The sequence below is a fragment of the Solanum lycopersicum genome, chromosome 3, assembly GCF_036512215.1.
Source record: "Solanum lycopersicum chromosome 3, SLM_r2.1".
Taxonomy (NCBI): domain Eukaryota; kingdom Viridiplantae; phylum Streptophyta; class Magnoliopsida; order Solanales; family Solanaceae; genus Solanum; species Solanum lycopersicum.
This window is the reverse complement of record NC_090802.1, coordinates 61,081,652-61,208,909: the sequence shown is the minus strand read 5'-3', so window position 1 is coordinate 61,208,909 and position 127,258 is coordinate 61,081,652. Positions and strand designations below refer to the sequence as shown.

The 127,258-nt window shown below is 32.6% G+C and overlaps 16 protein-coding genes and 1 non-coding gene across 35 annotated transcripts in view; 6 read left to right on the top strand and 11 right to left on the bottom strand.

Annotated features, from left to right (window-relative positions):
• Positions 1 to 2,856: 2,856 nt before the first annotated feature.
• Positions 2,857 to 3,186, top strand: LOC104646604 (uncharacterized). The gene has a single exon (XM_010320602.4). It carries the CDS (start codon positions 2,857 to 2,859, stop codon positions 3,184 to 3,186), a length of 330 nt encoding a protein of 109 aa, XP_010318904.1.
• A 2,508-nt stretch (positions 3,187 to 5,694) lies between these two features.
• Positions 5,695 to 8,677, top strand: LOC101268854 (probable calcium-binding protein CML15). The gene has a single exon (XM_004236050.5). The coding sequence runs from the start codon at positions 8,073 to 8,075 to the stop codon at positions 8,586 to 8,588; it is 516 nt and encodes a 171-aa protein (XP_004236098.1). The 5' UTR covers positions 5,695 to 8,072; the 3' UTR covers positions 8,589 to 8,677.
• Positions 8,678 to 9,060: 383 nt separating this feature from the next.
• Positions 9,061 to 24,060, bottom strand: LOC101243875 (G patch domain-containing protein TGH). Its single transcript, XM_004236051.5, has 16 exons — positions 23,681 to 24,060; positions 22,767 to 22,857; positions 22,554 to 22,648; positions 21,612 to 21,712; positions 20,906 to 20,967; positions 20,750 to 20,824; positions 19,808 to 19,959; positions 18,698 to 18,773; positions 18,495 to 18,578; positions 18,217 to 18,294; positions 17,016 to 17,160; positions 15,708 to 16,197; positions 14,972 to 15,256; positions 14,765 to 14,893; positions 11,143 to 11,358; positions 9,061 to 10,335 (listed from the first exon to the last, which is right to left on the bottom strand). The coding sequence occupies exons 1-16, from the start codon at positions 23,813 to 23,815 to the stop codon at positions 9,595 to 9,597; spliced, it is 2,955 nt and encodes a 984-aa protein (XP_004236099.1). The 5' UTR covers positions 23,816 to 24,060; the 3' UTR covers positions 9,061 to 9,594.
• Positions 24,061 to 34,363: 10,303 nt separating this feature from the next.
• On the top strand, positions 34,364 to 39,038 carry LOC101244170 (protein Dr1 homolog). 4 transcript variants are annotated; one of them, XR_011220093.1, is made up of 8 exons: positions 34,364 to 34,737; positions 34,864 to 34,925; positions 35,694 to 35,783; positions 36,527 to 36,621; positions 37,104 to 37,172; positions 37,446 to 37,672; positions 38,462 to 38,485; positions 38,952 to 39,038. XR_011220093.1 is itself a non-coding variant. In XM_004236052.5 (6 exons), exons 2-6 carry the CDS (start codon positions 34,871 to 34,873, stop codon positions 37,614 to 37,616), a joined length of 480 nt encoding a protein of 159 aa, XP_004236100.1. In that variant the 5' UTR covers positions 34,364 to 34,737; positions 34,864 to 34,870; the 3' UTR covers positions 37,617 to 37,789. The 4 variants fall into 4 exon arrangements, 2 of the variants coding, with proteins under 2 accessions (XP_004236100.1, XP_010318905.1); XR_003246098.2 differs by lacking the exon at positions 38,952 to 39,038 and having other exon boundaries at positions 38,462 to 38,569; XM_004236052.5 differs by lacking the exons at positions 38,462 to 38,485; positions 38,952 to 39,038 and having other exon boundaries at positions 37,446 to 37,789.
• LOC101244472 (protein MIZU-KUSSEI 1) lies at positions 37,899 to 39,989 on the top strand. 2 transcript variants are annotated; one of them, XM_019213056.3, is made up of 3 exons: positions 37,899 to 38,076; positions 38,462 to 38,485; positions 38,952 to 39,989. In XM_019213056.3, the coding sequence occupies exons 1-3, from the start codon at positions 38,047 to 38,049 to the stop codon at positions 39,795 to 39,797; spliced, it is 900 nt and encodes a 299-aa protein (XP_019068601.2). In that variant the 5' UTR covers positions 37,899 to 38,046; the 3' UTR covers positions 39,798 to 39,989. The 2 variants fall into 2 exon arrangements, with proteins under 2 accessions (XP_019068601.2, XP_069151391.1); XM_069295290.1 differs by lacking the exon at positions 37,899 to 38,076 and adding an exon at positions 38,125 to 38,356.
• A 2,695-nt stretch (positions 39,990 to 42,684) lies between these two features.
• Positions 42,685 to 47,943, bottom strand: LOC101245044 (kinesin-like protein KIN-8A). 2 transcript variants are annotated; one of them, XM_010320604.4, is made up of 7 exons: positions 46,855 to 47,943; positions 45,708 to 45,981; positions 45,441 to 45,491; positions 45,255 to 45,347; positions 44,804 to 45,169; positions 43,588 to 44,271; positions 42,685 to 43,086 (listed from the first exon to the last, which is right to left on the bottom strand). In XM_010320604.4, exons 1-7 carry the CDS (start codon positions 47,691 to 47,693, stop codon positions 42,988 to 42,990), a joined length of 2,406 nt encoding a protein of 801 aa, XP_010318906.1. In that variant the 5' UTR covers positions 47,694 to 47,943; the 3' UTR covers positions 42,685 to 42,987. The 2 variants fall into 2 exon arrangements, with proteins under 2 accessions (XP_010318906.1, XP_004236102.1); XM_004236054.5 differs by having other exon boundaries at positions 42,685 to 43,020.
• A 2,967-nt stretch (positions 47,944 to 50,910) lies between these two features.
• On the top strand, positions 50,911 to 58,090 carry LOC101245343 (DEAD-box ATP-dependent RNA helicase 51). Its single transcript, XM_004236055.5, has 13 exons — positions 50,911 to 51,015; positions 51,281 to 51,627; positions 51,945 to 52,130; positions 53,995 to 54,180; positions 54,367 to 54,453; positions 55,149 to 55,190; positions 55,514 to 55,582; positions 55,669 to 55,968; positions 56,247 to 56,285; positions 56,383 to 56,487; positions 56,857 to 56,925; positions 57,036 to 57,161; positions 57,678 to 58,090. The coding sequence occupies exons 2-13, from the start codon at positions 51,316 to 51,318 to the stop codon at positions 57,855 to 57,857; spliced, it is 1,701 nt and encodes a 566-aa protein (XP_004236103.1). The 5' UTR covers positions 50,911 to 51,015; positions 51,281 to 51,315; the 3' UTR covers positions 57,858 to 58,090.
• Positions 58,091 to 58,894: 804 nt separating this feature from the next.
• LOC101245634 (probable inactive poly [ADP-ribose] polymerase SRO5) lies at positions 58,895 to 61,277 on the top strand. 2 transcript variants are annotated; one of them, XM_004236056.5, is made up of 5 exons: positions 58,895 to 59,937; positions 60,030 to 60,271; positions 60,356 to 60,492; positions 60,575 to 60,670; positions 60,872 to 61,277. In XM_004236056.5, the coding sequence occupies exons 1-5, from the start codon at positions 59,381 to 59,383 to the stop codon at positions 60,965 to 60,967; spliced, it is 1,128 nt and encodes a 375-aa protein (XP_004236104.1). In that variant the 5' UTR covers positions 58,895 to 59,380; the 3' UTR covers positions 60,968 to 61,277. The 2 variants fall into 2 exon arrangements, with proteins under 2 accessions (XP_004236104.1, XP_010318907.1); XM_010320605.4 differs by having other exon boundaries at positions 60,869 to 61,277.
• A 12,432-nt stretch (positions 61,278 to 73,709) lies between these two features.
• On the bottom strand, positions 73,710 to 74,963 carry LOC101245934 (uncharacterized). The gene has a single exon (XM_004236057.5). The coding sequence runs from the start codon at positions 74,785 to 74,787 to the stop codon at positions 73,918 to 73,920; it is 870 nt and encodes a 289-aa protein (XP_004236105.1). The 5' UTR covers positions 74,788 to 74,963; the 3' UTR covers positions 73,710 to 73,917.
• A 2,295-nt stretch (positions 74,964 to 77,258) lies between these two features.
• On the bottom strand, positions 77,259 to 82,624 carry DXR (1-deoxy-D-xylulose-5-phosphate reductoisomerase). The gene is made up of 12 exons (NM_001247624.2): positions 82,383 to 82,624; positions 81,984 to 82,165; positions 81,371 to 81,457; positions 80,678 to 80,803; positions 80,494 to 80,556; positions 79,707 to 79,856; positions 79,450 to 79,517; positions 78,978 to 79,089; positions 78,733 to 78,837; positions 78,480 to 78,601; positions 78,170 to 78,316; positions 77,259 to 77,578 (listed from the first exon to the last, which is right to left on the bottom strand). Exons 1-12 carry the CDS (start codon positions 82,477 to 82,479, stop codon positions 77,410 to 77,412), a joined length of 1,428 nt encoding a protein of 475 aa, NP_001234553.2. The 5' UTR covers positions 82,480 to 82,624; the 3' UTR covers positions 77,259 to 77,409.
• Positions 82,625 to 85,955: 3,331 nt separating this feature from the next.
• Positions 85,956 to 93,476, bottom strand: LOC101246234 (peroxisomal membrane protein PEX14). 3 transcript variants are annotated; one of them, XM_026030086.2, is made up of 11 exons: positions 93,258 to 93,438; positions 93,082 to 93,149; positions 90,871 to 91,109; positions 90,725 to 90,773; positions 90,408 to 90,595; positions 88,834 to 89,020; positions 88,599 to 88,688; positions 87,378 to 87,451; positions 87,165 to 87,233; positions 86,904 to 87,001; positions 85,956 to 86,634 (listed from the first exon to the last, which is right to left on the bottom strand). In XM_026030086.2, the coding sequence occupies exons 2-10, from the start codon at positions 93,128 to 93,130 to the stop codon at positions 86,906 to 86,908; spliced, it is 1,041 nt and encodes a 346-aa protein (XP_025885871.1). In that variant the 5' UTR covers positions 93,131 to 93,149; positions 93,258 to 93,438; the 3' UTR covers positions 85,956 to 86,634; positions 86,904 to 86,905. The 3 variants fall into 3 exon arrangements, with proteins under 3 accessions (XP_025885871.1, XP_004236106.1, XP_010318908.1); XM_004236058.5 differs by lacking the exon at positions 86,904 to 87,001 and having other exon boundaries at positions 93,258 to 93,476; XM_010320606.4 differs by lacking the exon at positions 86,904 to 87,001 and having other exon boundaries at positions 93,082 to 93,144; positions 93,258 to 93,470.
• A 2,626-nt stretch (positions 93,477 to 96,102) lies between these two features.
• On the bottom strand, positions 96,103 to 99,812 carry LOC104646605 (protein KINESIN LIGHT CHAIN-RELATED 3). Of its 2 annotated transcripts, XM_010320608.4 has the most exons (3): positions 99,421 to 99,812; positions 97,089 to 99,122; positions 96,103 to 96,598 (listed from the first exon to the last, which is right to left on the bottom strand). In XM_010320608.4, the coding sequence occupies exons 2-3, from the start codon at positions 99,062 to 99,064 to the stop codon at positions 96,382 to 96,384; spliced, it is 2,193 nt and encodes a 730-aa protein (XP_010318910.1). In that variant the 5' UTR covers positions 99,065 to 99,122; positions 99,421 to 99,812; the 3' UTR covers positions 96,103 to 96,381. The 2 variants fall into 2 exon arrangements, with proteins under 2 accessions (XP_010318910.1, XP_010318909.1); XM_010320607.4 differs by lacking the exon at positions 99,421 to 99,812 and having other exon boundaries at positions 97,089 to 99,412.
• A 3,441-nt stretch (positions 99,813 to 103,253) lies between these two features.
• Positions 103,254 to 103,333, bottom strand: TRNAL-UAG (transfer RNA leucine (anticodon UAG)). Its single transcript has one exon. It is a non-coding gene; the product is annotated as a tRNA-Leu (tRNA).
• Positions 103,334 to 103,757: 424 nt separating this feature from the next.
• On the bottom strand, positions 103,758 to 108,717 carry LOC104646606 (serine/threonine/tyrosine-protein kinase HT1-like). The gene is made up of 3 exons (XM_010320609.4): positions 107,826 to 108,717; positions 105,937 to 106,392; positions 103,758 to 104,267 (listed from the first exon to the last, which is right to left on the bottom strand). Exons 1-3 carry the CDS (start codon positions 108,183 to 108,185, stop codon positions 104,028 to 104,030), a joined length of 1,056 nt encoding a protein of 351 aa, XP_010318911.1. The 5' UTR covers positions 108,186 to 108,717; the 3' UTR covers positions 103,758 to 104,027.
• A 5,971-nt stretch (positions 108,718 to 114,688) lies between these two features.
• Positions 114,689 to 121,222, bottom strand: LOC101246522 (4-hydroxybenzoate geranyltransferase 2). Of its 4 annotated transcripts, none has more exons than XR_002027403.3 (10): positions 120,493 to 121,222; positions 120,277 to 120,412; positions 119,403 to 119,524; positions 118,662 to 118,731; positions 118,349 to 118,498; positions 117,467 to 117,602; positions 117,247 to 117,343; positions 116,879 to 116,957; positions 116,713 to 116,757; positions 114,689 to 115,064 (listed from the first exon to the last, which is right to left on the bottom strand). XR_002027403.3 is itself a non-coding variant. In XM_019213054.3 (10 exons), the coding sequence occupies exons 1-9, from the start codon at positions 120,894 to 120,896 to the stop codon at positions 116,726 to 116,728; spliced, it is 1,278 nt and encodes a 425-aa protein (XP_019068599.1). In that variant the 5' UTR covers positions 120,897 to 121,013; the 3' UTR covers positions 114,689 to 115,064; positions 116,713 to 116,725. The 4 variants fall into 4 exon arrangements, 2 of the variants coding, with proteins under 2 accessions (XP_019068599.1, XP_019068600.1); XR_002027402.3 differs by having other exon boundaries at positions 118,623 to 118,731; positions 120,493 to 120,990; XM_019213054.3 differs by having other exon boundaries at positions 117,234 to 117,343; positions 118,623 to 118,731; positions 120,493 to 121,013.
• Positions 121,223 to 122,365: 1,143 nt separating this feature from the next.
• Positions 122,366 to 125,173, bottom strand: LOC101246815 (CASP-like protein 4A3). Of its 4 annotated transcripts, none has more exons than XM_026030084.2 (4): positions 124,171 to 125,173; positions 123,928 to 124,063; positions 123,379 to 123,445; positions 122,366 to 122,801 (listed from the first exon to the last, which is right to left on the bottom strand). In XM_026030084.2, the coding sequence occupies exons 1-4, from the start codon at positions 124,767 to 124,769 to the stop codon at positions 122,746 to 122,748; spliced, it is 858 nt and encodes a 285-aa protein (XP_025885869.1). In that variant the 5' UTR covers positions 124,770 to 125,173; the 3' UTR covers positions 122,366 to 122,745. The 4 variants fall into 4 exon arrangements, with proteins under 4 accessions (XP_025885869.1, XP_069151390.1, XP_004236108.1 ...); XM_069295289.1 differs by having other exon boundaries at positions 122,366 to 122,764; XM_004236060.5 differs by lacking the exon at positions 123,379 to 123,445.
• A 1,317-nt stretch (positions 125,174 to 126,490) lies between these two features.
• LOC101247121 (E3 ubiquitin-protein ligase SIS3) overlaps positions 126,491 to 127,258 on the bottom strand; it is a 6,344-nt gene continuing 5,576 nt past the window's right edge. For all 4 annotated transcript variants that reach the window (XM_004236061.5, XM_069295288.1, XM_019213053.3 and 1 more), the window contains exon 10: positions 126,491 to 127,144. In XM_004236061.5, coding sequence (XP_004236109.1) covers positions 126,752 to 127,144 — 393 coding nt within the window. In that variant the 3' untranslated portion in view covers positions 126,491 to 126,751. The remainder of the gene's footprint in view (positions 127,145 to 127,258) is intronic.

Below are 127,258 nucleotides of genomic sequence, written 5' to 3'. Positions count from 1 at the left end.
GTTTTTTATTGAACCATTTCATTTATTATCTTCAATATTTAATAGTAGCTTTTATTGGCCAAAACTTATCCAATTCAATCAAACATGAAGAAACCAAAATATCACCTATCTTAATATATATATATATATATATATTTGATACCATTAAAGTATACATGCTCTAATGATATTTCAGAGTAACTGAGTAGAGTTTCCATTGAAGCATTGGTTCTTCCTCTTTAATACCATCACAATATATATATACTCTTATAATATCAAGCATTAAACGTGAATTTATAATTAAAATTAGAAGTACGAAAATAGTGAATAACCGCTTGTAAATAGTTTCCTTCTTAGGGTGCAAGCGCTATTTTCCCTACATTTATTTTGGGATGAGTAGGGGGTAATAAGGATAAATTTGAATCTCATTTGAAAATGTTTGTGGGAGGTGAACACTGAATAATAAATATTCTCTCCTGTTCGTATTAAGTGAATTGTTGAAACCTTTTTAATAGTTTATAATAAGTAAATTATTTAAAGTTTAAGAAAATTATTTGAAATATTTCCTTTCATCTAGTAAGTTATTAACTACTTTATATATTCGAGCAAAATAGTTTGAAAATAATCAAAGGACTAATATTAAAAAATTAACCATCAATTTGTGTCCTTAAATATTCTTCTTTTAAGGTACGTGTTATACTTTGAATACCACTTGATATGGATTAGAGAACCTCTATTTGAAAATGAACTAAAACTATAGGATAAGGTAGAACCTAGCATTAACTAAGCTCACCAATAACGTTAATATATATTGAAACAATTAGGGTTGTTTATGGTTATAGTTAACGATCAAACTAAATCGTAATTTGAATAAAATTGATTTTAAAAAATTAATATTTGGTTTAGTTTGGTTAGATTTGATTTTAAATTTTGAAAATCGATACTATTTAGTTTGATTTTGATTTTACTAAAAAAACAACCACAAAAATAATCAAATCGAAACGATAAATTAGATATATGAATTTTATAATTATTTATATATTATTTATAAATAAATTAAAAATATTTTGTTAAATTCTAATTGACTTAAGTCTTTAATTTATCATTTTCTCAAGCTCAACACTTTAGCTTAAGTATAATAATCTCAAATCCAAGTTCATCAAAATTAATTTTAGTCTTTACATAATGTACTTCACATAAAATAGTCACACACTCTAATATTGTTTAATTGCTTGACTGAACCGACATTAGCTTTTCTGTAGATTGTTCATGTAATTGAGATTTTAACCAAATTAAGCCATTATATAAAGCCATTCACCAAAATAATATGTTTTTCTAAAATTTTACAAAACTAGTATAAACGTATTCCACAGTAACGTTTTAGGATATATTTTATTTTTTAAAAGTTGATGGCGTCAGATTAATATACGTTACTCACAATAACGTTTTACTCCTAAAACGTTACTCGTAAAACGTTACTGAAAATAACGTTTAAAAAGTAAAACGTTACTTACAGTAACGTATATCAACCTAATGCTGTTAGTTTTTAAAAAATAAAATGTGCCCTAAAACGTTACCATGAAATACGTTTATACTAATTTTGTAAAATTTTAGAAAAATGTATTACTTTGGTAAATTGTTTTATATAATTACTTAGTTTGGTAAAAATTTCCATGTAATTGGTGTTTGTGTCTATCGTGATATGTACGTATTCAAAAAATTTATTACTTTCAAACTGAATAAACCAGAAAAACTCAAATTGACAATAACCAAATCGATGGTTATTTTCTTCGTTTGATTTGGTTTGATTTTAGAAATTTAAAAAATCGACTAGATTGATTTAATTTTAAACTTAATCAATATCCAATCCAAATCGAACCACGAACACCCCTAAAACAATCCTTCAATTCTCTACTACATCTAATAGCCCAACGTACGTTTAAAAAGGGAAGAAAAAAGATAGGGAGAAAGTAAGGATAATACTTGATCATGGTGGCCCATATTTATTTTAAATTAATGTTCTGGATATATTTAACTAACTTAGGTACGAAGAATTAATGGAATAACAACACACAAAAAGGTTCATACTTTATAGTAATAATTAAATATCAACTTTAACTTCATATTAGTCTCTGTAAAAAAATTTATATCATCAGATTAAATTGATTTATAAATCTTTACATATAGCAAGCTAGTAACGGTGTTATAGTTGACTGGTACCTATTATAACTTAAATTTCTTAGAAACTATGATGGGTAATTTGAAATTACTTAACTTATTTGACTAATATATATTCACATGGCCTATGCCTTAGCAAAGAAGATTATTCATGAAAAGGAAAAAGAGCAAAGTGTAGCCACATGGGACTCTTTTTATATGTAAAAAAGTCAAATATCCATTTCAGATAAGCACATGCAGAAACAAGAAAATACATGCAAAAAAGTTGGAATAACTGAGTCGAAAACTATGAGATCTTAAGTTTAAATTTCAAATATTTGATTATTTCTTTTTATTTATGTTGGAACTGACATATACAATTACTTGATAAAAGTGTATGATAAATATCTCATGATGTATAAATTAATTCGGACACCACGATTATTAAATAAAATATTTCGTGATAATGTGAGTAAGATTTCTGAATTCCATTTGCCTTTCCATGTTGTAATTCCACTCTGGTTCTTTAAAGCCACATTTAAAAGCACAACGCCTCTCAGTTATACCTTTTATTGGTCCGACATAACTTTTTTTTTTTAAAAAAAAATCGAATTAATGAAATATGCAGAGTCCTCTGTTTTTTCTTCTTTGCGTACTATATATAGTTTGTTTGTGAACGAACGAACAAACAAACAAACACATATATACACTCACGAAGAAATGGCAAACACGGATTCAACAATTTGGCCTAACGAACAACAACAACAACCTCAACAAACAGTGCCGTACCCTGAAGCAGTGCCAAACAGCGCTTGGCGTTCTTCAGGGTCTATAGGGCCATTTTTTGCTGTCATCTCTGTGTTAACTATTCTCGCGATTCTTTCTTGTTTAGTGGGAAGGTATTGTAGGAATCGGAAGCCTGTGACACCGTTGGATAGTGTTAAACAGAGAGATTGTAGATTTGGGTGGCTGAGGGGAAAATTATGCTGGCGCTGTACGAATTGTGGTGAAACTAGTAATAATGAGGGTAAGGGACAAGATGTTGTTTGATGAATTAACAAGGCCCTTTGATCCTTGAGAACAGCATTGATTTGGAGTAAAATTTTCTACTGTTATAATATGGTTATTTGTAAGTTGCTGTTCTGTTTTGAAAGCAATTTATTAATATTATGAGTTGCTAGTTACTACTCTCGTGCAATTTTTTTCCTTTGTGAATGTTATTTGTTATTCACAAGTTAGAACGAATGATCAATTAATAAGATTTTAAGAGTGACTAGCTTTGTGGATTCAGAATTTTGAAGTATAGGAATTCATGCCATAATTTCAAGTTACTATGCAATTTCTTTTTTATTTTTGATAAATTAATGGTTGATCATATGTTTATTTTTAAAGATTATTAGACAGACACAAGAAGGGGAACCTAGTGTTATGACCTAAATAATTAGGTGTAAGCTAGATAGATCATGTGTAAGAAAGCAAACTAGTGATCAATTTACCTACCTCCCAAAAAAAAAATGAACAATTCAGTATATATAAATATGAGAGTATAAAATATAGAGAAAAATAACTCCACTCAATTTACTCGGATTACAAAGAGGTTCACAAATTCTCTCGCCTAACCATAACCTCAAAGTCTCTAGTGAATGTTGATTAAGTTACAAACTTCTCTTTACCATGAATTTTTTCCATGTAGACACATGAGTACTATGTGACAAAACACAGTACAACAAAAAATGACATGTAGGATGTCATGTAAGACATGTGTGTTTATTTGTTCAATTTTACAAAATATAAGTGTCTACTTATACACCCAAAAGTTATAGAATATAAATGTAATTTAAAATCAAGTTAAAAAAACATATTTATGTATCGGTATAAGACCATCAAAGCCACAAGCTTTCTATTGTTACCTAGAGGACAATTTGGATGATCAATTTCCTTATTAGACTCAAACTTTTGATGTTTTCAAGCTTGATTTCATAAACCATGATCACGTGTGTTCTGTTTATCAACTCATCTTTGACAGATTTGGGTTTTTCTTTTTTTGATAGCATAAGACATAAGTAATTCTAGATTATGTGAACTAAAATTTTATTATCTCTGAATTTATTTATTTTTTATTAATATTGTACATATTTTAACTCCACTTCGAAATATTTGGAGAAAAGAATGATCGAATGTTATAATATATTTGTATTAAAAATCTTTTACTTGTATATCCACCATGTGGAATGAAACAACTTATGATATACAATATATATAAAGGAAACTATTAAATTCAAAATGTATTATAACTATTGTATATTTTTTTTCTCTCTTATTATCAATGTTAAAAATGTATTATATCTAAATTTCAAATTTTATTTTAATGTAATTAGGAATTATTATTTGTAAGATATGTTAAGAATGTATTATATTTTTTTCACATATGTTGATTTTATTTTTTAATGTATGATATAATACTTTGAATATTATTTATTAAAAATAAGATCAGTTCGTTAGTGGCCCAAATTTTTTTAAAAAAATGAAAAAAGTCATATTTGCCCAAATATTTTTAGAAAATGGTTATATGTTGTCCTTCGTCATATTATTTTAATATATTTGCTCCTACTATTCAATTTTAGATACATATTCACTCTTGGACGATTATGTCTCATATCCCCACTTATGATACATTTGGCCTTACCATTCAAAATGATCAATTTACAAAGATATTATTAAATGTATTATGGGATAATAGAACACTTCCAAAGTTAAAATATTTTTATGCACACATTCGATAACTTTATGTCTTTTCTCTTTAATTAACCATGAATTTTCTGATTTTATTTTGGTCTAAATAATAAAAATTAATACTAAGGTTATTTAATGGCTTTACTTTTTATATTAGATAGTAAAGTAATATTTTAAAATTTTAAATCAAACTAATCACATTTTTATATTTATAAAACAAATTTATATAATATAATCCAATATATTGTGTTACAAACAAATGGTCATCATACTATGAATTTGAATTAATTTTATTAATATAAATATTCGTAACAGTATTATTACATTAAGTTAAAAGATTAAATATTTTAAGATAACTATATTATAAACAAAAAGTAAGAAAAAACATAGTTTTCTTAATGAAATTTTAATTAAAATTATTGATTTTAATTTATCAAATTTCTTTTAATATTGACTAATAATGTTTAATCAGAATGATAAGCCATGTTTGAATAAAATTTGTTGTGTGGAGTCATTAGTCAAAAAATTGATTCTTGATAAACAAATTTTTATTTTGTTGGTGAACTCAAATTCGAAACAAGTCCATAGGTTGAAAATTGTTGGCTCATAACTTGAATTGCATTATGGAAAAGTAAAAGTCCACTTCAATTTGAATGTTGCAAATACAAATTCTTGTTAGTTCTGTTAGGAATTTAAATCCACAATTTTAAAAGCGAAAAATATTAGGTCAGTTCAAAACTCCATTAATGATAGCGAATAGTACTTTTTTTTTATATAGTCATCATATTTGCTTAGCTAATATTATATTTATATACTTAATTTTTGGATATTTCAACTTTATAAACTTCCTTTAACTTTGTGTTGCATCATAAACTTTTTTTCACCCATTTTATCAAAGTTGTTGTGGACATATTCTCCACATATATTATATCATATTAATGATAGAATTATAACACTAGTTATTTTTCTTATTTGACATATTTAATAAATACGAATTAATAATCTTTTGATTAAAGTTGTGACGGAAATAATCTGATACGATCATCATAACGAATAACCCTCTAATCAAAATTGTTGTGGACAGAATCTGACACGAACGTAACACATCCAAATTATTCGTCCCGTTTGTTAACTCAGGTTAGTATAAACAATTTTTTATAAAGACGATTGCCTGATCACTTATTTATTTGAAAAAAATGTCAATATTTTAGCATTTAAGAGTACTCATTAGCAACAATTTCAATATTTAGTAAAAATGTCATTTTAGTTTGTTATGTATATTTTTATTATTTATTTTTATTTAAAGAATATAATTATTTAATAACAAAAAGGAGAAAATTAAGGGAGGAATATTTCAAAAAAAGGCAAGCATCCTTAATTTTTTCATCAGTTACATTTTCAAATTAAATATAAATTTTGTTTTTTTTTCTCCAGAATTTTACCTTTTTAAAATTATATTCATTCCACAATATATTCTATTTATATTTATTATAGTTTTTTATTAGTTTGTATTCATTTCAATAGGTATGTCGAATTTATCTATCTAGTCATTTAAGAAATATATTTGTATTTTCATATATTTTTTCCTTATATAGTTATTTTTTTCTTCAAAAATCTTGTATGTATTCATTTCAATATGTATTTCTTTTGTATTTCTATTTATTCTAGTTTTTATTTAGAATTTTGTATAATAATATATAAAATACAAAAAATTAGTCTGATGAAAAAGTGAATAAAATATAAAATTGAAAAGAAATAATTGAATATTTGGTGTACTCATTCTTAAATAAAACATATAACTAGTTGACATACCTTTAGAATAAATACAAATTAGAAAAAAATATCAAATTCAGTTGACATACCTTTGTTAGTTTGTATTCATTCCAATATGTATGTCAAATAAAATATAGCTATTTAAGAAATACATTTGTATTCGTATATATTTTCACTATGTATTTATTTTTCTTTTCAAAATCTTGTTTCCTTTTCTAAGTCGTATTCATTCGAATACAAATAAACTAATAGAAAGTTGTTCTTCTTATAAATAAAATACATAACTAGTTGACATACATTTGGATGAATACAAATTAGGGACAAATACAAGATTCATAAACCATGCAACATGAAATTTTTAATAAATATAAATATTGATAGTATACATAGTGATTTGAATACAAATTAAAGAAAGCATATCAAATTCTAAAAAAGAACTATAAATACAAAACAAACTAATAGAAAATTGTTCGACAACTATCCGATCTTCGTCGTCTTTTTCAAGATCCTCACGAGTAGACAAAGATTCTACATTTGCGTTCTGAATTTGACGAAGGTTTTGCACACCAATGAGTCTTGCAAATGTTCTTACCCTCTTTCTTCCCTCGTTTTAGCAGCGGATCATACATTATACACTATTTGTTAAATAATAAATAAATTAAAGGATGAAAAGTCACCAGAAATTGGTTGATTAAGATGAATACCTCTAGTAAGCCTCTTGGATTCAGCCATTGAAGAGTAAATCATAACGGAAATTGAAAAATACAAACAATATTTTTTTAAGATTTAAACAAAAATAAAATTAGAAAAGAAATCTGAAAATAAGATAAAGATTAGAAATACCTTAATCAAAGGGATTCTTGTTGATTCAATTTTGGATTAAAAAAACAACCAAAATATATGGCAAAAAAATATTTGCAACTTGAATGTTGGAGGAAAATCAGAAAAGATAACCATGAGAGAAAAAAAAAATTAAATGGGAGAGAGAATTAACAATTTGAAAAGATAAATATGAGAGAGAATGATTTTTTTTTTCTAAAAAAAGGATATATAGAATTAATTGAAAAAGAGAGATAAAATAGGAAGAAAATTGGGACACATAAATTTTTTAAAATAATGACATTTTTGACATTATTGCTAATATTTATAAAGTATGAATATTCTTACTAAATATGTTATTTATTTTGACTAATTTACTAATTTTTCCTAAAGAAGAAAATTCAAAGAAATGACCTAGGAAGGCTCACTTGATTCTTGAAATGATACATTGAACTCCACCGACTCCCAATTTTTAAAATACAAAAATCATAACATGGAACCCATATATAAATCCAAATCTTCAACACTTCTCCCATCACCACCAATTTTTATCTCTTTTCCTCTATAGCATCTCACATTTTTTGTTTCTTGTAATAATTATTAACCCGAAAATGACGACGAAGAAAAGAGGAAAACAAATAATGTCAAGGCTTCACGTTGATCAACTTGACCAATTAAGGAATATATTTTCAAGATTTGACATGGACGATGATGGTAGCCTTACTCATTTAGAGCTAGCAGCACTATTACGTTCATTAGGGCTAAAACCCAATGGGGACCAAATTCATGTCCTGTTAGCCAAAATGGATTCTAATGGAAATGGGTCTGTTGAATTCGATGAACTTGTCAATGCAATTACGCCTGATTTGATTAATGAACAAGTTTTGGTGAGTCAGGGGCAGCTTTTAGAAGTTTTTCAATCGTTTGATCGCGATGGAAATGGGTACATTACGTTAGCGGAGCTGGCAGGATCAATGGCTAAAATGGGTCAGCCATTGTCGTATCGAGAACTAACTGAGATGATCAAAGAGGCTGATGTTGATGGAGATGGTGTTATTAGTTTTAATGAATTTGCAACTGTTATGGCCAGGTCTGCTGCAGACTTTCTTGGAGTTCCTATTTTGTAGTCTTAATGTCGATTTTGTTCAATATTCTTTTATCAATCAATCAGCTGTACAGATATTATAATTTTCTGCATATCAAAAATTTCACAAAACGTAGAGCATTCTAATTAATTCAATCCTAAACCCTAAACCTAAATCCTAAAAAATGAACTCCGATTAATTCAATCTTCATCTAAGACACAGAATTAGGTGACGAACTTCCGAATACTGGTTACCAATTAAAATAACCAAAGTCAGTTTCACAGTTGGCTAAAGCAGGTGATACAAAATTATTAGAAAATGATAACAGGTTGTCATGTTATAGAAAGACAGAATAAAAGCACAAGGGAATTCTGGGGGTCAATCATTATACTATCTTATTGCCTACTTTCGTGTAACGCATATCAAGTTTGAAAACAGATGGATTACTCCATAATCATCATTCCAAAGGCTCTTTCTTATCATTTAAAAAGATGTGAAAAATGCAGGCATCAGCTAAACAATCTAAACTTCAAATTGCATAAAGGAAAAGGAGTATTGAAAAAATGAAACAGATAAACAGCCTTAGATCGTGTATTATTTCTAATAGGGAACCACACCACAAACATACATAACGAATTCCCAAGACCTCAGAAAGACATTAGCTGGAATGCTTCGACATAAAATATATTTTAACGTAAAGCATGAAACAAAAATCAGACCGGCCATACCATTATCCAACTGCTACTACAATCAAAAGCTTGATCAGTGGAATAAGCTGGAAAACAGACCGAACCAATATCATATCCTGCAAGTCAAAAGGATGATCCTAGTGAGAACTTCAGAATCTGGCCTCTTGCTCCCATAGATTGACCAAAGAGAAAGAGCTCTACGCACAGCACTCAAAAGGGCACATAGTAGTAAACCCAAGGAGCATGAACTGTTCCACCAGTAACTAACCACTTATCTGAGAATTCATATATATTCAATCAGCAGTAGTTTCAAGTAACTCCTTAGATCCATTTCAAATAGGTCATATAGTAGAAATGTTTCAGTCCTTGTATTTACGCTTCTCTCTCTTGGCTTCTCTGCGGTCTTTTTCTGAACCATGACGGGAATGTCTACTAGGACTTCGTGAGTCTCTCCTTCTATGCTTATGGTGCTTTGAGTGCCTTTTACTACTACTACTCTTCTCCTGAGATGATTTTTTCTTCCTTGACCTTGAACGACGATCTTTGTAACCCTCAGATGAATCAGAAGAAGCATCTAGACTGCTGCCTCTGTGAGGCCGCTTTCGCTTTCTATCGGTTTCATCTTCTGATGAACTGCTGTTCTTATTTCGGTACTGATCTCCTTTTGCTTTTGCATCTATTCTACCTTCTGCTTCAAACTTATTCTTATCAATACCATTCCTGTAGCTTTCAGTTTCAGTTCCTCTGCCACCATTTTTCCGAGAGTTCATATCCACAGTTCCTTCTCTAGAAAATATACCTTGTTGAGAGATGTTCCGATTATTATTTCCTACTGCCAATATCGGATCTTGGTTAATGCTCTTTGCTCTCACATCTAAGGGAACACTGTCCTTTTTAGCTGGATTACTTGATTTGTTATCTGGGAGAGGCATATCGGTGGGAACCTCCAAACCTAGTTCTTTACCCAATGACTCCAAAAAGTCTCCAGCTATTAATCGATTTAAAGTTGTATTAACAGCTTCAACCTTCTTTTGTGAATCCTCTGTGACATCCTGATTGCTAGTTTCCGCTTCATCATCCGAATCATCAGAGAAAATAGCCTACATATGAATATTAACCAATACAAAGTTGTAAGCTTTTATGCAAATGAAACATAGCACATTAAAGAAATGAATTCATACTACTCATTCATCAATAGATTGTTATTAGAATATCTATCGAACACCATCCAACTGCCACAACAGGAAGCAAGTGAGCAAAAGTGAGGAAAAAATTCATCTCCTTAAAACAACACTTATACAGTTTGCATATTCAATTACTTTTTCAAATAGTTAACATCGATAAAAACTATCCCTCAATAGGTGGTGAGATGGCCTTTCAGGTGAGGCACTAAGAAACTAAACCAACTAACCCTAACACTTACTCAGGTAACGAGGTTATCCAAATTGATACATAAAAAATGGAAAATCAGAAAGTAACAAACCACTGCCACTGCACCCATCCATGAACTACAAATAGGGAAGGAGATAACCACCCCATCTATACATCAACCAAAAAGAATAAGAGAAGAAACCTTCCACACATCTATGCCTTTTGACCTCCGTAAAAGTACCAAGAGAAAAGAAACCTTCCATACATCTGTCCCTTTGACCTTCGTAAAAATACCAAGTAATTTAATGTACCAGTTTGTAACCTTGACATGACAAAGAACAATTAGAAGCAAAGCATAATAGAGATACTATTGCTTTCCTTGATACAAAAAGTGATCAATTAGAACAAAGATGGAGTAGCAAAATCTACATTATAAACATGATAGTCCAAATAAGAGAGAACTTAGCAAGAACACTCTCCTCTAATAAGGAATTGTATACTTTAACAACTGATTTGAACAATAAGAGACTAAATACCTTGTACAAATCAACAGGTCTTTCAATATTTTCAGGTTCTGCATCAACCTCAATTTCCTGGTCAGCTATTTCTTTTCCTTTTTCTATACGGCCTTCCTGGAGAGAGAATTGGCTCCTACCCCCAGAAACATCATCTTCAAGCTTTGGAGCTTTGACAGTCTCCGGCAAATATATAAGTGAGTCCAATTTGCTCCTCGCGCGTGGAGCTGGGGGTGGCTGCATAAATACAAGATGGAGCTCCGTCAACCTTGACGGATATGAAACAGAAGCAAAGAGAAATGACTGAACAAATGCATTAATGAACTTCAAAATTAGATAAATACGATTCACCTATTTATAGATGTCAAACACACCACATGTAACAAGGACAATCTCCAATTTAAGAACTTAACGCTTCTAATTTATACATGTGAGGAGTAGCCTCCTGTCTCTAATTTCTTTTTTGGTATACCAATCTGGCCCTTGTTTGTATAGATGATTGGGTGACTTTTGTAGAGAACCATATTGTGGTTTAGGTTTCTTAACATTTTGGTATACTACTTGCATATGGGACTTCAAATTATTTACCTTATCAAAAAAAGAGAACGTTAAACACTAATATTAACAATTAACAATGTAACAGGACCCTCAAACTCAAGGAAGGATCCCAAATTCGAATATGCTTATTCAGCTACAGCAACAATGTTAAAACACTTGAGAAAATAGTAAATTGGCCATACAGAAATCTTGTCAGACAAAGGCAGAAAGAGTCTCCAAAACAATGGCAGGACTACAGGCTAAAGAGAGGCATCATGCTGCCAGAACGGTCCAAGAGAAAACAGGCAGAGTCCTGTCTAAATTGTCATAGGAGAAAGGCATCGTCCTGCCAGATAATTCACTTAAAATAGGACTGACGCTGCGGCCAGTCACAATTCACTAAAAGAAACATGCATAACAAAACTAAACATAAAAAACTTTGACCGGTAGACAAAAGCTACTTGTGTTTCTACCAAAATCATAGATTTTTTATAACACATGAGACAATTACTAAGAGGACAATAACTAGCTTAAGAACTCAACAAATCTTACATCCTACACCAATGCTTAACACTCTAGTAGAAGAGCTAACCCAAGCTAAGTGACAAACAAGCGTCAAGAATATTCAAACTAACGTCTCGAGGTTCTAGAAAACCATGAAATTCCAAAATTTCCTGATCTGTTGCCTGTTAGGGTATACCCTCCCCCCCCCCCGGTCCTCTTCCCCTAAACAACTCTTTTTTATTTAATTTTCACTCATATTACCTAATTGTATTACTGTAGTTCGGGTTTTGATATTTCTCAGTGTTCTATTATTGTTTACAATCTATCCTAGCATGTTGTTTAGTGTAATTTTCAATCACGCACTATCTTGTTGTTGCTTGCTATAATTCTTCATTGTCTCCTTCTTTGTACCTGGATTTGCTGCACTTGAACTGAGGGCCTTTTCGCAACAGCCTCTCAACCTCCACGAGGTATTGGTAAGATCTGCAGACATTCTACCCACCCAGACCCCACGTGTGAGATTTCTGTCACTCATATTAGACCTCACGTGTGAGATTTCACTAGGTATGTTGTTGTTTCACTCATGTTACTGATTTTTTCTTACCATATTCTCTCCATTAAAACTGTTTTAAGATTTACAATGGTGATGACATCTCCTTCCCTATCCTAGTCCCCCGGTGCCACTTCCAACGTTGGCTCTAAAATTTTACTCATCCCTGTTAAAACCATACAGTCAAAAAGCATCTGCAGACTGCAAGGAGAGCTAAGAAAGTGTTAGTGGTGCAGTTGATCGTTGGAGAAATTTACATTCTTCAACAAGCAACACTTTGTCACTCATTCTTCCCCTCAGCCTTCGATTTCATACTAAAAGCCTGAAAACTCAAGAGAGAAAAAGGAGAACTTTGAAAACCCATTGAACACTATCATAATGACAGACTGGATAGCTTACTGATTCCAATAGAACCATTTTATTGGTCATCCCCAACTATGTTTGAATTGCACTCAACATTCTGCAACACACTGTAGCCCCCAACCACCCACAATCCAACCAAATCTCTCTCCGTCCCTCAAGCACATCATCTTAAGATCCAACCTTCAAGGTTGACACCACCCATCGATCTCCATCATTCCAAATCACCTGGTGCAAACTTGCCTGCCCTTATGTGTTCTCTTTCTCCCTTCTAATCAACTAAGAACCATATTCTCATGGTTTTTGAAGAAGGATCTTGTGCCATTCCTTTCAATCTGGCAAAGTAGATCGCCATAGACAAGAAAAGGTGATAAATTTGAAGCATAAATATGACACAAATATAGAAAAAATGTAACATCTCACGTCAGCTGCTGCTTATAACATGATTCAACAATCCTTTGGAGTGTGAATCATCAATAAGCAGAAAATGTGAGTGATATTGCTTGTATCTCTGAAGCATCTAGCAGCCTCGGTAGAAAATTTGATTCTAATAGCTAAGGCTTACCTCATCCCTATCCCCCCATCATCAATTGAATAATTCTTGGATTTACCCTGGATCAACAAATCTAGGTACATGCTATTTCGTTGAACTATGTGTTGACATCTGACAGTTTACTATACTTCCGCAAACAATAAGACTTCTTTCTACCTACCCGTCGGGCGGGTAGACCCAATAGAATAAGAGGTTGACCTAGAGCTCTTCTCTTCCCCAAAGAAAAAAAAAACAGATGATGCATTCAATAAAATGGCAATTTCTAACTTCTGTAAAGGCAACCTTTGGATCATTGTAGGGCTAAGTTATGGTATTTTTCAGCAGTACGGCCATCCAATTCCAGTTGGAGCAGGACAGTGACAGTCGGGATGTACGCTGTGGAGGTCAGGTGGTAAGAGGTAGCAGTGCCTGATGACAAAGGATTATAGTGTATTTCTATTTTGACGTCTAAGATGAAAATTTCAGTGTAGTTGTGTATTTTCCATCCCTTTCTCATCATTCTCTGTGAAAGAATGCCATCTCAAAGCCTAAAATCAGATCCTATAGAAGAAAGCAATTAAGAGGTACTGAAAGCAAATATAGAAATAAGGCATTTTGAAAGAAGAAGAATAAGTTTTAGGAAAAAAAGGTTACAAGGTAAATTTCCTGTGGAAAATATATGACTCCCTTGTTTCTTACAGGATCCATCGAAGGGAATGATTTCACTAGGAAGCAACTTTCTAGGGAGAGCGAGGAAACACCTTCATTTTCCTAGATTTATCAAATACAGAGGTATATCATAATATCAAGCCTAAATTCTTTCAGTCCATTAAATTCCAGTGACTAACCTAATACGGTTTGGATCACTTAGAGAAGAAATTAGAAAATTCCTACATTCTAGAATGTCTATTACAATGACATCTTAAAAAAAAAAAGAAAAAAAAGAGAGAAACCTGCTCAAAATTACATCTCTCTCAACTGCCCTTTTAATTAACAGAAGCCCAACTAAATTCTCATAAAAACAAGAAGTCAATGACTTCAACAGCTGAAACATCTCTCCACAAGATAGTAGTAGAAGGCTTGATTTTGATAGAAATATAGAAGTATGATTTGGCAGATCGACACATAACAATCATGAAATATACAGTACTTGTTGGTACCTTGCCCATATAAGGGTCAATAAGATCAAAGCGCTTGCACAGAATAGATGAAGGTCTCCACTGAAACTCCTCCCGTTTTGGGTACATACTTGTTGCCGCTAAGCCATCATCTTGACCAAATTTAGCTAGCTGCAAAACAGCAGTTAGAAAACAGGACGAAACTGCCAACTTATGAATGTTCACTCAGGAGTTAAATAATGTACATACCTCTGCTCCTCCAGAAGTGAATTGCAATCCTGCAGTAGCTAACGTACTTGAGAACAACTCACTAGGTGGAACACTTTCTTTTCCATGGTTTCCTTTATTTATTGTTTCAGCTACAGACTCAAATTCTAATCTTTCGCGAGCACGGGCAGCTTCAGACATATTACTTGCTCCACTACCATCTTTAGGGCGAAGACCACCATGATACTTCTCCTTCAGAAACTGCTCGAACCTTTCCTGCTTAGCAGGATCATCTTGAAAAGGTTTTGCAGATTCAAGAAGATCATTCTGGAGACAGAAGTTCAGAATCAACAAAGACCAAAAACAAATTCCAACATATGATGGCAAAAACCAATTGAAGTATACCTTTCTAACCTCAAAAGCATTTTTAAGACCTTAAACACTAATTAGCTAGTTACTCAGCACCAAATCTGAAAACAGCTCGACATATGAAAAGAAATTCAACTAGGAGAAAGAGTGGCCAAATTTGGTACTTATACATAAAATACCAATCTTCAACTTAAAATTGAGCCAAACAAGTGAAGCCCAGAAGGAAAAAAAGAACCCGCTCCCATTCATGAACACCGGAAACATCAAACAATAAGACACTACCAGGACTAACCCCTACAAAAGTAGACTTAACGAGGTGCCAACTTAGCACATGATTCATCCTAAAATTTATTCAGCCTAAAATGAATATCAAGCTAGACTTAAAGTTACTGAGTACTAAACTACTTACAATTGACACAGGTTTGGTGAATGTATCTGAAAGATTGGACGTTAAATTGATTGCATCAGCAGATATACCAGTGGAATTTGCAGCTCTCAAGCTTCTTTCAATAGGCTTCTCCCCTAATATCTGGCCACGGCTTTCTGCTGTCATCTTCTGAACTTTCTGAGACATTTTTGCATCCCAGTGTTGTTTTCCTTGATCATTACGTTTATGTCTCTCCTCCCAAAGTTTCCTTGCGTAATATTCATGACCTTTTCCTCCATTCAAGAAACCAAATAGAGGGTTAAACTGATTTTTTTCTCTGGAAAGATCCTCAAGTAATTTACCAGAACGAGCTACTAATGTAGCCAACCCTTCAATCAATATTCTAAGATTATTATCCTCCGGGGGAGGAAAAACAGGAGGAGGAAGAGCAGGAGCTTCGTCATCGGATTCAAGGGGAGCTGCAAACTTATGACGAGGGACAAAATTCTGTGGTATCACTGGAGCATCGAATCTGTTAACATAGTAGAAAAAATTGAGTTAGAGAAAAAATAAAATCAAAGTTAATGTTTTTGTCATATACAACTATACGCCTAAAAAGAACCAATTTCTAGAACACACGAAACAGACTTTATTCTACATGTCGTAGAAGCACGTACTAGTTACCTCATAATTCCTTGATCACATCTAGAAAAATGACAGTTTTAAAGTAGATGCAGCTAAGGAGAAGCATTCATCAAATCCTTCATGACCACAAGAAAAGCAGCTATGTGATGAACCTTATCGTAGAGCCAAAAGACATTTGTGGAAAAACCAAAAGGGTGTTAGGAACTTTATAAAGACTTATCTTATCAGTGGATTATAACTTCCCCTCTAGGCAATACTGTCTTTTGGTCCTGAAACAGCAAGGATTCCTACATTGCTGACATATAAACATCTGGCCTTTACCATGCTGACAGGTCTCTCATCTTAAAAATCTACCTTAGGTTTGATTAGCTCAATTACATCCAACGATAGGCGCACAAAACATCCCCCCTTTTTTAAAAAATAATGGTGGTGTTTGGCCAGTTTGAGTGTACCTCCACTATTCCACCAGCTACTAATGCAAATACTAAAAACTTTGTCCACTAACGCTTCGGTAAATGGGAAGAAATCACTTTCGCTGAGATTGAACCATGGTCTCCAAGGTTCCGTCACATCATTGATTAATAGGTCATACCCTTGGGTGCACATACAAAGCATTCTAGAGAAGTCTCATTTTCATGATATAGGCGGAGTACTAATTCAGAGCATGTGTTACTTTGAGTAAAAGAATTAGTGTCATGAGAATACCTTTCCAGCTGATAGTCGGATTTTGAAGCAGCACTAAAACCAGGTAGAACATCATGTGCCTTCCTGTCCAACATTTTCAGATTCTCCACCTTTGGTCTTGAAGGCTCTTCAACTTCTTCAACACAAGTCTCTTCAAAGTCATAACCTGGTGATAAATACTAGTCAAGATAAGAAACTTTCAAGCAGAACTGTTATTCCCCCTACTTCACACCAATAACAGCTGGAGGGGGGCAATGCAAGGTTACAAGAGCAACAAAAATTAGAAGAAAAAAAGAACTCTCATATTCTGCAATTGTCTAACCTCAAACTGAATCAACGGAGCATTTAATAGGACAACAGAGAACTTTATTCATGAAAAGTAAACTTGAGAGAAGGAACAAAAATACTGGTGATCCAGAATGGCCAAATGAAGTTTTTAATAAATAATAAGGAGACAACGCATCCCTACGTTAAGAAAATGTCGAGGCAAAGTACATAAAAAGGGAACTTTATAGTGTAGGTAAAGAACTAAGAAAGTCAACCATAGCATCCAACCCTAAAACAAATGTGAGTAGCTATATCGCACCAAAGCTAAGCAAGAACATGTTTTTGAGTTTAAGATTGACTACATGTCCATCTTGTATTCAAAGACACTAGTATTTCTATCTCTCATATGATGGCAAAATGAAGTTGTAACCTCTAATTTAAGGGGACTAATACTTTCTTGAAAAGTGCAAGTAGTGAAGATGTTCTCTGCAAACACAAACCAAACTTGAGCTCCAAAAAGGGGCACAAATTGCTCCTATGAAGAGAGTTCCATAGAATTTACTTGCATTTTGCACAAACAGAATCCCATATTGACAACATATAAATTTCAAATTCATTACGCCTCAATTATCCTATTCCATACTTTCTGCTCACCAACCCCACTACTGCCTCTACACTTCCCCGAGCCAGACAATGAGCATAAACTTGGTGGTGGTGATTGGTATATGCATAACACAGAACCAAAGTTTCTGTTGTGAACAAAATACAAAAGACACGGGAAAACTATGGTGTTGTCATGATAAGAGAAGAACTAAAGAAGGAACAACAGGAATATCTGTAATCCATACTGCTAACTGATTGGCTGGTACTTGTACATAAAAACAAAAGACACTGACTGGTATTGTGTATTTATAATAATTGGATTGGATTTACAGCCAAAAGGAAAATATATAACCTGATGCATACACATCTTCATCTTCAACATCAAGATCTTCAAGAGCCCCAACACCAAATCCAGGAGCAACTCTTCCTGCTGATAAAAGCAACCCAAATAGTTAAAGAGCCAACATCGGTAATGCAGTCTTTGAAAGAAGATGAGAATTAAGAGGTATTAAATGGAAAGCAAACTTAAAACTGAAACATGAGGGGTAAAGTTTGCAATGTTTGAAAGAAGGCAAGAGGTACTAAATGGAAAGCAAGCTAAAATATGAAAACGTGAGGGGTAAATCTTACATTTGAAACCAAAAAGGCTGTCCTTCAAGACTCTGTCTTGTTGCCCCGTTTCCCTACCATTAGATAGTCGTGATCTCTTCTTTTCTGAAGAAAAAAAAGAAGTGATGCACTTATTCACAGACAATGTGTTACGGATCAGTTAACACATAATTCGATAAGGACAAGGCAGTTAACATTTTCTCTATTACTGAGACATTAAGTACCTCTGAACTCAGGAGCATTTTTGTAAGGATCATAGCCTAAACCATGCAAATCTTGCTTTGGATTAAGCAAATAAACCTAAAGAGATAAGGAAATAAGCAGGAAAATATTAGGAACCAGTGCATTAACGCAAAGGGATTAAATGGAGATACAGATGGAAGTTTGTTCAAGTATACAAAATCACTATTTTTATTTCGAAAAGAAAAAGAAAGTGCAAGCAAATGAAAAACTTCTGATCCCGTGTATAACCATGTAACTGGAATACATGCATCAAACGCAAATGGAGAATCCCATTGTCTTTATCGATTCTGACAGGAATATACTGGGAGAGAAAGTTTCTCGGCATTGAATGGCATAACAGAGACTGTTCTTGGATTAACTGATCTTCGCAAGTTTGTCTGCATCGTTTAAATCTCTAATTTAGTATATCTTACAATGCTGTCTATAGAGTATACCTTTTTTATTCTCCTATAATCTTCATGCTCTGTGGGAACAAATTATTTTACTATGAAAAAGATGTCGGGCAGAAGAACTATGTCAGCCGATGTTATTAGATCAGAAAATACACCCAATTAGTTAGTATTTTGTCGACCAAAATCCCTCCGCATATTCATAGAAGATGTAAGAGTATTCATATAAATCGGGTCTCTCCGTTATTTAGGGGTAAACACTACCATTGACATTCCCTTCTCTCACCAGATAAAAGGTGAACTGAATGAATTTGAGCAATCATACTATCAAAGGTTCACTATAGTCAACCAGGCACTGTTCTAGTTGAAAAAGAAAGAAAAACAAAATATGTACAACATCCACTTCTCCTAAAGATAAAGGGCATTTTAAAGTAACCAACAGAGTGGTTTGGTAGCAACCCACTGCGTCACTCAAAAAGAGAAAGGATAGCTAAAAACCCAACAGTTCTCCACTTACACTGGCCATCCCAGTTTTATGGTCTCATAACAATAGACCAAATGAAGCAGTACCATGAAGATGAAATGCGAGTAATAAGAAGTGGAGCTGTTTACGTTCAAAAAATGAAGCAGAGAAATAAAAGACAAATATAAAGCCCAAGATGACAAAGAAAAGCCTTGAAGAAATAAAGCAACAGTTCACACCGGTGTGCTTTTAGAAAAATGGTTCCCATCATCAGTTGGTAAATCCGCGATAGGGTCAGCAGCATCTTCAGCTAACCCAGAGTCCAAAGGTTGTCCGTCCACATCAGCAAAAGAAAATGCAAGAAAAGCTTTTCTTGCCTCTCTCTTAGCATCTGCCAATTAGAAAGAGAAACATATCAATAAAACTTTCTTGCCTCTCTCTTAGCATCTGCCAATTAGAAAGAGAAACATATCAATAAGACTTTCTGGCCTCTCTCTTAGCATCTGCCAATTAGAAAGAGAAACATATCAATAAGACTGATAGCAACAAATTCATTCATAGTTATAAAACATGAAAACTAAATGTTTTAGTTTCAAAATTCTTGAAACTTTTTTCTTAACCGATTATAAGACACTAAGAAAAAATACGCCAAGAACAAAATCCTAAAATGATAGCTTCTAAAAGGCAGACTCAATTCTCTCTCAGGGTATTTGTAGATGCCAAATATGTCCAAGAGATGTGCATGGGAAATGTTTAGGCATCATCAAATTAGCTCTTAAAGAGCAAAGGAAATAATTCTGAGCTCAGACTTTCAGTCTATTTCTTGAACTAATGCAAAATGTGTCTAGTAAGGTCCATTTGTCAACTCCGAGATGTTTGCTTCTGGCACCTGTTGAGAACTGATTGGACTATATAAAATTTTCAATGTCCAACCATCTACCCAACATTTATGCCGGAGTTTAAAAAAATGCATTCTCTATGAACAAGGAAAAGCACTCTGCAAAACTAGTAGAAATTCAAGAATGATTTAACCAGACATAAAGCTTTTCTTCAGCTAGTTTAAAAACTGTGTCTAGTTAAGTCCATTTGACAAAATTTATTTTCTTGCCAGGTAACGCTTAGTACAATAAGTCAATAACAATATCCAGCAGACTAAGCATGACATTAGGGTACGTGCATACTATATAGTGAATCAGTATGTGAGCTGTTAATTGAGCGGCCACGCCTCCATCCCATTTTCTGCAGTAATGTGAGACCTGTCCAAAAAATAAGAATAACATAGTGAGAAATTATTCCCTTCACAAAAAGTGTACTTTTCAGTGTACATAGAATCAGACCAATGGAGTCTGTCACTGGAAGTACCACTTCGTCCGGAACTGGTCCAGGTATAGCAGAGGGCCTGCAATACAATCAAGATGTTCAAAGTATGAAAAGTGAAGATAAGAGAAACTAGAATAGTTGACTCATAGTTCAATAATGGAATATAAGCATCTAAGGTTCCTTCAATCCAGTTCTACTCGAGCGATTTGCAACAAACACTAATGAAAGAAAGTAGGAAGATTAGACATACAATTAACTCAATCATGTAGAACAAGGTAAGCGGTAGGTCTGGCATGGACAGTGTAAGCACAAAAATTAAGTACAGTTATAATCCTCGTACATCGAGAAAACTATTCTAAATGTCATCTATGTATACCAATCAGAATAATATTTGTACATAGAGAGGATTCTAAGGTTGTCTCAGACCATGCATTTACTATCTCACCCAATTAGTGCTCACTTTATAGTCACAAGATTGTTCAGGAAGTTACAAAAACATATATCATAGTTTGTAAAGAACATGCCTAGTAGAAAAATGAGCACAAAATCCTTTCAACAATAAAAGAAAAGATGCAGGGAACAAGGTTGCAGCTCAATTAGGTAATGATATTTAGATTATAGCAATCACATAATGCCATAAGACAGAATTGTAAAAATCAGCTAAGGTCTAAGCTACAAACTAACAATTTTATACATAAGAAGCAGCTAAGCACAATAGAACACCTCTGCTTTTGCTCCTTTTCAGCTTGTTTACGAGCAACTTCAGCAGCAGTAAATCCAAATGTATCATACTGCATCGATGTTCCTAGACGACCCTCCATTTCCTATGATATAAAAAACCAGAGTAAGCTTCTAGGGAACAGAAATGAATATGAACAAATGATCACTACCAGCTCAACTCGAATATATGTCATTCTAAACTTCACACATAATTTACAAAACGAACACTTTGATGAATTCACAGAACTAGAATCAGCTTGACAACAATGACTTGGAGAAAATAACAATTAAATAGCAGAAAACAAGGGAACTTGAGAAAAAAGTAAACTGACTTGCACGCTTCACAAGAGTCATTCAAGTACCCAGTGCTCTACACTACTACTCTACGAGGACATAACCTGCTCGGGTGGTTTACTAACTAAACCACCTTTGCATCGTCATCCTCAATCAAAATGTAGAAGCAATAATCATCAAACAGTCATTCAATAAATTGAAGCAATAGCAATCAGCAGATACGGTGAGTGTTTCTGAGATTAGTGGCTATCATGTCATGTTTTCTGCAAAAGCACAAGTTCAACAGCAATTTCTTTTTTAATATGTTCAAGCATGCTCCCAGCTCAAATAGAAGAGACTGTGAACTTGGAATTGTGGCTTTCGGAAAAGAAACAGCAGAGGAAAACACATTAGATGTAAATACTGGAGATCGTGCGTCTTTCCGAAAATATCTCTTAAAGTAAAAACTCCAACCTTACAGGAAGAAGTAATTGATAACAAAGGTGAGTAAGCATCCTGAGAAGAGCATCTCGGATTATTTCATATTCTCCAACCAAAAGTTGATGTTCCGTCAGAGGATTGATTGACTTCTTTGGGCGTAACTCATACAAAAAATAGCATAACAAATTCATATTCTTGTATCTATGAGGAAAGGAAAGGAAGAGAACATACAGCTTTCTCATCATCATCCAAGAAGTTAAAGAGAGACTGTTGTTTGACTTCAGCTCTGTTTTTCCTAGATGACGTAAATGTCTGTGGAGTCCATCCTACAAAATTGATGTAGATGGTTCATAAAGAATCTCACATAAATAGGTCGAAAATAAAATTATCAAGAAAAACGTCACTGAAATGAAGCAGCACAATAAAATGGAAGTTACACTCTACCCTCTTTCGAGCCAACTGTATTGTAGTATCCAGCGGAAAAACCACCAGTAAATGCCCCATGAAATCTCCTCCGTCCCTCTTCATCTGTGACCTGAGAATCAATTTCGTTAACAAGTAAAAAATAAATGAAAAATTCAGATAGAAGCAGATTAAAAAAATAGCTCCCAAGGATAAAATCTAAGATCAAGCACCCATTTCAATCTACAGGGAAATAGCATTAATAAAGTACTAATGTTTCCTCAAAAGGTTAAACAAATTATCAACTCTCTCATAGTATCAATGTAAATTACCTTAAACTCAACAAGGAAGACATGACATTTACAACCAAACAAAAGAAAAAGGAGCTTCGCAATGTCCATCCATTGCCATTAAAATTCTACTAATTTCACAAAAGAAACGAGCAGGAGAACTTCAAAAAACTTAATCTATCATATTCTATGTCTTCTCATCTATAACATAGACTTCTAACTTCTAAAGAATTCAAGAAACAGTACTTTCAAGCAACTTAATCAATCATATTTGATGTCCTCTTGTCTAACACATAGACTTCTAACTTATAAAGAACTCAAGAAACAGTATTTTATAACTTCTAAAGAATTCAAGAAACAGTATTTTCAAGCAACTTTATCCATCATATTCTAGGTCTTATGGTCTAAAAACATAGACTTCTAACTTCTTAAGAATTCAAGAAACGGTATTTTCTAACTCCTAAAAAATTCAAGAAACAGTATTTACAAGCAACTTAATCCATCATATTCTATGTCTTCTTGTTTAAAACATAAGAATTCAAGAAACACTATTTTCTAACTTCTAAATAATTCAAGAAACAGTATTGGAATCAATAATTGAAGAACATAAACCAACGGAAATTGTTCTATTTTCAAACCCGTGACATTGATTTTGAAATCGTTTACCTCTTGTTTCCATGCGGGAAGAGTTCGCAACTGTCCAGAGGCCTCAGCGATGGCCTTCTTCTTGCGGCTACTGACATCCTCCTCTCGTTCTATAGGTGTTCCGTAAAACACGAAATCTTCCTCGTCGCTATCCATTTTCCTATATATATGTTGATGCTAGCGCATTCCACGGGGAGAGATTATAAACCCTAGTTTCCTATATTTTGATAAATGAGATCGTCGGTTCGAAAAAATCGTCTCCCGGAGAGCCGATGTAAGCCAACGGGGTGATTTCTACCCTCTGTGGGGCTCCAACGGTTCCCTACTGTCGTATGTATACTTGCGTGGTATATCTTTAGTAATTACTGTACTTTAACTTACGGAGTAATTAATTTTGGAAGGAGAAATTAGTGGCTACTTAATCCACCATTTATACGTTTTGGTGTATTTTGATTGGTATAATTTAACTGTAGACCAACTTCACCTATAGCAAATAAAAAATTTATATTTGTATGCTATAGCAAAATTTACATAATTGCGCTCCATAGCAAACACAGAAACTGTATAATTTGCTATACACATACAGTTGAAGCAAATTGTATAAAACGAAGTGTATAAAATCAGAAAGAGAAAGACACTTGGGCAGAGAAATGTATAAAAACGAAGTATATAAAACGAATTGTATTATTATAAGTGTATAGAACGATTATATACAATTTGAATTTGTATAAAATGAGAAAGAGCAAAGGACAAAAGAGACTTGACAAGGAATATACAATTGATCAAATTGTATAAAACGAGAAAGAGAGAAATTAGATACAATTTAAAAAATTTATAAAACGAGAAAGAGAGAACAATTTAAAAATTTTATAAAACGAGAAAGAGAGAAAAACAAAAAAAACTGGGCAAGGGAGTATTTTTATTGTATAATTATAAGTGTTTAGGACGAAAATATATGTACTTGCAAGTGTATATGCAATTTTCTCACGCTTTATACAAACAGAAACGCAATTTATACATTTCGCTTCTGTTTGTATAAGTGAGAAAGGCGAGGGTGGCGAGCGAGATTTGGGAGAGTGGCGAGCGAGATCTGGAAGAGGGGAGAGAGGGGAATAGAAATATGTATATATTTATACAATTTTATCTGCTTTATACAATTAAAAACATTTTTTTATACACTTGTGATTGTATAAAAAGTGAGGAAGCGAGCGAGAGATTGGAGGAGAGTGGCCAGCGAGATATTTGAGAGAGGCGCCTGACAATTTTTTGCAAACGTTTGTTATGCAGCACAATTAAATCACTATCCCCCTTCCACTCCACCACACACACCTTTTCTTTATTTCTTCAATCTTCATTTCTCCTTTTCACATATTAATTAATTAATTATTTCATTAATGTTATTGTTCATAACTATGGTACATGTTATATGATCGAGATAAAGAAATATTTTATTTTTTGCAGTTTTAAGTTTTAAACTATTTTAAGTCCTCTTTGATTTTAGGATTTTAGCCCAAGTTAAACTACTTTAAGTTTTAAGTGTAAAGGCCTTTGTATAAAGGTTGCAATTTCAAGTTTTAATTTATTTAAATCCTCTTTGGTTTTAGCTTAATGTTTTTAAAAACATGGCATCTGCCTTAACCTAAAAATACGAAGGATTACATTTTTCAGTAATATATATATATTAGATTAGTGCAGCCCGTGCTATGCATGGGCCCAACAAATTGATTAAGGAAGATTTTTAATATAATTTACTTGAGAAAAATTCTATTATTACGAGATAGTTGAAATAAATTATTTGTATACCAAAATTCCAAGGAATGCATAGTTATATTTACAAATACACTACAAAAATGCTTCTTAGTTAGAGAGAAATGTCAATAGTCTTTTGTTAGTTGTATGAAAATTTAAGTAAAATAAGAAACAAAAATTTCTTACAACATTTTATTAGGAAAAAAAAAAAAAGGAAACAAACAATACAGATTGTTGAAAAATACAACTCTATCTTTCAAGTTGTTGATGAGTTCAAAGAATTGAGGGAAAAGAAAAGAATATTTGAGAGAAGTACATATCCCAGACATGACTTTTAATTGAAAGAGATTCGTCTAATGCTTAAATTTACACGAGTTTCAGCTCACCAGTGTTGTTCCTCAAAACCGAAGACATGTTGAACATGAGATCTACACGGTTAAAAATTAATAAAATCCTATTTCCTTGTCTTAAAAAAAAATTCTTTAATAAAGTCTCTTGTTTGTCACAATAAATGAAAAATCTATCTTGTATATTCAACTGATGTTGTCTACTTTTCAAAACCAGTGAATGGTACACACATCATTGTTCCCATTGCGAAAAATAAGAAATGAATATAATTATTTTAGTTATTGCATCAAAAACATCTAGAATAATTTGCATGTGTTCAGGCCCAGGGCCACTAACAAAATTTATTGTTTCTTACAGTCAATGCAGTGTTCACATACTCGAAAAAAAATAGATGATCAAACATTGAAGTCCCCATCTTAAGCTTTCTATATACCTATAATGAAGTTCGTTTCAGCGGATACAACACAATCATTGTTGAACAAGTGGTTTTGCCTACGTCTCAAGTGTTTGATGTAGTAATATAACTTGTTCAACAATGATTATGTTGTCCACAAATTTGTAATTTAGCATATAGCTAGGTTCAATGATTATTTTGTAAGGGAGAAATTACTTGTTCACTAATTAAATATAAAGATTTTGTCTTATGGGAAAAAAAATGTAGAAAGCAAATTAAGTAGTTCAATTATCTAATGCCGGAATTTTTTCAAGTAGCTAATAGATTTTTGGGATATGAAATGAAACAACAATAATTTGATAAAGATACAAATAGTTTTATAATATTATTATCAGTAAGCTTATAGCATTATTACTACAAAAATTATATAAAATATTTTGATTAACTAAGTCATGAGCACACAAATATCAACAAGAACTGAAGTTTGTGTCCCATTGAAGTGAGGAGCAGAGATACATTCCAATGCACAAGTAGAAGAGAAGCAGATTTCACCGACTTATTTTAAATCCTTGTAAGAAAAAATCATAAACTTACTTGACTATTAAGTACATGGTCACCTACATGTCTTTATTAGTTCTGATTCTCACAATCGCAGAACAAAATAACATGTATAAATTTCATATATTAATAATAACAATGAACACGTATAGCAAACATCATGTCAACCTTGTTATGAACACACAAGTACTCCGACATCACCCTCATACTTTCTTCCATGTAATAATAGTTTTAATGTTAGTGGTGGAGACAGAATTTCAAATTATAACAAGTAAAAATTCACGAATAGATCAAAGGAGGTTCAACATCTACTATATATACATAAAAAAATATTTTTATAATATAAATAATGTAATTTTCCACCGATGAACCACTTGAGGAAACATTGTCAAGTGAAGTATGTAAGCAGAGAGAATTATTATTTTGTAGAAGCAACATTCATATTCTAGCGTAGAGTTTTGTTGATTTCTTTACTTGTATATTACCTCTAAAGTAATCAAATTAAATTTTGGGATAATGCACAAGTACCCCTTAACCGATGCCCGAAATCTCATAAACTCACTTATACTATACTAAGGTCCTATTACCCCCTGAACTTATTTTATTAATAATTTTCTACCCTTTTTTGGTCTACGTGGCACTATCTTGTGAGCCAAACGTTGATTGACTTTTTTTTTCCAAGCTAGTACCACGTAGACCGAAAAGGGTTAGAAAATTATTTATAAAATAAGTTCGGAGGGGAGGGGGATAATAGAACTTTCGTATAGTATAAGTGTGTCTCTGAAATTTCGGGCATAGGTTAAGGGGGTATTTGTGCATTTTCCCTATTTTTATGAACACGATGCTTCTTCGATAAGAAATTCTAAGAAATGTACTACTCCCATAAAAAAAAAAGATAAATCAATATGTACACCATTATTCTTATAACAAAATATTTCAATTGGATGAATATAAAAGAGGCAAGAGACACTCAAGAAGCAAAAATCACTTGCACATATATATCAATACATGTATTTGATTGGACACATGCATTTGGGCTCACACCAACAATTTCACCTCTTGAATAACAAAATGGCAACAATCTGTCTACAATGCACATGAAAATACATTCAGCTCCTTCAGACTCTTCGAAAGATGGGAAGGCTAACAACATATTCAATGAAATTCAATCAGTGAGGTATGAGAAGGGTAGATTGTAAGCTAACCTTACCACGAATTCTTGAAATAAAAAATTGTGTCATATTTGTGGAAGTATAAGTCTTCACATCAAAGGGCATCTCTTGTGGCCTGCACGGTATATCTATTGGTGACTTCAAAATCATGTAAAACAAAATACACTAACAATATCTCGATCCTTTCTAATGACCCTTACGAGATAATCTGTCACTATTGAGTTGAATGCAATTAGTTTCTATACTCGCTAAAGATATCATTGAGATGATGTCGTGTTGGTTGAGGATCAAATTCAAATAGTTAAGTATGAAGCATATGAATCCATCCATTAACCCTCATTACCAACTCAACTAATTAAAATAATAAAATCAAATTCAGAGAAGTAAAATAATTAGCTTCAAGTTGTAAAGCATCAAAGAAAAACTATTCAGTTATTTTGAGCGTATTATCAAAAATCTTTGTTGCATCAGTTGCTCATTTGATGGATCTTTTCTAATATCATTTGAAAAATCTAAATTGGAGTATCTAAAATGTATCAAAAGTTCCAGGACAAATTAATACTCAAACTGAGTGTTATTTTATCAAAAGTTTCTTCCTCTCTTTGCTCTTCAAGTTTTTGATCCAACCTACAGAGCCATAATCATAAAATGTTTAAGACACTATTTATTAATTACGGAGTCTCCTATGAACATAAAAAATTTGATGATATTTTAAAAAAAGGTCAAGCAAAAAATATATTAGTAAGCTTTAGCTCTATGGGATTATTCATGACACCAAACCATGTAGAGATATCCAACAGAAACTATGAAGGCTTCTTCTCAAGCTAGGTGAAGCCATAAACATAGAAATGTAGTTGTAATTGAATTGAAAACACAAATACAACAATGAGAATCTTCAGAATTCAAACGATACAACTACGTAAACTAAATAAATCTACTCAAGAAGGCAGGAGCAAGAAGAAAATACCAGCTTATGAAGCTATCGACAGTAACAAATACCTTTTTTAGAAAGTTTTTTTATAATGCTAACTGGTACAATGAAACCACTGAGACAAAAATTTTTGTAGCATCTCTTCTATACCATTGAATTGACTTCCAGAGTTAAATAATCAATGAACAGAGTACAAAATAAAGTCCCTCCTTGTTTCTCTATTACCATTACAACGAAAAGAAGACATATTAGCCAAAACATACATAATAGTAATCCATTGAATAGCCAATCAAACATATTTGAGTTGTCTGATCCCTTTGGAACTTAAGTGAAATGCAATGTTTATTATTATTGAAATGCTAAAGAAGAGTAAAACAATCCACATACCTACCCGACTTTAGCTTTCGCCTTCAGAGTCTCAAGAGTAAAAAAGTCAGAAGAGGAATTCTAGAGAAATAAGGAGAGAAGAAGAAAAAATAAGAATAATCGAGAAAATGGTAGAAGAAAAGAACAGAGTAAAAAGACGAAAATAACCTTATTTTTATTTTAAATAACTAAACCTAAAATTTTGTACAACATTTGTTGCACAATGTACAATAACATTAAGTCATGGTCTTCTCTCTCTCTCTCTCTCTCTCTCTCTCTCTATATATATATATATATATATATATATATATATATATGTAGTCTTTCAACTTATTTGCCCTTTTTTAGTTCATTTCAAAATATTAAAGAATGTTTCTTTCTTTTTTGTCATTTCAACTTAACTTTCCACATGACATGTTTACGATCACAAGATTAGAAGTTATTTTCGTATATCTTTAAAATAGTTTAAGACCATGGACTTTAAGAATCTTCTTTACTTTTTAAAAATATAACAACGTGTAAAACTAATAATAAAACTAGAACCTAACGAGTTTTGTTTTGAGTTTGAGTTGGGATTTTTAGTTGTAAATTGATGTCCCGAGCTTAGGTTAAGGGTTTTAGGGTTAGACGTCAAGCAACGACACCCCAAGTACCAACCAAGGAATTCGAGTACCCTAAAGTCTAACCCCCAAGACCCCAAGAAGCCAAAAATGATGGGATCTATGCCCTGTAGGTCCATCCACGCCCCATGAATGAATTTTGTGGGTCAAGTCCCAAATAGCAACCCACATAGACAACCACGGGTTGTCAGCACAGCCTGTGAACCCATCCACTGGACGGGGTTTGGTGGATCATCACAGTGTTGTTGTCCAAGTCTCGGCCATGTGGAATCAAATCGATAAATTTCTTTTGAGTTTAGTTTTGCTAGGGAACTGTTATTATTGATTATTTAAGATATCTTTTGGTTTCTAAGGTAGTAAACTCCTTTTATCCTTCATTATTTTCAAAACCCTCAAAATAGAAATCTCTTCTCATAAGAAGTTCTTTGTCTAAGAATTCCCCATTGAGAAAAAAGAGTCGAGTTCCAAGCTCAACTTTTTCAATCAATTTTTTGTATCCCTAAACCGGATAATGGTTTTGATCCTTGACCAAGTTTGCCAAAGTGATTTCAAGTTTTCAAATTTCGAAACTTAGGATTTTCAATGGTCCAATTCGGAATCATTTTTAACGATTTATAAATAATAAATTATGTATGAATTGTTAATTTAATGATAAATTATGGTGAATTGTGAAGGATTTACGACATGTGTTTTTTCCAAATATCAAAGGTGAATATATAGAATTCTGGATTGATTGATCATGAATTATATTAAATTGTTTAAACTTACATTAATTTAGTGTATTGAATCATGTCACTACTCATGCCTAATGGTGAGTGATTTTTTTTTGGTGTCTTGTGAATAATGGCCTTATGAAGGTATTATGTATGATTACTATGAGAAACATATGTATGTGAATTCAATGAAAGTATCATGATCATGTTTAGAATGTAAAATTATGTTGTGATTGAAGACTTATTCTCAATGAACACTTACGAATGATGATGATAGGATGTGAATGGTTTTTTCTATGTATTGTACACTTTGAATTGATAGACTTGGGCATCTTTTTCTTGTATGAATGAAAGCAGAGATGATTTTAATAACTTGAATTGGTAGGTTTAGACATCCTTTTCTTATGTGAATGAAAGTAATGTTGAATGATGTACTTTGGATCGATAGCATAATGGAACCCTTCCATAAATGACAATAATGAACCTAGGGATAGGTAGCTTATGACACTCTTCCATAAATGATGTTAATGAACTCTAGGATCGTAGGCTTATGGCACCCTTCCATCAATGTCAATAAACTTTGGTATCGGTAGGCTTATGACACTCTTCCATCAATGTTAATAAACTTTGAAATCGGTAGGCTATCCGCCCATTCTATCTATGCTAATGAAATTTGGGATCGATAGGCTTATGACACCATTCTATCAATGTTAATGATGACCTTGAATCGGTAGACTTATGTCACCCTTTCATAAGGATTCAATGATTTATCCTAATAATGTACTTTGAATCGGTAGGTTTATGACACATTTTCATGTGTTGAATAATGTATGTTGAATCGTTAAGTCTATGACACCCTTTCATGTGTAATGATGTTAAAGTAATGAACTACTCTATAGGAACGAACACATACACACACGCAGACATGCACGTGCGCACACATACATCATGTGAAAAAAAAAATCACTTTCATGGCAAATCAAAATATAGCTATTTATTGAAAATAGTAAAAGATAAATAGGAGATCATATTAATGTTTATTATTTATTGTTCGTGAATTTTTTTCTTAAATTTAATATATTCGAAGAATAATATGACCAATTAAAACTACAATATTGAAAAAATATAGCTATTTATTGTAAATAGTAAAAGTATAGATATGAGATCATATTAATCTTTAATATTTATTGTTTATGGATTTTTTTCTTAAATTTGATGTATTTGAAGAATAATATGCCCAGTTAACACTACAATATTGAGTGTATACAAAAATTTTCCATTTTGATATACATTGGAATTTACTTGGCCACCTGATTAGCAGATTTCAAATTTCTTGCCAATTAAAGTCTCAAATCAAACCTTAAGCAAGAAGTACATACATTTTACTTAATATTTGTATGTTACTAACTTTTTATTATGAAAGTCGAGACCCCTCCGTGATATGGTCTTAGACTGATTAATCGCGATGGACCAATATTTCGAATTAAAAGAGATTTTGGACCCGGAAGGGATACATTTCATGACCACGAAGTTAAAGAAAACAAAAAGACAGATTTATGGTGAGCAAATAATTTCAATTTTTGTATATTTTTACTTGTTGAAATACAATTTCAAATCACTAGATGTATCAAAAGTTTATATATATATATATATATATATATATATAAATAAATAATATCAAGAGAAAAAATTAATCCCTATATCAATAAATTCGAATTTTATATTTGATTTTGTATCTATTACAAAATTTTTACAAATGCAAATCGTTAGATAAATCAATTATACATACCATTCTAACTTTAAGAATACAAATATAATTCAATGCAAATACAATTCAATCAGATTTTCGTGTTTCATAGAAACATAAAAATAAAAACAAAAAGATAAAAATACAAATCATTCTGATGTTAGTATAATTTTGAAACATAAAATCAGTTGATATAAATATGATCCAATTTTTTCTTCGCATTTGAAACAAAAAAAAAATACTAAAAGAAATCCAATTAGTACAAATATAATGGGTGATTCGTGGGATTTTTTCGCAATTTGTGATTTTTTTTTGCAAATCATGAAATTATTTTCAAAATTACCTTGTCTCCACCATTAATTAAATGGAGAATCCTACTGTGATATTCAGTGTTTTCAAAAATATTATTTTTTTTGGGAGGGGAGGGGGGAGGGGGGGGGGGGGGTTTCATGTCATATTAAAAACGCTTTGAGGCGTAAATTAAAGACGTAGGTTCTAAAATTTGAGGCGAAAGTCTAGAGCATAAAATGTAAGTTTTGGACATAAAACGTAAGTTTAACCGAATTATTTTTTAAATAATTTTTGCTTTAAATCATATATTTTTTTAATTATTTGTAATGATATTTCTCAAATAGTAATCATAATACTTTTTTCTTCATTATTGATTATTAATACTTATCTCTAATAAAAATTATAATATAATTTCTATATATTATAGGTTATTTATAAAAAATTATTTTTAAAATCATTGAAGGTGTACTTTTGCTTATATTATTAGTAATAAAACTATACAATTGAATATACATTAGATTAGGCCCCGTAGATCCATGAGATTTACGTTCCGTATCTCGAAACTTATGTCTCACCCAATACTAAATAAAATGACTCGCCTCACGTCCCCGTCTTTTATAACACTGGATATAAATATTTAATAAGCATATAAGATATATAATTGTGACCTGAAGAACTACTCAAATTATAAGAGGTCATTTGGTAGAGTGTATTAATATAATGCAAAACAGAGTGTATTAGTAATGGTTGCATTAATAATGTATGTATTAGTTATACTTGCATTAATTATACATAGATAATTAGCTTAAGTCATATACGACCTCTTAAAACACAAGGCTAATACATGCATTATTTATTTAGGGGTCGTTTGGTACAAAGATGGATAACGCAAGGATTACTAAACCATGGATTAGTAATGCAAAAATTAATAATGCAAGGTTTATTAATGCAGGGATTGATTTTTATCAAGTGTTTGGTTTATCACTTCCCCCCTAATTTTATGTTTGGTTTAAGACTCTAGAAAAACTTCTTTCCTATTATACCCTTGGGTTTATTGTGAGATTTTCCATTTCATTTAACTAGACAATTAGTTAAATACTAAAATATATAAAAAAAATTATTATTAATTTTGATGTGTGATGTGCCACCATCCTTAATAGCACAATATATTTCTAATTTTTTATTGGTCATATACACCTTAAATTTATCATAGTTTTAAGACTATTGAAACTTATTTTTGTAAAAAAAAAAAATAGTTCATGTGGTCAATCAAAAACATTAAAAATTTTAAAAATCAACCCAATATAGCAAATCAAACATGAAGAGGGAAAAAAGTTAGTTTGTGAAATCATCAAATTATATGGAACGAATTTTGAGAATTTAAAAGAATATTTATAATATCCTAATACATATATAAAAAAAAACATTAAATTACAAGAAATTTAGAAAAAAGGATTTGGGGATAGTTTAGTAATTTAGGGATCTTGGATAAAGGATTGTTAAACCTTGGATTAGTTATCCCCTTTTCTAGGAATTAGATAAGACCTTGTATGAAGTATAACTAATCCATAGATTATGTTAAATAGAATAACCAAATAATGTTTTTCTTGGACTAAAGATTCATAGACTATTTTGATTAATACCTCGTAGCAAACGGATCCTTAATACACTCTACCAAACGATCGAATTAGCTAAACATAAAGCTATTTACCACGTTATGTTTCAAGTCTAAGGAAAGATGATAACCCAAAAGCCCAATCTTACCATAGAGCCGAAGCCCAATTACTAAAAGCCCAATCTGAAATGAAATTGAGCATCACATAATCGGCAAATCCAGCGGGAGATCGGTAACTTTCTCGTCTCCTCTCCCTTTCACCAAAATCCTTTTTCCATTTTGCTGAAAAACTATATAAACAATATACGTCCGCGTCACCCCCACACACTTCGCTCATGCGTGCTTACCACGCTCCATTTAGCATTCACAACGATGGTGGGACCCACTGCTCATGCACGACACGTGTCCATTCGCGCGTGGAGAACCCCTTGTTGGATGCACTTTGCCCTAGTCGTCTGTGAACACATCCTTCTCTCTCTATATCCACCACGAACCACCACCGTACTCCGATCACCTTATTCGATTTGCTGCCCGTCTCGCCGATCTACTAGTTTCGCAAAATTCTGTTTCTGAGGTAAGATGCTTGTTGAAGCTATTTTCATCGTATTCAGTTGTTGCATTTGCTTTTGTTTAATACGCAGTACTTTGCCATTGTTTTTTTTTTAATTTTTTATAATAATTTATGAATTTGATTTTGAAGGATTAGAATGGAACCGATGGATATTGTTGGTAAGACGAAGGAGGATGCTTCGCTTCCCAAAGGTTTTCCTCCTTTATAACTGCGCATATCTTGTGTATATTTAGAGTGATTTATATGTTGCTCTCGTAATTGTGCTTCTTTTTTTTTTGGGTTATGTTTCTGTTTGATTATCTTTGAAACCTAATTATCGAGATTTTGAGCGGATGATAGGGAGTAAGCAGAGGGGGATATTAGTTGTTTTTGGAGGGGTGATTAAAAGCAATTAAATTGTTACCAGGCGGGATATACTAGAAATTCATACAGGGATTCATGAAATACTGAAGTGTGATACCTAACATTGGAACTTGTGACCTGAAGCAGTTGTTGAACCCCTTTTACTGATACCCTAGAAACTTCTCTTATGTCAAAACAATTCAACCGTTCATGTATAACCAATGAAATCTTTTTTGCCATATTTCACCGTTCAATTTTCTTGCAAAAGGGGTTCAATTAAACCTTTGTCTCCCCTTAGCTCTTTCCCTGTTAAGTGGAGTTCGTGATTTATTTCTGAGAGGGTAAAAACTTAACTATCAGTGACTTAAGTGATACTAATTGCTTTTGCAAAGAATTCAATAATTAGAGTGATGCTATTGGTGATTTCAGTTGCAAAAGCCAAATAGTGGTAACACTGAAGTTCTTCTTTGTTGCTTCCGGGTTCACCTTGTCTGAATCATTTTATTTTCGTCATGAGTTTGCTATTTGGGATTATATGAGTGAGTTTGCCTGATGGTTTGCTTATTTGTTATTTCCTCGATTCCAAATATACTGATAATACGATTTTCTCTTATCAGCAACTATGACAAAGATTATTAAAGAAATGTTGCCCCCTGATGTTCGTGTTGCCCGAGATACGCAGGATCTTTTGATTGAATGTTGTGTAGGTGAGTTGATTTTAGTTTGCCTGATCTATTTTATTTTTATTTTCTTTAAAATTCTGTTGATGTGTTGTGCTGTTACCCAGTAGGGCTTCTAATAGCAACTATGCTTCTCTAGAATTTAAAGGGGACTAGGAGGACTGTGGTTTACTATGAAAGTTTTGTGCTAGTTGTTTGTTAGCTCTTGGTTTCACTCTGTCGACACAAGACAGGGAATGTGATAAGCATCGGAAGGTTTAGAACATCGTTGGATAATACAGGTCAGTTTGAAGGCAGTCAAGTTCTTTTTAGCTCAATTTGAGTTAGATTCTATAGGAAGATGACTCCTGGTAACTTAAAAAGTGTGAGTTTTGATGAAACTTGATCATTGTTCTGTTAAACTAACTTATTCCTTAGATCTTTTTTTTTGCCTGATAAGCTAACCTATTTCATAATTGTTTTGTTAAACTAAGCATAACGATTTGTTACATGACACTACTTCTATTACTTATTTCTGCTGATATTTTTTCAAGTATGTTTTGATTGAAGTTTTGTATATTTTTATTGATGTTTTGTCTGGTGATTTGTGTTTGCTATTTCAACAGGATTGAAGTCTATCCTATGTTCTTTCCTTCTATTAGATAATATAACTTCATCTCCTTAAATTCCTTAAAATTAAATCATAGCTTGATTTCATATTTGAAGGATCTTCTGATTGTAGTTCTGATTTTAATTTGCATGGTATTCCACCTTTCTTTGTTCTTGTGCAGAGTTCATCAATCTTATCTCATCAGAATCAAATGAAGTTTGTAATAGAGAAGATAAACGAACAATTGCACCAGAACATGTACTCAAAGCCTTAGAGGTACTTTTTGATCCTGGAGTTACTCTATTATGTTCATCATCATCATCTTGCTCTTTTTGCAATTCTCTTCTGTTCTCAGCTGCAGTCCCCTAAGCATGAGTTCATTTGAAGGTGATTTAAAGAATTTCAAACCTAGTTCTCATATGACGTCACAAAGTGGCATGGTGCCATTAAGAATGATGTAATGCAAACCTTGTTATTTAGTTTCATGTTTGGTTTGGTATGGTAGTGATGTTAGGCAACATCAATATCACTCTCATGCTTTAGGTCTCTAGCAACAAGTTTTCACCATGAAACCATGGACCAGTTTTAGTTTTCATTTCTTAAATGCTTCTATAATTGTTAGTGTTGCATCATTATCGTTACAAAAATAAAAATAAAAATGATAGTGTTAAATAACAAGAGAACTTCAAGTTTTCACTGTGAAAATTTGTTCTATATCCTACCGCATCCTGGGAATGATGAACACTTTTGACTTTCAGGTTCTTGGCTTTGGGGAATATACTGAAGAAGTTTATGCTGCATATGAACAACACAAGTTGGAGACTGTGGTAAGTAGGAGCTAATTTCTGTCTTACATTGTTGGAAATTGGAATCTATGAAAATGGCCTAAAAGTTAGGATGTATGAAGGATCCTTTTGCTGTTGTAACAAAGTCATTTATTCCTTTTCTTTTCTGACCCTTGGTCCAAAACCTCTCTGCATGTAGCTAGAGCTAGGCGACATTTATTTTGAATTCAAAAAGTTTTGTGACCATGTGAAACGATTTAATGATGAAATTATCTTCATTCACGATTGCCCTTTTGCTTTGTGTTTCTCCCGTAGGACACTGTGAGAGCTGGGAAGTTGAGCAATAATATAGCTGAAATGACTGAAGAAGAAGCATTAGCTGCACAACAAAGGATGTTTGCTGAAGCACGTGCGAGGATGAATGGAGTTGGTACAGTTCCGCCCAAACAGCAAGACCCGGAAACAGAGCAAAAATTGGACTGCTAGTGCAAACATAGGGCGTAGTTTTTCTCTGTAGGCAAGCACCTCTTTAGTTTTTACAGGTGGTTTCTCTTTTATTATGTACAAAAAGCTCCATTGGCACTTTTACCTGCTTGTGAACTTGAGTGCAATTTGTACTCTTTTAATTATGTCTATATTTTCTGTACTTGGTGAATTTACTTCAGAATAGTCTCTACGGCCTACAAGTGCTTTCAGTATATTATTTTATTTGTCAAGAGTGGGAATTTGTCATCAGTTGGCCCTTTCACACTAATTGGCCGACTCAGCCCCCACCCAGGGCCAATTTGATTGATTGCGTTGGGGTTTTCATCTTTATTACTTTTACCTAATAAAAAAATTGTCACAGCACTGAAAACCATTAGGGGACGAATAATGAATGTGATGGTCGCTATACACTTATTTGGTCATTGTTGTAATGGCTTTACAACTCAACTTAGTCCTCCCTGTAAGTTTCCTGTTTACTTTGGATCCACCATTATCCTTTACTGAGTTTGTTTCTGCTAGGATTTGACTCATGATTTCCTATAGTGATTCACTCACTTCTTTGACTGCCAAGTTGTGCTCCGCCATACTCGGTTTTGGTGCAAACCTTTACCCTTCCAAACATTGAAGAAAAAGCCTTCGCTATTTAGGCCCACCATATGGTTGGCATTTTTTCTCTTTTCCTGCAAAAAAAGAATGAGAGAATTAAAAGAATGTCAGTTTTGATGCACTGTCTATCGCAGGTTTATTGTGTCTTGAGTAGTAACATAATATTTCATCTATTTTGCAACGTTTCAGAATGTGTGTGATTACTGATCTGAGGCAAACATCATTACTGTTGTGTGCAGGTTTTATCATACAGGAAGCAGAAGGTTGGTGTTGGGAGGATGTCTAGTGTAAATAGTGATGCTTCTTTAGTTCTCTCTTTCACTGTTTTTGTTCAGGTCAAAAAAGAGCCAGTCAAGCTATTTTTTTCTCACCATACCCCACAAGAAAGTGAAATAACACATCTTATGTCTCCCTGAGATTCCTTTCTTTATTTCAAAACATTTACCTTTCTCTCCTCACATCCTCTCAAGCCTTCACTTTTCCCTGTGTTGTGTTGTGTTGTTATTACTCCCAATTCCCATGACACTTGGTGGGGACACTTGTGTTTTTCTTTATCAGATTCTTATTTGTTTGAACAAAGTAGTAGAAGCAAAACAAATTTTATAAAAAATATAAAAGAGAGAAAAAAGGAAATCCCTTGAATAAAGAAGTAGTAGTAACAAGAATCTCTTTGCCCCTCACTCTTCCATCACTTTAAAGGTGCATCTCCTACTCTTTTTTTTTTTTTAGATGAAGACAATCATGGCAAAGAGTTTCCAAGACTTGTCCTCTAAGAGGCAGTTCCACTGGACAGCTAAAGTCAGCAATGAAGAACAAGAAGAAGTAACATCAAAGGATTCATCTCCAAACAGAAATACTGAAGAAGAGAAAACAGAGAATATAAAGGTACATTCTTTCAAGAATCCTGAAGTTTCAAACACCAAGTCATCTACTTTAAACACCATCCATGAAAACAAGGCTGAGGACAAGCAAGAATCTTCTTCAGCAACTAGGAGGAAGCTGCAAACAATAGCAGTAGCCAGGCTAAAATCTGTCCTAACAGCGTTCGGGCGAAACAGGTCTAACTTCCAACAAGGCCTTGGAACAAGAGTTGTTGGCACTCTTTTTGGGCACAGGCGTGGACATGTACATTTTGCATTTCAAAAAGATTCCACCTCCCAGCCAGCCTTCTTAGTTGAACTAGCCACACCTATAAGTGGTTTAGTCCGAGAAATGGCGTCTGGATTGGTCAGAATCGCGTTGGAATGCGATAAGGAGGAAGAGAAAAAAGTGTCTAGACTCATAGATGAGCCTGTGTGGAGGACTTACTGCAATGGTAAAAAATGTGGCTTTGCAACAAGAAGAGAAATTGGGGCAAAAGAACTGCAGATACTTAAAGCTGTGGAGCCAATATCAATGGGTGCTGGTGTTTTGCCAGGTAATGGAGAAGAAGAAAGTGCTGATTCTGGTGAGATTATGTATATGAGGGCTAAATTTGAGAGAGTTATTGGATCTAGAGATTCAGAGGCATTCTATATGATGAATCCTGATAGTAATGGAGCTCCTGAACTTAGCATTTATTTGCTAAGAGTTTAAGGTTTATCAAACCAAACCTTACTAGAATATTAGATTATAAGTCCTTTTAACTGAATATATATTAATCTTTTCTTGAGATCTAGCAATGTTCTATGTTTTTATTTTCTTTGCTATTTTGGATAACAATTGGTTACTGTAATCTTTTTTTCTTTTCTTTCTTGGGTGGAATGGAAAATATATGTTACCTTTAAATGATTGAATTAGTGCATGATCATATAAGACAAATATTCATTCTTTTTGTCTTCTAATTCTCTATTGATACCATGACATTTTGTCACATAATTTTCTCCTGTATACATCAAAGTAATTGGCATTTTGTGATTGAAATTCTTGAATCTGTTTAGCACAAACACCCCTTTTATTCAAATTGTCATGACAAAAGGGGTTTGTTATTCCTTTTGCTTCTTTTCTTGACTGCTTTTTTCTCCCTCAAATCTTTAAAGATTTGGTAGGTTTCTTTTTCTGGCAAGTAGCTAGATATAATACTAGATAAATTTTGATCCAAAGGGTATAAAAATTGCATGTTCCAATCATTGGTTTTGGTGTCTAGACTTGATCAAAGCAACATGAGAATCCCAAGAAGTTAAACTATTTACTACTACTACTACTAGTAAAGCTACATCATAGAAGTTCTCAAAAGCAAAAATCAACCCAAACTTTCCTTCAATAACTGACATGTTACTCAGCTTTAGAACTTAGCTTTCCCTTTACACCATTAGAAGTTTCAAATTTACCAGATTTTTCCATCTTTTATTTGACAGACATATCCATTATCAAGGATGTGTTTAAAAGTTAGTTAGAGAAGGTTAAAAAGGACAACATGATACACTTAACTCTCGCACTATGCGAGAAATCGACTGGAATTCGCAGTTTGAATTTGTAATCTCTTGATCATACGATGGCAACTTTTAGCGTTGCCTGATTGAAAAGGTTAAAAAGGACAACATGTTGCACCGAACTACGGCTACTCCATGAATCTAGGGAAAGGCCCAAATTACACTGCGGTATACGTACACATAATTACTTTGTATTTCTTTAAGGAACTTGTTTTCCTCTGTGACCTGTCGATGATATGACCACATGTTCCAAAATTTTACTTAGGTAAACATGTCCATTTGCTTGTTTCAGAATAATGCTCTGACCCCTTATTAATGACTAATAAATGAAATAATAAAAGGGTAGGTAAACTATTATGATGCTATTAGAAAATTATTAGAACAAAAGTTTTGTTTACCGTAAGTAATGATTCTTATCCTATTTTCAAGGCTTTATATTTATTTGTTTTATTTCCAATATCCTTTATACAAAGCGAAAAAAAGATAAGGGGGCCATCTTAGTGGATGTGTGATGGAGTACAACAATCAAATAAATGAAAATATCAAAATTAATATCACAGTAACCGAGGTTTTCTTTTTATCATGTTGCTATCATTATCCAAAGTTTCAATAGTTGTTTAATAGCTTTTTATAACAAATTAATAAATAATAATATTGCGTCGTCCACGTACAATACATGTTTAATGATGTAAAATTAATATAAAAATTATTGAGTTTTCAAAGTAACATTTGCATCCGCCGCTACTTGATCAATCAAGCACAAATATAAAAATGCTGATGAATTGTTTTTGGCTTTAGTATGTCCCATCTAATCATTTGCAAATTCAATTACAATTTGATATTAAGTTAAGTAGGAAAAATACTAGTTATAAAAATGAAAAGCTTAAGGATTTTAGAGGTCCTAGCAAGATATGACACAATTTTGGGCATGTTAGGATTATTTTAGTCTGTTACTAATGGTTCAATCATTAGGAAAGTAGAGTGCATTTATTTTAATTATTGCTTGCTAAATATTAATTTGCCAACATTTTCTTTGTCTATCAGGCAAAATTAATTGTAGGACAAAAAGGAATTACGACCGTTGTTAAAAGAGTATTCAAGACATTTTGGTAAAAAAAATTAAAAATAAGTAACAAAACAACATTCGTAACGACAGTATAACAAAAATAACTTTTAGCGGCATTAAATATTGACATAAATAAAGAGTGCTAAATTCTTTACCGGCATTAGTTAAGTGCCATTAGAACCAATGTCGCTAAAGACTTAAGAAACGTATACAAAGAGTGACAATTGCCGCTACAAATACATCTTCTTAATTGTTGCAAATGATCATTTTTGTTGTAGTGTGAAGTCTATGTCATTTCATATATGGGAATTGTCTAATATCTTTGTTGATGAGAGGTAATAGGTACCAAATACCACATTATTTTTCTCTAAGAAGAATAAACAAGAAACAACATTCATAGTGATGTCAATATCAATTGGTTAACCAACTTTTTATTAGGTTTACAATTGGTAGCATATATTTAGCTGGATAACTTTCTGACATTTGTCTCATTTGAATCTAATTGTTCTGTCTTTGATGCTATGTCTGAATATACTTTTAAAAACTACTCAAAACGAGACAATTTTATTTTATATTGTATTTTTGATTAAAATATATCTTTAATATTATGTTTTTTGCTGAAATATGTCCTTCAACGAACAAAATAGCTCAAAGATATCCTTACGTTACTCGTTAATGCTCCAAAACAAGGACAAATGGGTCATTGACAATAGAAATGGAGCTTAAAATACTTTTATCTTCTTTCACGTCCAAAGAGAAGCTCTCCATGTTTCATTCAGTTAAGACCTTTCGATGACTGCTTAAACTGTGAGAAAGTATTTAGAACAGATATGTAAGTTGCTTTGAAAGAGTACCAGGATTTTTTATGTGTGAAGCTCTTTTTTTTACTTTTTGCCTATTTAAACTTTCTTGGCTAGTGCTGTTCCAATTTTGTTGTGTCCAAATCGCGATTCACTTCCAGTTAATTTTCGATACACAGTGCCCCTCTAAGAAAATTCATCATTCGAACAACATGTGTCCAAAAGCACAGTAGTATACAGAAGCAAATGGTGCTTCAAAATTTCCATAACAGAAATAATATTAATGACTTCAGTAGCCCTAGTAATCTGGAAGAAAAAGACAAAGGGAAGTCATAAACAACTAGATTAAATCACTGTTAGACAGTTAGTCTATTGTCTAATACTAGTGAATGAGTGCTCCTCCATTGCCTTGCTCCGGGGTGACAAACGATAAGCTTGATTGTGAACGGCCACCAACTAGACTGGAATTGCCAAGTGATCTGCCTTCCTTAGTGCTTTACATTCTGGCGAGCAAATCCTGGCTGAGTGGTGCAATTGAATAAATGCGGCCCAAACATGAACACAAACCAGAAACATGGATATGCAAGCTGCATCAGTTTGCAGAAGAAAGAAACTCAAAGGTACACTTTTAAAGCATGATTATGATGTTGGTTGTTGTGCCATTGAAAGATGTAGATAACTTCTTGTGCCAGAGAGAGTAATGTTTTTATACTATTGCGCTGAGACGGACTTAAATGGAGTGACATGGATAGTGAGGATGTATTAGTATAGCCAAATTCACTTGATTGGTATTGAGGGGTAGGCATCTGTTTTTGATTTTATATGATGCTATGGATTTTCAAGAAACAACTAATCTTTTCTTGTAAGCTAAAATGTAAAATATATTAGGACCATTGTTCAACTGTTCACTTGCAAAAGTCCATATCTATTCAAAAACATTAGTAAAAAGTTATTGAACTATTCGGCCATGTGAAGTGAATGTAGAAGAAGATATGAAAATATACTTGAAGAAGCATGGATACCCAGAAACTCCATGAAATAAATGACATGCGAAATGGAAGTAGAAGATTAGAAGATGTTGAATGTACCTGGAGAAGCATGGATGGAGCTGCTACTGTTTCAGTATTAACATGGCTTCTGGTCTTTCTTCCATTTAAAGTGACAACTGATGGACTGTTAGCTGTTGTTATATCCCAGAAGCTGCGTTTTTTTGCCGTGGGAGCTGGAGAATGAAACCGATGACTTGGACTCTTCAAATGAACATCATGTGGTTCCCTTGGCCGCAAGCTTGCCCTTGTAACAATCCTTTTTACACCACCCACTTGTGTCCCTCCTGCTGGTTTTGCACTCTTTCGTGACAACTCACGGATTGTATCATCTTTCTGCTTTATCTGCAATACGTGATCCTTTTTCAGTCTCTCGATTTCTGCCTCCAATCCCTTAACCACCTTTTTTAGATCTCTAACTGGGTCATCTGCACCTTTTCTCTTGGATTCTGGGGTAAAACAATTTCCAGCCATGAAAGAGGGTCTTGCTTTTCGTTTTTCATTTGCCTGAGCAGAAGAAGGTGCTGGTGATAAGATAGAGGAAACTATTGATGGGGCAGGGGAAGAGTTTGCAGCCAAATTTTCCTTCTGGATTGTAATCAGCTTTTGCTGCTGATGAGCCAAACGCATTCTTAATTCGCGATTCTCCTTTTGCAGCTCAAGCAATAACTTGGCCTGATCTGTTTCAGAATCAGGTATTTGCATTTCCTCATGTGCATCATAAGCCTGCACTTGGTAAAAGGAGATATTAGGATGATAATGCATCCTTAAAATACTGAAAATATAGATGCTTCACAGCTAATGTATTTGTCAACTGCATCTGCATGTCATTACGGACTGGACTGCTCTGGCATTAGATAAAAAACATTGAGTTGGAATTAACTTTTAGAAGCATTACTGTTCATTCTTTTTTCAAACTCATTATACTTCAAAGGAGATAGTAGCATTACATACACTGCAATGAATGTACACCTCCTTTTAAGACACTGTATTACGTAGTATGATAGTAAGATGCAGAAAGACTGTATGACTGCAGAGGGCTAGAGATTTTAGTATCTAAGAGTAACTTCTAAAATGACACATTCATTTGAAGTAGCCACGTAGAGAATAGTAAATCAATCAACTTTACCTTAATTCAAAACTAGACATTGCATCGCCAAGGCAAAAAATCATGATGACCAATCAAAGTATTTTACTTATGATGACAACCAGACCTCAAAAAACAATGTCGCATAGTAGTAGTTATGAGTTATCTAACCTTTGTTCGGATCTCTTTTGCTCGGTCAGCCCAGTGTAGTGTGTTTTGGGTTTCACCAAATGAAAGATTACTTGGGCTAATATTGGCAATCATCACGGTGTTACAAGCACCACCCAGTGAATCCTTGAGTAGTTGAGTGAGCTTAGAATTCCGATAAGGAATGTGCTTTTTTCCCTCAACGAGAGCATTGATGCAGCTGCTCAGTGCGAGAAGAGACTTATTGATGTTAGCACCTTCAAGTGATCTCAAGGTTCTCTGATCAGTAGCTAGAGCTCTTTCTGAACCCGCAAGGTCAATGAGTGAAAGCTTTCCGACTCGGCTTACAATGTTATTTGAACTATCTTTGACATGGTATTCAATAACAACCTGTGTGTTGAATAAAAAATTCATTAAAAATCAAGAAACGGTGGTGGTTCTGCATGAATAATGACTATGGCAAAATTGCAATGACCTGAAGAATAGCATGTGAGCGTGAGGACGTTTCGTTGCAGCGGGTGGGCTCTGTGGTTCGGTTTAGGTTTCCTTGTTGGAGCAACGCCATTACCTGTTTCCATAAAAGAAACATAGGTTAACAAAACTTTGATTTAGCAGCTAATATTCTACTATGACCAAACTAAAAGAAAACAAGGATACATACTTCATCTGTGGAGTAAGCTCTATACTGTGTAAGCCCTGCTGCCACTATTCCCTGCATTATAAGCAGTGTGAGATGATCACCCTTTTGCTAATTTCTTTCTATATATGGAAAGCGCTGATCGGGAACTACTACAACTACTAGTAGACAGGTATAAAAGAAGGGACTAGAAAAGAAAAATATCAAGCAGTAAGCAGTTTATCCATTTTAGAAACAAATGGCAATCACTAATGTTTTTGAAGTGATCATTCTTTAGAAATAAGCACATACCTGCTTATCTTCTCTTAGGACTAAAGGCCTTCCCGGGGACAGCAAATCTCTCACGGTTTCATTGTAGACCTCTAGATATGAAAGATGAACAACATGGTTCCCATCAAAGCTCCTTTGCCGTATCTTGCTAAAGAGATCCTTGATTGCTAAAACCATTACCCCTGGATTCTCAATTGTACCGAGCATTGTGTATGTCTTTCCAGCACCTGTGGCACCATAGCAAAACACAGAACCGTTTCTTCCCTGCAGAACTGCTTCCACAAGCTCTGCTGTTCTGGAAAATACAAGAATCCAAGTGTTCAGTTCTATCCACAGTTTAATCAAGGAGGAGTAGACTTAAGTAGTTTAACCTCTGATAGCAAAAGCTTGACTTCAAGAAAATAAAACAGAAGATAATCCCCTCTCATCAAACAATCTATTAAACCTCACAATTCTGTTACACTTTCACTACCAAGTAGGGTCTGATAAATGAATACTCTATATTCATTCCACTCTATTTAGGTCCATTTTATTCCAATAGTTCAGCATAAGAAAAACCTTAACGTGAGCACTTAATATCCTACCAAATATAACTAGGTAAGATCTGCTAGTCAGACAATATTCTCAGTCAGAAGACTTAAACTAACAAATACCCATACCTCTAAAATGCAAATTTTAAAGCTTCTAGACCTCAAAAGATACTACAAATGACACTGCAGCCACAAACTATCAAGTTGCTACCACACTAACATGAAAGGCTCTAGACATAAAAAGATACTACAAATGACACTGCAGCCAGAAAATGGCAAGTCCCTACCACACTAACATCAAAGCCTTAAAGAAATAAAAAGATACTACACACGACATTGAAGTACAAGCTATCAAGTTGCTAACACTATAGCATCAAAGGCTTTTATAAACAAAAAGATAATTACGAATGTCACTGTGGCCACAAACTATCAAGTTGCCACAACAATAACATCAGAGGCTTTTAAACCTTAAACAGATTCTACAAATGACACTGCAGCCACAAATTATTAAGTTACTAACACACCAATATCAAAGGCTCATAGTATTGCCAAGTTTGACAATTGTTGTTTTCTTGATTAATGTATCATGGATGAAATGGTGAAATCAGCAGAAAGTTATTAAAATTGTTCCAACTCACGTTGTGGAATAAACATCATGTTGAGTAGCAGTATCAGGAAAGGAAGCATCAAAAGTAAAATGGCGCCCTCGGAGCCTCTTCAACCTAAGGTAATCATTCTCAGTGGCGAATTCAGTCAGATAAACATCTCTTCCATCCACTATTTTCACACAACACCTGGCTCCAGCTTCTCTTTCCTTTCTTGAAATTGGCCTCAGCCTTACAAAAACAAGAATTCTACTACCACCATCATCAACACCCCCACCCTTGCTGGCTGCTTTCTCCGAAATGGAATCCAACTCTTGTACATTTTCTTTCACTATCCTTCTAGCTGCCCTAGGCTCTGTATGCGGCATTGTTGAGCTTCCCAATGAAAGCTTTCTTGCCACATTACTCGACGGATTCACCCTTTTGGGGTATGAAAATCCTACTATTCTGTCACCACCTGCCACCACCGCGACATTTTCCTTCCCATCATCCAACCCAGAAGGCGGCGGTGGCTGCACATAAGTTCTTGTTACAGTCGAACTATGCATAGTGTTCTCCCTCATCACAAGACTAATTGTCTTTGATTGTTTTTGCTCTTTCTCAGCTCTTCTCCCGGAACTAACAAGGTCTACACTAGGGTGACTCGATAATCTTGAATCTTCAGGCTTGAAAGATTGATTCTTGATAGCCGCAGAGCCTTGCTTTTGCTGTTCATACAAAAGGGTAAGTGCTTTCATCTTCTCTTTCAAACCATGGTGTGGATTTCTCAAATTTCGAGCCATTTGGGTATCTTCTTGATCTGTTCTTTGTCTAATTCGTTGCTCATTCTGCGGCTGCGAGTCAGTTATCTGAGATCTTGTGAAAACTGGCATTCTATCAAGAAAATCTCACAGTCCCAAACATGCCCTTGCTGATTCCCGAGTAACCCAGTAGCTAAAACTATTTAGATTGCAAGAAAGTTAACAATTTCAGTAAAAATTCAAAGATTCTTGATGGAATCGAAGCTAATTAGCTAAATTGGGTCTCGAGTAAACAGAAGAAATGAGAAGTTGGGGAAAGAGGGAAAGAACAAGATCCTGTATATTGGGGGGATTAACATGGACCGTTGATTTGAGAGAGATCGACGGCTGACAGTAAACCAATTTTGAAATTATAGTAATTTGTAACGGTCATATTAAGTGTCAGATTGTTAAAGGTCCGTTACAAACAAGTATTGGGGTCCATCACGGCAAATATTCACCTTTATTTATTGTGATATACCTAATATATTAAAACTGATAGATAATTATATTTATATAATAGCATTTTTGTCGAGTTAATTGAGCATTTAATATTTTAAATAAAATTAAATTTCAGACTTAAAATATTATATATTTTTCGGTCAAACTTAATGTACAAAGCTTGCTTAATACATTTTACCTTTCAAACTTTTTAGTGTAATTCTCATTTCTTCTCTAACATACTTCCAAAAAAGACATATGAGGAAACTATTAATTTCATAAAGTACATATTAGTTTTACCTTTTACCTTTCGACCTAAAAAAGGGAGAACCAATGATATATTTTTCTCTTTTGTATTCTTTTTGTTAAACTAAAGTGTTTGTTTGCTAACTGTGAACTCCACAAGTCAAAAGGCATTTCCTGTGTATATTTTATTATTTTCTACGAGTGTGATAGAGTCCATGTGACATGTATGACAGGATATCATCTTGTTAAAAAAATGTTTCTTCACACACTACAAAGCATTATTTTATTGAAAGGTAAAATACATTTTCCAATAATATGATGTTTCTACCAAACAGCCCTGGTCAAATGAGCTTATTACTCTCTTCGTTTAAAAAAGGCCTGAGTAATTTCCGGCCACTCAAAATTGTCCGCATAATTCATTTAGACATCTCAACTAATTCTTGTGCCAATTGAACACTTTATTTGTTCAGAAGTTATTTCTATTAGACACAAAATGCTGACATGGCAAAAAACGTGTAATTCACTTTCTTTGAGCGCGTTAATTTATTAAAAATAATATTTTTTTAAAAATTTATACCCCTAAGTTAATTTTTTAAAAAAATAATTAACAAAAAAGAAGATTAGTTCTTCTTCCCTATTTCTATCAACTCCAACCCAACACAACCCTCATACCCATGCTCCAATGGTTATCTTCTTCCCCACCATTCTAATGATTTCAAAATTCTTAGCATCAGTGGTTATATTCTTCCCCCACCATTCTAATGGTTTCAAAAATCTTAGCATTTTGTTTCATTCTTTTTTTTTTCTTTCATTTTTTGTTAAAAAAAATCTGCTAATTTAATATGTGAAGAAGAAAAATTCGAACATTGTAGTTAAAAATTGATCGATATTCGTCTATCTCTATTTCGATCACTCCGATTGAACAAACATCGCCACTCATTAATTTATTAAAGATGATATTAAAAAATTCAATATACTTTCAATTTTTCTTGGTCATGAATTTTAAAAACAATTTATTGACGTTTATTTATTTTCACAAAAATCTCAAAACAAATGGAGAATAATAGATGATAGGAGATTAAATTTGAAAGGGAGATTTTTATTTTTGTTATGGTGGTTGCCGGGGTTACTGGGTAGAGGAATGGATAAAGGAAGAAGAAAGGTCAAAGGGTTAGGTGGGGGTGGGGATTTTCTTTTGTTAATATTTTTGTGATTAATAAATAAAGGGAAACTATTTTTCATTTTTTTAAATTAAAAAATTATATTTTATTGCTAGATTGGGTCCATGTGCCAAGCGTCATAATTTTATTTGTCATTTTTTTAAGTCAAAGCACGTGAACTACACACAAAATATTTTTAAAAAAAGTTTTCGTTTTATGTTCAATAGATACATATTCTTTAATATGAAAGTGTCTAATAGGTAATAGTCTTAGTTGAGGTATCTAAGTGAATTATGCGAACAACTTTAAGGGGCCGCATATGACTTAAACCTTTAAAAAAATGTTTTTTTTTTAATTTGCCTAAAATTTTATATTTTTTGGTAATATTTTAATTTTAATTTTTCATGGGGCATATTTAAGATCACAAGATTAAAGGACATTTTGATACACTTAACATAACTTTACTTTAGAGCCACAAGATTGAAAAGTCTTCTTCCTTTTTTAAACTCTATTCCAAATTAAACTACGTCATCCTTTTTAAAACGAAGGAAATATAATTTATGAAATGTCATGTTGCACTTTTTATTAGATAAGATTAAGTTGAAAAGGCAAGGGGGAGTAATAGGTGTAAATTTTGTATTGTTGTAAGGTGATAGAGTTTTAACTTTCAAGAACATAGGAAATTATCAGTTATCATATTAGTTTCAAAGTAATAAAGAATTAATAAGAGCATATATGAACATGATTTTTTGGATAATAATCAGATCAATTTTGATTATCGAACCTTCAACTAACGATGTGTAAATAAATAGTAAAGATTGTATATACGTACTAATACCCCAAAACTATTTCAAATGTTGAATGAATAACTTAAGTAAATCCTACTAGTTTAAGAGCTAATTACTTAGATATATTCTAGTTTATAATATGATGTATCTTAGCACTTTTTGGTGCATCTAGATACTTTTAAATACATATATCCATACGTGGTCTAAATTAGGCACAATTTGTTCTAAATAGATTGTATCAAAGTAGATTCGTATGTATTTGAGATACAAAACAAATCTCACTCGTCTCTTTCTCATCTCGCTCACCACTCTCATATGTATCTGATATTCCAAATACTAGCGAATCATATAATATCTACACAAAAAATTTATCTAAGATACATAATGATTCTCGATCACCTCTCTTTATATTTTAGTGGATCTAATAGTAGCAAAATTACATGCACCTAAATATTTCTGATTGAATTGGATAAGTTTGGCCCATATAGGTTTACTGAACTTGAATTTTGGACCATCTGGGCTCTTATCTGACTGTCCAGTCTAGCTACCTCTAGTAAAGACCTTAAGCCCATATAAGTTTTAGCCTACCTGGCCCATATAAGTTTTAGCTCACGTGGCCCATAAAAGTTTTAGCCCACCTGGCCCATATAAGTTTTAGCTCACGTGGCCCATAATAATACCTTCATGTTTAGAATCCCTGCCAAAACCCTCCTCCGCTAAATCATTTTCTTCTTCTTCTCCGGCAAACTCTCAGTTTCTCTTTCTCCGACGATATCAACTGTATGCTCCTATTTCTCTTTTCTTTTATTTTCAACTGTGTATATATATATTTTTATATTCCTTAAGCTGTATAAATATACCAAATCCTTTTTTTTCTTTTGCGCAATGGTTTTCTAGTGGTAAAATACTTGTATTTTGCTTTTACAAGTTTCGCTTACCTTGTAATATCTCAAAGAGTTCAAAAGTTGTGGTGTTGTACTATTTTTTTGTTTAAAAGTATTCAAATTGACTAATTAGAAGAACCTGTATGTGTTGTGTTATGCAGTGCACCCCCCGCCGCTGAGTTATAAATTCTCAACCATGGCGGAGGTTGAAGAAAACCCTAATATAGTTATTGCGGAAGAAGAGTCAATTAAGAAGAAGAGAAAGCGAAAGAGAGACAAGAAGAACAAAATGGTTACGGAAAAGGAGACCAAGGAGGAGGAAGAGAAAGAGGAAGGGGAAGAGGATGATGAAGAAAGACAGGAATTGGGTGATGAACTGAAGGAGGAGATTAAGAAAGAGATGAAGAGTGGGTCAGGTATTATGAGTTCAGAGTTGTTTTCTTCTGTTCAAATTTCTGAGCTCACCAGGAAAGCTATTGAGGATATGGGATTTGAGTACATGACTCAGGTAAATTACTTGCTTTTCTTTCTCTAATTTGCATTGCTTATCCACCGATGCCTGTTTTTAATTAGATTTTCTAGTATCTTTTCATAAGCAGATAGGAGAGAAGTGAAATATAGAATTTAATAATGAATTGAACAATGTTCCAAAACTTGATTAGATAAGTTGATAGTAATTTGCCCATGAGCCATTTGATTAGATAAGTTGATAGTAATTTGCCCATGAGTCACCTGATTTATATCTCTATTTTAGGATACTGAATCACTAACCCTCATTGTTCTTGTAAACTTCCCTACCTTAATTGTTTATCTTTGGTGTTGAAGATCCAAGCTAGGGCAATTCCTCCTCTTGTGGAAGGCAAGGATGTCCTCGGAGCTGCAAGAACTGGTTCTGGTAAAACTCTAGCATTTTTGGTTCCAGCTGTGGAGTTATTATTTAATGTCCACTTTACACCACGTAATGGAACTGGGGTGGTTGTTATTTGCCCAACAAGAGAACTGGCTATACAGGTAAATACATAGTGTTCCTTGTTCATCCTTTTTGCTTGTTTTTTCCTTTTTAGTTTTCCTGTTTTTTGTTTTTTGGGGTGGGGTGGGTCAGGAAAGACGACTATATGCAGTTAGTTTATATGGCTGATCTGGTTGCTTGCATAATTCTTTTGTCCTATCAAACTGACCATCTTCTCATGTTTTATCTGCCCTCAAACAAACTTGACTTCTCTTAAATAGTTTTTTGTGAAGTAATTCAATTTATTATAAGGTTACAACACCAGAGATTTCTTCAGTTCAGAATACAAAAATCCATATAGAAAGAAGTGAGAAAATCCAGGAAGGTGACAATGTTATTTACAGGGGAATGAATAGCCCAAATTTATAAGAAAAACTAGCCTTAAGAGAACATATTGAGTTGTCCCGATCAAAACATCTCATATTCCCTTTTCCCACCCTATACACTAAAAATACAAGCGGAGACCATGGTCCAGATCTTTCTGATGGGATTTTCTACTTTCTAGAGGTTCAACTGACCTAGGTCTTTGACAGTGAGAGGCATCGACAAGTTGAGACGATAAATAGCTAGGAACATGTTCTAAAAATGTAAATTATAGTTCCAGAACACAAACTAATATAAAGTTGGTACTGCTTTAGAATTTTTGTACTTGACGTTGACATCATAATATCTAGAAATTAACATTTTCAAGGAGCAAACGTTAAACTTAAATTATAAATTTTTTAAAATCAAAATCTAAGATAATGATCTATCAGACATTTTACTCTTTATACTGTTGAGGTCAAATTAGGTCTATATATGGGAAGAATGAAGTAGCTTGTTCTATCCTTATCTGTTAACGATAATTAAGGCATCTAGTTTTTACTTTCATTGAAAACCTGGGAATAAAGATGCATGTTTGAGTCTTCTACAACGATATACATAGAGGAACTAGGATGGCTTTAAATTCATTAGCATGGATGAGTTATTCTTTAGAAACTTATTGATCCTAGTGGCGGACCCAGGATTTTCATTCAGGGGTTCAAAAAATATATAAGTATAAATATGTGTAAATAAGTTTTTAGAAATAGGACCCTTGATTTTTTATATTTTTTTGGGGTTTAAAACCACACTTTTAGCATGTTTTAAAATTAAAAAAATGTTAAAAAAAGCTTGATAAACAGAACTGATTTTTTTTTAAAAAAATAAAATGAACTAAAAAAAGAAAATTAATAAATGTTGTCACAGGGAATCGAATTGGGGGTGTGCTACTTAATATTCAGGGGACTTGCCACTTGCCACTGAGCCATCTATTTTTATTTGTTTTTGAGAGGGTTCATAATATATATATATATATCTACAACAATACAGAAAATTTACCTTATATATATCATGTATTTTCTTGCCGAGGGGTTGGCCCAATGTGGGTCCGCCCCTGATTGATCCTTGTAACAGTTTTAAGTCTCTCTTGCTGACTTCTTGTCGGACTAATACAATTAGTGTGAAATGTGTTGATTAGTAAATAACTTTTATCAACATCATTTTGTCACAGTACACTTTTGTCCAGTATTAGCTTGTTTATAGCATCTTACACTTGAGAAAAATTACTGCATACGGAGCAGTTACCAAAAAAGTCCCAATTCTTGAAGATCATATATATTACGATCACAACTCACAAGTTTTTGTGGGTTAAACTAAATTGAGGTTGTTAACTAAACTATGTAAGTACTACATTGATTGACAGTGGTTGCCCAGTTTAGTGTGTGTTTCAAAGTGGGTTAAACTAAATTGAGGTTGTTAACGAAACGATGTAAGTACTACATTGATTGACAGTGGTTGCCCATTTTAGTGTGTGTTTCAAAGCTAACCTACAGTTTAATGACTCAGACACATGCTGTGGCAAAGGACCTTCTCAAGTATCACTCGCAGACTCTTGGGTTGGTTATCGGTGGTTCAGCAAGAAGAGCAGAGGCAGAGCGTATTGCTAAAGGGGCTAATCTCTTAGTAGGCACCCCTGGTCGACTACTTGATCATCTTAGAAATACCAAGGGTTTCAATTATAAGAACCTTCAGGTACTTAGCCTTTCAAGTGGCTCACTATTTCTATTTATGATGTCATTTTGTTGTATGATATATTGATATCAGTTATCCTCAAATCCTGCCTATGACTTCATTAGAATTTACCTTACAAGTTATTCATAGCTTCACTTGACTGTGTCCAAGGAGTGTGGTTTCTGAAATTATTGCTTAAACTTGCAGTGTCTCGTGATTGATGAAGCTGATAGGATTTTGGAAGCAAACTTTGAGGAAGATATGCAACAAATACTTAAACTTCTACCAAAGGAGGTAGTCACCAATGTAGTTGTGTTATTACCTACTTATCGCATGTTTGTCCAAGCTTTAGTTTATTTTGAGAAGTATTTTTTTTCGAAAAAAAAAGAACTTATGTGAGAAGCAAGTGTGTTTGGCTAATCAATGTAAAAAGCTAGCTCTTTTGAGCAACAATTAGTCATTGACCAAGCTTTTTAAAAAAGTGCTTGTGAGTGTATTTTATCAGAAGTGTTTTCCAAAAAAGTACTTTTGGGGAAAGTCTGCCTTTTTTAGCTGATGAAAAACTAATTTCTGCTACTCTCAAGAACACTTCATTCTCTCCCTAAAACTTGGTCAAATACCTCCTTTTTTCAAAACTAAGCACTAGCTTATTAGTCTTCTGAAAATTATATAGCTTTGTGAAGTTGTTATCCACAGTGATAGTCAATTTTAAGATTAAAATAAGTATGGTTTCCTGCATTAGGATTTCTTAGTGATTTTAGTTAAAACTAAGTAGAGTAGAAATATGCATTTTGCTTGCCCTTGCAGGCTCTCAGTAACATTTGTTCGGTAATGTAATTTCTGGACGTTGTTACTCTGAAACTTGTGTATGCAGTCACTATGTCTTATAGATCATTGCATGTCTTTTTTCTCAGTTTTCTTTGTATGTTCAACTATTGGTGTATTTGTTATTTTGAGTTGAACTAATATGCTAGTTGCTGCTCTTACAGGGGAGGCAGACTGCTCTCTTTTCGGCCACACAGACAAAAAAGGTATTTTAAAGCCTCTAGTTTTTCAAGTTCATCCCAGCTGAAAATCAAGCAGTGAATTCCTGCTTTCAAGTGCATTTATCTCGAACACTAAACATAATTTTTAATATAGAAAAGAGATAGGGATCTCCATTAAGAGACTGCCGAAAGTAATTCATGTCATGTCATATATGTTAAAAAATTTCTTCCTGAATGAAGCTACATTATCTTTTGAGTATTTGTGCTAGTGATTTTGTTGGCTAAAATATAAATTTATGATAATTTGATCAAGTGAAAAACATCGACACATTAAATGAGGTTCGCTGAGATCTGTTCATTGTTTTTAGGTTGAGGACCTTGCACGCTTATCTTTGACAGCTCCTATCTATATTGATGTGGACGATGGGAGAAGGAGGGTATGTACAAACTCATTTGTTTCCTCCTAGCATATGTTTAATTCAAGATCATGTTATAAGCCTGTTTGAGTATATGGTTAATTCAGGTCACAAATGAAGGGCTACAACAAGGATACTGTGTTGTCCCAAGTGCCAGGAGATTTATTCTCCTTTATTCATTCTTGAAGAGGAACCTGTCAAAGAAAATAATGGTTTTCTTCTCATCTTGCAACTCTGTCAAGTTCCATTCCGAACTTCTTCGCTATATCAAGATTGAGTGCCACGATATTCATGGGAAGCAAAAGCAGCAAAAACGAACGTCTACCTTTTTTGATTTCTGCGAAGCAAAGAAGGGCATCCTGTTATGCACAGATGTCGCTGCACGTGGTCTGGATATTCCTGCTGTGGTATGTTGCTTCTCTTCTTATCAACGCAGTCTGTTGTCTATTCCTGGCTGGAACCTGTATATGAATTTGGGGGTGGGGGGTGAACCTATTCACTGTTTCTTCTTTTTTTTCTGGGATTTAAGGTAGCTAATCTTTAATCCTTGAAATAGAAAATGTAGTTGGTGCTCAGTTAAAAAATCAGTGACATGCTTCCTCATAAGTAGTTGAAATAACACTCCTGACAGCTCTCCCCTTCTGAAAGGTAGTAATATTGATTCTTGTTATGTCTCTCTTTCCAGGACTGGATTGTGCAGTTTGACCCCCCCGATGAACCCAAGGTAATAGAATAGACACTTCACTCTATAAGTTTTCAAAGTTGGTTATGAAGGGATAAATTTGTGTTCCTCTAATGCTTTTTTGTGTAAATATTTACAGGAATACATACACAGAGTTGGTCGAACAGCACGTGGTGAAGGTGCTAAAGGAAACGCTTTGCTATTCTTGATTCCAGAGGAGTTGCAGTTTCTCAAGTACCTGAAGGTCTCTTCATAATCACACTGTTAAATTTACAGAACAATGAAAACATCTGTTAGAATTCTAAATGTGTCATCAGAAGCAACATTTGAAGTAGGACCTAGGAGCTGTGATACTTGAAAATATATTTACCAAGTATGAGTGAAATATATGTAATTGATCTGGTAAAAGCTCGGGCTAAAAGTTGAAGCTCTTCAAACAGATTTTCCTGTTTTGATCGTTAGTTTTTCTTCAACTTTGCTGGAATTGCTTTCAAACTGTTTCCTGATGACTTCCATTGTTGAAGATCAATTAAGTTATTTTATGTTTTTTTACATAAGTTTGTTAAATTCTGGCTTTGCTTTGATAGTCTAATGTGTAGTGCTTGTATGACAGGCGGCAAAAGTACCTGTAAAAGAATACGAATTTGATCATAAGAAGCTGGCCAATGTGCAGTCACTCCTGGTAAATTTGCAGCTACTCGTGTTTATTTTATTTATCCCACCAGTGTGTGTTTTATACCTTATGATCAGGACCTTTGTGTTGAAATGAAAAAATGCAAAAATTTGTTGCAGGAAAAATTGGTTGCAAACAACTATTACTTGAACCAGTCGGCTAAAGAGGCATATAGGTCTTATTTACTATCATATAATTCTCATTCCATGAAGGAAATATTCAATGTTCACAGACTTGATCTGCAGGTATGTTATCTTGCTTCCTTTTATGGCAGATACATTCTCTTAGCTGTGTAATATTTAGGAAATAAGAAAATGGATGAATCTGGCATAAAGACTGATTCATTGTAGTTCAGCGCAAAAATACTACTTGGAAGTTCATGGTTTTATTACTTTTCCAAGGGTGTTCATGTTTAACATATACACAGTTGAAATTCAGATCTTCTGTTCCCCTTTTAAGTAGGCGTTAAACTATTTCAAATGTTCTAACTTAAGTACTAAGAGGACGCATTTAGGATATGGTCCAGGCTCTTTGTGTACCTTAAAAGAATTTCAGGAGTGCTTCATTCAAATTTTGTATGACATTGTGTATGTGACATATAGGACTTGAGAAATCTGCTATCTGCAATTTAGGTTGTCATAATCTGTACATTATCTTTCTAATGCTGGAATTGCTTGTGCATTTGGATAGTAAATAAGTGGAGATGGGTATTTACTTTGATCCAGGAATTACTTTTAACAGATACAACGATTATTCTGCAGGCTGTAGCTTCTTCGTTCTGTTTTTCTAATCCTCCAAAAGTACACCTCAACATAGATAGCAACGCTTCCAAGTTCAGGCAGAAAAAGCGTAAAGTTGAAGGAAGCCGAAATGGGTTCAGCGAAGGCAATCCTTATGGGAAGAAAAGAGCTGACGATACGAGGCAGTTTGTAAGATATTAGGGATGGTTTTTGCAGCAGGAGCACCAGATTCATGCCTCGAATGTATAATTTTTCTCTAATGTAACTTATTACGTGGAAGAAGAGTTCATCATAGTTGAAGCATTTCGCACTTCGAATTTTCTGGATTTTGTCCCCCCCCACAATTTTGTATTGGCATTTGCCAAAAAGGAATTAGAGACTCGTGAATTGTTTATTTTTTCACTTATGATATGAACAATTTTGTTTTGATAAAAGATTTATGCATAACATCAGTCAAAACAAGAGAAATTGACATGATCCCACATTCCTTCATGATGAAGATTAAGAATTATTGCGATATATTCTCTTTGAACTGTAAAAGGTGACGAACCAATTTGTCATTTCCAAGGGAGTTTTGTTTTCATGCTGCGAAAGTTTTTCTACTTTTCATTATAGAAAATGAATAGATAAACATTCACTCGAGTCTAAATTACTGCAGTTTTATTTTTATTGATCAAAGAAAAAGAACCAGAATTAGTTAGATCGATTAATTATTTCAAATGATAAATAAATAGCATAAAGTTTTTATCCAGCTAACTAACAACCCCAAATAGCCAACAAGATCAATTTATTTATATGGTCCTGCTCCTAAATGAACTCATAGATGATAGAATTTATCCTGAAAACAGCGTGTGCATGTTGATTTTGTCAGTGTTATTTTAAAAATGAAAGTAAGTTCTAGTAGACCGCAATACCCTTACAAAAAAAATCATAAAGACCAATAATTAAATCTGCCCCATGTGAAATACAATACAGTATTCTATCATTGGATTTTGGAAACGAAGAAAAAGAAAGAGGAAATAAAAGCATAAACCGACCTACCTAAAAGAATACTAAAATACCTGTTTAATCAAATATAAAAACTTCCTCCCAAAGCAAAATCTAAATAGAGTAGCTTAAGATTAAATAAATACATAAATATTGACCAAATACGACACATCCACCTAGTTGCACACGCTATTTACTTCACCAAATCCTACACGAAACCCATTTAAGTAATAAGGTCAAAATCGGAAATCAACCTATAAATAAATTCAACTCACACGCCTTCCCACGCAAGTAAACAAATCCGCCGGCTCATGAAAACTGAGTGCTATACATACATAAAAAGAAAAGAAAAAAACGAACTTCACCGCCCACTTGAAATCACGCAAGCAGTAAACTTGTGGCGGTGTTTTCCGTTGGCTATTAATTCATCCATTTTATTCATACAAGTTATCAAACTTACAAATACTTGTTCTTTGATTTTGGTTAATTCTCCAGTTTTTTTGGGTTTACACTACACAATTATTGAGATTCTATTCTACAATGTGCTTTTTGTTCTTCTAAGCAAGTATTGATTCGTTTTGATTTTTTTTTTTTGTTTTTCCAATTGTGAATATTCTCTTCTTTTCTTAGCTACCTTGAATTTGTATTCAATAAGAATCAAATTCTCTACGGGAATTGATCGAACACTTGTTAGATTCGAATCATTTTTTTTAGTTACTTGTTCGGATTGTTCTGCAATGGAGAACTTTGTGAAGCCTCAGTTCTTCTCCTTTCTGCGTGAGGAAGCAGCAGCAGTAGTTCAAAGGTACTCACCGCATCACAAGTTTATGGCTCAGTCAGGATTTGGAAATCAATTTGCCGAATCTACAAGTTCAAGCGCCGATGACGTGCAAGATCCAGAAGTTTCCGATTCGGAGAGTTCGGTTGTTGGTTCGGTACATGAAGAGAGAAGTTCTGGTTTGATGAGAATTGATGAAGGCGATAAGATATATGGTATTATTAGCAACAAGTTCCTGTCGGGTTTGGGTTGTTTTGGATTATCGACTGAAATTACGGCAATTCAGAAGGAGACGTGCTCTAGTTTTGTCAAGCAAGCGAAGCTTCAATCGTTTCTTATTTTCTCTAAAGCGGTGGAGAAGAAGTGCAGTGGGAATGCTAATGTGAAGTATGCTTGGTTTGGAGGTTCGAAAGATGAGATTAGCAACATATTTTCACATGGATTTTCTTGTCGATCAAACAATGGAGCTTATTCTCAAGCCATATGCCTTTCTCCGGATGATAATTCACACGATTGGTACTTAAATTTACCCTCTTCTTTAATTCGTCTGTTCTAGATTATGATTCTTTTTTTTTTCCATTCTTAACTGCTTCATGAATTTTTTGCAGCCTGCAAGCTGCTGTTCCTGATAAAAACGGAGTAAGGCATCTATTGCTTTGTCGCGTAATACTGGGAAAAACTGAAGTTGTTCATCCTGGATCAGGACAGTGCCATCCGAGTTCTGAGGAATATGATACAGGGGTTGATAATTTATCTTCTCCTAGAAAGTTTATTGTGTGGAGTACTCACATGAACAGTTACGTTTTCCCAGAATTTATGGTCAGTTTCAGAGTCAGCTCACATGCTAAAGGTGAACACTTAAGCAGTGCCTTGAGAGAATTGGAATGTTTTAGAGGATGTGCTGGATTGTTAATTCTTGTTCTAATTTATGCAGAGTCTCAAAGGAATGCAGTTCCTATTCAGAACCCAAAATCACCTTGGATTACATTTCCTGCACTGATTTCTGCTCTATCGAAATTCTTGCCGCCTCAGACCGTCAAATTGATTACGAAGTATCATAATGATCACAAGGTGTGCGCTTAACTCTCTATTTTTGCCGTGTATGAATTTTTTTTTTTCAAGTACAGTTGTTCATATCTAGTTCTGTTAACAGGGGAGAAAGATCACAAGACGAGACTTGATTCAGCAAGTGAGGAAACTAGCAGGAGACGAGTTGTTAACTGCAATCATCAAATCCTGCAAGAATAAGGTATGGATCTTCTACAAACCTTGTTCCGCCACTCTTAAACATAGAGAACTTAGTTGATTCATCCCTTAATTTTTCGTTCCATTATCAAGTGTACGAAGCAGTACCTGCTGCAGTTTCAACATAGCTTAGTCCCCTTCATAAACATCCTACTAGTATAAGATTACTAATCCTTGTTATCTGACATGTCCTTTTGTTTAGCAGCAAAGCAAAGGATCAACTGGAAACTCATCCAGCACAAGCTCAATTAACTTCGAGCAACGAGATGGAGGATGCTGTGCTTGCCACAGGAGTTGTTGAACAATTTTCTTGAAGAATATATGGACATAAGCCAGGGAGAATGAAACCTTGAAAGATCGATATCCACTAACCCAAAGCCAAATGTGACACAACGAGGGACTATCTGCTGCTGTTGATTCATGGGATGAAAATGGTATCTTCTAACAAATTAGTCTTTGAAGTTTTAGCTTAATTCCCCTTTAACATGTATCTCTTATTTTTATATTTTTTTACTTTGCAACCCCCAAGTTGTGTTAGAGTAAGATCGACTGTATCCCAATGTGATAGATAGTTGTAATAGTTCCCTGATCAGTTCATGTTTGACGAAAAAGTAAATTTCTATCCATTTTGTTAATATCTTTACCCCCAATTTGCGAGAAAGAAAAAACGAGCAGTTTATGCTTTAGTATTTGACCCATATGAGTCTATATTGCTACGATATTGTTCATCGAAAGTGGGCGGTTGGCTGATTTTCTTTTGGTATTATACGGAAGGGATTAGCATTTCTGAGACTTATTCAATGTGTACCGAAATGAAACTAGATCAATTGTTTTAAACGTTATGAAATTTTAATTTCTTAATATAACTTTAAAATCTCGAAAGATTTTACAGCACTTCAAAAGTTTTTTTTTTTTGCAGAGTTTCAATGCTAGCTTAGATCAATATTATTGTTGTCGTCATTTTTTAAATTAATTATTGGGCCTTTAACTCACCGCAATTATTGTTGAGTAATAACATCTTTCAATATAACCGTTTCGTTTTTTGGTGATGCAAAAATAACAAAATCTGCAATTGCTGGAATTTAAAACAAAATTGTCAAGACTTTTGCCAGAAATCACGATGAACCGCCAGGATGTTTTTAGTATTTATAGCTCAAATTTTAGCAATCCGTTAGCTAGTGGTCAAAAATCGTAACGTAATAAGTTGAAATTAATAAATTCATATTTAATTATGATAATATTTTTTATGGTCTTTTAAATTAAGGTTTAATTTTTGGAAGTATTGGTATAAGGGTATTGGACACTCAAGACAATTTAAAAGTTAAAACTGTAATCTATCTCGAAATATTACTCTTTTATATCAATTTATTTTTTATTATTATTATTTTTTTTAGTCTATTCAAAAAAGTGTCATTTTTTCTCAATTCTTTAATTATAACTTGTAAGTGACATGTTTAAAATGATAAGATTTTTGCTGACATTATTTTCCATCCGATACCAATGTTTCTAACTTTCCTCTTTTAGTTCTTAATTATGTCATTTAATATATTATTAAAAAATTAAAAGGAAGAAAGTCTTCTTTCTTTCGTTGCAAGTTACTCCTATATATGCCTTTTTAAGAAGACCTTACTTATTTGTGCTCTATATGAGTTTGATAAATCTTCTGGTGTAGATGAATAAAATGCAACATTTTAAGTGTCTAGAATTAAGTAAACAAAAAAAAGGTCTAAATACATAAGTCCGAATTAAAATTTCGAAAAACCATCGTTTCTTATATCATATAAATCAGCTGCTTTCAATTATTGCTACTCTTAAGACTCTATTGGTTTTATAATATATGTTCCTATATTGAAAAGTATGAATTATCATCTATTATATTTTTAACAATTTATTTATTCATTTTTTTTATTTTTAAATTAGAATCTTGTTTTTCTAAAATCAAAATAATCAAAGTGAACGCTAAACAAAATGGTAATGAATTAAGCACAAGTTAAAAAAAAAAAGAGAAAAAAATGTCCACACATTAAAATAAAAAATAATTTTTTTTAAAAAAACTCTCCACAAATTTCTTTTGTAATTCAATGTTTAGTTAGTGAAAATTTTAGGTTAGAGAAATGAAAAGGATAAGAATGATGAAACTTTGTAACTTAGAGCAGTTTTTAATATATAGTTGCCTTTCATTTTAGGGCAACTTTCACATCTAGCAAACAAAAAATTTATATTTGTATGCTATAGCAAAGTTTGCATAATTACGCTCCATAGCAAACATAAAACTGTATAATTCGCTATACATATACAATTGTATAATTTGCTGGCCTAAATTGTATAATTCGCTGGCCTAAATTTTATAATTTGATGGCCTATTTCGTTGCAATTGTATAATTTGCTTTGCATACAGTTGAATCGAATTAAAATGTATGTATATTGCATAATTATAAGTGTATACCAAGAAGATATATGTTTTTCTCGCTTTATACAAAAACAGAAACACAATATATACACTTCTGTTGTATAAAACTAGAGAAAATTGTATTTCACTGCAATTGTATAATTCGTTGGCCTTTCTTCTCTGCAATATTTGAAGTAAAATGTTTGTAAATTGTACAATTAAGTGTATAACACGAAGATATACATTTTTGCATGTGTATATACAATTTTCTCTCGCTTTATACAAAACAGAAACAGAATTATACACTTCTGTGTATAACGCGAGAGAGGCGAGCGAGAATACAGAGTGGCGAGCGAGATTTTTGGGAGAGAGACGCTGGCAAATTTTAGCTAACGTTTGCTATGGAGCACAATTAAATCAAACGCTAGCTATTCCATTTATTTTATGTTATTAGTTTGCTGTTATATATAATTTTCCCTTCATTTTATTACGATTTTTTTACAAAAAATAGTTATGTTTCTGTTATTCAATTACCAATAGGAAAAATCCGCTCCGCATTTTCATGAAAATGATTATTGAGCAAGTTTTCTTTTTACGTTAAAGTCAATTCCTAATGAAAATATCATTCACCTTTTAATTCATATTCTTGCGGAGTTAATATCTTAAAAGGTAACTCAACATAAAGAATTTATCTAATAAAGTCATTAAACTTTATTTTGTATCAATAAAATCACTCAATTTGTGTATTTATATCAATAAGATCACTCTCAACTAAATTTATCATTAAAGTAGTTTTTATAACATGTAAACATAAACTATGCAATAAATAAAAAATTTAAAACTCAATAAAAGAAATTAAAGACAAACTTAATTAGTTAAACAAATACACTTATGATATTACATTACAATAAACAAATATACGCTAATACTTGAAACGAATTCACAACGAAAACTCGAAGGTCACAAAATTCAATTGTATTCTTCCACTTCTGTCTACGAATTTTTATATTTCTATTTTCGAAAAGTTGTGAGGATTTATTTTTAAAAAAAATTATGCTCTCTTTACGGTGAATTTCAGAATGCATCGCATTTGGTGAGTATTTTTGAGGAAAAAAAAGTGAGTATCGAATTTCCGTTTTGTTTCGTTTTTAAAATTTTTTTTATAAAATTATTTGTGGAACACTTTAGTTTCTAGCTAAAATTATTTAGCTAGAAATGAATTTTAGAGCACGAAATTTCATATGATATTATTGTATATTTATTTATTATAATATCATAAGAGTATTTATTTTACTAATTAAATTTGCCATAAAATTTCTTAATGTGTTTTTTTTAAAATTTAATTTACTTATGGGATTTATTTTTCATGGTATAAAAATAAATTTCACTTTCTCTCAATTTAGTTGATTGATTTTATTGATACAATTACAAATGTTGAGTGATTTTATTGACACAAATGTAAAAAATTGAGTAACTTTATTGGTGTAAAATAAAGTTTAATAATTTTACTAGATAAATTCTCTAAGTTGAGTGGCTTTTTAAGATATCAACTTTGTTCTTGTACTATGTTTCGTTGACATTATTATAATTAAATAATTAGAATTGTTATTGAAATCAAATTTTTTCATAAGTTTGGTATAATATTCACACACTCTTTTTCTCATAATACCATAAATGAATTTAATACTGCTATAATAAACTATAACTTATTTATAATAACAAATTTTAACACGGAAGAATACCAAACAATGCAACTTTAAAATATAGTCAATATCATATTTTGTCACTAAATTAAAATATATATTTTATTTTTATGCTTATAGTTTATAATTTCCTAAAATATTTATTATATTAAGAAATGTTAGTTATTTGTTGTAGTATAATATTGGATTTTGTTGTTAAAAATCTTATTAATAATCATGAAGATTTAAGTTATATAATTCAAAATTTCAAAATGAATCAATACCTTTCAAATTACTTTTTATTTTATTTTATGAGAAGCCATCATCGAATTACAATCACTATTTGGGCTGTGATGTTGGGGTTATGATATACAACTTTTTATTACAAAGAAATGGTATGTCAATCGGTCATCGACTTTCAAGTTTTAGATTCCGAATATATTTCTTTTTCAAACTTTGCGTGTACAATGATGCTTAATGAAGAGAAAAAAAGGTGTTAAAATTTGGTTTATAGATTTTTTTTTTAGGTATTACGCGTCTCTCACTCTCTCTAAAAAAAAAGAGAATAAATCAGACACATGGTTCACATTTTATTCGATGTTAACAAGTGAAATGAAAGTTTAGCAAATAAAGTATTAAAGATTTTTCACATAAAAATAAAAACATAGGCCTATATTTATTCCTAATAAGTTGAATTCTCAACGTAATTGTACCTCATTACTTGCTTTTTGTTTTCACCCAACAAAATTTGTTCCTTTGTGATTGTCCCTTATCCCTATTTTAGTTATAATATATTGTTTTCAAAACTCCCATACTCCAAATTATATCTTATCGAAAAACATTTTTCAAATAGGTTTATATTCTTCTATTGCAACGTCTATAGGTTTTCTTATATTTTGGTATGTTTTTTTTTGGGCCAATCTAAGTAGGAATAAAGCTTTTTTTTCCAATCAACATCTAATTGAATTCAATACAATTTATTACGAATTAAGCCGGTGACAACATGAAAAAAAAAACAAATGCACAAATTGTTTACCACAGAGAAATCAATAGTTTTTAACTATTATTGCTACCGACTTCCAAGAGAACTAATCACAAATGTGCTTCAACGATCTTACACTTGTTCGATATTTGTGTGGGTTAAGTCCTAAAATTCATGATCCATTCTTTAAATTGACCCAAAAGATTAGTACCTATGATGTATTAAGAAATAAATTAAAAAATTAACCAAATGATGGTAATATTGGAAAAAAAAAATCAAGATGATAAAAATTATATTAAAAAGCCTAATACTAATCATACAAACTAGTATAATAAAAAAAAATAATATGACATAGATTTAATAAAAAGATCGATCAAACGAAACCATTAACCACCCAACTTATCTATTGATTTTAGGATTAATAATGGAAATCTCACCTTTTAGTTTACTTATTATCATTATCCCATATAAGTTTTATAAATGTGTTAAATTTCTCATTTTCGCGCATCATATTAATGTATCTTACGCATCACATAAGTGTATCTCACGCATCACGTTAGTGTATCATGTATAAAATGTACCTCGCCCATCAGATTTGTCTATCTTGCATATCAAATTAGTATATCATGTATAAAATGTAATATATCTTACTTAACGATTAATGTATCTCGCGCATGCAAAAGTTAATACCCAGTAGAATAGAAAATTTCCTTCTCTTTATATTCTGATGATAAAAAAACTGTACAAAAGGTGTCCAGAATCTTTCTACTAACCAACTGGACACATGTCCATTTCTAATTTACCTATTTCTAACAAACAAAATATATACAAGAAAATAAAAAACACATTGCTATTTGTAAAACCTAATGTTAACTACAAATAGTTTATTGGAAATGTGTCTATGCATTACAAAGCCCAAAAATAAATCGATTGAGCCCAAATGCATCTGATGGTCCAAGAGGTCCAAGTGTAAGTCCACATGTCTGAGCCTTCATTTCTCTTCTTGAAAATTCTTGAATGTGGCTATGGAAGAAAACAGTCAATGAACTTTAACAGAGCATTAGATTAATGTATCAACGCTTATATTATATATATATTTTGAGAAATTTTTATAATTATAAACTTTGGATAGATTGTAAGTTAAATTCAAAAGTATGCAATTTGTAATTTGCCCATTTTAATATGAGGCCTCTATAATTGCTGTTTTGGGCCTTACTAATTACTGTTATTTGGCAGCATATTATTCGATTTTGAATATTTGTTTGTTTTGGTTGGTCGAACACGTTGCAAACATGAACATATAGCGTTATTGACAAAAAAAATTTAATTTATTTTTGGATTTGGGAATATAGAAACAAGGGGTCATGGGTGAAGGCCCAAAGAAGGAGAAGATAAGAGTGTGATTATCGTCGAATCGAACCTTTGATATAATGATCATTACATATATCATTCAATCAATTTGCCTTTTCTCTGTATTCTTATTAACTCTCGATCACTTTTTTTATTTGTTTAAACAGAGAAACTTGTTATTCCATTTATTTCAATAATTTTTTTTTTCATGTCTGGTTTAACGTCCTTCTTTGAATATTTAACAATATCATATTCAATGATATCCTACGAAAACATCCTAATTATTAATTAAGCTTAGCAAAACATGACTTTTCATTTTTTGTATAATCTTTTTAGTTGAGGAGGAATTTGGAGAGTATCATAATCAATCAAATGGTGGAAAATGTATTGATGTCCACCAATTAAGAGATAATAGGACAAGTGCTATGCATAAGGTCCACTAAATAGGAAAAACTCTTAATTAATTACTTAGTTTCATTATGTTCCAAGTTTAAATCCTATTAAGTACTCAAAATTTAGGTTGACTATTAGCAATAAGTAGGAGAATAAAACCACTGGTGATCCATTTAGTGGCTAATCCCAATTATTCTACCAACTAAAAGAGTTCATTTTATTGTGACAAAACCTTCGCAACTTCTTTGAGTTCTTAGTTCTAACTTTTTAAAGTAACTTGTTCTAAATTAATAATTTATACGTATTCAATAAATTTTTAAAAATAAATGTAAAGTTTGAATCAAAATTATTGAGTTCGGTCCATAGACATCCCTAATAATGTGAAAGATTTGCAAACTTTAGCCTTTAGTAATAATGATGGGCACATCTTATAATAGATATCGAATTATTATATCAAATTTTTTGATACCACAACTTTTGTACCATACTGTTTTGTATGCATTTTAACATTTATTGGCATTTGATATTCATAAAAGAAAAATTCAAAAATCAAATTTCATACTAAAATATATAGTTACATATAAGATTCATATAGTATTACTATAATACTGTGAAAATATTAATTAGAATTAATTACTCAAATGTTTAAAACACGTGTTATATCTTAATTGAAATATCAATAATGTATAACTGATTAAGATTTACTGTGAAAATATTAATTAGAATTAATTACTCAAATGTTTAAAACACGTGTTATATCTTAATTGAAATATCAATAATGTATAACTGATTAAGATTTACTGTGAAAATATTAATTAGAATTAATTACTCAAATGTTTAAAACACGTGTTATATCTTAATTGAAATATCAATAATGTATAACTGATTAAGATTTACTATTTTCTAGTGCAATATACAAAATGATATGTTAATTGGAAAATTCATGGAAGTTCACTTGCTACAACATATATGGATTTGATTAGATACCCAAGAAATTTTGGTGTCCGTAGAAACTCGAGGAAAAAGGGACACTGGCTTTTGTATTCTGATGGCTATGAATGAAACTAAAAGAAAAGTCAGTGAAAATAGCCCTCAACTAATAACATTCCACGTGGTTTTGATAATCGCGTTAGATTTTTATTATTTTAAATTTATATCGCATATGATTTCATTCGGAAGGAAACACTTTCTATTAGAGTTCTTTTTTTTATATATTTTGAATTTGATTTTAAGATATTTAGTTAAGGAAGGAATAATCTCATTCATTATATTATATTCTTTGATGGTCATACTGTTACTACCTTACTACAACCTTCTTGAAGATTTGATGACGTAGTTGTTTACGAACTTGTTTTTATTTTTATAAAAAAAATTTATGTAAGAGATTTGATCTTTTTGGGAATAAAAGATTTGAAAATTATATTACATATTTTTCTATTTAAATTATATTGAGGGGTAATAAAAGTTTATTTTCAGCATATATATATTTTTTCAAAAGAATTTAATATACTTCTTAATTTTATTATTTAAAACTAATATATTTTTGGTTATAACGGAATTTACATATGTTTGTCATTTTAAAGTGACTCCGATATATCGATGTCATTTTTTCCTATTGCCAATGAGAATATGAAAAAGAGACTACTTTCTACTTACCCCATTATGTGGAAGATTTTAAAACCTTAGGCCCTTCATGTTTTGAGATTGTTTTCTTCCAATCACTGATAAACAAAGCTACGATAATATTTATGAAGTTTATCACTTATTCTTAATTTAATTGTGCAAAACAAATCATTTTGTGTAATTGAAAACTTTTACTAACAATAGTATTTTTTTATTTTCGATTCAATAATTTATAGTCAAACAAAAAATTAAAAAGCCTTTCTAGATCATAAATTTTAATTAAATGATATATGTAAACTAAGATAGAGAGAGAGAAATTTTTTAACTTAATTCATGTTCATCAAATAACCAAATAAATCAACTCACATCTGATTCGATCCAATATTTTTATTATGCTTTCTTCTGAATAAACTAAATATAATACAATTCACGTTAAAAATACAATTTTCTTTAGACATATAATTTTATTAAGTATATACTCATATTAAAATCTGAATAAACTATGTTACGATCGATCAATCACAGTCACTTTGCACATTTTCCAAAATATATTTAATAGAGAGGTTGAACGAACGGACTACCAAAAAAAAGGAAAATAATGGTTTCCTTTTTCTGAATAAAACAAAGAATTTTGTTTCTGAATAAAGATGCAAATAATTGTGTTTCTAGAGAAACAAATTAAGCAAGCTCTTTGAGTTTTATTTTCTAAAAAAAAAGCACAAAAAGAAAAAAAACAAAGAGAAATGAATAATTATATGGGCCCGTTTGGCATGATTTAAAATCTGTGAAATTAAATTCAATATGTAATTTAGAGTTATTAATTTATATTTTTTTTTAATAAACATGAAAACCTCTTGAGTGAAAAATATCAAAAGAAATTCTCAACTATATATTATATTATCTTTTCAAATGCGTAAATTGTAATTCATAAAAAAAGTATTAAAATAATCTGTTGCGCTAAATTAATACATTACATTATATCAATTTTACTATTATAAATAAATAAAATTGTGATTTCATGTTATTACGTGATTCCAAACATACATAATTTTACAAAAAATCATTAGTTCAAAAAATCAATAATAATATTCTAGCATTTTTTTAATTTAATCTTTTCAAAGGGTACGAAATATCCGTTTATAATGAATATGAATTTGAAATTCTGCTTTAAAAAAAATTTCAGACTTAAAATTTATTAAATTAAATCAAACTTTAATATAAATATCACGTTCTCGATCCTCTTTCGAGAGATTATTATTGTCTGGTTGGATCCAACTTTTTCAGGTGCTAAAGGTTTGGCATCACTGTTATCATATGACCCACAAATCACTATACAATCATCCACATACACTACTTTTTTCTGGTCCTCACCACAGACTTGAGTCTTTAGGGGGAGAACTTAAAATAAATGTTATCTTAATAAAATATATTATTTTATTTCATAAATATTTTTTCAATAAAATTAAACACATTAGGAAGATGGAATATAAAAGTATAATTTTCTAAAAGTATTAATTTTTATCTTAAATTTTTCATGTGATAACATAATTATTAAAACTAACAATAATCAGAAACTACACCAACCAATAAACCTAAAGAAAAATAAAATTGATGTGACAAGAATAGGTTATACTTTTATTTTGTTGATTTGATTTTAGCTTGATATGAGTTTTAAAATATATATATATAAAATTAATTTTATGTTTTTAGTTAAAAATATATAAAAATATTAAGATATTTATGGTGTTGAACATGTCACGTGAGAGTTAAAACTAGAAAGAAATTTCTAAAAAGGAAAAAATAATTCATCTTAAAATTGAATAAAAAAGAATATAAGATAAAAAAAAGTTAAAATAAATGAAGGTGTTTAATTTAAGATTATAAGATTCAATTTAAAAATCTTTGTTAAATTTTAAAAGTAGGTATCAAGTTAAAATTAAAACGATTTTTTATTAAAATGATAGTATGAATTGAATTTAATTAATTTTTTTTTTAAACTTAACTAATTAATTTTTTTAAAAAAATAAAAAAGATCATGTAAATTGTGATGAAGGAGTACCACACAACAACGACCAATAAAACTAAAGAAAAAAAAGAGTAAGATTTTATTTTTAGAAAAATAAACAAAGACTTCATGCCTAAGCTTGGCACGACAATAAGATGTATGAGGATTTTTCTGGGACAGTTTAAAAAGTTTTGTGTGATTCGTAAATTATTATACAACATAGAATTTACTTAGTGTTTTATCGAACATAAAGATCATAACGAAAATTATAAAATTTGTGAATTATTTAAAATTTCAAAAGAAAAATTATAGAGAAGCGAAACCTACACAACATTGTCTTTTTCTTTTTCTTCCAATTATCTAGCTTGTTTCATAATTCATTGCTCAGTCTAATTTAAATTCACACAAAAAAATCTATTTAACATATTTTTATATTACAAATTTCCTCATCAACATAGTTTGAATTAAGACTAAGTTCAATATTATATGATATTTCACCTCTTAACTGGAATATACTGATTTTAGAATTATATTTTCAGAACTAAGCATTCAATAAACCATATGATTTTTACATTTTACATAACAAGGACATGAATATAATATTTGATTGTCAACTTCAAATAATAGAACGTCTTGATTCTTATCCACCAAAAGTCTTCATACGTTAATTTATATTCTAATTTTTTCTAGATATCTAATAAAAGTTTGATAAACATCGCAATTCTCAAGATAAGAAGACATATTCGAAGGTTCCATTTTCCAAATCAATCTTTTAATCAAAGGTAGAGTGTAGTTTTCCAAATCATTTTTGTGTTTGAGAATAATATTGATATTATTAAAAATATTTATTTCATATTAGTTGATCATTTTATTAAATTAAGAAAATATTAATTAATTTTTTTTTCATATTATCAGACTAATAATTCTATTTTAAGGTGTTCAAAGAAAGAGGGAAAAACTTATCAAGTTCTTAAGTGGTGAACTGGTAAAATTAGCATTTTATTTAAGATGACTTAATATATATAAAAAATTAATCAACTAATATGAAACGAAGAGAGTACTATATATTAAAATAATAATTTAATTGAGATTAACTTGCTTCTCATATCCCGATTGACTTTTTCACTTCTAGAAAGAAAGAAAATGAACTTTTGATATTCCTTAAAATTAATAAAAAAATCATTAATTAAGAAAAGCTTTACCTTGCTTGCAAGAAATCTTACATTGATTGGGTAGTTGATGACCAAATATTAGTATCATTAATCACAGTAATTAACATAAGCCTCCGACATTCTAATCTGCAATCATCAATGACATTCTTTTGGTTGTTCACATTGATTATTTGGTTATTAACTCTCTCCTTTCCTTAGCACTCCTTCTATTTAGTTTAAATCGTCACTTATTTCTAAAATAGATTTTATTTTACTTGTCAATTTTAGCTTATAAAAAAAAGCTATTAATTTTTTTCCATATTTTATTTTTATCATTAAAAACTTATTTTTCAAAACATCATTTAATAGAGGATAAGTCAAAGTGTAACAAGTAAAAGTGAAAGTAAATAATATATTTATATTAATAATTAATTTTTAATGAATGAGTCAAGTCAAAATGTAACGAGTAAAAGTGAAAGGAGAAGTACAAATAGAAAGGATAGTTTCACTGATTTTGATTAACTGAATTCTATTTGAACTTTAGTGTGAATTACCTCAGAGTTTTCTTGAGAATTGAGAATTAGTATGAAATTTGTAGGAAAATTTATTTTCATCCAAATTTTTATACTAGTTCCCAGAAAATTTTTCATATAATTCATAGTTTTCTTGTACTACAACTTTATGAACTTATTTACACTTTCAAAAAGATTAATAAATCCAATTCTATTATTTTATAAATTGAAAGAACTATTTCTAGTAATGTAAATAACTAATATGGAACGAATAGTAATGAATTGTTATTTCCGGTATATCAAATTAAATTAATTTTTATATACAAGCTCCATAGATTGTGGTAATCCAAGTACATCAGCATGGGATACGTTCACGTGGATGCTTATATGTCGTAAGGTCCAAACAGATCAGACTTGAATCTAAGACTTCATGTGTATATATATAAGACTTCATGTGTATATATATAAGCATACTATTTTAACTAATACGAATATGAATTCTGCATTATAGAATAGCAATAATTGATTGAACATTTGATATAAGATTGGATGGAAGTCTTTTCCACGTGATAGAGTTACTTAAACACGATTTATCACCACATAAAATGTCTAACCTATATATGCCATAATTTTAAGGTCCACAACAACTTGCATAAATATTAGTAACACACGTAGTTTTTCCTTCTTTCTTGCTCTCACGATCATGAATTCATATGCCCTACACTGATTATTAATTTATGTTTTGCTTGGCAATGAGGGAATTATCTGAAAGGTTAGACAATTCAATCCCTTCGAGAAACTGCATTGATTTTTCGAAAGAGTAGAACACGAATACTGACAAAAAAAAAAGAGTTATTTGAATGTAAGAATCCTCGCTTTTGATCTTAAAATTATAAATTTGAGTCGAAAATAAAAATCAGAGCTTCTTTGAGTCTCAAGATTATTATTAAATGGAATTAAGAAATAATACCGGTACGAAAATTTCATTCATAATTCATCAACTAGGATAACGATAAAACTTATCCAGATATTTACAGACAATCGATTCATGATCTAATCATCATTTACTTTCTAATTTAATCAATCTAAATCACTCCAAAACCAGCAAATCAACTACGTAATCATAATTAATAAGGAGCTTAATTAATTAATCACGTATTCACATCACAATGGCATTACATTCCGACTCGTAGCAAAAAACCCGACTAGATCTTGCCTGTACGGTAAGTAGGTTTTCCTTTTCTCGCCGCCTCCGTTTTTCACGTAATGCATCGCCGGACAACCATCAGCCACCGGAATTCCCTTTGATTTTGCGGTAACCTTTGCTGCATTATCAATCGTTGTCTTCTCTGCTTTGTTTTCCTTCTTTCTGCACGAATGAGTCAAAAAGACGAAAGTATCCTTACCTTCGCTATTGCTCCGGTAAAGAAGGTCACGAAACTTCCACCGTTTTGAGGAGCCTGTGGAACTGCTCTTCTTACAACTTCCGGCAGATTTTTCCTCCGGTTTAGGCGTCCACGTGCAGTACGTTCCCTCAGGAATCCCTTCCAGATCATCAGCTTCCGATGATGAGCACGAAAAGTTACCTTCTCGCTCTTCTTCCATGAAAAGCTTCCGTAACGGAAGCCTAATCGATTTCGGTCGAGCAGAAGAAATCTCCTCCGACGTCGAATTCGATTTAGATCTACCATTCATGAAATCCGACAACAAATCCCTATTGAAAAGCGGATATATCGGACGGATCTGTCCATTATAAAAAATCTCATCAGCCGCAACAGGTGAAATTTCAGACTGTTTTACAAATGAAAACTCAAATTCATCTTCATCTTCATTTCCTTGTTCCTCCTCCTTCTCATCCAATGTTCCTCCACTCTCAAAACAACTCAAACCTCCATCATCATCAATAAAAAACTCCTCATCTGTTCCATTTTCAGCCCTGAACTCTTGTACTACTCTATCAGCAATTTCAGCCAAATTCTTATTAGAGTAACTATTGAAACTCGGAGACTGTGATGACTCCCACCTCGCCTGCATTTCTCCAACAAACTCACTGATTCCCAAACACAAAAATCTAGAGAGAGAGAGAGAGCGTTTGTTTGTTAGTTTGGTATAAAAGGTGGAAAGTGCGGGCGTCGGTTTGAGATTATAAAGGCTACTAATACGAAACGGAAAATCAAATGGGAAAAGGGATAATGATTAGGTGAGGCAAGGTGTACAATAAGTTGTTGAGCTTTACATCGTATATACCAAACAATCGGTGGAAAATTGGAATTATTGACTTTTGACTTTTTGAGGTGTCAACGTTATAATGTAGGTATTTCGTCTATATCAAAATTAAATATTTTATTTTATATTATCAAATGATTATATTAGTATTCATAGTTGTTATTTTAAAATATTATAGTAAAACTAATTTAATAAAATATATTTTTAATTATTTTTTTTTACAAATAATATGAAACGAAGAGAGAGTGATGTATGTGTACACACTTGAACAGTTCTTTACTTGGTTTATACGTAATATGATCTAAAGTCCACACGTAAGAGGGAATACTTTTGTATGTGTGGTGTTGTAGAAATTGGCTGCGCTGTTGTGTGTGGTTTCTTTTCTACGTGATTTAAATTAATGAGAGTTGGCTGTGTTTCTTTGTTTTATTATTCAAAAAAAAAAGGGTTTTTTTAAAATTATAATCTTTAATTGGTATATTATTTTTAATTTTTCATTTTTAGAATTCTGGATTTCGTCTGTGTGAGAAATTTTTAGGTTGTTGGAATAGTCAAAGAAGAATTGTTATTAGTGTTTAAAGTTTGAACAAGTAAATAAAAAAATTATTTGGTTTATTATCAATTAACCCGGCATTGTGTCATGAGTGATCTCAATCTACATTTTTTTATTTAAGAAAAAAATGAGTAATTCGCTTTTAGTAGTGAAAATACACTGGCTAACTCTATACTATGAATTATTGCATGAGTGATGATCTATATATAATAAAAACATAAAAAGTTTATCGATTAGCTATATAATACAAAAAATTACTACGAAAATCAATCACATTAAAAAAAATAGCATTAAATTTGAAGTTTGAATTTAACTTTAAATTTGTTTATATTTTTAACTCAAATGCACCTCAACCTCCATGATCACCATCTCATTTTCAACCCACGTCCACAACACCCTTGTTATTCCCATCCTCTCCACCTCCCACACTTATATCGATTCTCACATTTTGTAGTATTTGTCTAGATTATATATAAATAATTTTAAAATAATATGGTATATTGTTATGTACTAAACACAAAGTAAAAAACTCACTTATTTTTTAAAAAATATTTATCTTCCTACAGAACACACCCTAATATCACTATTAATAATTATTTTAGATTATTTTTACTTGTTATGACGGAGGATTAATTAGCATTTCTTGTTCACTTACCAAAAAAAAAAGAAGATAAAATGATAATGTTAAATTTCTTATTTATAAAAATGAAAGATTTTTTATCAGTAAAACTAATAAAAATAATACAATTTTTTAAAGAAAAGTTATAACTTACCAACAAAATGAATTTTCCCATTATCGAAGATAATTTATCTTGATTTTTTATTATTATTATTTTTTGTTTGTGTATGTGTGTATTTTCTCTCTTTTTAGATTTCTATAATTTAATTGTCTATAAAAAAGTTGTATATATATGAGGCTAAAATTTAATTCAAATTCTTTGAATTAAAGTATTTATATACTATTTAACATGAAATACACATGCGACATTGTGTTCAAGAACTAGTGATATTGGGATGTTTACGGATGACTCATATTTCAGGAAATTTTTGTAAACACTACGAGATTTATTTAAGTAATAAAATTTCGATTAAAAAAATGAGTTTTTTACTGGGCTGAGATTTTGATCCCAAATGAGCCCATCTCAGTTAGGAAACTATTGTCGCACGAAATTGAACCCTTAAGATAAATTTTCGAACCCTTCACCACCGAGTTAATTGGGCGTGAGGCTAACCCACGAAAATTAGATAGCTCAATACTAGTTTTCTTGGGATCCAGGTTAAGTATAGTTTAAATGGTTGTCATATGTCGTTTTGGAGGATTATGCATCTTGGTGAAGAAACTGTTTGTCTATCTAAAGTCTAAACTTCTCATCCCATTCTTATCTCTATCCATTAGTTACTCGCAGTTTCAATATTTTCATTGTATTGTACTAGTTTGAGAGTTATAATTACTATTCTAAAGTTCTTTATTAATATAGTAAGCCCAGGTCAGATCATCTGTAAAGTAAATAGAATTGAGCTTCTCATTGTGAATGCGGAACCTGTTGATTGGTGAGAGCGAAAACTATTTTTTTTTGTACTGTGGTAAACAATTTGAGTGTATTGTCGCAAGGGTCCATCTAACTAAGGGAATCCAGGAATTGATATTTTAAACAAAAAAAAATTAAATTAATAAATGAGTTTTATATGTATAGCTTAAGTGGAAGGGGAAGAAATATATATAAGATATCAAAAAAGGAATGAATTTACTCAAAAAGGGTGATGATGTAGTACATGTAACCTAATCATATTACACATACATATTTGCATATTCCCCCACCCTTTTAACAATTTCCTTTTACTGGGTAAACATGTTGGGTGCTAACCGAAGAAACAAATCATACAAGAGCTGGACTCAAACCAGATGATGGTTCCAAACTGGCTGCGTAGTCTCGAGCCCACAAATCGTAATGTATAATTTCCTCCAGCGATGGAGAAGACACCAACTCTTCCCGGTGCTTCGCGCATGTTAACTCCACAATCTTGAAAATATCCAAGTAGCTAATTCTGATACAAGGACAATGCATCAGTTAAATGATCACCCGGTGGGTCATTTGTAAGAAAATCAAGACATGATGATGCTAAGATCTAATAGTAGCAGAGCATATTCTGCCACTCACATACATCTTAAACATATATATTCTGCCAGTCAGACAGTAACAGGAAAATGAGAAGAATAGGCTACATTTTGATATTTATCGATAACTCTGAATTTACGTCCAATGAGAAAGAATAGATCTATGCAGCAAGTACAAGGGAAACCTAAGTGTTTAATATTCTATAGTCAAACAAGATTACTTAGCTTCAACACTATGGGACACCAAAGGCAACCTAAGCTATTGGTAGATTTAAAAACGATCATTTATTTGGAAGGACTGCAGATAAATATCAAGAATTTAGTACATGCGGCTTAACTATTAGAGATGCAATGACCTCGCATCCCTTGACGAATTAATTGACAACCCCAACAAAAGATGATGTCACTATAACTACCAGCAGCAGGTGCCATACTGAATCTTAAATTATTAGCAAAACAAATATTTGAAATATATACATGCTCCAGTACAGAAGTTGAATGTAAGAATACATACTACATACCTCTCACTAATAAATAATTCCACTGCCTTCTCATTTGCTGCACTTAGAACTCCAGTCATGGTCCCTCCGGCGCGCCCAGCAGAGTAAGCAAGATCCATGGATGGGTATTTTACATTATCAGGAGCTTTAAATGTCAATGATCCGAGCCTATATCATCGCTCAGAGTTATTTATACTAACTGGAAAGGAAAAGCTAAAGCTTGTTTCTTGTTTGGAAGTAAATAAACAAAGTTGTAAGCAAATATAGATCACGAATGAGCTTAGCGCAATAAGCAAAATAAAATACATTCACAAAGAAAGATGTTATTTACTTGCAAAGATCAAGCCGAGGCCAAGTAATCTCCGAACAGTAAACTCTGTCAGGCCAGGATAAAGTATAAAGGATGGGCAAACGCATATCAGGCCACCCTAGCTGTGCCAATACTGATGAATCCTACAAATTTCAGAAGGAAAAAGAATTCCTAAGCTGTCAATTTATGAGCATGGAGTCACCAGCATATTAATCTATGATTACATAATTGACATAATCTCATAGCTGAAGGGAGGGAAAATACAAGATTTTACCTGTGTTTCCACCATCGAATGTATGATGGATTGGGGATGGATGACAATTTCAATGTTGTCATACTCAGCTCCGAAAAGGTAGTGAGCTTCGATAACTTCAAGACCCTGAAAACAAGAAAGACCTTCAAACCCAGGCTAAGACAAATAATTCATAACATACTCCCATGGTTCACATATGGAATAAAAGCTTGAAATATATGAAGCAACAATTTGGAGCAATGGTCTTAAAATAACAATTGAGATACCTTATTGAATAAGGTGGCAGAATCAACAGTAATCTTTTTTCCCATGTTCCAATTGGGATGCTTCAAAGCATCAGCTACTTTAACTTCTTTCAACTTCTCAACTGGCCAGTCCCTATCAGAGTCAGTAAAATCAATTTTAAGGTTAACAAGATGTACATATGATTAAAAGAAAGACAGAATAAATTGGTTATATATAAAGCTTTTGAATATTTTTAGGGTACATGTGGTGATCATTTGGTGGATAAATACAAAATAAGGGACATAAGAAAACAACATTTTCTGATAATTGTCACTTAAGATAAAAAGAAGTAGGCAAAACATTCCGAGTAACTGATTCAATTAAAGAAAGGAGGACAACAGAATGAATTCAAATTCTTTGGGGTTGCAGATTGAAATGAATGCTGCAATATGAGGATTAAAACTAAGATATAGAACGAATTATAGTATTCAATCAATGTTCAAGATTTTACACCTGAAAGCCCCTCCAGATGCAGTTAATATAATGCGCCTAAGGGCACCCTCTGGCAAGCCTTGTATGCACTGAAACCAAAAATAAAATAAAATATTTCTCTCTTAGCCTTAAAGAACCAGGGGTGGAAATTTACATTGGACATTCATCAATGCAGAACAGAAGGCTAATAGGAGGTGCATGATGTACATGTACAAATGATCATACTTGTAAGTTCTGCAGAAAGATCTTAAGACAATCTCAGTCTCATAGAACTGTACCTGGAATATAGCTGAATGTTCTGAATCTGCAGGAAGAATCTTCACTTTATGCTTGTGTGCAAGAGGAAGGACAAATGGACCACCAGCAATTAAAGTCTCTTTATTGGCCAAAGCAATGTCTTTTCCTGCTTCGATGGCAGCCACTGTAGGCTAGTGAAGCAAACCAAGACTAACAAATTTGAGAACATCTTCTAAGTGATACACATTTTTTCTTGGAAGATTCATCAGTTATATATTAGCCAAGAAAGAAAAACAAAGATGCTTTATCAAAGAGCACAGCAAGGAGCAATGACCAACATTTTTTTTCAGTAACAACTTAAACTAGCACACAATGCTACTTTTAGCTGTTGAAGAAGTATTTTTGTTTCTAGGTGATTGGAGTTGTGTGCATTTATATCTCCAAAAGAATCAAGAGTTAGCTGAATGTATTATTATCTCCTAACATGGACAGATAGAAGGCCTTTTTGCTTCATTGTGGGGTAAAATCCGAAGTCTTTCCAGCACTGCCATTATAAAGCCTTTAAGCGACTTGGAGAAACCTTCTAGTTGATATCTGGTAATAACTTAAGCGGGTGTGGCTTTTCTACAGCTCCCTCCAAAGGACAACCATTCAGTCCTCCTTCCCACCCACCCCCACCCCACAAAAAAGGAAAATAAATCACTTTTCGCCCTCTCAGCACTCTTCACTCCCACTTAGCTTTTTAAAATGGATATTTATAAGGATATCTTGGAAGAAGTGTCACCATAATTTCGCAATGATTCAGATAGACTAAAACCTCAACCTCACCTTCAAACCTGCGCAGCCAACTATTCCTGTAACTACAGTGACAGCATCAGGATGGCGGGCAACCTGAAATACATCAAAGACAACAATAATTAACATATTTCTTTCAAAGGTCAAAAAGTAATTACCAACAAGTAAAATGAACTTCAACTCGCTAAGGAAAAAAGTTAGGGACAGTTGGACAAACCTCAATCACACCCTGCTCCCCAGGTATAATCTCAGGCTTGTCTTCCATATCAGCAAGAGCATCTTTGAGTTCTTCAACCAATGATTCATTTCTTACAGCAACTAATTTTGGCCTGAATGTTTTGACCTACTCGGAGATAATGAAGTTTATCATCAGAGCCAAAGACCAAACTACACCTTGACAGATAAGAGAGTCTGACAACAGAAGCTTGATCTAGTCGGGGTATCCATGTTGAGGAACCAATATTTCCACCACACTCGTGCGAATTGCGGATACAAAATGTAAATAGCATATGATATAAAACGAGCTTGAGTGATTTTCACCATTCTCTTGAGTGGATCATCCAAAACCAAATTAGGAAAAAACATGGTAATAATCGGGCCCTGCTATTTGTGTTTCAACATGGTTAATGCGATGTGTCAATTAAAGTACTGCAAACATGACACGTCTAGGCTTGTAGCATGGGAAGGGCAGGAAATCAGTGGGTGGTATAGGAGGAACCATTTTATAATTGAATAATTATCATATCTTTAAACAACACCAGTCGTGTTATTGACAGCAGACCATATAATGCCTCAAGATTTTAATGCAGAGATACAGATAACAAAGCAAGCTGAGAGGTTGGATGTCTATTCTATTCAGACTTGACATTTCATGTTCCTTTCCACTTACATGTAGTAAACAAATACTAACCTGATCAGCAAGAAGAGTCACATTTGAACCAGCAGCAAGTGCAACAACTCTAAACTTGTCCGGATTCTCAGCGACTATATCCAGTGTCTGCAGAAACAAACTTTGAATTGAAGCAACGAAGTACTTAAGCAAAAGACAACCGCCTTTTTTTTTTTGTTGTAAAAGTAATAATTTGCATTGATTTATTGGAAGGACTTCCTGTATACTAGTATAAAAAAAGTAGAGAATCAAAACAAAATTTTGATTCTCTCAAATACCAAGCAACCTATACTAACTCGAATTTCATTCACGCAAACAATACAAAAAGAAAAAGAAAGAAAAAAAAAGAAGCAAAAGACAACTGGCATAATTGGCACAGTAGCGAAAGCAGCACACCACTAATAATAAAGAACAGATAGAAAAGATGCAGAATGGAATCTAGGTAAATTTGAATCTCGTCATCCTCTTTTAGAGGAAACAGTTGAAATTTTAGTTGACACTGTAACTGCAAGTAACTAACACCTAAAGCTATAAAAATTTCTACTAGTACTTTATCCCAACTTCAAGCCAGAGCCAATCAAGACTGAAAACACAATTTCAGTAAGTCTTTTAGCCCATTCCAAAATTTACCAACCTGAGTTCCTATAGAGCCAGTCGACCCAACAATTGAGATAGGCTTTGGACCATCCCAACTCTGCCTTCCTGGCTCAGCAACAGCCCTTCCAGGCCAGGCAGGAGGTGGCGGCGGCTGTGCTGAACACTGAACTCTCTTAGCAAATGCCCCACTGCACTCCTTTCTTCTGATAGACAGTCCACCTAAATCAAGAAAAATCACAACACCCTTCAACCCCAAATCAGTCAAAATCATACTAGAAGTTTAAAAAACGATTCTTGCAGCAAAAAAAAAGGGGAAAAAGATAATCTTTAACCACCCCACAACTCAAAATTGAAGAAAACAACACAAAAGATAAAAACTTTCAAGAAAGTTATCCAAATCAAGAAACTCTCTACATGGGGTTTAGAAATAAAGAACCTGTAAACTTAAGATGGCTAAGATTGTAGCTGGACTTTGAATTGTCCAAGAAAGAGATTGACTTAATTTCAGCAGGAGAAAGCAAATTGAGGGCCATTTTCAATTCCTATTGATTACTCCAACTACCAGGTAAATTGGAAATGAAATTCAGCTTTTCTGTATAAACAAAAAGGTTGTAAATTGTTGACAGCAATCCTAAGTGTAACTCTCTAGCAATTGTGAGAGAGAGAGATGGGGGGCTATGTGTCTCGTTGTGGCTAATGTAAGTTATTTGGGATTAATATGTGGCTGGCATGAAGGATGCACAAATACCTCTCTTATAGTCCAAAAAATAAAAAGAAGTTGGCTAAAAATTTAGTACTATAAAATAGAAGGGAACTCTTAACTTTTATACATGTTTAAAATGGAAATACTTCCACAAAAACTTTCGGTAGAAAAGTATATATATGTTAATACAAATTATTAAAATTTGTAAAAGTGTTAGTTCGATAAAAGAAAAGTATTCATTCCGTGTCTTTTTAGTGGTTACGATTTTTTTTAAGGATTAAATAATAAAATTTTGATTAATATTTAGCATATTGATATTCAAAAAGTTTAATTTATTGTATTTTTATAATTTTTAAAAATATTTTTAAAATATTAAACTAACGTAATCTAATTTAATTTTAAAAATATAGTAAATTAACTTTCGAAAAATGTAATATAACTTTTAAATTGAACGAAGAAAGTATCATATTCATTAATCATTATTAATTTGTATCGCTCAAATACGATTAAATTTTTGAAAGTTATAGTACCATATAGTCATGTTATAATTGAAGAAAAAACTCAAAATTATTAATTTTCTTTGACTTTAGATTTTTACAATCATGTTTTTTTTGTTTCAGGTAAAGTAATAATAGTCTCGAAATTTAATATATAGATGCCCTTTTAGTCTCTTATCTAAGTTTCACGTGATAAATATTTTCTTAAAAGTCAAAAATGTTACCCAAAGTAAATAAATTCGTAGCTATTCATTGCCTTTTCATGGATTAGTGGTTAATTAAACTTTATAAGTTCATGATCAAATGGACCATGTCTAAAGGCCTCAACAAATTCATCTTCTTTGTTTATATAATAAAAATCACCGCCTCCTTTTTATATTGATAAATCTAAAACTTCTATCAAGAAATAAAAGTATTAATGATTAAAATAGATTGATTATACACAAAATATTATAATATACTTATATCATATTATTTTTATTTTAGATCTGACATCAATTTATGTTCTAACACTAAATTTGTAAATTGATAGAGAGAATTAGTAAGTATTGCCTTACACAATCATATAGGTAGAAGAAAGCCAAAGCACGTTCATCGAAAAATTATAAATATTAAATTTTTATATTTTTACTATTTACATATTTAATTTATTTTAATATGAATTCTGATTATATCGTCGCGTATATATAAAATAGTAGTAAGATTATATGGAATAATATCCATAAGATGCCGGCGGTGGAGGATTAAAAGGGGACACAAGGAAGCATGACGACGAATTGAGAATCATTCACATCTAATGGACTGTATATGCTATATTTATCGAAGCTAATTTAATTATATTCTTAAACTTTATTAATTTATTACTTTATTTCTTTGGTTTTTCCTCAATCACGCTATGTATAATTATGTTTATCTAAGGTACTAATTAAGAATTAATTTGCCATTCTATTAGAAGATTCCCCATCTAGATAGTCAAATGCATTATATTTTATTTCATCTTGGGGGTGTGATAAGCTTTATATTTATTTTAAATGTTATCTAATTATTGAATATAATATAACTAAATAGGAGTAGCAACGTGTAAAAGCACCTTTACTAAAGTGAAGATTTTCTCTTGATAAAGAGGTCTAAATCGTACTTAATTATTCACTAAAAAAAGCTCTTTTGATGATCTCCTTTGTTTAATTAAATATATTATGTGAGCATATAAGCATTTAGATTTTTGCTCTTTTTTCTTATTTTGAAGAGACAAAGTCAAAATTGTATTCTTGGTCTATACAAGTAAAAACAATAAGTTAGTGCAAGAAATAACTAAATAGGTGTTTGGTGTTGAACGCTCTAGGGAAAGTTATTCGAAGAAATGAAATTTTTTGTTCTCTTAAGATTTAAATAGAAGAAAATAATTTTTAAATTATAAGAGGATAAAAAAAAAATTATTTCCTCGGATAACTTTTCCTACGATGTTCGATACCAAATACCTATTTAGCTATTTCTTGCACTAACGTATGCAACTAAAATATTTAAATGATAATATTTCGATCATATTGATAAATTATATGATCGGAGGGGTAAATACGGGTGTGATGCAGGCCTCAGATAGCAATATCAAAGGTCTATTTTTGTTTTAATAGTTTAGGAATGTTGGGTGGTAAGCTCATATTCTAATTCTAATTAATTGATGTAAGTAATATACGTATAAAATTATGTAACCTAAATTGCCTAATATATGTGTGCACTAAACAAGAGAGAATAATTCAACAACCTTTAATGAGAGAAAAAACAAAAGGGGGAATATATTGGTTTGTTCAGAACATACTAAAAGTCTAAAATAATCGGTAAATTTGGTTAATTCAAACCTTCATTTTTTATGGTTAATTATCATGTTCATCATCGTTAATCACTATTTTTTGTCTTGAATTAGTTGTCATATATCACTTTTTCAGATTTAAATTATATGAAATTATTCAAAACATACTAAAAGTCTAAAATAATCAATAAATTTGGTTGATTCAAATCTTTTTTTTTATGGTTAATTATCATGTTCATCATCGTTAATCACTATTTTTTATGTCTTGAATTAGTTGTCATATTTCACTTTTCCATAATTAAATTTTATGAACTTATAGAAATGCTTATTTGTAGAGTTTTGGAATATCTAAATTTTAAATGTATATATAAAAATAAAACAAGAAAACATGCATATTTTTTTCTCCTTTTTGAACCGGAAAGATATCTCTATACATTGAAATTCTTCTAACCTAGAAAAATGAACAAGTTTCCTACACGATACTTGCCCATCCAAATAATGAAAGAGTTTAATTGTGAAATTATTACTACACTAAAATTAATCTCACTTTAAAATATCTAACTACGCTTTAATGAATGATTATAAAATACTTTCAATCGCGCAGTAGGGTGGGGTTGATGGGACACGAATTGGGTACACAAAATTGAGAAACACATTTTTTCTTGTTTATTGAAAATTTAATGCAATTAGGCAAATGTCCCACTCAAATGACTAATGGATCACTCACTTAAACACATTACTAGTAATTATGCATCTTTTTAGGTAATGATTACTCTAAATTATATTTAATATATAGAGACAATACACGTGTCTTCCTTTCATTCGCCACATAGCATCCACAATATCACTAATGATCACCAACATAACATTATCTTCCAGAAATAAGTCAAAAAATTTAAAAAATAACGTACACAATATTATTTTATTTTTTTGGGAGCTTATTGGATACAGCAAGATACACAAACAGAAAATCAGTGCTTTCAAACAATTAGTGAAAAACAATTTAGCTCCTCTGCAAATAAGCTTTTGGTATAGACAGTAATCTTTTCACATAAGAGCCAAGTTTAAGAAGTGTAATTCTAAATTTCAACCTAGAAGCACAAAGGAAACATCAGAAATTCGAGTTCATCGACAAAATGTACCTTACAAGATTGTGATAAATCACCTCAAGACCAAAAAAGCAAACCTTAGGATAGGTAGAACAAGAGAAACTTCAGCTGTTCAAGACATTGTCACCATTTGTAATAGGTGTTCCACTCAACTGTTGCCCAAAACCTGACCTATTAGTTTCGGTGAGACCACCTGATTCGGAGATTTTTGTAATCCTCTGCAAGTCATCATCTGACATTTCTGAGGAACTAGCCCTTAACTCATCACTGGTTAGCTTTTCTTTCTGTAACAAAGACTTCTTAGGTTGACGGATGGCAGCAGCTGCTTCTGCCATTGCAACTGGAGGTGGCTGGGGAGGAACCCATGATCGCTGAACTGGTCGTACTTCAGTTGGTGCAGCAGTATATCCAAACTTCTCTTCGTTTTCAGCTTCGGTTACTGTTATTCTGCCACTCTTGCGTTGCCACCAAGGCGTTGAACTGTCTTGATACTCATAATTTAAGCCATCACCACTCCCTTGGGATTGAAAGAAACTCCTTGAACTGTTCTGATTTTGGCCAATTTCCCAAGGCTGTTCACGATCACATAATAAAATCATTTCAAATTCAAACAAATGATTCAGATTGACTCCACCCTACCTCACCCAAGTTCTCTCACATCAACAGAGAAGGCAAAGGAAAATACATCAAATAGAAAGGTCTTATCACAAAGAGATGAAACCATAACTTTGTTATCCAAATCAAAGTGACAGTTGTATAAGAATCCATACAATGATGCACATACTCCATAAACATCAAATGCAGTCAATAATTAGCAAAAACATCAGTTAAGGATTATTACATTTAATGCTTTAGGCTTGAGCTACCAGAAGGAAGTTTTCGAGTGGAAGGATGGTGTCTAAAGTTTGTCATGTTGTCCAAAAACAGGCTGCACACTGACTTCAGAAAATGGAGCCAGCAGACCCAAAACAAATACGCACAGCATTAATTTAGAATTAAAGGATATAGGTTCAGACAAAGAATTTCTAAGTATTATCTGCGGAAAAATAAAACTCTATCAATCCCAATACTGTAGGTAGAACAAAAATTGGAGGAGAAAGACCTTAGGCTTTGGACCAAAACGAGGATTTGGTACAGGCTGATAAGGATTTGGTGGTTGGTCATTGATATCCTGCAAAAAAAGATGTACATCAACATGCAGTTCTCCATTTAAATAGGATTGCTGTACCATCAAAGAATATCAGAAAACAGAACTTTAAAAGTCGATGAGATTAATCAAAAATAAGATGGAAGTCCATTTAACTACACAGCTTACCGTAGAATTGGAAATCGAGACTCTTTTATCATCTCGTTCCATGGCTGGTATTCTTCCAGAAGTACTACTTTTCCCTGAATACACAAATTCCAGTCAGGTACCTGCTGCTCACTATTCATGGTACACATCCCTTTATATTTCTTTATTCTTTAAGGTAGTTGGAGGGTGGGGAATGTGAATTTGAAAACTACCCATGACAATTTTCTACTCTAAAGAACCTGACATTTATTTTATAATAGCTTTAACTCCAAGACAAATGACAACATTATAGTTTGGATCAAATCCGAAATATATAAATGTGAGAGCACAAAATCTGAACTGAAACTTTTCCGGACTTGAATGCATTGATCCAGTAGCCAACATCCACATCCTTGCCTCCATATAATACATTGTACATTGTATTTAATTAGAAAACAAAGATTCAAGTATAAATATTTCTCAGCTTTCTTATTGCAATAATATTATTTCAAACAGAAGAATACAAAGTAAAAAGTAGATTTTCCACACAAATTTAGAAAAGAAAAGTATACAATAGCATGAGCAAGCCACAACACTAAGAACTGTTATACCGATGCGAATTTTGAATCAATACAAGATGATAATAGAATACTCATGAATAAATGCAGGCAAAAACCCTTTCCTTTTTTTTCCAGTTTATTGGGACCTAGTGGACCATGGTCACTGTGATCAAGCAAATGCAGAAGTTTCCAAATTCAAACGTCTAACCTTTAACGCTTGAGGATCACAACTCTTACAGAAACCACTAAAGTGATACAAACCATTACCACAACTTTAAAATATGCACTGATGTGCAAGCAGGAACTCAAGTGTTTAATCTCATATAAACGCCATAGAGTAAACTGTAAAGTCAATAAGTTCAGTAAAGTAGCCAAGCCTCAAAGGAAGGTGGAACCAGCAAAATATCCTATCTCTTTCTCTTTCTCTTTCTCTTTCTCTCCCTCCTTTTATCGTTCAATTAAATGCACTTGTATTTCTCTTTAACCTCAGTAAGTGCAGCTAGAAGCCTACACATTATATCCTTTCCAAAATGCATCCCCTTTAACGTACATGAATGTTACTTCTAGCAGCAATAAATGATCAAAAGGCACATACTTTATTCCATAACCAAAAAAAAATTCCAAATAGTAACTGGAGGTAAAAGGGAGAAATATGAGACGAAGTGGTAGCAGAAGCATGTTCTGGAAGCAAATGTATACTCACCTTCAAGCTTTTGTAAGGCGCTACTCATTGATTTCATCTCTTGTACTTGGTAGTTTAACAGGTTTGTTAGCTCCTCAAAGTACCTTTTCTCTGTAGAGGCCAACAGGTCAAATTGCTAGGAAGGTTATTCATTGCAAAATGTTGATGAATGGATAAGTTTAGCATGGGGTAATGCACTGAAAAACAAGCAAGAGAAACTGTTTCAGTATTAATGCAGAGAACTTTACTAACAAACCTTCAGTTTTAGAGGCCAACATCTCCTGGCTTGCGCGGGCCACATCAACTGCAGCAGCAGCAGCTGCTTTTGCAGCAACAGCAGCTTCTTCTGCTAGACTTGGTCTTCCCTTTAGAGTGCCTTTTTCATCTTCTTCTTCCATTACAACTTTGCGAATCCAAGACTTAAACCGGGGTATAATAATATGCTGGCAAAAGCACATAACCATTTTTAGTGGGGTGATAATGATACTAGCAATATAATACCATAGGCTAGAAGCATAATTTTCAAAAAATCGATTCAAACCATGAATTAAAATCATTGTTCAAAAATTTGAATATTAGAATCTAATAGAATCACGGAATGGAAGAGTCAGAAGCATTTTGTTACTGGGCCAGTTATCAGATAAATAGTGAAATATGTCATCACAGATTCATGCATTGTCACTGCTCCATCCACCATACGAAGTGTTTCAAATATCAGAGAAAAAGTACACTCAACAAATACTCGCGGTCACTGTTTAAATTCCGTGCCAAAAGTGTCATATCTCAGAGCAAAACCAAATTCACTAGATACTCTTGAATAATCGAATATCAGATTTAAATGAATTGCTAGTCCTGCTTTTGATTTTTTTTTTTCTATGAGAAAACACTAGCTATCAAGCTTCTACAACGTTTAACCACCAGAAGTAATTTTGAACGTAAACAAAAACTAAACCAACGAAGAGAATGTTTAATGATTTAAAACCTAATTCTATGTATCTGATCAAGTAATAGAAGTGTACCAAACAAGAGATGAACTGATATATTGGCACTATCTTCCAAAACTATAGCAGGATAAGGGACAAATGGAGAAATCTAGATGTCCTCAAATTGGATTAGAAAGAAAAGCATTTAATGTTTTAACAAACTATTCCCATAAAATAATTCATGGAATAAGCCCATAAACTTGCACCTTAGAGAAGCCAAAAGCAGAGGACAATCAAAGAATGAAGTTTCTCTTTTTAGAACGCTGGTTTTGCGCAAAGAAAATCTTTGATATCTGATGATAGTTTAAATTTAGTTTTTTGAAAAATCAGAAAACCCTCGAGTGTCAACGGTGCATGGTCTGAAATTTGATGGATAATGGGTCAGTCCCTCTACCCTTTTCCAAGTGAATACCTGGTGTTTGACTGCAGCAGGGATTCAAATCCCTGGTGTCCGCCTAACCTACACCTCACTCATTGTGCTCTTATGGCTAAACCAATGCCCTAGGTCAAATATTGAATAGTTTAAAATTATAAGAAATAAATAAAAAGCTGCATTCATGTCCAAAAAGGACTTTGAGATTTGCATGAAGCTTTAGTTTTGATGGATATGTTATATTTATTTGAAAGAAAGTTCAAAAAATCATCAAGGGTCACTAAAAAGTATACATGTATGCAAAGAAAAGGTACGTTTTGCCTACAAAATTCAATTAGAAGTACTTCGAAAATCTCAACAGTTTGAAGATCCATCACATCAAATTCTCAATTAGACAATGACAGAATACATGCTCAATTCAGCAAATGTGGTATCAAGTGGCATGATAGACTTGAAGCTTCTTAGAAAGTATACCTTGAGAAGTAAAGCTGTACCAGCTCCTGAAGCAGCCATTATGCCAACAGCCATTACTGCATGAATCCAATGGAAATGAGAAAAATATCCCCTTTTTCTCATGGTATTACTCTGTTGAGCTGATGCAAACTGCAGATTTTGCGATGCAGACAGTGCTTGAGTAGTTGATGGAGATTTCACTTTCTCATCTATCATCAAGAAAGCAAAGCAGCAATGTCATAAGTCTAATGACCATAGACATTATCATGGTCTCAATTGAGAAAAAGGAATATCAAAACACAACAAAAAAGGTCCTTTCTGGAGAACATTAGAATCACCTTCATTTGCAGATACTGGCTGTGTGGTAGAAACAGTTGGAGCGGGATCCTGTCATTTAGACATGTTTTTGATGTTATCTTAATTTTATCACTACATGCATAAAATTAAGCCAAGATTGAAGGTCAAACACCAGAAAGTTGCCTACCGGAACTCGACGAAAGGCTTCATCTATCTCCTCCTTTGTAAGCCCCTTCCTCTCAAGAAAAGAACGCCTATACATGACCGGAGATTCCTTAACCCTTGGATGTGAAAGAAACTTTACAGCATTTTCAACTTGCTCCTCCCGAACTGGTTCTGAGTTTACAAATACAGAAGCTGGAGAGTTCTCTCTTGTAGCCTCAGGATTGGCATCATGATCTTTAGCAGCTGGTTGTGACATGGTAGCTGCAAAATGACAAACATAGTTGGAGAATTGACTTTTTAAAGACAGATGGAAATTTGTTAAGTAAGTAATCCATTCAACTCAAAAAATCTAAAGAACACATACGCCGAATACAATTCAATTATAAGCATCAAAGAGAAAATGAGTGCATTCCTAGAAGATGAATTATAATACATTGGCTAAGGTGGAGCACAATGATTAGATCTCCTTTCACAGATGAAAAAACTCAACTTTTTCTTGCAAGAGCTTTAAGAGCATATTAGGAGTTTATTTGTGTAGCAACTATTGTCTTTCTTCCTTTCCAAACAAAAGGTGAAAAATATTCTCTGCCGAAAAACTCCTTACATCGATAAATGGGTGTGTAGAAAATATAATCCAATAAAGCTCAAGTTAATGAAACAAAGAATATAATAGATATCTAGATATCAGCAAAATAAAAGTGAATTTAACAAAATTCAACTCAAATGGATGCTCTGCAACTTAGTTTTTCTACCATAAGATAAATGAAAAATATTTTTGTAGAACAGATATCAAAGCTACATCTAAACTTGATTTTTTTCTAAATGCAAAGCATACTCAGAAAAGAGAAAGCACAAGGATATGAGAATTTCATGGAACCCCAGACTCCGTTTTTCGTACAGTTTAAGCTAGACCTTTCTACAGATATTGCCTAAAGTTTAGTACTGTATGTTACTCCCATGGCATAGGTTCTTCACATGATAATAAGATAATTAACATGTAACTATAACTCCTTGGAGTCTTCACACTACCTAGTTGCAGTCACCGAGAGATACATTTCCATCGTATCTTTGGAGATGCAACATTTCTCCAAAGCAAGATGGTCTCTCCCTCTTCCGGGAAAGAGAAAGGAAAAATAAGTCATTTATATATGATAAATGGGTATTCACTATTCCCTTCCCAGATGATATACACGATAAACTAAGTAGATTCCAAGTGGAGGGAGGAAATGTTTATTTCAGGCAGTATGTTATTGATCACAGAATTAGGAAGCTTCAATTTCGAGTGGTGTATATCATATTTGTCTCTTCCACATGTAAAATCTTCTTCTTTATATATAACAGTCTGTGTATTTGTGTTGGTTATTAAGGGAGCTCTCTTATAGTGACTGAGTCGCTCTCCCTTTCAATAACTTAGGAGTGCCATTAGTTTACTCTTGTTGCTCTCAGATTTTATCAACAGTGTCAGGAACTGCTGGAGCAGTCTACCTATGATGGTCAGAAATCTCAGACTGTTGGAGAATTAAGTTATAGCAACTCCACTAGTTGCTACAGGAACCGTTGAAGTAACCAAAAAAATATTAGAGATTATAATTTATATACAGTGTCTATTTGGCAACATAAGGATTTAGTTTTGGATTCATAAAAAGAAAGTCTACCAAAGTTAAACCAATAATCACCATATGCAACATCAAGTTACAAAAAATGTAACTGCTTCGGAAACCAAAAGTTGCAGCTACCCTCCCAAACCCCTCCCCTGATATTCTACTGTTAAACGGAACCCAATATTTTGTTATTCTTAATAATCGTGGTGTCCGGGCTAGCTTGCTAGCACCTCCACTATTTCCACAAGATACCTGTCACCTCCCACCAGCAACAGGTACTACATAACTCTATACACAAAGCTAGGACAAATGGGAAGAAATCACCTAGCCACACCGATGCTCAACGAACCCAATATTTTCGATACGGAACTTATTCATAATTTTAAGAGTAAAATGTGTTGAGTGGGAAAAGAAGTCATAAAAAAGTTTAACACATGAAATTCAAATCCTGGATCAACCTGTGCCCCAATTACCAGAATAACAAAGTGCAGAAGAAGCCTAACTGATACAAAAACTGAAGAAGAACAAATTCATAGGACAAATAAACGAAAAAAAACAGCAATCAGATTGATGTCTCAAGTACACCCTAGTATTGGAGAAATCAATCAATAAGGCCTCAAAGAAAAACATACCCGGATTTTGGGAATCAACGTTAGGAGGATTATCAGATGGAGTTTCCATGCTCGACCAATGAACTGCACTGAATTTTCAGGGAAACAAATTATCAATTCCCAGTTTCGTCAAATTGAAAAAAAAAAACGCATAGACATCGATTAAGTTCATTCACACTGGGAATGAGATTAATTACCTAAAACTTCGACGGTGATATCAGAATTCTCCGGTGATTTCGCTCATCTCCGACCAAAACTCCAACTATTATAATCATCCATAAAAGAAAAGATCAAAATCTTTTATACCTTTTACGAGTTTCCCTCTGTTTTTTCCCGTTTCCATTTGCAAGACTACATTTTATTTTTCTGGGGTTGATTATTATTTTAAAAGAAAAAGGTAATGATTTTGTAATTTTGTTATTATTAATATTTTAACATAATATATGTAGATTCTAAATTTGATTTTAAATTTTAATTCTGAGTTTCAATTTTCATAATGCACAAACAAGTACTTTAATCATCTAATTTTTTAATAAAATAAACATGCTACCTGGCAAAACGCGTAATGTGCACGTATTTTGTGCGAGTTGGAAGTAATTTTTGAGACTCACAACAAAAATTTTTTTTTTTAAAAAGTGCTGACAACTCTACCTTAAAGAATTCCTTTTATATATATATATTTATATTTATATTTCCAAATAAAATTTCACTTTAATATCTCTTTAATTCTAAAATGGACGTGTAAAATATTTAATTAGTTGACAGTCATTGAGTGGCTCACTAATAAACATGGGAGCATTTGCATTTCATTTTCTTTGGCTTCAAAAATCGCGTGTTTATTTATTTAAAGGTAGGATAATTAAAATGTTTATTTGTGCACTATGAAAATTAAAGATCAAACTCAAAATTTGAAAACAAATTTAGAATCGAATATATATATATTATGCTTACTATTTAATTGCACGGAGCAGAAGAAGGAGAAATAAAAAAAAAAATTAAACTATAATCAACTTAATTATTAAGATTGTTCCAAATATCTAAATAAAAATGTATTTGACATAAAGCATAAGTCTAAAATTAAAATTTCATTTGTATTTGCCTCTTACTTCTTTGGTACTTTCATCATCTTTTATTGTTTTTCTTCATTTAAAGCTTCTTAATTTTATAGGGATCCAGTAAAGTAGGGGAAAAAAAAGGTTTTGTAATGAAGAATTGAAATCGAACAATGTTGTGCTCTTTATATATTGCAAAAATACAGAATTGAAACGCATAAAATTTCAAATAAACTAATAAATGTGATAAGATTCAGTGCCACAGAAAACTAGTATTAAAAAACTCCTAAATAAATCAAACGACTCACTAGAAATTAATGAATTGACACATATCACTTGTCTCAATTATTGTACATTTTCGTTTCAAACTTTTTATAAAAAAATATCGCGGCATATTCTACAATGTCCATTAAAAAAAAAGTTCATTAAGTACCTAAGCTAACTGACATGTGTTTTAATTACATGGATTCGTCTTAATAAGTCATAAAATTTTATGCGTTACGCATACTAAAAAGAAAAGGTTCTAGAAATAGTAAAAATAATAGATATAATAAGACTTTATAATTATAATTTTGATAATGGAGTTATACAACTATCATTTTGCTATTAAGGTTGTGATTTGTATATTTCAATAGCGAAAATACAAATGAAGCAAGTATGTATACATTTAGGAAAATTTCAGAACTCTATTTGTATATTTCGCATGTCAATATATATAAAAAAAAGATAATTATTATAAATTTTTCATAAATCGTATATAAATAATTAAAGTATGCATTACAAAAATCTAAATTTATACGATCGGAATCAAATTATACAATACAAATCAAACGAATAACAAAAATTGAAAAACTATAGCCGCAAATTACAATTTTCCCTACTCAAAATACTGTCACATCCTTCCGAAGTCATGTTTCTTAAAACCTATCTGTCAAAGTTTGTTAAATACTCAAAACGGAGATATAAAAAAAAAAAACTCATTTCTGGGAAAACTTTAAAAGACCAAAAATTGCTTAGAGAGATATTTAAGGGATTGTGTCGAATCTTACCCTAAGTACAAGGGACAATTTTTGTGAATTTCTCACTTGTAAATTGTAATATAATATCACATTTGGATGCATAGAAAAGAAATGAAAAGGACATATGAATTCTTTTAGTATCAATAAATCCAAAGTATGATTGTGAATTTTGGTACAGCTAGACAAGTTAATATCCAGAGAAAAGTTTTACTATGAAAATAAGGTCCCAACAAATCTAAAAGACCCACCACCATCTACTATTTGTTTTTTTGGTGAAGTAAAAGCAAAGGGTATGGGGGACCAATTTTATAAACATCAACTATATATACATGGAGCCATTGTATACCATTTCTAGCTGGAACAGATGGGGACTCCTTAGCTCTAAAATTTTATTTTCTTTCACCTAACATCAACATCTTATAATTATGATAACCATACCCCATTTTCCAGTTAGGAAAATGTGACTGGTACGAAAGAAAATATTTCCTCGGAAAATGAATGATTTTTTTTTTAACTATAAGCGAAAAGGTGGAGTAGGGGTGCTGGTGTTGGGAGAGATAATTAGTATGATATGTCACGTCACTGATGAAATTTGTTTTTTTCCAGTATATAACAGCTATGTTATGAAATTTAGAAGTGACAATGAAAAGACAAGTAATTATAACTGTCTACATTCCAATTCCACCAACCAAACTTTGGTGATTGCTGAATCATGGGGTTGGTATAGTGCCAACCAGATATTACTCATATATTCGGTATTTTATATGGTTATGTTATTGGACTAAGATAGACTTGCCTGGAGCGACATGGACAGTGAGAATTCATATTAGCCGACTCTAGCTTATGTTCAAAGGGTGGGGTGGGAGAATCAGAAACAGAACTTTAGTTTCAAGGATATACTTATCTAATTGAACTGTGCAAATAATTGTATAGTATTTCTCTCAAGGACAGCTCATTAAAATGCTAAAAAATTGTGATGGTGTATAAAAAAGTATTATTCTTTTCTTTCTATAATGATATACAAATGATTACAGAGTTGCAACAACTGGGCAGAATAAATTTATCAATGAATATGAAAACAAAACAAGACCAATACAACAACTTTGTGATCAAGATGCCCACATTCAGCATTATGACAATTCATGCCAGAACAAGATTCAATTAATAAAGCCTTCAACCTATACCTTTTTTTCTCGACTCTGATAAATATCTCAAAATATTTGAATTTTTCATGTACATTGTGTTCATAATCATACTATAATCAAATCATTATTTATAGCATTAGGACGGTGATTAGCATCGAGTAGATTCTCCAGTGATCTGGCTTTTCTATTTCGAACTCTACCAGCCTCTTTTAGTAGCTCAGCCAACCTTTTCTTTTCGTCAGCAACGTCTGGATTTGCTGTCCCTAGCTTTTCCTCTCTCACCCCAACAATGTATTCCAATATTTCAATAGCCTCATCCAACCTGCAATTCGTTTCAAGATCACCATGTAGTTGGAAAAACAGACGTGCATTACAGAATCATGATTCATAACGACGAATACACTTTTGTGATGCCTGCCAATAAAGACTTCTTAGCAGATACTTGCTCCTAGTTAAACAAACCTGTTTCACTTGGTTGGCCAAAACTTTGACAAATTTTACTACTTTTTTGTGGAGGGAGCTGTCTTATAAATGTTCACTTTTCAATTATGAAAGTAACAAGTCACAAATTATACCAATGTCTTAAAGGTGGGATTTCATCAGAAAGCAGACAGCACAAGAAGAAAAGTTACCCCACCAAGTCTAGCATGCAAAACCGTAAAACAGCAGAAAAATATTTCAGATAATAAAACAAATTAAAGCAAATGCTTAAGCTCTCAAGAACATAACAAATCACACCATATAAATGATAAAGTATGTATGGTGCTTCTTTAAAGGAATTGCAAAGTAAGTAGACGTAGCGATTGACATACCTGCCAACAGCATCATATGTGCCAGCAAGGTTGCTGTACACTCCCAACGTCTCGGGGTGATAAGGTCCATATTCTTGCTCCAGAATGACCTTTGATTCTTCAAACAACTCGACTGCCTCATTTATTGCATACCGCTGTACACAAGCAAGCCCCATTTGGTTAAGGGCGACTCCGAAGAATGCTGATTTCTTCTCTCCACTTGCTCTGAGCTTTGAAATGGCACTTTTAAAGGAGTTGTAAGATTCAGAATATTTTCCTAACATATAATAGATCACCCCCATTTGGGCTTCGATACCCGCTATGGTGTTCTGCTGCCCAGGAGCATTGTTATAAATCTTCAGCGCTCTCTGTAGCAACTTGAGCGCCTGATCAAGCTCATTCATCGACTCATAAATAGCAGAAACATCAGTAAGACCATTAGCAATCTCCTCTGGAGCAATCCCAGGTATGGGCTTCCCATATATTCTGAGGGCATTTTCACAGTATGACTTTGAGTCCCTTAGCTTTCCCGTCCTGTTGTACAAGTCAGCCAAACGGACAAAAACAGATGCAACGGCGGGATGGTTTTCTCCTTTGCTAGACTTGAGAGCTGTGAGTGCCTTTTGGTAAGCGAAAATGGCTTCATCATACCTATTCAGAGACAAATATGTGTCTCCAATGCTACAATCAACAGATGCCACCTCAGATTCCTGCCCATTTGCTACCATGGCCATACTGGCCAGAACAAGATGCTCGAGAGCAGCCTCATGGTCTCCCTTTGACTCACAAATTAGTCCCATCAGCCTCCTGTCTGCAGCTTCCTCTAGTGAAGGTGGCGAACCGTTCTCTTTATGTATGTCAAGAGCCATCTGACAAAGCTTCTCCGCTTCATCGAACTGCAAAGCCTGAACATGAGCCTCAGCAAGATATCGACAAGTCTCACCAACTCTGGGATCACTATCTCCCAACACTTGTCTTTGGATTTCCATACCGGTGGTATAAGAAACAATCGAGTTCTCAAGTTGGCCCAACATTGCATAAGTATCACCCAATTGCATATAACCAGCAAATTTGGCAAGGGCATGTTCTTGTCCTTCTTCAACCACCGGAATTTCTAAAGAGTGCTCTATCAGTGGAATGGCATCATCATACTGGCCCAGATTACAGTATATCGCTGCAGTTACATGCAGACACATGACCACATCTAAACTAGGTTTTCCATTGGCACATTTCTCAAATGACTTCGCTGCTCGATGAGCCAATTCAAGAGCTTTATGGGAATTATCCCCAGAAGCTATCAAATCTCTTGCTTGCTTAAGCAGGAAGGGGCCAAGGTCAGGATTGTCTAAACCTGAATCAGATGAGTCCTCAGTTCCATTCTTCAATTTTGATCCTGAAGCAGGCGAACTCTTCTGCCTACTCCTTGAGGTACCTCCCACAACTACCTTCTTCGTGTTATTTCCATTTTTCTTATCAAGGGAAGCTCTCCTACCCTTAGAATTTGATTTTGCTGAAGTTTCTGATTCCAACTCCAATTGAGAGGGCGTCTTGGGTTGCCCTGAAGAAGGATCCTTCGTACTAGACGATGGTGAATTATCCAACTTCACATCATCAGAAGTTCCCTTCTTAGAGCCAGAATCGCTACGAGAGTCTTCAATCTCTGGCTTCTGCACCTCCTCATCCTCCTCAATTATCTCCACTTCCCTCATTTCTCCCCCCACAAGATGTCGTAACTCGGAGTCAATCCTTGATTCATCTCCATCTGATCCAAAACTATGCCTAGATGGAGATTGATCAGAGCTCTGCATCTCACACACATTCTCATAAAGTTCCTCAATGGAAGGCTCAACCACCCCATCACCCACATGCTCCTCGCCCCCATTTCGAGGACCTAAACCCCCCTCCTCATTCTCTTTACATGGTGTAGAATTTCCATTTTCCTTCAATTCTTTAACCTCCCCTACTTCATGAATTTCATCCATAACAACTCCAGGCATCTTCCAGCAAAAACACACAAAAATAAACAAGAACCACCAATAAATTAAATAAAATTACCTGCAAATACAAAGTATTTTTTAGGTCAATCCCAAAGCAGATCCAACAACACCCATCTTATGCCACAAACAAGTTGACCTTTACATGGACATAAAAATTGAATCTTTTTCACAGATCTTAGCATACTGCTACATCAAGAATCAAGTATGTACAAAAACAAAACATCCAAAATAAATAGAACAGAAAGTGAATAATAGAACACAAGTTGACTAGTGAAAATAATGCAAAAAAGAAAAAAGAAAAAAAGAACAAGAGAGAGTTGAAGTGACTGGTAGAAGAATAAGAGAAAGAGACATACCTTATTAGAAAGAAGCCATTAGCAGTAAAGATGAAATGGTGCTCAGAAAGTTATATAGACATAAAAATACAAAGTCTAAAAGCAAAAATTAAAAAAATCTAAATCTTATTGGTGGGTCTGGAATCACAGTCTTTGATGAAGAGGATAGAAAAAGACGGAATTTTGAAGATTAAAGAAAAACAGAGTGAGGATATAATTAGGATTAATAATATAATACAAGTACAAAAAATAGACTTGCCCTCAATTCATGTACACATTTTTAAAAAAATTAATTTACATTATACTCCGAATAAAATGTGTCACATAAATTAAAATATAGTTAATTAACGTTGCAGAGGTGGAATGTCAGAGGAAAAGAGAAGGCGACTTCTCCCCAAATTTTGGCCTGTTACAGCCGCTTTGTTTTCCAACTTATTAATCTCTCTGGTTTATCTGGATCTTTTGCCACGTGTCCATCCAAAATAATTGTTGACTAAATTGGACGATTTTACCCCCTTGATTTTTCAACTACTAATAAAAATGGAAAAATATATCGGTATCTGTTCAACCTATGTTCGAAATCTCCAAGGCATAATTATATCATACTAAGGTCCTAGTATCCTCTTAAACTTATTTTATAAATAATTTTCTACCCCTTTTGAACCTATATGATACTATTTTATGGGTCCAACACGAGTGTTGATATTTTTTTCAAGCTAATGTCACGTAGGCTGAAAAGAAATAGAAAATTATTTTTAAAACAATTCAAAAGATAATAGAATTTTAATATAGTAAAAGTGTGTCTCTAAAATTTCAAGCATAAATTGAAGTATACTTATGAATTTTCTCAATAAAAAATGTTCTATTTACTCACTTGTAACTAATTAATTTATTTGATTAAATGTAATATCTTAAAGCTCTTTTATTTTTCAATTCATCTTTACTTATTTTTGAATTTACCTTTAGCGCTCCGTTATTTTAGCGAAATATACCTTCGTTATCCCAATTTATATGATACATTTTATATTTTGAGGGTTTAAAAAATTTAAATTTGATCGAAAATTTACACATGAAATTTTCTATTTTTTTGAAATGAAATTTATATATTTATAAGCTATCTAAAAAATATTATGAGTCACAATAATTAATAATTCAAAATATTTAAAAAAAATTACGATAAACAATAAATTTATTTGACTCTTAAAATTCAAAAAGTAATATATAAAATGGAACCGATATAGTGATAGATTAAAGATAATCCTAGATGTTTGATGCATATATAGGTGTTTTGAGTCGGAGTTAGTGTCCAATTTTTTAAAAAATATGACACACCTTAAAGGGGTAGCAAAGTAATTTAATGGACTGACGAACAACTTGTCAGTTTTTTTTAAATAAAATAAAATTTTGAGTTAAAATGTTACACGTCAATGATAAAATATAGTATGTAATGGTTTGAAGTAGCTTCTAAGTTTGTCTTGCGTTTGCATGTCCATCTTGACCTCTTAACCTTCGGTAGTTGTTAAGCAACTCCATTTCTCATTGTGCGGATTTATTTGAATATCCTTCGATAAAAAAATTATATATATATATATATATATATATAATTAAGATTATTTTAATATGTATATATCATAAATTTTAAATTTTTTTATATATTTATTTTTTAATATTTTAAACCTTTTAATAAAAATTTTAACTCTACTAACTACTCTAGATAAGAGGAAGTACTCTTTATGAATACATTAAACCGAGTTTTTAGTACTATTTCTGCTGATAACATAAACGAGACTTAAAAGTTGAAAAAAAAAGAGTGATCATTACAAACTTTACTTTAAATGTATGATATAATGTTTGCTTTTTTACAAACAATATAATTCTTTGCTCATTACAAATTAAACTAATAATATAAAGTACTAGACTTTGGCTTATAATTTTCACTTGCTACTTGTGACTTTTTGTTATTAATTAATCAACATGGGCATTTAATGAAACACAATATATGTAATATATCTCACGTAAAACCCAACATGTAATTAACATTGTGCAGTACTAGAACAGAATCACGTCTCGTGAATAAATTAATTAGAGAGAAAAAGCATATTCTAGAGTTGGTGAAATTAATTTAACACCCCACGGGGGACCAATAATTATTACATAAAAGTGAGGTATAATTAAAATATAGAGTATATTACTCCTAAAGATTAAGCTTCGCTGTAATATATAATTATTGCTAAAAACCGAGTTAATTTAAAATGTCATGATAATGGTGGTTAGTGAGTTTAATTAGCTGTGCACCGGTTGGACTGATAGGCATCCTATGATAAATTTTATTTGATTAATCAAAAAGCATGATTCCCCCATCTAGTGGGAATAAATTAATAATTATATTATATCATTGTAAAGTTTCAATAAGAAAGGGTTGATTTGTTTTCCTATATAGTTGATCAATTAGTACATCTTAAAAGTAAAAGATAATGGAAAAAAAGGAAAATAAAATGTTCTTCATTATTTCCTATTTATCAATTCATCTGACCTAGTTTCATTTTAACAATAATAATATATAACAAATGGCAACGTATCGACGTGGTTTGTGGCGCAGTGATGAGCTGCTCCACTCTTAATTAGAGATTTTATAATCATGAAATTTTTTTATTAGGAGAGTCATCTTAATGGACTTTACAATGTGCGATCTAAATTTATTCCGGCTGTCTTTAAAAAAAAAAAAAAGGCAAGATGAATCCATGAACATGAAGGTCTACTCAAAGAAATACTAGCTAACTAGATAATTGCGATGTTTTAATTTGAATCTTCAAGTCACAGTCTTCTGAATATATTTTAGGGTATAATAGATAATAAGAAAATGTGTGCATTTTCTTAAGCAAATTGTAAATGTATTTGGTACATTCTTTCTCCATTGAACGATTAAATTTAGACATAAGAATAAAAATATTGTTGCTTTTTCTTGTGATCGATTTATAGTCAACGTAAAATCTTTTAATTCAAGATAAATTCTCGTAATACAGATTCGAAAAGGTGGTAGAATTCAAAGAGTACAATATGCTTAATTCTTGAAAAAGACTACTAATTTTTCATTATGCAGTTTCTTAAAGCAAATCTAAAATGGCGTAAATTACTCGAATTATTCCAACACGGGTCTCTTTGAGTCAAATAAACCCAAACATACGTATTTATTATGTGTTCAATTAATAATACTGTAATAGTATATAGATTTTTTTTCAAAAAAATTACTCTTTCAAGTCACTTCTTTTTATAAAAAAAAAAAAATCTAAAATAACTTTTATGGCATGCATAAATTAAATGGGCAACCATGTGCACTGCTATGGGCAGAATTCGAAAAAGAATTGAATCAGAAGGATCTATTATCGCGGCATAATTAATTTCTTTTTGTTTGGCAAATGGGGGCATAGGCATTATAAGCAAAAGGAATTTTATTATTTTAGATTGATTAGTAAATAATTAGAAAAAAATTAAAAGGAACAAATGATAAATCAGTTTAATTAAGTTAGATTTATAGGAAATAATCCATTATTAGGCCCCGACACTCTAAACTGCAATGGAGTTGGGCTGTAAGGATAAGGCCCGGACCCCTCTAGTCTCCATCCAACTTTACACATTGTGACAGCTCACCAGCCTGAGGCTATTATTTGCGCGATCATTTTATTGAGCGTATCGAAAAATTATGAGTGTAATAGAATTGTTTAGTTTGATAATTTGTGGACATTGCAGCAAAATAAAATAAAATTAAAAGTGTATATTATAGCAAAATAAAATTAAAATTGTAATAGAATTACTAGTTTGATAATTTGTGGATACAAAATAAAATTTAAAAAAATTGACAGCTGTGGGATTTGAACCCACGCCCTTTCGGACCAGAGCCTAAATCTGGCGCCTTAGACCACTCGGCCAAACTGTCTTTGTTGTATAGTTTTCTTAAAATGTAATTTATATAAATATATTTAAGTATGCAATTACTGATAAACAGAATTCTAACAAACCCAAGTCCCAAAGATTAGTAGTATTTGGAGAACCAGATTTATTGAACTAATAACTAAGATTTTCACGTTCAAAAATTACATAGGAAAAAAATTATAAGCACAATTATTTATATTTAAAAGTTCTAACAAAAATGTAAATAAGATTCCAAAGAAATAAGAAATGATCCATTTTTTTTGGGACAACGGAATAACAGAGGTTGATTTTCCATTTACTATACCTAAGGGACTATTATTAGAAAAACAAATAATGTCTATATTTAAGCTGAGAGTCTACTGAACACATGTAGAATTACGCAGACTATATTCGTTGTCGTGGTGAGAGTAGTCTCACCATCACGGCACTAGAAAAAGAACAAAGTTGTGAATTGCAAACACAATTTTCATAGTACAAACAGGATTCTCCTTGTCAAATCCTGATCCAAGTTTCAAGCAAAAACAAATGTCGAAATATTCAAACACTGACTTAGTAACTTAGTTTACAATAATAACATAACTACTTCTGAGAAGTGAGAACTTCAGGAAAAATATGATACACTTCAGATTGGGATTGGGGTCCTGGGGATAATTTTGGTCACCCAGGATAACATAATAAGATACATATTCTGGAATTTCCTATGCCTCAGCAGAATCTGATCTGTTGCAATTAGGCAAGCAGCGCGACAAGGTAAAATTCCGAGGGGGCTGGTAGGATTGGAAAAAATCAGGATCCTGCTCAAGCGCCTCTGCGTAACTTTCAAGAACAGTTACAATCTCCTCGAAATGTGGCCTCTTGTGAGGATTGTTTGCCCAGCACCGTTTAATGAGTTTCCGAACTGCTGGTGGACATGCAGCAGGTATTGGTGGTCTTGCTTTCTGCAAAATTCCAATTAGTATGAGAAAAATGCAAATTTTCTTTCTTACAGAGAATGATGCAATTATACTGCAAGAAATATTCTTACACTAAATGACTTGTTCTGATGCAAACTTTATGCAAGAGAAGCAACTTCCTACACTAATTTTCCCAATACAACATGTATGTGGAGAAGCTATAGATGGGTTTATAGTTAAGTTGAAACTTAAAAACAATAAACTGGAAGCAGAAATAAGGCATAAAACTGATTCACGATTAACCAGCAAAGAAAAGATCACAGCATCAATAATTTCCAACGTGCATGAGAAACCGCCGAGGAGGAAGAAGAGCAGATGTCCTATGAATTGGACAGTCAAAAGATAACAGCACACATGTAAAATATGGAGTCACGTTCACTCCATCTCCATACCTTTAGAGCGGGGTGTTTGAAAGACCAATATATAGCCCCACAGCATTTCAAATTAACACTGTTTAAGCTTAAAAATAGCCCAGAGACTGACAGACCGAGACAGTCACTTAACGGGGTTGCAATTTTATTAGTAGTGTGTATTAAACAGCAGCAGCAGCAATGTTCGGAACATTAAGCCTCACACCTCAAGTTTACTTTGGGACCTATACCCGAGGAATCTGATAGATTGGCAGGTGATACAGAAAACAAGCAGAACAGACTTTATCTTATCCTCCACCACAGGCTACAATCGCTTTTACTTCTACATTTGACTTACAAATTAATACTTGTTCCAGATCCTCAAGTATACCTCTCTATATTTCTTCCAAGGGAAACAAAACAATCATGGGCCTTATTGTTATAGAAACAGAAACTTCTGCCAGTTAAAAGAGTTCCCAACGGTAAAATATAGTTATAAGATTATTCAACGAGTTTCTAAAGGAGTAATGTTAAAGAAGACTGTTGATTTGCCGATAATATCCCAGGGAGAGGATAGAGATGTCGATGATCAAGAAGGCAAGAAAGAGTAAAAGATGAGACGAATAGAACAACATTAAAACAATGCCAACATATTAAATAGATCACTTTTGACGAAAACAGGAATCAAGAGGCTCATCAATTCCAATAGCTATTCACTTGTTGGAAACCCTATCCCAGTTTTAGAGCCAAACATTTCTGGAAAAAAACACTATGATCCTAACATAAGAAGGAAAGAAACAAAATAAAATAGAAGAGAATTTTTTTTTTGAGATTTAACATAAGATTTAACAAGAGACAGACAGCCCAGATATGAGAGAACTTCAAAAAACATGATCACACGCTAAGATATTTCATGCTGCAAATTTTTTTTACAAGTATTTCAAGGGTTATTTCATAGCATAGCCGTAAACTTTCTCAATCTTTCAATATGCATTGGTAAATGCAACTAATAAATATCTCTTCTTTTTGTATCTTAATTGTCTTTCTCAATTCATCTTTCAAGCCAGAGAAGAGAACATTGACTTACTGATGTGAGTCTCATGGTAACCTCCGTATATATCTAAAGGGAAAACCACCGAAACAGGAATAACAAATGTAACATAAAATGACAATTCGGAATGAGTACGTCAAAAATATAGAGATTCATGGGATTTAGTGGAACAAATTCAGATCCAGAGACGTATGAAATATTAGGCTATTTATCTTGACAAAAACCAATATGCCATGGTGGACAGAGAATATACCTTCTGGCAGACTGCAAAGGCTGCCTGCTCGGGAGTCATGTCATCAAATGGTGTTAATGCAGTCAAAAGTTCCCATAGGACAATACCAAAACTATACACATCAACCTTCTTTGTGTGGTTCTTTTCCTTGATCATTTCGGGCGCCATCCAGCGGTATGTACCGGTGAACCCCTTTGCACTACCACATTGAGATTCTAAACATGATATCCCGAAATCTGCAACTTTCACACACATATCCTCATCAAGTAGCAGATTTTCCGACTTCAGATCTCTGTGAAGTATCCCTTCGGCATGAAGATACTGCATCCCATGTGCAATGTCAAGGGCCAATTTCACAACAAGATTGAGAGGGACGGAGTACGGCTCCTGCTGATGGAGGTACTTTCTAAGGGAGCCTCCAGGTACGTATTCGGTGATAATGCAAAACACTGGTGGTTTCTTACATGCTGCAATAAACTGCATTTGAGAGCCAGAAGAAATGGAACAAGTCAAAACAAGCGGCAATTTCATGCATAACTGAAAGACATGTTTTCATATGATAACTATTTGCCAATAAATAGTTATGATGAATCAAAATATGTCAACAAATCCCTAATCAATATTATGTTAAGAAATTCATGTAGACGTATTTCAAAGATGGTACTCTCAACATGAAAATCTGCAGGCAGCACAATCATATCTCTTTGCAAATCAAGGATGAGGAGCTGATCTGCAGATTTCAAGTTTGACATATTGGAAAAGGTAAATGTGTTAAGATTCTATGTCACCCGGATTCTTCAAAAAAAGTCAGTTGTTGTCGGATTCCCAAAGTTATTTATTTTTGAAGGATCTGACACAAGTGTGGAAGCATTTTGGAATATCCGAGCAACATAACTTAGGTTGTGGAAAGCAACTTGATCGGTCTATGGATAGTCACATACTTATTGGTGCTTTTATTGAACAAAAAAGTGATAAATGGTTGCATCTTTTATGCCGAATCGCCAACAATGGTATTTCGGCTACTTAAGAAACCATGTATGAAGTAGCAAATATGGAATCACTTGCCTTCTAATAAAGATATACCAATCAGTAAATATCTTTTCTTTTCAGTTCTTATTTTCCTGTTTGGTTCTGCTAGAAATAAATTTCTTAAATTAAGAGTAGAAGCAATCGTCGCCTAGGTAAAATAGAATTTTATCTGTCAGTAGACACGGACCTGCCAAAGAACATAAAATGACCATTTTTAAATAATAATTTGCGAACATGGTTTCTGGGCCAGCTCTCGTGCATCTCGTCTAATTTCACATGATACCGCCATCTCCCACCAACAACATGTACAAGGTAACTATATCCACCAAGGCTAGAATAGATGGAAAGAATCACTTAGCGTTTTCTTTCTTTGCTGGGATTCAAACCTGAGACCTCATAGTTCTCAACTACTTCATTGACCACTAGGCCACACCCAACGGGGCATAAATCGATCATTTCTTGGCAAATGAAATAACATAGTATAGCCTTCCAGATGCCATCATTAATTGAATTTCCATATTTCTTCCAGTATCTATTCTCCATTCATTGCCAAAACTTTTCCATGGCTGATAATCAGAGCTAGCCAACTATTCTGCTCCGACACCTTTCATCTCGCTAGGGAGCAATAGGGTGAATGACTCCTTGGGACTATTGCTCAAATGCAGATATGCAACTACGTCTAGAGATCTCATTAAAATCAATAAGGTGAAGAAAGTGGATAACGCAGATTTACAATCCTTGGTAGTCTAATTGCAATACTTTGAGAAGGAAAAGTCCCTTCACATGAAATGCTAGTAAAATCTCTATTATTACTACTTTGAAGCAAAGTTTTTCAAACTTAAATAATGAAAAACACAACGAAATAAGAAAACCATACTTACAGTGATGATATTTGGATGCTTTAACCGAAGCAACAAAGCAACTTCAGAAGTAAACTGCTTCTCGAGAAAAGTAGCCAAATCTCCATCTTCTTCAGGTTGGCTAATAAGCTTAATAGCCACTTCCCTGTGCTTGTAAATTCCCCTGTAAATCCTGCTATGCCTTCCTGAAGCAAATTTGTTCCCGATATACAGCTGCGACATATCGGCACTCCATTCCTCCTCTCCTTCTCCCTTTATCGCCGCCCCTGATGATACTATATACTTGGACCATGACGCTGCTCGCTTGTACTCACCCAATGAAAGTCGCCTCTCTAATTTCCCATTATTCGCTATTTGCTTAAACCAATTCAAATTCTTCATACTAAACCATCAAGTTCTCCGCCTCAAACCAGAAAAAAAAAAAACTCTTCCTATGTAAAAAAAAATACTCAACCGCCGTTACAGATTCTCCTAAATTTTAATAAATTAATTAAAATAAGCTACATTCCAAAAAATAAGAGTTACATTTTTAGTATGTGTCAGAATTTTCTAATTAGTAATTAACTAGTTTTTCTTTTTTTTTTCCTCTCTTCCAAAAATCAACTGTACATTTGTTGGAATTGAAATTGAGAAGAATAGTAAAGTAAGAAGAGCTTTTTACAACAGTTTGAAGTGTGGAAAAATGAGCTTAACTTTCTGTACTTTGAAGGAGTGAGTTAAGCAGGAAGCTGGGAAAAAAAGTGAGGAATGAGAAGGAGTTGAGGTTGACGAAGGCGGAGCGGCGGAGATTCGCGGCGGAGATTAACGGCGGAGATGGGCGGTGTTTGTTTTTTGTGTGTGTGTTGAGAAAGGAAAAGCAGTGGGTATATTACTTGAATACAAGAGCAGCAACATTCATAACGTGGGAAGATCCACTTATGAGGAGACATTTCGGGTTTTCCTGATTGTGACCGCTAATATTCTTTTTCCCCATTTTACCCCTAATTATACCTTTTATACAATTCAAATGACAAAAATTAGAATTTTCCCTCCGTTTGTCGTTATTCCCCCATTGCGTCACAAATTTTCTTTCACTTTTTTCCCATAAATAAAAATCGTTGTTTGTTAAATAAAATAGGTAATATTCCTTGAACAATAATAAAAGAAGAGAAATTATATATAGTATACAAAAGAAAACAAGAAAGGGAGTTAACTGAAGCAGGGATAAAATGGTAAATAAAAGGTTAGGATGCGAAGAGAAGGAGTGAAGATGGATCTGGTTCTGTTAGTGGGGCCCAGTGTGATGGGGCTGGAGAGCAGTTATGTCGGAGAGTGCCGTATGCTTCTTCCGTATACGGTCCAACTCTCTTACTAGCACACCTTTTCACGATTTATTATATCACTTAACTTCACCCTAAAATACTATTCAAACTACTCAACAATACTCTATTCTGTGTAATATTTCTAGTCGGGTGTCAGACTCTATACGTTGTGTTATTACATAGCAAAGTTTTTGTATTTTTAATAAACAGTTATTATTCTCTGATATAAAACTTTTAGAAATTACAATAGTTACAAATTTTAAAAAAAATCACATAGCAACTATTAAGTTAATTATGTATTACTAGTACAATCTATAAATCAAAGATTTAGGTTTGATAATTAAAATAAGTATCAATAATAACATGTGTATCAGAACATTGCACACACTAAGATGTAATGTATCTGATAAAGATAAAAGATGTAATGTATCTGATAAAAATGAAAAGATGTATTCAAATGTAATGAGATAGAAGGAACAAGAGTTTTTTTTCTTCTTTTAACTAATTCAAATAGTAAGAACTTTTAGCGATTATTTTATTTTAAATCACTTAATTTTTGCAAATAAAAAACTTTTTAATTTTGTGTTCAAAAATTAAAGATATATCAAATGTATCAAATATGATTGAAATTTGTATTCTGAAACATTTTGAATTAAAATATTGTAAAAAATAATTTTAAAAAAGAGTTATTTTTTTTAAACCAACAAAAAAAATCATTCTTTTAAGCTAATAAATATTAATTTACATTTATTCTTTTTGTTCACTTATTCATTTTAGGCTTCGTGTGTTTTTGTCAAAAACAATAATTAATATAAATACTTTATTATAATATTTATATTAAGTATTAACTAATGTTCAATATTATTTTTTATTAAACAATTAAAAATAACAAGCAAAATTCTATCCAAAAAGTGCCTTAATTCCTAGCCGATTAGCCAAACATAAAAATATACTGCCACGTTAAATAATTAAAATTAGTATATAATTAACCATCGATAATATAATTAGAAAGTAGACCAATTTTTACTTACATTATTTAGCATTATCACAAAAATGAAGATAACAACATTGATTCTTAAATCTTCATATATATAATATATATGGATATTCATCGGGTATTATTCTTTTCCCTTCCTTTAAATAATCTTTTTCTCCCGCCTTTGAATAATTTGCTTTGTGAAACTTATCTACTATAGTAAAAAGGCACTAAGGAAATTAAAGTGATTTAATGACTAGAACAATCTTGATTAAGATTATTAGCTTTATATAAAGTAGAGGATTAAACAAATTGTCAAGCACTTAATGATTGATTTATCGTGATAGTTTTGGACTTATGGTGGAATTTAAATGTGTCATTAGCACCTAATGTTATAATCAAATCCATAATTAATTAGTTTTTATGACTTTGTTTCGATCTCAAGAAATCTATTTGTTCTAATACCATGTTGAAATGATAATCAACTCATCTTAAGCGGCTTGAGAGCATAAAAAGATCAATTTTATTTAACTAATTTAACATAATGCGTCAAGATTTTACTAGGTTGAATTTTATCCACATAAGAAGATCGATAATGATTCTTTTGATTTGATTGACCATTTATATATTATTCTTTCGGTTTAAAAAAGAATGACCTAGTTTAACTTGAAACAGAGTTTAAGAAAAGAAAAAAGATTTTTAAATCTTGTGGTTCTAAACTAAAGTTATATCAAATGTATCAAAATGTCTTTTATTTAATCTTGTGGTCTTAAACATGTCACGTGAAAAGTTAAAGTTAAAATGTTACTAAAAAAGAAAGGAATCATTCCTTTTGAAACAAACTAAAAAGAAAATATGAATATTCTTTTTGAAACGGTGAAAGTGTTATTTATCTACATATAACAATTTTATTTTTTTTTAAATTAAAAAATATTATAGTTCGACATAATCTAAAGATTTTCATCAATGATCTGTATTCCAGCGAAGCGGACCGAGTGTCATATCCGATTTCCTAATTCATGTCCGTATAATTATCTGTATAATCAATAATTAATTAACTAATTAATCCCTTTTATTAGATGAAGAATCGTACGGTCAGATCCTCCTAATGGTACTGGTTATGTACTTTATTGTCCAATTTAACTCTCGATATTAAATTAATCTGGCATAGGGATAAGAGTTATTTGTCAGTTAACCAAAAAGAGGGTTAATTAATTAATGGTTTAATATTAAGCAAGTGTTAATTAAGAACCCCACACACATAACAATTTGCAAAAAACAGTTGGGACAAGCCATGTGAGTAGATGAATACGGTAAAGGTACGGCCTGGTGGTTTTGTCTGGTTATGTAACAGCCATATGGCCTTACAATATTTATTTGTCCTTTCTAATTAAATCTTGTGATTAAGGGAGGGATTAATTACATTTAAGTGGAATCAGAAAAATGAAATATTGGTGGTTGGGACTAGAATAGGATGGTGGGACATTAACAAATTCATGAGTGTATTTCTTGTCGTTTTAGTTAATCGATTTAAATTCATATTTTATATTAAAAATATTGAATTCGGATAAATCAATATTTCGAAAATCCTTCACGGGTGAGAGGAAGAATTCACGTAGTTCCAAGTTTTTGAATGTTGCAGCAACATGACATGATGATAGAATGTCACGTGCATTTACCGCCATGTGCTCTTGGTATGGCGCTCCATCTTTTTTTTTTCTTATTTAATTTTAACGGAGATGAATTTATGACATAAAGTGAGTGATTTATGTGATTTCAAAATTTTATATTACAAGCGATTTTTTTTTTATATGTTGATAATTAATATGAGAGGAAGACTCGTGAAATTGGATTGTGATAGATTGATAATATTTCATGTGAAATTTAATATGAGAGAAAGATTTGTAAAAATTGAATCGAAAAAAATGCTATCGAATAAATGTACTTCTAATCATTTTTTTTTAAAAAAATATTGAGTTATTTGTTTGGTATCAGTTTTTAGTAATGAGTAAATTTATAACTCATTAAGACGTTAGTAAAAGCTAAAAATTTTACTAAGGATTTCCAAAAATAATGGTGTGTGATTGTCAAAATAAAATTAAAAAAAAAAATACTGTGCTATTTGGGGTTCAAACATGAAGCTTTTTCGTTCAGATAGACAGTCATTTTCATTGCGCCAAAGACATAGATTTTGTTAAAGGTGTCCAACTTTAAATATATATCCTTTAAATATAAAATTTGACATATATATACAATATATTTTTACAACAAAGGTTGTCCAATTAGACGACTTGGGTTGGCCGTAACTATGCCATTACTTCATACGTCGGAGTACTTTTACTTTACATAAGAAATTTTATATTATGTTTTGATTGTAACATATAATTGTAGCCTTTGTAGTATGTACTACGTATATCTACTCTTATTAATGCAATTTCTCATTATATTTCTTGTTTTACCATATCAAAATATTTGCTATATGTTTGTCCACTGTATCGCGCCAAATTGTTAGAGAAAGTGAGAAATCATATATTTATTTTATGAGTATTTTTTTATTGGGTAAATAAAAAATCGAACCGTTAATAACCAAAAATCGATAAAAAAAATATCTTATTGTTTTGTTATTAATTTAGCATATTTAAAATCGAAAGTCAATAATACATAAGACCGAATCAAATCGATGAATACCTTTGGACTAATGGATCGACGAGATAGGTTACACAAAACCTAATTCAAATGGAATTATTAATGAATACATGAATGATATTTTATTATTTTAATTGAAAGATTTAGCTTAAAAAATTAACTATAGAATGTTAAAATAATTTCAATTAATGATATGAGACCTTTAAAAGAAACCGTACAAATTTTATTCAAATTGAACAATATCACACTAATGCACTATACTAGTGTACTTGAGTTGATATAGCCCAACATGCGCGCGCACAATCGGACAGTATCACATGCACCGAAACTGTTAGAAAATCAAATATTATACTATAAAATATGAAGGAAAAAATTATAATTTTTCAGGTTAATTAAAGCATCTTGTATTTATACATGATTCATGTCTAAGATTATGGAATTGTGATATAGATAACTAATTCTAATACAAATATTGATAATTATTTTTACGATTCAAATTCAAAACTTATAAATTTGGAGATAACTTAACTGTTCTATAATTTCCCTTCGGTCAATAATACTAACAAAATCATAAGAGCCAAACAATAGTAGTTAAAATATAATCAGAAAAGTAGAACTGTCAAAATATGTTTCTACTTTACTAGAACTTAGGTCGAATAATGTGTTTTCTAAAACAAAACTTTATGACACGGTGTTCGTGCTAGCTTTCACGCATCTTTAATATTACGGGATAGTTTTCACCTCTCACTAGGTAACTACGTCCACTAAAGTTAGGACAAATAGAAAGAATCACCTAGTATTTTTTTTATTTCTTCTAATTTTAGATTTTCTTTATTTTTCACCTCAATATTTCAAGTATTAATTAATTCATCGTTTCATAGACTATCAAATTTCACATCTACGTTGTCCAAATCCACTAAATTATTCAAACTTTTCTGTATTTAGCCTCTCACGTGTATTATATTCTAAACCACTAAGCTATTCTTGCTTATTAATTTTTCAATGGATAAGGACATATTATAATGAAGGAGATATTCTTAGAAAGTAATTAAGTGGAAATAATTGGCTTAATTAGGTAGACAATAGTGACTTAACATAGGTTTAGGCTTAACAAGTTGGTTCGACAACAACAGCATTTGGCAAATTAGTAAGGTTCTAAGATGATTAACTAATTATATTAGTACTATTTACTTATTGGTTGTTAGGTATTAGAATAATTAATGTTGTTGTCACGTATAGCTCAAATAAATGAAGTAACATGGGTGACGATGGACATCACATGTGTCTTTGTTGTATATATGGTCTTACAAATATCAGTTCTTAGTTACGTTGCATTCCTTTCAAAGTTATTCTTATTTTTTTTTCTCGTAAACTTCATTCCAGGATTAAATTATATTTTATAAGAGTTGAATTATCGATTATATCTCAATTAAGTGATGAATTTTTGTATGTAATTGAGCAATAACTTTCGTGATTGTTTCAGTTCATTTTGACATGTTCAAATTCAATCCAATGAAAAATACTGTTTGTCATAAATCTAGTTGTTCATGAGTGGTATGTAATAAATTCAAATTATAGACAAGTATTATCATTTGGTTATTCATGATGTCAAAGCCAACTAGTAGAAGAATGAATCTAATAAATTTAAATGAATCCTAAAATTTGGTTACTTAGGGTGCGTTTGGTACGGAGAAAAAGGATCAAAAAGAAAAACATTTTGTCTGATTTAGTCCTCTACATCCTCTAACATCTTCACCCGTAGCCCCACTCTCACCGCCACCTTCTGTATTATTTATCTAGATTATTTGAGATAATATTCTTTACCTATATACCGAAAAATACCCTTAATTCTCCTTGCTAACTAGAACGAAGTATCGCCTAAATTTTATCCCATTACGGGATAACATCAAAAGATTATTTTGTCAAGTCATTATGAGTCCAGTTACATGTTTAAAGCCCAGTAACCAACTGAATGTTTTTTGCCAATCATATTAACAATATTATTAGTAAACAACACTTCTCAATGAATATTTCAGCAAAAAATAAATATTGGCAAACAACGGGCAATACAAGCTGATATTAGAGATTTCTTAGAGAAGTCTCTGGTGAATTGTTCTATAGAGAAAGCTATAATCTTCTACTTTTCACATACACCTATCACGATGGCGTGGAGGAAAAAAAGGAAAAGCAAAAGTTACCCCTATTCTGTTTTACTGTAAATACTTCACATGCTTCTCGTACAGCCCAGATAACAGCTTTGGATGCTGCAGGAACAAATTATTTGGTCACCCCACTTCAAATTTGCTGCAAGCTCCAAAATTGAGCTCCCATCGTACACTAGTAAAATAATACTTGAATTAGAAATTAGGCATTTGGGAGGGGGGGAATACTAGTCTTCACAGCAGTGCCTATGTACAGCATGACCATGGCATCAATCAAGAGGAAACACAATTTAATAAGATGTTCTATAACTCATGGTATGGTTTCCCACCCCTCCAAACTTATGTACAAATAGTCAAAAAAAACATTTAACGACACTTGAGGGGGTCAGGGGCTGAGCAACACCCCACGCCATAACATAAATAAAACAAAACATACACGAGGGGGACATAAACCTTATATCTGATCCTATGATGGTTCATAGTAGACTTATGAACCATCATAGGATCGGAGGTAAGGTTTATGTTTCCCTCTTGTATATTTGTTTTGTTTAATTTATGTTAAGGCATTGGGGTTGTCGCTTAGCCCCTGACCCCTCAAGGGTTGTTACAAAAAAAAAAAAGCAGTCGATCTTTACAACCAAGAAGGTTCATTTAATCCGGGGTATGTGGGGGTGGGAAGGAATAAAAAAAGAAAAAAAGAAAACCTAGTGTCCCCAGAATTCCTAGCAATAGATCATTAACAAATGCAAATAAGAATGTTGCCAGGTGGGTGGGGGAAGCAAGCCTAGGTAATCATAATATCAATTCTTGCGAACAAATGACAAGCATTTAAGTGTTTAGGCAGAAATAAATCAAATAATATCCCATCCGTAAGCAAGGACTACAAATCCAGTTAGTTTGACATGTGTTAACTAAAGATAACTGGATCTACACATCCCAAAAAGGAGTAAAACTGAATGCAGGTTTTTCAACAGGCAAACATTGTTTCAGACATCGGAACAAAGTTCTAAATAAGTACCATCAGCGACTAAACCGAACAAAATACACAAGAGCTAAATTATACAAAGGATATAAGGTCACACCATATATGTTATGAATTCATATCAACACGTCTGAAAATCGCTCTATTTTCTTTTTCTCTCGCTTTTATTATTGGGATAGTGGCTGGGAAAGCTACACGGATTCACTATTTCACAGGGCACCAACTACTTCCCACCAACACAGGTATGAGGATAACTATGCCCACTAGGGCTTAGGAAGATTGACAGAAATTACCTACCTTTTCCTCTATCTTGGAATTTGAACCCTCCAAGGTTTTTATTGAACTCGTTGAGCTCCAATCTCAAAGAATTGTCTTTTGAGACAAAATTAAGGGCTCACAAGACACTTAAGGTCATATGCATATTCTACTCACCAACAAATCATTACACAAACTTAAAAGACTCCTAAATATGGACCTATAAGTGTAGCAGCATGACTAAGTCTTACTCTCAATTAGTTGATATCCTTAAAATATATTTTACTTTTAGTTGTGTGGCACTCTTTGCTACAGATTTCGTGAGATTCTAGTTTTGAGACAACTTTCCCAGTATTACTTTAGGTTTACCTCGTTCACTTTTAACACTTCCAATCACTATGGTGTCACAATTACAAACCACTGTGCTTGGAGTCATGTGTAAATGGATAAACTATCCCCGTGCAACCTTTTATTTCATCCCCTTAATGCTACTAGTAATACAATCAGATGTGATCATCTCCATTTAGTTATTCTAATACCAAAAGGCAAAAAGCTCTAATATAACCAAAAAAAAAACATAACATACCTGCTCCTGCCAGTTAAATTGGTAAGGCTTGTTCTTTATCAGCAGCTGAATAATAACAAAAAATGACTTGGCATATATTTCTTTGGGAAGAACTCCAAATACTTGCTGACCAATGGCATTGAGATTCACAATGAACAAAAGGTTAAAGAAGAAAAAACATTGTTACCGCATACTATTGTCACAATACTCGTCCAAATAGAATTCCACCAAAGATAAACGCACCAAACCATTTGTTGGAAACAAATCTACATACAAAGCACAATAAATTTAAACAGTGAAGAGTTTTAAGACTAAACATTATCAGTAAGATGAATCAATTCATAGGTTCATTTGAACTTCTTTGGGTGCTATATGTGAATCGCTTGTGATACTTGTTAAAAACCAACTCTGCCACTGATGACTAAATCAGACTAATTGTCAGTATGTCAGGTGTTTCAAGCTCATAGTAGTTGACAAGTAGCAGTAAACCAGTTAAGTTTAAATTCATTCTGTAAATATTATGAAATCATGTCTCTAGTTACAATGGATATATACTTCCTGTTGCAATCTGCACGAGATGACAGATCAACAGTCCAAATTTGCCAAGCCATTTGGCCAGAAGCAGCTGCCAAAAAGGCGTAGTATGGCCATCCTGCTCCAGACAAAGAAGAGATGAGAAAAATTAAACTAAAAGAAATTGTGGCAAATAAGTAACAACAAAAATGATAGCCACAAGACCATTGTAGCTAATTAAATTAGAGAATGGAATTGTTACCAATATCAGCATTAATTCCGGAAAGAGCAAGACTGCTGATGCATGCTAATCCAAACCCACTGATCCATTCTTTTGTGGAATCTCCAAATCTTAAGGCTGTAGATTTGACACCCACTTTGAGATCGTCTTCTTTATCCTGGATGACAGTTACTAAAATATTGACAAGAGCTGCTTTCACATGAATTATAAGTATCTCATACTAGTTTAATACGGAAAACAAATCCAGACAGGTGCATCTGATATATAAGAAAACATTCAGACTTGTGGCACAAGGCAAATTATGACACTGAGAACCCAAGTCTAAAAGGCCTAATCAACATGAGTCATTTCTTTCATTTAATTAAACATTTTTGTGACATCTATATTTTATGGCAAAGGCAGGCGTTCGTGTTAATATCAGTCTTATCAAAAGCAAAAAGCAAAAAGCGCAAAAAAAAAAAAGCTCTTAGGTCCATTGGGGCTTTAAGCACAAATAAAACGTGGACTTTAATGAAAAAAGGTACAAAGCGAGCAAAAATACAAATATATATCTTTAGTCCAAGACTAATAATTATAAGCATGAATGACAAATATATGACCAAGGAAATTGAAAATATAAATACAATAAAGTGAAATATCAATTGTTTAGTGTCGCTTCTTCCAAAGAGGCTCATTGGCAAGGAAAAATATGTCCTAGAAACTCGATGACGACACCGAAATAGTGTGCATATCCCAAGAAAACACGCTTGAAGGTGCAGGGTCCTTACTAGCGTAAAACTTCTTTAACATATTATTAGCTCAATATGTTATATGTCATATTCATGTTGGTATTTATTCTGCTAGAAGTCTCAAACTCCATTTAGTATAAGAGATGGCAGCTAATTTCAAATGATCAATACATACCTGATGTGCATATATTGTGTCATATACAAGCGTCCAAAACACACCGGACGCATATAGAGGAAGCACAACCGAAGGATCAATACTTCCTTTAATGGCAGCCCAACCTAACAAAGCTCCCCAGTTGAAAGTCAAACCAAGAAAGGCTTGAGGCTGCACCAACAGATATAGACATCACCTTCCAAACCAAACAGTTGGCAAAAGATCCACAGAAGCTGAGAAGGGTTGTACCCTTTGGAGCTGAGGGCAGGGAGAGCGAGAGAGAGTAGAGATATACTGATTTGAGAGATGCAGCATGAAGATTCGGATTTATTACCCAAAATGTAAACCTCTTCATGAGGGGGTATGTGAAGACCAGCAACAGGGATGAAGCACCCAAAATGCGGCTGCAGGAATAGAAATGAATAACTAATAATGTAAAAATGTCACATAAAAAAAAAATTCTTCGTTGAAATGCAAGAAAAAAATATAATATTATCACGAATGTCTAGTTCTCCAAATATTGATAAGTTAAAAATAAACTGTCCATGCAAATTAAGCATAGTACCAGGCAAAGTAATAAATCATATGTAATTGAAATGGAGATTCCCATAAATGTGTGGTCTTTAGACCCATATGTAATCCAAATGGGGATTCCAACAAAAGCCATGTCTTTAGTCACATATATCTGTAACTTGTGAAAATTACTCCACTTCCCATACCTGGGTTTTACCAGAAAAAACTGATCGCTCTCATTATGGATTGAAGTATAGAATTGAAGTCAAGTAAGAGAATTTAACAATGAACTGATTTTTCCACATTGGTCTTGGGAATTGTGCAGTAAATGACAATTTTCTGACTTCATGCTTATGAAGGGAACTATGCTAACCTCTCTATAAAGCAGGAGATTGAAAGGAAATCATATAAATGTCTATCAGATAGCCATTCTCTAGATCAGCTAACCAACTGGAATGAGCCAATCAATCTAAACACTCTCAAATAGATTAAGCAAAGAACTTTCTTTGCAAGACGAAATTTGGGGAAAAACAAAATTATGTCCAGAAGAAAAGAGACAAACCTATAATTATTCAATTGCAAAAGAATCCCAAGACCCAATAGCAATTGGAATCCAAGAAAAGTGAGTCCCTGAAAGGGTGTCAAGACACCACTAGCAACTGGCCTTGACCTTGTTCTTTCCACCTGCACCGCATAAAGCTCTCAAATGCACCAAAAAGCAAGATAAAAGACTAACTTGTTATGCAAAATCTCAAAGGTAAACCAGCTTTCAGAAGATTGGTAAGAAATGATTATACCGTGGTTGAGAATAGGAATCAGGAATTCAGCAGTATACTATATCAGTATCAGCAGTCAAGAACTATTAAACTATAAATTTAGAAAAGATCACAAATGATAACAAGGGTGAGAAAATAAAAGACATAAGCTATCAACTTTAAGTTTCAATGGCATCAAACAAATCACATTGCTACCCAATTGAGCAGTAAAGATCACAGAAGAAGCAAGTCAAACTAAATAAAAGCCGCACATTTTGCAATGAAATACCAGAATATGAAGGAAAGACTAGCATTTTTTCCTCCCATTAATTCCATCTCTCTCTCACTCATGAGCAAGACGGTGCTGAATGAGGCATCGCCTTCATTCAGTAAACAAATTCCTCACTCCGAAGTCCAACTTTTACCTACTTAGGCAATATCTATGGAAAACCACTCACCTGTTCAAAACATTCTAGATATCGATACAGCATAATGAGTTGGTGAGTTCCCTTTTCTTGTGGAACTCTAAAATACTTATAACAATCACTTGGGGTTTACCACATAAATTAGACAACAAGAAAATGGAAGAAGAGAAATAAAAGTGTTCATCTTTTGGGATATACGAGTATGTAGCTCGACTATACAAAATTCTACTAAAAGTGCAAGGGAAAGCTCAATCACCTTAGTATCGATATCTCGATCAAGAAGATCGTTAACGGTACATCCAGCACCTCGCAAAAGCAAAGCCCCACAACCAAATAGTGTCATCATCTTCACATCAGGTAAACTCCCAGGTGGAGCAGCCAAAGCAATAGACCTACATATAAATCCTTAAAAAGTATAACAAATAAAAAAACAAAAAAAAACACAATGTTTTGAAGTATAATATTGAGTTACCACATGCAAGGCCAAGCGAGTAACCAAGTGCCAATAGGCTTATCAAGACGGGCAAGATGGGCATAAGGTCTAATTTTTTGGGGCAAATAAGTATCAACCCAAGAAGGCCTTTGTTGCTCATTCTTCTTCTTCTCTTCCGAATCAGCTAATGTTGAAAAGTGAAGAACTTGGCGGAACCCTGAAAGTTCGATTCTTGAAGAATGTGAAGGGTAAAATGTCAACAATTTTCTAGAATTGAGGGTGTGATTATGATCATCAGAAGAAGAAAATTGAAGGGGGTTTATAAACGGAGAATAAACAACAGTCGCGTTAGGGTTTATTAGGTCGCCGGAGGAATACAGAGCAGAGATAGCGTGCCGACGGAAGACATGGCGATTCCGAGAAAGGCGGCGATACAGTGCCATTTTTATCAATGAAAATTGAGACGGACTAAGGGAGGGAATATTAACGGGGTCTGACCAAATTGACGGCGTCTGGTCGTTAAATACCTAAATTTTTTGTTTCCTAATTCCTTGCAAAAAAAAAAGAAAAACTGTAAACTCCCAAATTGCATTGATGCTAAAAAAAATTAAATTATGCTACTATCATGTATTAAACATATAATATTGGGAATATCAATCAATGGTTATTCTACAATTGAATAAACTTCCATACATTTCTTAAGAGGAGTGTTATGTTACAACTTTGTTTAGAATTATGTTGTAGAAAGTAATGGGTGACATGAAGAATACGATATGTTATGGATTCTATATTCACTATTTTATAGAAAAATGAAGATGTTATTGGCTTGATATTGATTTAGACTAATTAAAGTAAGATATTTAATTTTTATATACAAGATTGCGATGAAATGGGAAAGAGAAAGAAAAAATAGTATTTTAAACTTTATATTTAATTAAATGCTACTATATAAACTAAAACTAAAAGGGAAAGGATTTTGCTAAGTCATAATTCTCCTATTGTGAAAAAGAAAGACGATTTTTTGGAGGTATAAATAATTCAACATATTTTTTAGTAGAACTTTCTAGAGTTATGAATAGTAGTACCTTAAGTACTTGATGTATCTAGGAATTGTGTAGATGTTCTAGAGAAGTAGATATTTGTATTGAATTATAGAAAAATTTATATTGTTGTTAGATAGTTAGAAGATAAGGTCATCTAGATTTTTCTTATAGATCAATCTAGAATACCTCTACTCTAGTATAAATAAGGGTGGTCATAGTCATTTGTAATCAACCCAAATCAAGTAGTCTTCTTCTAAGTTTTCTTATTCAAAATATTCCCTCTCCTTTCTAGCTTTCTTTTCTTTAGTTGAATTTTTCAATCTTAGTTAACGATCTTGAGCTAGTAGAAAGGTTCTTAATTATACTTTTCTTCTATTATTCTCTACACCTATAAAATCCAACATTAAACGAGATGAACCCAATGTTTATCGCTTACTATATGTTTTTTTTTTCTTATTTGATGTCTATTATCTGGTATTCACAGTGAAACCTATGAATATGGCTTCGAAGTAAGTTGCATGGACCAATATTTTGGACCCACATGTATTCTCAAAAGAATAATCTTATTCTTTGAATGCAATAGAATATAAGTAGTGTTTAATTAAAGCATGACAATCAATTAGTTACTTCGTATTATTGGCAGAAGAGCTAGAAATTTGATGAAGGGTGTGCAAATTTTCTTCTCAAATGTGTTAAGAATGTTTATAATTAAATATATATTCATATTAACTAACATTTAACATTTGTTCATCATATAATTTTCTGACGAAGGATATGCACCGAACCACCCTAAACTTAAGGTGTAAGAATAATAATATAAGGATTCAATTAATCGCCTTGTAATTCTCTCACAGGTGTAAGAATAATAATATAAGAAGACCTAATAGCTAATCGCTATTAGGTTCTGGTTCATTTCTGTTTTGCCTTGCATTTTATGCATACTCCGGAGGGACTACATTTGCACATATTATTTACTTGTAGTAGGAAGGAGAAGTTATATAGTTGAATCTATTCACTACTTCTGTACAGCTGCTCAAGCTAGAAATATGATTTTATGTGGCGATTCTCAAATATACTCAACGAAAAAATGGATACAAGCTCATTGCTACATCATGAGGCGTTTCTGTTGCAGAAGTTGTAACCAGAAATGAGAGAGCTAAATGCAAAGGCTATAAAAGCCAGGAAGGACACCCCAATAGATGCAGATGCCATCTCTGTAAACTCATCCTTTCCCCAATTTGATATCCAGTCATATGCCCTCGTTGCAGCTGAAGAAGATGCTGACATAATCAGATAAGCCAATATCTGCGCAGGTATAAGCAAAAGCAAAAGGAAAACAAAATCAAGAGCAAATTATACACAAAAACAACAGGAATAGTGCAAAGCAGAGTTGTGGACCTGGTTAAAAGCAGTTTTCCAATCACCACTATGAACTGAGTAAGCAATTATTAAGAGGGTCATCAATTTTAAGGAAGCAAAATAAGAAAACTATTACATCTTTTGCTTCCAGTTATCACAGTCTACTAAGTAGAATAATTTGCTAAAAGTACAATTCAAAGTTTAAATACTGGAAACTTGTGCCCCTAAGCATAATGACCAAGAGTCATTGATTTATAAGTACTTATATAGTTTGTTGGTTAATAAAAATTGACCAAAAAGATAAAATTGTTAAAAGAGTCCTCTGAAGACGGAAGGCAGACCTATATTCGTCAACACCAGTGTGAAATCAAACTTCAAAATGAAAAGCTGAATCATTAAGATGTTGATCTAAAAGGAATTATTTGTGGTATAAAGATTATGCATTGATATATACTACTCAACTCATATCAAGATAGTATGATACTTATGATACATCAGAGCTCTTATGATAATTTGAACTGACCAGGGAAAACATAGGACAGTGAAGCATAGATCATCAGCCCCACGACAAATAAGGAAGTTTGAATGTCCTGTGTTTCGTATCAGGGATCAGCGCTACAATCAATTTAAATTCATAGTATGCCAGTCATACTAAAAAGAGATATTAAAGGGTTCACCTCTGCCATCCTATCTCATATAGTGCAACTGCACATGGTCTTGGTTTCAAGTACTGATCGAAGTAGTGTAAAGTGTAAATGAGGCATTGAAATTTTTGTTCAAAAGTAAGAGCTGAATCTTATCCGCTAGCTCCTAATATCAGAAGTTTTTGATCCATACAAACCACAGAGATAGAACTTTGGCAGACAATCTATAATACCCTTAGATGCTCCTATAAGCTTGGACTATTCGAAAGGGTCATGGAATGTCATACTTCTCGAAACACTCAGTTTAAGACCTTTTATAGAGCTTGTCTAGTAGAGTAGTAACATCCAACTCAAGAACTAAAAACAAATACAATAAAACTAGATATATGTGTTAACCCAAGTAAACACGTTCAAAAGGTATTACTTGCCTGATCCATTAAGAAATCAAAATGATATCGCGTGTAGTGAGAGAGGAAGTGTTTCCGACTTGCTAAATTGTAAATCAGATCAAACACTTGAAATACAGAATATGCAAATCCAATAGCATTCACAGCAACACAATACCTGTGACATAATATAAAAGAATTTCAGACACTACAATTGATATTTGAATTCATTTCAGCCGGATACGCTGGAGATCATCAGTATGCAGATTATGAATAAAATCGAACCTGTACTCTTTGTATCGATCAAAAGAGTCACCACTCCAACCTGCAGTTTTATCAGCTGCCATAACCGAGAACGAAATCAAGCACAACACAAACTCACAAACCCTAAACCCTAACGCCGCTCTGGTCAGCGTCAATTCCATCTTCGAACGCACGGTCCTCGGAGGTCTCTCCCCTTCCATTTCTCCACCTTCCACGTCACCACCACGAACCGGTCCCACTTTGGTCACTCCGTTAGTTACATCCTCCCTACCCGGCCTACCAAAATAAACTCCCTGAGATTTCCGATCCTTGTTTCCGGCTTCCGACGGCGGAGTAGGTGTCGGAGGTAAACTTAAATTCTCACAGGAAAGTTTATGTGGGGATCGAACTGGAGAGTAGTACTTGTCTACAGAAACCAAGGCTTTTGAAGAGAGCGATTTCGTTTCCCGGTCATCGAAATGCAACTGCGATTCGAAATGGAGTGGTGAGTGGAAGGAGTCCATTTGACTCACCTGTGAGTCGGTGTCGGACATTGATTGGCTATTATGCTTCTGAAAATTCCGGTGGTGATTGGAGTTGGAAGTTGAACTTGAATTCGAATTAGAATTTGATTTCTCCATTTTTTTTCAGTTTCCCCGGCAAAACTTGTATTGACAGAAAACTAAAGTAGGAAAATAATGGAAATGCTTTTAGCTGTTTGCTTCCTTTTTTTAAAATACAGTTTACTTCTATCTGTTCTTTTACAAAATAGAAACTAGGCACGCGCTCTCTCTTTTTATCTTTTTTATATTTGAAATTCGAATCCAAACTTCAACACATATATTGACGCTCTTTTTTTCTTTTTACAAGTTTTTAATTTTAATTTTCATGTAACATATTTAAAATTACTAAATAATAGAATATTTTAGCATTCTATAATAGTATATTTTTCATAGAAAATTTGCAATATTATTGAACATTTTAACTTCATAAGCTAAAAATACGAAGGCTTTTTCAGAGAAATTGTTAGAAAAGATCTATTATTAAAATAATAACTAATGATTTAGTTTTGTTTTAAGCAATCAATCTGCTGATCTCATAATTCGCTTGTGCATGCTAAATCACAACGTCGTTTGATTGCACCTCTAATTAACTTTTCCCTTTTGAGTATTCAAAAGAATTAACCAAATAATGTCTATCCAATCATTTAACTAAAAAATAATTAGTTTTATAATTTGACAATATTGATTTAACGAACACGTGTGGTAATGGTGTATTACACAAAGAAAACCACTTGGTTAAGAAACAAAATTTCGACCTTTTTCTTTACTAGAGTAAAAGATATGAAGGATAGTGGTGAGTAAGGATATTTTGCCTCATTAAGCATAAAAGTGAGAGACTTTTACTTTATATTTATCAATCAATTCTTTCCGAACCTATTATCTTTTTTGAGGGGCCAAAAAAGAAAGAAAAAAAAGTAAAAAAGCAAAAAAGTTGTGTTCATTATCCTCCACTTGCTTTAATTCACTTTAAAACGTATATTTACTAGACCCTTTCTTCATCGATTGATTAAAAGAGCTTTTTCTCAATATTATAAGGAACACATGTACTTTTGAAAATTTAAACGAGACATGTCTAAATATGTGTATACTAATAATTTATATTTGATATGTAAGTTTAAAATCTATTTGTATATAATTTAGACAAATACTATGAATTGTGATGAGGTGGGGTTTGGCACGGGTGGGGGCTACGAAATGTGGTAAAGATGAGGTATGTTGAAGGAGATTGAGAGAACACGATCAATATAAAATGTCAGTTTTTGAACATATTTTTTCTTCCAAGGTATGTATCAACACAAAATTCAACAGATTCTAGAATATTTTGTTGCTTACCAAATTTCTTAAATGATATTTTTATATAGTAAAGTTATTTGTCGCTTATATAGGAAAAAATTAATACTCTTGAGTTTGCCCATTTTGCTTTCAAATTTAATTACAAAAAGGAACTCCAAAAGCTTCCCTTTTTCTGAGAAGTGGACATACAAAAAGAGAATGCACTTAAATTTTAAAAAAATTAGTAGTTCCTTTATTAACTTTGAACACAATATAGCCAAAGACCAAATTAAAAGATGTGCCATCCTGCCTACAGAAAGGTTATTGCTGTGTCATTTTCCACTTTAGCTATACATATAAAACTCATTTATTAATCTTAACTTATAGTAATTTGACTCCTCAAATCATGTCTACCATGTAATAATATCAAATGTCAAAATGATATCCTAATGTACTGTTATTGGAACTTCTATTCTTCGATTTTCTGTATACACAGATTCTGTTGGGTCACAACAACATACGCAGTATAATCTTATGAGTTGGGTCTGGAGTGAATTGGCCAGACAGAATTCTATTCAAGTGAATTAAGGACACCGCAATGCATCAAAGTGATCACTTCAAAATTTACATCAAAACAAGCAGGCCAAAAACAGATGTTTCCTTCCATCGGCTCATACACTAATGTTTAGCAATCTAATTACTGTTAGAAGCCACTACAACACTCAACATTGGCTAGAGGTTGACAAAAATTATCAGTGCCTGCAAAGTTAGAACATTTGAACAAATAGTTACAGCTGTCTTGGAGAATGCTCCACCACGACTTCAACATGTTCTACATTTCCATCGCTGTCAGGTGCTGATGTTGGGGCTCCGTTCTCAACTCTTGATTGAGCAGCTGCATTTTCCTCACTGCTTGGACCAGCATTCTCTGTGCGCACAGGACGGAGAAAACCTTGCAACCTCAGCAGATAGCTCTGGCTAGAAGGTTGGGATCTCACATACCGGGCTGCTGTCACAATGTTGGTTGATGATCTTTCTAGATCAGCACGGATATTTGACAAAGCACTGAGATCAAGATTTGGAAAAACAGAACAACGGCATCTAGGGCATTTTACGTTTAGGCGAAGCCATTCATCAATGCACGCAACATGAAAGTTGTGAGCACAAGGGAGACCACGGACCTGCATAAAGGTTTTCTAATAAGAAAAACAGCAGCAGAGCCTAAATAAGGGCAACACCAACAGAACTAGTGCGACAGTCGTGATGTTGGCTTCTAGCAAACCAACCTTCTCCAA

Excerpts from the sequence above, each read along its gene's own strand:
- LOC101268854 (XM_004236050.5), top strand. The coding sequence starts at position 8,073 with ATGACGACGAAGAAAAGAGGAAAACAAATAATGTCAAGGCTTCACGTT.
- LOC101246522 (XM_019213054.3), bottom strand. The coding sequence starts at position 120,896 with ATGGCACTGTATCGCCGCCTTTCTCGGAATCGCCATGTCTTCCGTCGG. Across the intron at positions 117,344-117,466 it reads CGGAATTAATGCTGATATTG|GATGGCCATACTACGCCTTT; the intron begins GTAACAATTCCA and ends TGTCTGGAGCAG. Across the intron at positions 116,958-117,233 it reads ACAGGAAGTATATATCCATT|ATTTGTTTCCAACAAATGGT; the intron begins GTAACTAGAGAC and ends CTTTGTATGTAG.
- LOC104646605 (XM_010320608.4), bottom strand. The coding sequence starts at position 99,064 with ATGCCTGGAGTTGTTATGGATGAAATTCATGAAGTAGGGGAGGTTAAA. Across the intron at positions 96,599-97,088 it reads ACATATGATGCTGTTGGCAG|GTTGGATGAGGCTATTGAAA; the intron begins GTATGTCAATCG and ends AACGAATTGCAG.
- LOC104646604 (XM_010320602.4), top strand. The coding sequence starts at position 2,857 with ATGGCAAACACGGATTCAACAATTTGGCCTAACGAACAACAACAACAA.
- LOC101245934 (XM_004236057.5), bottom strand. The coding sequence starts at position 74,787 with ATGCAGGCGAGGTGGGAGTCATCACAGTCTCCGAGTTTCAATAGTTAC.
- LOC101244170 (XM_004236052.5), top strand. The coding sequence starts at position 34,871 with ATGGAACCGATGGATATTGTTGGTAAGACGAAGGAGGATGCTTCGCTT. Across the intron at positions 36,622-37,103 it reads ATGTACTCAAAGCCTTAGAG|GTTCTTGGCTTTGGGGAATA; the intron begins GTACTTTTTGAT and ends TTTGACTTTCAG. Across the intron at positions 37,173-37,445 it reads AACACAAGTTGGAGACTGTG|GACACTGTGAGAGCTGGGAA; the intron begins GTAAGTAGGAGC and ends TTTCTCCCGTAG.
- LOC101245634 (XM_010320605.4), top strand. The coding sequence starts at position 59,381 with ATGGAGAACTTTGTGAAGCCTCAGTTCTTCTCCTTTCTGCGTGAGGAA. Across the intron at positions 60,493-60,574 it reads AGTATCATAATGATCACAAG|GGGAGAAAGATCACAAGACG; the intron begins GTGTGCGCTTAA and ends TTCTGTTAACAG. Across the intron at positions 60,671-60,868 it reads TCAAATCCTGCAAGAATAAG|CAGCAAAGCAAAGGATCAAC; the intron begins GTATGGATCTTC and ends CCTTTTGTTTAG.
- LOC104646606 (XM_010320609.4), bottom strand. The coding sequence starts at position 108,185 with ATGAAGAATTTGAATTGGTTTAAGCAAATAGCGAATAATGGGAAATTA. Across the intron at positions 106,393-107,825 it reads AGCATCCAAATATCATCACT|TTTATTGCAGCATGTAAGAA; the intron begins GTAAGTATGGTT and ends TCTCAAATGCAG. Across the intron at positions 104,268-105,936 it reads CCTTTGCAGTCTGCCAGAAG|AAAGCAAGACCACCAATACC; the intron begins GTATATTCTCTG and ends GGAATTTTGCAG.
- LOC101246815 (XM_069295289.1), bottom strand. The coding sequence starts at position 124,769 with ATGGAGAAATCAAATTCTAATTCGAATTCAAGTTCAACTTCCAACTCC. Across the intron at positions 123,446-123,927 it reads TTGATTTCTTAATGGATCAG|GACATTCAAACTTCCTTATT; the intron begins GCAAGTAATACC and ends TACGAAACACAG. Across the intron at positions 122,765-123,378 it reads ACTGTCCTATGTTTTCCCTG|CTGCAACGAGGGCATATGAC; the intron begins GTCAGTTCAAAT and ends CATCTTCTTCAG.
- LOC101245044 (XM_010320604.4), bottom strand. The coding sequence starts at position 47,693 with ATGCCAGTTTTCACAAGATCTCAGATAACTGACTCGCAGCCGCAGAAT. Across the intron at positions 45,170-45,254 it reads GCTCACATGCTATTCTTCAG|GTTGTTATTGAATACCATGT; the intron begins GTCATTGCAATT and ends TTCAACACACAG. Across the intron at positions 43,087-43,587 it reads CTCCATCCATGCTTCTCCAG|CTTGCATATCCATGTTTCTG; the intron begins GTACATTCAACA and ends AAACTGATGCAG.
- LOC101246234 (XM_004236058.5), bottom strand. The coding sequence starts at position 93,130 with ATGGAAACTCCATCTGATAATCCTCCTAACGTTGATTCCCAAAATCCG. Across the intron at positions 88,689-88,833 it reads GTTGGCCTCTAAAACTGAAG|AGAAAAGGTACTTTGAGGAG; the intron begins GTTTGTTAGTAA and ends TGGCCTCTACAG. Across the intron at positions 87,452-88,598 it reads CGCCTTACAAAAGCTTGAAG|GGAAAAGTAGTACTTCTGGA; the intron begins GTGAGTATACAT and ends TTGTGTATTCAG.
- LOC101244472 (XM_069295290.1), top strand. The coding sequence starts at position 38,273 with ATGGTTGGCATTTTTTCTCTTTTCCTGCAAAAAAAGAATGAGAGAATT. Across the intron at positions 38,357-38,461 it reads TGATGCACTGTCTATCGCAG|GTTTTATCATACAGGAAGCA; the intron begins GTTTATTGTGTC and ends TGTTGTGTGCAG. Across the intron at positions 38,486-38,951 it reads TATCATACAGGAAGCAGAAG|ATGAAGACAATCATGGCAAA; the intron begins GTTGGTGTTGGG and ends TTTTTTTTTTAG.
- LOC101243875 (XM_004236051.5), bottom strand. The coding sequence starts at position 23,815 with ATGGATAGCGACGAGGAAGATTTCGTGTTTTACGGAACACCTATAGAA. Across the intron at positions 16,198-17,015 it reads TCCGACTATCAGCTGGAAAG|ATTCGATGCTCCAGTGATAC; the intron begins GTATTCTCATGA and ends CTATGTTAACAG. Across the intron at positions 14,894-14,971 it reads TCACTTCTGGAGGAGCAGAG|CTAGCTAAATTTGGTCAAGA; the intron begins GTATGTACATTA and ends GCTGTTTTGCAG.
- DXR (NM_001247624.2), bottom strand. The coding sequence starts at position 82,479 with ATGGCCCTCAATTTGCTTTCTCCTGCTGAAATTAAGTCAATCTCTTTC. Across the intron at positions 81,458-81,983 it reads CTGGCTCTATAGGAACTCAG|ACACTGGATATAGTCGCTGA; the intron begins GTTGGTAAATTT and ends TTGTTTCTGCAG. Across the intron at positions 79,090-79,449 it reads GCATCTGGAGGGGCTTTCAG|GGACTGGCCAGTTGAGAAGT; the intron begins GTGTAAAATCTT and ends TGACTCTGATAG.
- LOC101245343 (XM_004236055.5), top strand. The coding sequence starts at position 51,316 with ATGGCGGAGGTTGAAGAAAACCCTAATATAGTTATTGCGGAAGAAGAG. Across the intron at positions 55,191-55,513 it reads CGGCCACACAGACAAAAAAG|GTTGAGGACCTTGCACGCTT; the intron begins GTATTTTAAAGC and ends CATTGTTTTTAG. Across the intron at positions 55,969-56,246 it reads GTCTGGATATTCCTGCTGTG|GACTGGATTGTGCAGTTTGA; the intron begins GTATGTTGCTTC and ends CTCTCTTTCCAG.